The sequence below is a fragment of the Salvelinus namaycush genome, chromosome 10 (assembly GCF_016432855.1).
Source record: "Salvelinus namaycush isolate Seneca chromosome 10, SaNama_1.0, whole genome shotgun sequence".
NCBI classification, from domain to species: Eukaryota; Metazoa; Chordata; class Actinopteri; order Salmoniformes; family Salmonidae; genus Salvelinus; species Salvelinus namaycush.
This window is the reverse complement of record NC_052316.1, coordinates 16331704-16453011: the sequence shown is the minus strand read 5'-3', so window position 1 is coordinate 16453011 and position 121308 is coordinate 16331704. Positions and strand designations below refer to the sequence as shown.

The following is a 121308-nucleotide window of genomic DNA, read 5'->3' as shown; positions in this document are numbered from 1 at the left end:
TTAATTCCACACTTAGACTTGGTTCATTTTCAGATTTCAATTGAACGGACTGGTTTTTACTCGGCCTTTCCCACTATGCCTCTCGCTGTGTTATAAGCATGTTGATTGTGAGAGGTCCTCTGTTACCGTTGTGTAATTTCAATGACAAAGCAAATCAAGTCGGGGTCCTCGAATGGTCTAAAAAGCACTCCCTGCATGTCTCAGCTCTCTCTTCTCCCCGTCAGTGTTCAAGGGCACAGCTCTGATTGTTACTGTGAAGTGCTTTCAGGTTCTCATACACTTACGCATATCCCCTTTCACAACTTGGCCACTGACGCAGAGCACAGAGCTCTGTCTGCAAAATCTGAGCAGAGAACTAAGAAGTGATTGGTGAAAGGGTTTAATCTTTCAGACAAACAGACAGAAAAAGGCCCTGTACATGTCTGGGCTGATGGAACATGGCTGCTAGGCATGGCTACATGGAGTTTCAATAATGATCTGTGGCTGAGGTATAGATCTGTTGTTCTGATGCATTATGGCTGATTCTCTCTCTGGGAGAACATCTTACAGACCAGACTAGGGTTGAATATTTTACCGGTATTTTACAAGTGTTCCATCCCGAGAATAAATCACTGTTCACCAGGGTAACCTGGTATTTCCTTCCAAAACCGGAAGCGTAATTCAAAAGCATATAAATAGGCCTATGTCTGGATTTGATTAGAGATTTGATTGAAAATTCAAGCCTGATGCTACCTGAGCCTGATTTTTGGCTAAAATGACATACTCAAATCTAACTGCCTGTAGCTCAGGACCTGAAGCAAGGTTATACATATTCTTGATACCATTTTGAAAGGAAGCTCTTTAACGTTTGTGGAAATTTGAAATTAATGTAGGAGAATATAACACAATAGATCTGGTGAAAGATAATACAAAGAAAAAAACATGAGTTTGTTTATTTTTTTTGTACCATCATCTTTGAAATGTAAGAGAAAGGCCATAATGTATTATTCCAGCCCAGGCACAATTTAGATTTGGCCACAAGATGGCAGCAGTGTATGTGCAAAGTTTTAAACTGCTCCAATGAACCATTGCATTTCAGTTCAAAGTTTTGTGTCAAGACTGCCCAAATGTGCCTAATTGGTTTATTAATACATTTTCAAGTTCATAACTGTACACTCTCCTCAAACAATATCATGGTATTCTTTCACTGTAATAGCTACTGTAAATTGGACAGTGCAGTTAGATGAAAAAGAATTTAAGCTTTCTGCCAATATCAGATATGTCTATGTCCTGGGAAATGTTATTGTTACTTACAACCTCATGCTAATCACATTAGCCTACGTTAGCTCAACCATCCCGCGGGGAACCCACTGATCCTGTAGAGGTTATTAATAACCTCTTAAAGATTCCGTAAGATTGGAGTCCCTATACTGGGACGGTTGTTGCTAATGTGCGCTAATGTGCCTAGAATGACGTTGTAATAACAGCAAACTTTTCAGGACATAGACATATCTGATATGGGCAGAAAGCTTACATTCTTGTTCATCTAACTGCACTGTCCAATTTACAGTAGCTATTACAGTGAAACAATACCATGCTATTGTTTGAGGAGAGTGCACAACAACACAACACTTTTATCACAGCAACTGGTTTGATACATTCACCTCTGAATATAAATAATGTACTTATATTCATACATTTTTTTATTTCACCTTTATTTAACCAGGTAGGCAAGTTGAGAACAAGTTCTCATTTACAACTGCGACCTGGCCAAGATATAGCAAAACAGTTCGACACATACAACACAGAGTTATACATGGAATAAACAAACATACAGTCAATAATACAGTAGAAAAAAAGTCTATATACAGTGTGTGCAAATGAGGTAAGATAAGGGAGGTAAGGCAATAAATAGGCCATAGTGGGGAAATAATTACAATTTAGCAATTAAACACTGGAGTGATAGATGTGCAGAAGATTAATGTGCAAGTAGAGATACTGGGGTATAAAGGAACAAAAAACTAAAAAATTAAATAAAATCGAAAAAGCATGTTTGTTTGTTTGTATTATCTTTTACCAGATCTAATGTGTTATTCTCCTACATTAATTTCACATTTCCACAAATTTCAAAGGGTTTTGTTAGAATATGGATATCCTTGATTCAGGTCCTGAGTTACAGGCAGTTAGTTTTGGGTATGTAATTTTAGGTGAATATTTTAAGAAAAAAAGGGTCCGATCCTTAAGAGGTTTTAAACAAATCAAAATATATTTGAGATTCTTCAGAGATTCTTCGATTCAGCCACCCTTTGCCTGGATGACAGCTTTGCACACTCTTGGCATTCTCTAAACCAGCTTCATGAGGAAGTCACCTGGAATGCATTTCAATTAACAGGTGTGCCTTGTTAAAAGTTAATTTGGGGAATTTCTTTCCTTCTTAATGCGTTTGAGCCAATCAGTTGTATTGTGACAAGGTAGGGGTGGTTTACAGAAGATAGCCCTATTTAGTAAAAGACCAAGTCCATAATATTGCAAGAACAGCTCAAATAAGCAAAGAGAAATGACGGTCCATTATTACTTTAAGACATGAAGGTCAGTCAACCCGGAAAATTTCAAGAACTTTGAAAGTGCAGTTGCTAAAACCATCAAGCGCTATGATGAAACTGGCTATCATGAGGGCCGCCACAGAAAAGGAAGACCCAGAGTTACCTCTGCTGCAGAGGATAAGTTCATTAGAGTTTCCAGCCTCAGAAATTGCAACCCAAATAAATGCTTCACAAAGTTCAAGTAACAGACACATCTCAACATCAACTGTTCAGCATAGACTGCGTGAATCAGGCCTTCATAGTCGATTTGCTGCAAAGAAACCACTACTAAAGGACACCAATAAGAAGAGAAAGACGCGCATAGTACATTAGACCGGTGGAAATCTGTCCTTTTGGTTTGATGAGTCCAAATTTGAGATGTTTGGTTCCAACAGCCGTGTCTTTGTAAGACGCAGAGTAGGTGAAAGGATGATCTCCGCATGTGTGGTTCCCACCGTGAAGTATGGAGGAGGTGTGATGGTGCGGGGGTGCTTTGCTAGTGACACTGTCTGTGATTAATTTAGAATTCAAGGCACACTTAATCAGCATGGCTACCACAGCATTCTGCAGCGATACGCCATCCCATCTGGTTTGCACTTAGTGGGACTATAATTTGTTTTTCAACAGGACAATGACACAAAACACACCGCCATGCTGTGTAAGGGCTATTTGACCAAGAAGGAGTGATGGAGTGCTGCATTCGATGACCTGGCCTCCACAATCCCGACTTCAACCCAAATTAAATGGTTTGGGATGAGTTGGACCGTAGAGTGAAGGAAAAGCAGGCAACAAGTGCTCATCATATGTGGAACTCTTTCAAAACTGTTGGAAAAGCATTCCAGGTGAAGCTGGTTGAGAGAATGCCAAGAGTGTGCAAAGCTGTTATCAAGGCAAAGTGTGGCTAATTTGAAGAATCTAGAATACAAAATATATTTGTTTAACATTTTTTGGCTTACTACATTATTCCATATGTGTTATTTCATAGTTTTGGTGTCTTCACTATTATTCTACAATGTGGGAAATAGTAAGAAGAAAGAAAAACCCTTGAATGAGTAGGTGTGGCCAAACTTTTGACTGGTACTGTATATACTTTTTCTAATACTATATTTCCCCTAATGTTATAGCCTACCTCTTTCTCTCTATTGCTTCATTCCTTCCTAGCTTTCAACAATTAAATGAAATACGTTTTGTTGTCCTTATCTTCATCATTCTAATAACATGCTTGCATAATATAGGACTAGAATTAGGTGCAGATGGCTTTCACTTCTCTTCACGAAGATTGAATGGTAATGAGTCTGAATAAATAACTGCTATTTTTATTTATTTTTATTTATTTTACCGTTATTTTACCAGGTAAGTTGACTGAGAACACGTTCTCATTTGCAGCAACGACCTGGGGAATAGTTACAGGGGAGAGGAGGGGGATGAATGAGCCAATTGTAAACTATAGCCTACCATCATTGTGCATTCGCTCTTCTTTCAAACTACATGTGAGCTCTATTGGCTGCTGTATTTAGCATTCAGCAAACAAGAGCTTGCATCCCTCTTTGAATAGTTTATTGATATAAAAAGAAGCCCGGGAAGCTATTGTAGTCTAGCTTTTCCTGCATGGGACTCCAAGAGCTAAGGAGCATTTTTTATGGAGAGGCCAGCGGAGCACAGGTGGTTCCATGTTGCGCAAGAGACAAGCTATAAGTTAGAAGCTTATTATGCATAACCCATCATTAATTAGACTAATATAAAGGCTGATACTGCATTGAATTTATTACCTGAAAGAGGTAGACTGGGACATCTATATATAAATCTAGAACAGGATTATCTATTTTGGATGCAATTTGAATGGAATTGAGAAAGACTGCAAGAGAGTGCTCGCTTGTGAACTGATTTAAAGCAACGATATTTTAGTGAAAGGCTGTTTTAAAACTGCAGCAGCAATGATAAAAATTAAGACATCTTTACAATTAAAAAAAGGTAGTCCTCCTGAGTGGTGCAGCGGTCTAAGGCACTGCATCTTAGTGCTAGCTGCATCACTACAGATCCTGGTACGATCCCAGGCTGTGTTGCAGCCGGGCCGCGACCGGGAGACCCATGAGGCGGCGCACAATTGGCCCAGCGTCGTTCGGGTTAGCGGAGGGTTTGGCTGGCCGGGTTGTCCTTCTCCCATTGCGCTCTAGCTACTCCTGTGGCTGCCCGGGCGCAATGCACGCTGACACGGTCGCCAGGTGTACGGTGTTTCCTCCGACACATTGGTGCGGCTGGCTTCCGGCTTAAGTGAGCATTGTGTCAAGAAGCAGGCGGCTTGGCGGAGTCATGTTTCGGAGGACGCAAGGCTCTCGACCTTCGCCTCTCCCGAGTCCATACGGGAGTTGCAGGGATGGGACAAGGCTGTAACTACCAATTGGGTATCACGAAATTGGGGAGAGAAAATAAATAATTGAAAAAGGTGACCCTGAAAGCCAGATGGAGATGTGTAAATTAGACGCACATTTGGTCATTATATTACTGTAGCATAGGCTATGCTGCACCAAATGTAGGTCTACCTGTCACAAGAAAAACAAAGTTACAATGATGAGATGATAGGTCTACATGCATTGTGAACTGTGCTACATACTGAGATGGGCTGTATGTCCCCACCCTGAGCGCAGTGGTGTAAAGTACTTAAGTAACAAATACTTTAAAGTACTACTTAAGATATTTTTTGGGATGTCTGTAGAACTTTTACTTTTACTTCACTAAATAAAATAATGTACTTTTTACTCCATACATTTTCCCTGACACCCAAAAGTACTCATTACATTATGAATGCTTAGCAGGACAGGAAAAGGGTCCAATTCACACAATTATCAAGAGAAAATCCCTGGTCATCCCTACTGCCTCTAATCTGGCGGACTCACTAAACACAAATACTTTGTTTGTAAATGATGTCTGAGTGTTGGAGTGTGCCCCTGGCTTTCCGTAAATAAATAAATAAACAAGAAAATTGTGCCGTCTGGTTTGCTTAACACTTCTCTAGGATAGGGGGCAGCATTTTCACATTTGGATGAAAAGCATACCCAAATTCAACTGCCAGCTACTCATCCCCAGAAGATAAGATATGCATATTATTAGTAGATTTGTATAGAAGTATAACAGTGAGTATAACAGAACTTATTTAGCAGGCGAAACCCCGAGGACAAACCATTCCGATTTTTTTTTTTTGAGGTCACTCTCTTTTCAATGTGTTTTCATTGGGAATACAGATTTCTAATTGACCTTATTGCAGTTCCTACCGCGTCCACTGGATGTCAACAGTCTTCAGAAATTGGTTGAGGTTTTTTCCTTTGTGTAATGAAGAAGTACGGCCATCTTGAACGAGGGTCACATAAAGTGTCCTGTTTGTTAGAGGCGCATGACCAGAAAGCTAGCTACAGTTTGTTTTAATCCTGTATTGAACACAGATCATCCCGTCTTCAATTTTATCGATTATTTACGTTAAACAATACCTAAAGTTGTATTCCAAAAGTAGTTTGAAATGTTTTGGCAAAGTTTACAGGTAACTTTTGAGATATTTTGTAGTCACGTTTCACAAGTTGGAACCGGTGTTTTTCTGGATCAAACGCGCCAAATAAATGAACATTTTGGATATATATCGACGGAATTAATCGAACAAAAGGACCATTTGTGATGTTTATGGGACATATTGGAGTGCCAACAACAGAAGCTCGTCAAAGGTAAGGCATGAATTATATTTTTATTTCTGAGTTTTGTGTCGCGCCTGCATGGTTGAAATATGCTTCTCTCTCTTTGTTTACTATGGTGCTATCCTCAGATAATAGCATTGTTTGCTTTCGCCGAAAAGCCTATTTGAATTCTGACATGTTGGGTGGATTCACAACCAGTGTAGCTTTAATTTGGTATCTTTCATGTGTGATTTAATGAAAGTTTGATTTTTATAGTAATTTATTTGAATTTGGCGCTCTGCATTTTCTCTGGCTTTTGGCCAAGTGAGACAGTAGCGTCCCGCCTAAACTCAGATTTTTGGATATAAATATGAACTTTACCGAACAAAACATACATGTATTGTGTAACATGAAGTCCTATGAGTGTCATCTGATGAAGATCATCAAAGGTTAGTGATTAATTTTATCTCTATTTCTGCTTTTTGTTACTCCTCTCTTTGGCTGGAAAAATGGCTGTGTTTTTCTGTGGCTATGTACTGACCTAACATAATCGCAAGGTGTGCTTTCGCCGTAAATCCTTTTCGAAATCAGACATGTTGGCTGGATTCACAACAAGTGTAGCTTTAATTTGGTGTCTTTCATGTGTGATTTCATGAAAGTTTGATTTTTATAGTAATTTATTTGAATTTGGCGCTCTGCATTTTTACTGGCTTTTGGCCAAGTGGGACGTTAGCGTCCCACATATCCCAGAGAAGTTAATGTAAGGAATTTGAAATGATTTGCACTTTTGATACTTAGTATATTTGAGCAATTACATTTACTTTTGATACTTAAGTATATTTAAAAGCAAATACTTTTAGACTTTTACTCAAGTAGAATTTTACTGGGTGACTTTCAGTTTTACTCAAGTATGACAATTGGGTACTTTTTCCACCACTGCCTGAGCGTTGATGATTGATCATGCAGTTAGCAGAGAGAAGGCCGTAGAGAAGCCATATTTAGACATTGCATATAATAGCCCTTATGCACATTCCATGATCGAACGTTCAAACACACGTCCTCTCGGTGTGGCAATTTCCGGTCAGTATAGTTTTTATCGACGATATAACGTTACTACCACTATGTCGCAGTTTTTTACTAGGTGTCTTCAGGACTTGCCTCAAATGAATATTAATGATACACATTGAATTGTTAAAATGTTCATAAATGACCAGCATGGTCAAATAATAATAATCACAGTAGTTGTCGAGGGTGCAGCAAGTCAGCACCTCAGGAGTAAATGTCAGTTGGCTTTTCATAGCCGATCATTGAGAGTATCTCTACCGCTCCTGCGGTCTCTAGAGAGTTGAAAACAGCAGGTCTGGGACAGGTAGCACGTCCGGTGAACAGGTCAGGGTTCCATAGCCGCAGACAGAACAGTTGAAACTGGAGCAGGGGCACAGCCAGGTGGACTGGGGACAGCAAGGAGTCATCATGCCAGATAGTCCTGAGGCATGGCCCTAGGGCTCAGGTCCTCCGAGAGAGAAAGAAAGAGAGAAAGAGAGAATTAGAGAGAGCATACTTAAATTCACACAGGACACCGGATAAGACAGGAGAAGTACTCCAGATATAACAAACTGACCCTAGCCCCCTGACACATAAACTACGGCAGCATAAATACTGGAGGCTGAGACAGGAGGGGTCAGGAGACACTGTGGCCCCATCCGATGATACCCCCGGACAGGGCCAAACAGGAAGGATATAACCCCACCCACTTTGCCAAAGCACAGCCCCCACACCACTAGAGGGATATCTTCAACCACCAACTTATCATCCTGAGACAAGGCTGAGTATAGCCCACAAAGATCTCCGCCAGGGCACAACCCAAGGGGGGGCGCCAACCCAGACAGGAAGATCACGTCAGTGACTCAACCCACTCAAGTGACACAGTGATGCAGTGATGCAGATCCTCTCAAGCTCTGTCAGGTTGGATGGGGTGCATTGCTACACAGCTATTTTCAGGTCACTCCAGAGATGTTCGATCGGGTTCAAGTCCGGGCTCTGTCTGTGTCACTCAAGGTTATTCAGAGACTTGTCCCAAAACCACTCCTGCGTCGTCTTGGCTGTGTGCTTAGTGTCGTTGTCCTGTTGGTAGATGAACCTTCGCCTCAGTCTGAGGTCCTGAGCGCTCTGGAGCAGGTTTTCATCAAGGATCTCTCTGTACTTTGCTCCGTTCATCTTTGCCTTGATCCAGACTAGTCTCCAAGTCCCTACCTCTGAAAACACCCTCACAGCATGATGCTGCCACCACCATGCTTCACCATAGGGATGGTGCCAGGTTTCCTCCAGACTTGATGCTTGGCATTCAGGCCAAAGAGTTGAAACTTGGTTTCATCAGACCAGAGAATCTTGTTTCTCATGGTCTGAGAGTCTTTAGGTGCATAAAATTTATTTAACCAGGTAGGCCAGTTGAGAACAAGTTCTCATTTACAACTGCGACCTGGCCAAGATAAAGCAAAGCAGTGCGACACAAACAACAACACATAGTTACACATGGAATAAACAAACAGTCAATAACACAATAGAAAAGTCTATATACGGTGTGTGCAAATGAGGTAAGTTAAGGGAGGTAAGGCAATAAATAGGCCATAGTGGCAAAATAATTACAGTTTTGCAATTAAACACTGAAGAGATAGATGTGCAGAAGATGAATGTGCAAGTAGAGACACTGGGGTGCAAAGGAGCAAAAAATAAGAGTATGGGGATGAAGTAGTTGGATGGGCTATTTACAGATGGGCTATGTACAGGTGCAGTGATCTGTGAGCTGCTCTGACAGCTGGTGCTTAAAGTTAGAGAGGGAGATATGAGTCTCCAGCTTCAGTGATTTTTGCAGTTCGTTCCAATCATTGGCAGCAGAGAACTGGAAGGAAAGGCGGCCAAAGCAGGAATTGGCTTTGGGGGTGACCAGTGAAATATACATGCTGGAGCGCGTGCTACGGGTGGGTGCTGCTATGGTGACCAGTGAGCTGAGATAAGGCGGGGCTTTACCTAGCAAAGACTTATAGATGACCTGGAGCCAGTGGGTTTGGCGACGAATATGAAGCGAGGACCAGCCAACGAGAGCATACAGGTCGCAGTGGTGGGTAGTATATGGGGCTTTGGTGACAAAACGGATGGCACTGTGATAGACTGCATCCAATTTATTGAGTAGGGTTTTGGAGGCTATTTTGTAAATGACATCGCCGAAGTCAAGGATCGGTAGGATAGTCAGTTTTACGAGGGTATGTTTGGCAGCATGAGTGAAGAATGCTTTGTTGCGAAATAGGAAACCGATCCTAGATTTAAATTTGGATTGGAGATGATTAATGTGAGTCTGGAAGGAGAGTTTACAATCTAACCAGACACCTAGGTATTTGTAGTTGTCCACATATTCTAAGTCAGAACCGTCCAGAGTAGTGCTGGACGGGCGGGCAGGGATCGGTTGAAGAGCATGCATTTAGTTTTACTTGGTTTTACTAGGTGCTCTTATTCTCCATGGACTTTACAGTGTCCCAGAACATTTTGGAGTTTGTGCTACAGGATGCAAATTTCTGTTTGAAAAAGCTAGCCTTTGCTTTCCTAACTGCCTGTGCATATTGGTTCCTAACTTCCCTGAAAAGTTGCATATCGCGGGGGCTATTCATTGCTAATGCAGTCGCCACAGGATGTTTTTGTGCTGGTCAAGGGCAGTCAGGTCTGGAGTGAACCAAGGGCTATATCTGTTCCTGGTTCCATTTTTTTTTTTTATGGGGCATGCTTTTTTAAGATGATGAGGAAAGCACTTTTAAAGAATAACCAGGCATCCTCTACTGACGGAATGAGGTCAATATCCTTCCAGGATACCCGGGCCAGGTCAATTAGAAAGCCCTGCTCGCTGAAGTGTTTTAGGGAGCGTTTGACAGTGATGAGGGGTGGTCGTTTGACCGCATACCCATTACGGACGCAGGCAATGAGGCAGTGATCGCTGAGATCCTGGTTGAAGACAGCAGAGGTGAATTTGCAGGGCAGGTTGGTTAGGATGATATCTATGAGGGTGCCCGTGTTTACGGAATTGGGGTTGTACCTGGTAGGTTCATTGATAATTTGTGTGAGATTGAGGGCATTGTAGGACGGCCAGGGTGTTAAACATGTCCCAGTTTAAGTCACCTAACAGTACAAGCTCTGACGATAGATGGGGGGCAATCAATTCACATATGGTGTCCAGGGGACAGCTGGGGCACAAGGTGGTCTATAGCAAGCGGCAACGGTGAGAGACTTGTTTCTGGAAAGGTGGATTTTTAAAAGTAGAAGCTCAAATTGTTTGGGCACAGACCTGGATAGTATGACAGAACTATGCAGGCTATCTCTGCAGTAGATTGCAACTCCGCCCCCTTTGGCAGTTCTGTCTTGTCGGAAAATGTTATAGTTAGGGATGGAAATTTCAGGGGTTTTGGTGGCCTTCCTAAGCCAGGATTCAGACACGGCTAGGACATCCGGGTTGGCAGAATGTGCTAAAGCAGTGAATAAAACAAACTTAGGGAGGAGGTTTCTAATGTTAACATGCATGAAACCAAGGCTTTTACGGTTACAGAAGTCAACAAATGAGAGCGCCTGGGAAATGGGAGTGGAGCTAGGCACTGCAGGGTCTGGATTAACCTCTACATCACCAGAGGTACAGAGGAGGAGTAGGATAAGAGTACGGCTAAAGGCTTTAAGAACTGGTCATCTAGTGCGTTCCGAACAGAGAGTAAAAGGAGCAGGTTTCTGGGCACTGAAGAATAGATTCAAGGCATAATGTACAGACAAGGGTATGGTGGGATGTGAATACAGTGGAGGTAAACCTAGGCATTGAGTGACAATGAGAGAGGTATTGTCTCGAGAGACACCATTTAAACCAGGTGAGGCCACCGCATGTGTGGGAGTTGGAACAATAGGGTTAGCTAAGGCATACAGTGAAATAAGACAATAATCACATTAGGGAGAGGCATGTGTAGCCGAGTGATCATGGGGTCTAGTGAGTAGCTAGGCGGGCTGGAGAAACTGCGATTCAGACAGCTAGCTGGCCAGGGCTAGCAGAAGGGCCTTAGGGGGACGTAGCGACGGAAGAGTCAGTTGTAGCCCCTTATTCCTATGTAAGATTGCATCGTCTGTGGATCTATTGGGGCTGTAAGCAAATTGAAGTGGGTCTAGGGTTTCAGGTAAGGTAGAGGTGATATGATCGGTTACGTCGGCAGACCAGTCGTGATGGATCGGCAGGGTTCCGTGTCGTAAAAGGGTCCACACCAATTGGAAAAATAGGTATTGTAGCCCAAGAAAATTGGCTGATGGACCTCTTCAGCTAACAGTCCGATATGCTCTAGACGGCTAGCAGACTAGCAGATGGGCATTCAGGGGACGTCGCGACGGAGGAGCCTGTTGAAAACCCCCTCGGGCGGATTACGTCAGTAGACCAGTCGTGAAGGATCGTCGGGGCTCCGTATCGGCAGTAAAAGGGGTCCAGGCCAATTGGCAAAATAGATATTGTAGCCCAAGGAAGTGGCTGATGGACCTCTTCAGCTAGCCGGGAGATGGGCCTAGCATAGTCTAGCTCCAGGCTAATTGGTGCTTGCTTCGGGACAGAGACGTTAGCCAGGAGTAGCCACTCGAATAGCAGCTAGCTAGCTTCAATGATCCAGGTGAAAAAGTTCAGAGCTTGCGGTAGGAATCCGGAGATGTGAGGAAAAAGAGTCTGGTATGCTCTAGGTTGAATTGTGCTGTGCAGACTGGCAGGAGTTGTCCGGGTTAAAGGTTAGCTGATGACCGCTAGCAGTGGCTAGCTGACTACTTGCTAGTAGCTAGTTAGCTGGCTAGCTTCTGTTGGGGGTTCCGGTTCTAAAGTAAAGAAAATAGCAGATCCATACCACATTGGGTGAGGCGGGTTGCAGGAGAGTATGTTGGAGTTGAGGTAAAAAAATATTAAAAAAATATATACAAAATATATGCGAAGAAAATGCGAAGAAAAAATGTATATACACGGGACACGACAAGACGAAGACAAAGACTGACTGCTACGCCATCTTGGATTTATTACTTAAATATTATTTATTTAGCCGTCATCGCTTCAAGAAGTTAGCCTGGCTTCGTCGGATCGGGAGCTGTTGAGGAAGGCTTTGTTCTGAGATGAGTTGAGGACTTCTGGTCGCCTCTTCTGTTGCATACAGGGCATTTTCCGCAATTGGATTATAGATAGACATCAGTCTTGGAATTATTGTTTCAAATCAAAATCCAATCAAATTTTATTTGTCACGTACACGTGTTTAGCAGGTGTTATTGTGGGTGTAGGGAAATGCTTGTGTTTCTAGCTCCAATAGTGCAGTAATACCTAACAATTCACAACAATACACACAATACACAGAACCTAAAAGTAAAAAAATGGAATTAAGGAATATATAAATATTAGGATGAGCAATGTACATAGCCAACCTATAATTTAACCCCTAATATAACCTCTCCCCCTACCTTATTTAGTTATTTTGCTCCTTTGCACCCCATTATTTCTATCTCTACTTTGCACATTCTTCCACTGCAAATCTACCATTCTAGTGTTTTACTTGCTATATTGTATTTACTTCGCCACCATGGCCGTTTTTTGCCTTTACCTCCCTTATCTCACCTCATTTGCTCACATTGTATATAGACTTATTTTTCTACTGTATTATTGACTGTATGTTTGTTTTACTCCATGTGTAACTCTGTGTTGTTGTATGTGTCGAACTGCTTTGCTTTATCTTGGCCAGGTCGCAATTGTAAATGAGAACTTGTTCTCAACTTGCCTACCTGGTTAAATAAAGGTGAAATAAATAAATGTCGGAGTGGCATAGACTAAACACAGTAGAATAGAATACAGTATATACATAATGAGATGAGTAAAGCAAAAATATGTAAACATTATTAAAATGGCTAGTGTTCCATTATTGAAGTGGCCAGTGATTTCAAGTCTATGTATATGGGGCAACAGACTCTAAGGTGCAGGGTTATGTAACCAGGTGGAAGCATCCTAGTGATGGCTATTTAACAGTCTGATGGCCTTGAGATAGAAGCTGTTTTTCAGTCTCTCGGTCCCAGCTTTGATGCACCTGTACTGACCTCGCCTTCTGGATGATAGTGGGGTGAACAGGCAGTGGCTCGGGTGGTTGTTGTCCTTGATGATCTTTTTGGCCTTCTTGTGACATCGGGTGTTGTATGTGTCCTGGAGGGCAGGTAGTTTTCCCCCGATGATGCGCTGGGCAGACCGCATCACCCTCTAGAGAGCCCTGTGGATGCGGGCGGTGCTGTTGCCGTACCAGGCAGTGATACAGCCCGACAGGAAGCTCTCACTTGTGCATCTGTGAAGTATGTGAGGGTTTTAGGTGCCAAGCCAAATTTCTTCAGCCTCCTGAGGTTGAAGAGGCGTTGTTGCGCCTTCTTCACCACACTGTCTGTATGGGAGGAGCATTTCAGATCGTCAGTGATGTGTACGCAGAGGAACTTGAAGCTCTCCACCTGCTCCACTGCGGTCCCCTCGATGTGGATAGGGGTGTGCTCCCTCCGCTGTTTCCTGAAGTCTACGATCAGCTCCTTTGTTTTGTCGACATTGAGTGAGAGGTTATTTTCCTGGCACGACACTCCCAGGGCCCTCACCTCTCTGTAGGCTGTCTTGTCATTGTTGGTAATCAGGCCTATTACTGTTGTATCATCTGCAAACTTGATGATTGAGTTGGAGGCGTGTGTGGCCACACAGTCATGGGTGAACAGGGAGTACAGGAGGGGGCTGAGCACGCACCCTTGTGGGGCCCCTGTGTTGAGGATCAGAGAAGTGGAGGTGTTGTTTCCTACCTTCACCACCTGGGGTCAGCCCGTCAGGAAGTCCAGGACCCAGGGCCCCGAGCTTAATGATGAGCTTGGAGGGTACTATGGTGTTGAATGCTGAGCTGTAGTCAATGAACAGCATTCTTACATAGTTATTCCTATGTAAGATTGCATCGTCTGTGGATCTATTGGGGCTGTAAGCAAATTGAAGTGGGTCTAGGGTTTCAGGTAAGGTAGAGGTGATATGATCCTTAACTAGCCTATCAAAGCACTTCATGACGACAGAAGTGAGTGATACGGGGCAATAGTCATTTAGTTCAGTTACCTTTGCTTTCTTGGGTACAGGAACAATGGTGTACATCTTGAAGCAAGTGGGGACAGCAGACTGGGATAGGGAGAGATTGAATATGTCCGGTAACACTCCAGCCAGCTGGTTTCAAGGGTTTGCTGCGGTACTGTGAGTAACATTGCGTTCACATTCATTGCTGAATCATTAATTGAGCTCCAACGTGAGTCAACATTAGCTTGCTAGGTCAAACAGTGTCATTGACTGAGTTTTAATAGTGCGCTCTATAACCAGGATTTAATTTTTGATTTCTCTACTGTAATTGATTGTATTGCATTTGTATACCTAATCATTATTCTTTTAGCTAATAAATTTAAGTCAAATTGCATTCAATGTGTGGTTGTATTTTCATACTACATTTATTCTATTGCAAAGGAGTACATTCTGAAAACAATAATCTAAACTTTAAATATCTATTAGTAATATCCCTAGCCTCTCGTTTTTCCCCTAGCAAGTCATTATCATAGAAGTTAATTTACTGAGATGTCCTTTTCACAATTATTCCCATGCTGATCCATCCGAGTCACAGAGATTACTGTTTTCAGGATGTTCTCCCATGCAATCATAACTCAATAAAAATTCAACTACACACGGAATGCAATTAACTTTAATATATTATTAGACAAAATGATTAGGCACACAACACAATCACAATACAGAAATAGAACAAAACCCTGGGTATAGAGTGCACTCTTAAAACCTCTGTCACTGAAGTGATGAATGACTCGGCAAAGAAATGGAAATCCAACATTACTCATGGTACCGCAGCAAACTCTCCGAAACTATAATTCCAAGGCTGATGCTTATCTATAATACATGCTGGAAAATGCCCTGCATGCAGTAGAAACGATGTCCAGCGTCATAAAATAAGTCCTCCTCTCGCTTGGAACAACTACCATTGAAGCAATGATGGCTACACTCCATAGCAGGTGAATTCAGGTAAGTTCGATAGATAGATAGTTGAAGCTTGCACATGAAAGCAACACAAGTGTTTGATGAAATGCAACCAAACATAGTTTTACTACAGCCTTTGCTGTTAAGCCAAAGTGTTTCTAATACATGATTTCAACAGGATGTAGTATACATTTGAGGGATTTACAAACACTTAACTAATGATCTGATGTCAAGGTACATAATGTGCACAGTAGCGGGTATCCTAGCTATTGAAGCAACCTAGTGTGAGGAATTTTAGCATGGCTCAAGCTGTAAGGGATCCAAATGTCTCCATGTGCTGGCCAGGACACTCACTCACTGAGCTAGCTCTTTGGGTCATCTGCCAAGCTCCCCCAGTATCGCTGCGTATCTGCTGCCCCGTGGCGTGATGAGTGCCCACCTCTCAGCAGAGCCGGCAGGGGGGCGCTGGGCACTGGCAGCCCCAGGGGGGGTTATTGGGTGGGGGGGCGGAGAGGTAAAGTAGTGTGGCTGGGGGGGTGTCCTTGCTCTGACCTAGAGCTCTGACGCACACTAATGGGTGACGTGGCTCACTGACTGTCACACACACCTCATCACTGATGCAGCGAACCTAGCTATTGTCACTGTCTGCTCAGTGATGGAGCAGTGTTTGTGTGTGTGCGTGCTTGTGTGTGTGCGTGTGCACACCGTGTGAGACGTCATTGTATTGAGCAAATTAACCTTGGAAGAATAACAATAAGGTAATGTATTGACAACAATGTCAATTTTTCCCTGTGTACAATTACAATTTAATCAAGAACAGTCAAGAGGATGTTCCATCATTACTGACATTGGCAATGAATGTCAAGGGTCATGACCACTTAGTATATACATATTGATGCAGCAAGTGTCACTAATGGAGGAACAAGCAACCTTATGATTGAATGCTTTATTGCACAGTAAATCGTGTATTTCAAAGGTGATGGAAAAGCCAATCAAAAGGTTGAGTGCAGAGAACAGGGGAACACCAGTTGATTATATAATGATATAAGGATATGTATAATATAATGATATATATGATTATATATATATGTATATAATGATAATATAATCCCTATTAACATTTGTTAGAAGTGCAATGTGTATTATGTAATAGCTGATCAGCAAACAACAAACATTAGTAATCCAAATGGTATTTATTAGCTTTTCTTATTACATGTATTGCAGTTAGATATACATCACAACTGGATTTATTTGCATTTGGGGAGCTTTTGTTTTTCAGCCACAGAGACAATTAACTAGATGTAGTATGTGGAAACTAGGTATGCTAGGCACTAGGTATGCTAGGCAATAGGTATATACAGTACATGTGTTATGGGGATCCCTTTTCAAGAGAGATGAGACATGTACTGTTCTTTAAAAGAACCAGCTCCCAATTCTGATTAGCATGTGTACCTTTGTTTCTGTTGCTCTGACTAGCTGTAAGTATATATATTTTTTCTTCATGGCGAGCCTGGGTTTCCAACCAGCTCTGAAAAGAGACCATCAGCTGTTAAGTCAATTGAGTGCTGTAGTTTAGAAGCAATGTTTGGTAATAACAGCTGACTCTGCCACTTTGTGCTCAAAGCACCATTTGTATGGAGTCACCTCCCTCCAATCTCAATGTCCACACGCACTCAAAGACACACTCAAATTGAATCATATAGTCTGTGACGCAGCTAAAAATGACAGGTTAAATGGGGTCAGCATAGAAAGGAACAAAAACAAAGACCATATTGTGCAGCATACTGTACATGTGCTCACATCACATCGGTCACAACAGTGTCCGCCAATAGAGATGGAAAGCATCTCTAACAGAAAAGCCAACTGCTAGTTCCATACTGAGTATTGTTTCAGAAACTACTGTATGAGAGTAAGATGTGTAGGTTATGAGTATGAGGAACATTATACACGTCTATGACTAAAAATGTGAACTGATCAGGAAGAGGGAGGGATATGAATTCACATTTTTTGGGGGGAATAACATTCATGAATATACCATCTATCTCATTGCTTACAGTTTAGGATATTGGTAATAAACCAACAAAAATGGATTTTGTTCAAATGTCAAAAATATTTGTCCGACCACAGCAACACTTGAAATATAACATGTCAGACAAAGTTCAACTGAAAGGACTAACTGATCATTCATTTGGTTTGGTGGAGTGATTATTCCATTATTCCGGAGTGATTATTCCATTATTCCATTATTCCATCATGCAGTGTCAATGGGATTTTTGTTAAAGTTTAAGTTTGAATCTCAAGTTAGGATTAGGCACTACGATGTTTGTGGAATTTCTGGACCCAGTCTCTTCTATGTGAAGAGGACAGGATGTCTGTCTGATGAGTTAATAACTCCTCTAAAATGTGAGTTGACGACTGGGCCAAGCTTTCTGGTAGACTACAAAGCCTGTGAAATGTCAGCTCACGTAACAGTCACCCCAAACGCTCTCTCTCCACCATGACTGGCCACTTCAAAATTACCTCTCTCCCCATCGCAGCTATTTGAATATTTTATTTGCGAGGTTGATTAGTCTTAAATTGTCGCCCTTCTCTAATCCATGTTCTGTCTGATTTATCTCCCAGCTTTACATGCTATGTCTCCACAATGACCTGCCCGGCAACACAACAAAAAAACAGCCATCAGTGTCTCCCTAAATGAACTGCAACAGTTTCTGTAAAGTACACTATATTTGGACAGGGGGAAAGAAATATGGGGGGCTAATAAAGCATTTGGAAAACACAGATGCTGCGGAATGTGACAAACGCAGATGCCTAACTTGGCCCAGGGGTGTTCTGTGTTTTTCTGTAAAAACTCAGGTGCATTATTTATTTACAGAAAAATTGCTCTTCTCTGACAGTGTGAGAGAAAGGGTTACACCAGTGTCAGGATTCAAGGCTAAATTGATAATTGGTTTGAGGATACTTCAGGAAAAGTGGTCAGGAACGTTTGCAGAGCTGAGAGACAACAATGCCCTGAAGATAGTGTTGATAGATATTTCATGTAATTGTATTGCACTGGAAAAATCAAATGAGCAAATAAACACTTCATTCAAATTCTTGATAGAGTTCCTGTTGTGGATAGAGATGAATAAACCAGTACCACACGTTTCCTTGTTTCAGTTCCTCTGAATAGAACAGAACGTGTACTAATTGTTATAGAATATGACCTATACAGTACGTACAGTTAATGTAAGGGTTTAAAAAGTTATTTCAGTCTCTTCCCGGAAATGTAAACCAAAACATCAAGGACTCTTTCTTATACTGCTTGTTATTGCTTCATATATTTATTCAAGTTACAGTTTAAATCACAATTTGGCAAGGAAACATCCCAAGAAAGATGCTGGGTAAAGGCTAAACACATGACAACAAATGTAGCTATTGGAGAGGATAACTGTCATTCTACCGTGACAAAATGAACATGCTTCAGATAGGATTGTAAATGGATTGTATACTAAACACAAATACAGTATGAACGCAACATGGAACAATTTCTAAGATTTTAATGAGTTACAGTTCATATAAGGAAATCAGTCAATTGAAATGAATAAATTAGGCCCTAATCTATGGATTTCACATGCCTAGGAACATTGACATCAGCAAACTGCTTTCCCACACGACGCCATACACGTGGTCTGCGGTTATTAGGCCGGTTGGACGTACTGCCAAATTCTCTAAAACGACGGAGGCGGCTTATGGTAGAGAAATGAACATTCAGTTCTCTGGCAACAGTTCTAGTGGACATTCCTGCAGTCAATATGCCAATTGCACACTCCCTCAAAAATTGAGACATCTGTGGCATTGTGTTGTGTGACAAAACTTCACATTTTAGAGTGGCCTTTTATTGTCCCCAGCACAAGGTCCACCTGTATAATGATCTTGCTGTTTAATCAGCTTCTTGATATGCCACACCTGTCAGGTGGATGGATTATCTTGGTAAAAGAGAAATGCTCACTAACAGGGATGTAAATAAATTTGTGCACAACATTTGAGAGAAATAAGCTTTTTGTGCGTATGAAACATTTCTGGGATCTTTTATTTCAGCTCATGAAACATGGGACCAACACTTTACATGTTGCGTTTATATTTTTATTGAGTGTATATGGATTGCATGAAATATTCCCACCATTTACCATCTTAAGTGTGTCATGTACAGTAGATATAAGAACTTCCAAACGCTTCCCATAAACAAATCTTAAGCAATTCAAAAACATTGACATTTTATTAAAATTTTGGCTTTTCATCTACACTGTATTGTATGGTATTTATTACATGTTTGTTAAATGTCCTAATTTATTGCTAGACAAATAGTCTCAAAACCTGCTCAGCAATCTAAAAGGAATTTGGCCATTAAAACCATCTTCAAACACATGAAAGTTCCCAAAGAAGTTTAATTGGGCATAATTTCCAGCAACAAATCCCTTCCAAACCCACAACCTTGGCGCCACTGACAAGGTGGATGATACAGTAAAACTTATGATGAAACACAATGGAAAGTAATAACAGTCCAAAATAAATGGGGCCTGAGGGGATCCAATCTTCTCTCTCATTACATAGTAATGGTGGTGGTGGGGAGGGTTATTGAGCAGCAGATGAATTGGATATCAGCGCTTGGAAAGCCTCTTCCACTAATACTTTTGGACACTAATCAGTGGAGGCCGGTAAACACATTCAGTGGCATCACTTATGGTAGGAGACACATCATTGAAATGCACCCTCCAAAATGTCTGCTCTGTCCTTGCTGCAGATTAGAATAGAATGGGAGTCATTTAGATTTCAGCATTCCAGAAGCATTATGTAATTTATGCACACAAAATCTACCTCAATTTGATGCAATATTACTGTTAGAATTTGAGAGGAAAGGAAAAAGAAAATGGATTTGTTTTAAATAATCTAAAAAGTCTTGTCATGGATGGGACAATGCAGATGAGATGAAAAGTTCAACGTATTCATTAAATGGTGTAATGTGTGGATCTGACCAGCGTGCATCAGTCTCTGTACAGTATAAGAATACATATTAGCGTAATCAATTACACTGCACAGTGCCTTCAGAACATCAGTCAGACTATTATCTTGGATATGTTTAAAAATATAAAACTATGATCTGTCTATACTAATCTTCAGCTATGCAAAAAACCTGATACGCATTTCCATCAGGGTTGAATAAGATACAGTATGTTGATATATTCATGTGATTCATAACCCAAATCAACATGCATATGCATCGTCCAATGGGGATGGATGACTTGGTTTAAACACTATATACACAAAAGTATGTGGACACCCCATCAAATGAGTGGTTTTGGATATTTAAGCCACACCCGTTGCTGACAGGTGTATAAAATTGAGCACACAGCCATGCAATCTCCATAGACAAACGTTGGCAGTAGAATGGCCTTACTGAAGAGCTTTCAACGTGGCACCGTCATAGGATGCCACCTTTCCAGCAAGTCAGTTCGTCAAATGTCTGCCCTGCTAGAGCTGCCCCAGTCAACTGTAAGTGCTGTTATTGTGAAGTGGAAATGTCTAGGAGCAACAACAGCTCAGCCCAAAGTGGTAGGCCACACAAGCTCACAGAATGGGACTGCCTAGAGCGTAAAAATTGTCTGTCCACGGTTGCAACAGTCACTGCCGAGTTCCAAACTGCTTCTGGAAGCAAAGTCAGCACAATAATTGTTCATCAGGAGATTCAGGAAATGGATTTCAATAGCCGAGCAGCCACACACAAACCTAAGATCACCATGCACAATGCCAAGCGCAGGATGGAGTGGTTTAAAGCTCGCTGCCATTGGATACTGGAGCAGTTGAAACGCCCTGAACTCAACCCCATCGAACACCTTTGGGATGAATTGGAACGCCGACTGCGAGCCAGGAGAGTGGAGGTTGTTATAGCAGCAAAGGGGGCACCAACTCCATATTAATGCCCATGATTTTCTAATGAGATGTGGTCGACGAGTATGTGTCCACATACTTTTGGTCAGGTAGTGTATATCACTTGCACCCTAGCTGTATTCTGGCCAAGCCAGAATGAAATGTAGGCTGTAGACTCCAAGAAAAATACTGAAATTATATCTACACTGTCATCTGCAAATACAATTTGAGAAAGGGGGAAGATATATTTTATAGATATGAATTCCTTATGGAGAGACACACACACACACACACACACACACACACACACACACACACACACACACACACACACACACACACACACACACACACACACACACACACACACACACACACACACACACACACACAAAGGATATGGCGTCAAATGTTGAAATCAAGGCAGTGAAATGATCTATCCACTCGTTTTTTTTCAGAAATATATTATTCATCCCATTAATACAATGCAACATTTTGTTTAAGCCCAACCTGTAAAAAAAAAAAAGCAATAATTTAAGACATGGTCTAAAAAAAACATTTTCTTGTTTTCTGAAACAATATTACAGTGACATGAGTAGAACTTTTGTTAAAACCAGTCCATAGAGAAAAGAGGAAATCCCAGAACAACTTCTGCAAAGCGTTGTTGTCATCGTTGTCATCTGAAGCAGGTTCCTGATTTTCTTCTTGTCCCTGCCAGTTTGTATTGTTCGACTATATAGATAATGGGTGAGAGATGCGTGCTATTTATGTTGAATATGGTTACAGTAAAGAGAGTAAATAAAGGAGAGATGTGGGGAGAAGGTGCTACTACTACGTACGGCCGGTATCTACTATCTATGTCTGTGGGTGGAGTAGAAACATCCCACCTCTGATAATAACTATATTGTTAGTCATACATTGTCTTTCAGCTACGGTCTCCCGCTCCCTCTCCAAGGTCCCACAGCATACATTCTTATAGTCATATTCAGAACCACGTGACAGGGAGAGGGGAGATTATTGGGTAGAAGGACGAAATCTTCCACAGTTCCCACAACCAAAAACCCCTGGCTCTGCAGAAATCTAATAATGGTCACAAATTGGAAGATAGCCTCGATCTGACATGGTCTGTCTCAGGGTGGCTGGCTTTGGAGTCCTTTTTGGGTAAACCTGAGTCTGGCAGGGCTGGCGCCAAGCCTGCTCCCATGCCCACTCCCATACCCGCACCCATGCCTGTCCCCAGCGATGTCAGAGTCCCCGGGAGGGAGGCTAGAGGAAACGCCCCCACAGACATCTGGTGGGGCAGCACCATCCTATGTGTCACAGCGCTCCTGAGCCCCACAGAGCCCGGGGGGGTCTGAGGTGGCCCAATGGAGGTTGAGGAAACACGGTTGGACTGTGGTGGGCTCGGGGCCACGGGTTGAGCCCCTCCTTGGGGCAGAGAGGGCTGAGAGGCAGACAGTGCCCTGGCGTCCTGACTCAGACTGCCCATGTGCAGAGAGCGGGTGCTGTTATGGGTGTTGGGCCGGTGAGGGGGGCTGGGCACGATCTGCTGGACCAGGGAGAGCTGGGAGCCAGAAGAGGGGCCGTACTGGAATGTCCGTCCCCCAGCAGCTAGGGGGCTCTGGATGGGGGGGCTGGAGAGGGCGGAGGCGAAGGCACCACCGGCGTGTAGCTGGGGCTGCATGGTCTGCTCAGTCTGGGGAGGAGGGGAGGCTGACATGCTCTGCATCACCTGGAACCTCCGTACCATCCGGGGTGACTGCAGGGCCCCGGCCCCTACCAGAGGGCCTGCCATGGGGGGACAGAAGCTCATAGCCACAGCCTGCTGGAGGGTGGCGATGGCTGAGCTCTGAGGTGGGGCTGGAGGAGCGAAGATGCCCCCGTGCGTGGGGGGGTTGGACATGGACATGGCACGAGGCCTCTGCATGTCCACCTGCTGCACCATCTCACGGTCATATTTCACAATCTCTTGGATAATTTCATTCTCTCGGTTGTTGAAGACACCCGAGTTGAGGTCATGCTGAACCTTGTGCATTAGGATTGAGTTCTTCTTCCCTGAGGACGGAAAATAGAAGAGGAGAGATGAGACTCTGTTACCTGAGCAGACACAGTTCCACTGTAGAATCAGCACAATCAATACATTATACAAAGTAATAAACAGCCAAATGGTCCAATGAATACTCCTAACAGTGCTCTACAGTAATAGCATTCTCCCCCCTGATTAGTTGGTATTAGAGAAGTTGCTGGCATAGCAGAACAGAGTATGGGGCAGCTGGAAGGAGTTAACCTGATCAGGACAGACATGTATTCATATCTCCCTTCAGTCTGCCCATCTGGAGGCTGTCTGTAATGGCTAAGGTGCATAAAGATAGAGGAATTCAGATATGACGCCATTGTTCTTGCACTATCCACAGACTTTTTAAGCAAACTTAGCAAATTAGGCGTTTGTGGTAAGTACATGGGGGCCGCCATCTTTATGCACCTTCGCTACTGAATTCACAGACAGTAATTTTGCACTGAGAAGGGAAGATACGCTCGAGCCTCCGTATGTGTCAGTGGGCTCACTGTAGATGTTTTAACTTGTGTGTGTTTGTGTACTAGAGCTGGGAAAAAAGTAATATTGTGATCAATTGAATTCTTGACCCATTTTGCTCGATAACAATAAATAAATGTCAAAGGTTTGGACATACATTCAAGGGCTTTTCTGTATTTTTACTATGTTCTACATTGTAGAATAATAGTGAAGACATCAAAACTATGAAATAACACATATGGAAACATGTAGTAACCAAAAAAGTGTGAAACAAATCAAAATATATTTTAAATTTGAGATCCTTCAAAGTAGCCACCCTTTGCCTTGATGACAGCTTTGCACACTCTTGGCATTCTCTCAACCAGCTTCATGAGGAATGCTTTTCCAACAGTCTTGAAGGAGTTCCCATATTCAGTTGAAATCGGAAGTTTACATACACTTAGGTTGGAGTCATTAAAACTTGTTTTTCAACCACTCCACAAATTTCTTGTTAACAAACTATAGTTTTGGCAGGTTGGTTAGGACATCTACTTTGTGCATGACACAAGTAATCTTTTCAACAATTGTTTACAGACAGATTATTTCACTTATAATTCATTGTATCACAATTCCAGTGGGTCAGAAGTTTACATACACTAGGTTGACTGTGCCTTTAAACAGCTTGGAAAATTCCAGAAAATTATCTCATGGCTTTAGAAACTTCTGATAGGCTAATTGACATCATTTGAGTCAATTGGAAGTGTACCTGTGGATGTATTTCAAGGCCTACCTTCAAACTCAGTGCCTCTTTGCTTAAGATCATGGGAAAATCTAAAGAAATCATCCAAGACCTCAGAAAGAAAATTGTAGACCTCCACAAGTCTGGTTCATCCTTGGGAGCAATTTCCAAACGCCTGAAGGTACCATGTTCATCTGTGCAAACAATAGTACGCAAGTATAAACACAATGGGACCATGAAGCCGTCATACCACTCAGGAAGGAGACGCTGTCTCCTAGAGATGAACGTACTTTGGTGTGCAAATCAATCCCAGAACAACAGCAAAGGAACTTGTGAAGATACTGGAGGAAACAGGTACAAAAGTATCTATATCCACAGTAAAAAGAGTCATATATCAACATAACCTGAAAGGCCGCTCAGCAAGGAAGTAGCCACTGCTCCAAAACCGCCATATAAAAAGCCAGACTACGGTTTGCAACTGCACATGGGGACAAAGATCGTACTTTTTGGAGAAATGTCCTATGGTCTGATGAAACAAAAATATAATTGTTTGGCCATAACGACAATCCTTATGTTGGGAGGAAAAGGGGGGAGGATTTCAAGCCGAAGAACACCATCCCAACCGTGAAGCACGGGGGTGGCAGCATCATGTTGTGGGGGTGCTTTGCTGCAGGAGGGACTGGTGCACTTCACAATATAGATGGCATCATGAAGAGGGAATATTATGTGGATATATTGAAGCAACATCTCAAGACATCAATCAGGAAGTTAAAGCTTGGTTGCAAATGGGTCTTCCAAATGGACAATGACCCCAAGCATACTTCCAAAGTTGTGGCAAAATGACTTAAGGACAACAAAGTCAAGGTATTGGAGTGGCCATCACAAAGCCCTGACCTCAATTCTATAGAAAATTTGTGGGCAGAAATGAAAAACTGTGTGCGAGCAAGGAGGCCTACAAACCTGACTCAGTTACACCAGCTCTGTCAGGAGGAATGGGCCAAAATTCAACCAACTTATTGTGGGAAGCTTGTTGAAGGCTACCCGAAACGTTTGACCCAAGTTAAAAAATTAAACTTTTTAGGGATAGGGGGCAGCATTTTCACTTTGGATGAATAGCGTGCCCAGAGTGAACTGCCTCCTACTCTGTCCCAGATGCTAATATATGCATATTAGTATTACTATTGGATAGAAAACACTCTGAAGTTTCTAAAACTGTTTGAATGATGTCTGTGAGTATAACATAACTCATATGGCAGGCAAAAACCTGATAAAAAATCCAAACAGGAAGTGGGAATTCTGAGGCTGGTCAATTTTCAACTCATCGCCTATTGAAATCCCAGTGGGATATGGATCTGTTTGCACTTCCTACGGCTTCAACTAGATGTCAACAGTCTGTAGAACGTTGAATGAAGCTTCTACTGTGATGTTGAGCCGGATGGGAGCTTTTTGAGTTAGTGGTCTGGCAGAGAGCCAGGTCCTGGTCACGCGCATTCCACATGATATCGACTTGCGTTCCATTACTTCTATAGACACAAAGGAATTCTCCGGTTGGAACGTTATTGAATATTTATGATAACAACATCCTAAAGATTGATTCTATACTTGGTTTGACAAGTTTATTCGACCTGTTATATAACTTTTTGAAGTTTTCGTCCGAAGTTCGCCTGGACCTGCACGAGCGTTTGCATATGTGTACTAAACGTGCTAACAAAAGTAGCTACTTGGACATAAATAATGGACATTATCGAACAAAACAACAATTGATTGTGGAACTAGGATTCCTGGGAGTGCATTCTGATGAAGATCATCAAAGGTAAGGGAATATTTATAATGTAATTTCGTATTTCTGTTGACTCCAACATGGCGAAGAAATGTTGTTTCTATCTGTGAGACGTCTCAGATTATTGCATGGTTTGTTTTTTCCGTAAGGTTTTTTTAAAATCTGACACAGCGGTTGCATTAAGAACAAGTGTATCTTTAATTCTATGTAAAACATGTATCTTTCATCAAAGTTTATGGTGAGCATTTCTGTTATTTGATGTGGCTCTCTGCAATTTCTCCGGATATTTTGGAGGCATTTCTGAACATGGCGCCAATGTAAACTGAGATTTTTTGATATAAATATGCATATTATCGAACAAAACATACATGTATTGTGTAACATGATGTCCTATGAGTGTCATCTGATGAAGATCATCAAAGGTTAGTGATTAATTTTATCTCTATTTCTGCTTTTTGTGACTTCTATCTTTGGCTGGGAAAATGGCTGTGTGTTTTTTGGACTTAATCATATCAACATAATCATATGTTGTGTTTTCGCTGTAAAGCATTTTTTAAATCGGACACGATGGGTAGATTAACAAGATGTTTATCTTTCATTTGCTGTATTGGACTTGTTAATGTGTGAAAGTTCCATATTTCTAAAAAATATTTTTGAATTTCCCGCGCTGCCTTTTCAGCGGAATGTTGTCGAGGGGTTCCGCTAGCGGAACGTGTGTCCTAGAAAGGTTAAAGGCAATGCTACCAAATACTAATTGAGTGTATGTAAACTTCTGACCCACTGTGAATGTGATGAAAGAAATAAAAGCTGAAATAAATCCTTCTCTCTACTATTATTCTGACATTTCACATTCTTAAAATAAAGTGGTGATCCTAACTGACCTAAGACAATGAATTTTTACTAGGATTAAATGTCAGGGATTGTGAAAAACTGAGTTTAAATGTATTTGGCTAAGGTGTATGTAAACTTCTGACTTCAACTGTATGCTGAGCACTTGTTGACTGCTTTTCCTTCACTCTGCGGTCCAACTCATCCCAAACCATCTCAATTGGGTTGAGGTCGGGTGACTGTGAAAGCCAGGTCATCTGATGCAGCACTCCATCACTCTCCTTCTTGGTCAAATAGCCCTTTCACAGCCTGGAGGTGTGTTTTGAGTCATTGTCCTCTTGAAAAACCACACATGCGGAGATCATTCATTCCCCTACTCTGCGTCTCACAAAGACACGGTGGTTGGAACCAAAAATCGCACATTTGGACTCATCAGACCGAAGGACAAATTTCCACCGGTCTAATGTACATTGCTCATGTTTCTTGGCCCAAGCAAGTCTCTTCTTTTAATTGGTGTCCTTTAGTAGTCGTTTCTTTGCAGCAATTTGACCATGAAGGCCTGATTCATGCGGTCTCCTCTGAACAATTGATGTTCAAATGTGTCTGTTACTTGAACTCTGTGAAGCATTTATTTGGGATGCAATTTCTGAGGCTGGTAACTCTAATGAACTTATCCTCTTCAGCAGAGGTAACTCTGGGTCTTCCATTCCTGTGGTGGTCCTCATGAGAGACAGTTTCATTATAGCCCTTGATGGTTTTTGTGACTGCACTTGAAGAAACGTTCAAAGTCCTTGAAATTTTCCGGGTTGACTTACCTTCATGTCTTAAGGTAATGATGGACTGTCGTTTCTCTTTGCTTATTTGAGCTGTTCTTGCCATAATATGGACTTGGTCTTCTACCAAATAGGGCTATCTTCTGTATACCACCCCTACCTTGTCACAACACAACTGATTGGCTCAAACGCATTAAGAAGGAAAGAAATTCCCCAAATTAACTTTTAACAAGGCATACCTGTTAATTGAAATGCATTCCAGGTGACTACCTCATGAATCTGGTTGAGAGAATGCCAAGAGTGTGCAAAGCTGTCATCAAGGCAAAGGGTGGCTACTTTGAAGAATCTCAAATATATTTGGATTTGTTTAACACTTTTTTTGGTTACTACATGATTCCATATGTGTTATTTCATAGTTTTGATGTTTTCACTATTATTCTACAATGTAGAAAATATTCAAAATAAAGACAACCTTGAATGAGTAGGTGTGTCCAAACTTTTGACTGGTACTGTATATTTTTTTTATGCACAGTCACTTTCCGTTAGCGGGCAGGACTTTTAAGGTGCCAAGTAAGACATGAAAGAAGTTAGCTATTTCATCTAACATGTTCAGGGAATTAATATATATATATATAAATATATACATACATACATACATACATACATACATACATACATACATACATACAGTCCTGGCCAAAAGTTTTGAGAATGACACAAATATTAATTTCCACAAAGTTTGCTGCTTCAGTGTCTTTAGATATTTTTGTCAGATGTTACTATGGAATACTGAAGTATAATTACAAGAATTTCTTAAATATCAAAGGCTTTTATTGACAATTACATGAAGTTGATGCAAAGAGTCAATATTTGCAGTGTTGACCCTTCTTTTTCAAGACCTCTGCAATCCGCCCTGGCATGCTGTCAATTAACTTCTGGGCCACATCATGACTGATGGCAGCCCATTCTTGCATAATCAATGCTTGGAGATTGTCAGAATTTGTGGGTTTTTGTTTGTCCACCCGCCTCTTGAGGATTCACCACAAGTTCTCAGTGGGATTAAGGTCTGGGGAGTTTCCTGACTATGGACCCAAAATATCGATGTTTTGTTCCCCGAGACACTTAGTTATCACTTTTGCCTTATGGCAGGTGCTCCATCATGCTGGAAAAGGCATTGTTCGTCACCAAACTGTTCCTGGATGGTTGGGAGAAGTTGCTCTCGGAGGATGTGTTGGTACCATTCTTTATTCATGGCTGTGTTCTTAGGCAAAATTGTGAGTGAGCCCACTCCCTTGGCTGAGAAGCAACCCCACACACGAATGGCCTCAGGATGCTTTACTGTTGGCATGACACAGGACTGATGGTAGCGCTCACCTTGTCTTCTCCGGATAACCTTTTTCCCGGATGCCCCAAACAATCGGAAAGGGGATTCATCAGAGAAAATTACTTTACCCCAGTCCTCAGCAGTCCAATCCCTGTACCTTTTGCAGAATATCAGTCTGTCCCTGATGTTTTTCCTGGAGAGAAGTGGCTTCTTTGCTGCCCTTCTTGGCACCAGGCCATCCTCCAAAAATCTTCGCCTCACTGTGCGTGCAGAGGCACTCACACCTGCCTGCTGCCATTCCTGAGCAAGCTCTGTACTGGTGGTGCCCCGATCCCGCAGCTGAATCAACTTTAGGAGATGGTCCTGGCGCTTGCTGGACTTTCTTGGGCGCCCTGAAACCTTCTTCACAACAATTGAACCGCTCTCCTTGAAGTTCTTGATGATCCGATAAATGGTTGATTTAGGTGCAATCTTACTGGCAGCAATATCCTTGCCTGTGAAGCCCTTTTTGTGCAAAGCAATGATGACGGCACGTGTTTCCTTGCAGGAAACCATGGTTGACAGAGGAAGAACAATGATTCCAAGCACCACCCTCCTTTTGAAGCTTCCAGTCTGTTATTCGAACTCAATCAGCATGACAGAGTGATCTCCAGCCTTGTCCTCGTCAACACTCACACCTGTGTTAACAAGAGAATCACTGACATGATGTCAGCTGGTCCTTTTGTGGCAGGGATGAAATGCAGTGGAAATGTTTTTTTGGGATTCAGTTCATTTGTACGGCAAAGAGGGACTTTGTAATTAATTGCAATTCATCTGATCACTCTTCATAACATTCTGGAGTATATGCAAATTGCCATCATACAAACTGAGGTAGCAGACTTTGTGAAAATTAATATTTGTGTCATTCTCAAATTTTTGGGCCACGACTGTACATACATACATACAAGTACAACATGTCAAAATAGGATCTAGAATGATCAGATTCATTTGAGGCTCTTTAGAGATTAAGTTACCTGCATCTTTTTGTGCATATTGGCTTAGGCTATATACTACATAATTCAACACCTAAGGAAATGGAAGTCAAAACATATTAGCTAGATTGCCAACCCTAAATATGATATTGTTGCTAGATAGCCATGTAATTGATCTAATTAATGTCCAACAAAAACGTTCCATTGGTTAGGCCTATGTAGGCACTTGATGATGTATTCACCACAAATGGGGCGCTCGGTTCCGCCAACGCATCACCTCAATTATATACTCTGTTTGTAAAGTGCTGGCATTTTCTCAATAGTTAGTGTTGATTTTTTTTTTCATACATACAGAAAGCCGAGACTCCCCTCTCTTTAACAACAGTAACATTAGGCAAAAAGTGTTTTTCCTGCAATTACATTTGGATATGTTGTTCGTATGCTCCCTTCACTCTGTGCACAAGGTGGGGGGAGGGATTGAGAGCGGGCAGCGAAACAGGGGCGGCGGGGCAGATACTTTACTTGCAGGAAGCAGGTTAATGCACATTACAGTTGACCAAATAATGGTTTGAATAGAACCCTAAAAAACATTGTGTAGCCTAATTACCAGTTTACGGACGTAAGCAAAATGCTTTGGTAAGAGGCGGGCAATGTCGGTGTCTGCAATTTTCAGTTAATCATCCCAGCTATAGCATGCACCACCTGAATTGTAAACACAAGGCCCTATGACCTTTCTGTCACGGTATGTTCAGTCTGACCGATCACACACACAAACACCTGGGGTGAGGATGGGTGGCCTGTGTTTTCTCAGACATGAGGTGGATCAACATGTGCCTGTGGTATGTGCATGTGTATAGTGGTTGTGTGGGCCTGGGTTGGTGGTGGTACTGGGGGAGAAACCAATTTGCAGCTGAAATTGCCTCTTTCACGGAGCTCACGCAGGCAGCCAAGTAAGATCACAGATCCATCTCTCTCATCTCTCCAGCGTTCAAAACATTTCTAGTTGAACGCGCATTAAAAAGAACTCCCAGGATTATTACTTCCGCCCCCTCTCAAGTTTCAGAGTTTCATCTTTACTACTCTCTGTTTTTCCCCCATCCGCAGGGGATTTTCAACTTGTCCGTCTCTATCGGGCTTTTAAAAACAAATAGAGTGACACCCACATGAAAACATCAGGTGGATTTGAAACATGAGTCTGAGGGACTGGGAGAACATGGAAAATACAGTCTGACAGGGACATTAACTCTAATTCAAGCTGCATAACTAGCTAGCATGGTACAACACAGTCCAGTTGACTGCAGAGTGGTTGGCTGCTATAGGCTCCAGGGCAAAAGGGCCAAGTCTATTATGTTTCCTTAGGGTCAGGATAGAGTTCAATGAGTCTAGTCTACTGTCTCTTCCAGAGACATCTAAAGGCGCTAGAGCACTGTAGTACACACCCTGATCTGCTAAACAGAAGGCTCATAGTCTCCTGTCCTGACATTGTGTAAACTACAAGACATTTTAAACAGGATTTCTTTGGATGCTTTAGGTGAAGGTGTCGGAAAAAGACTCTGCGTTCCAAAATAACTCCAAGGTTAACAGAGAATTACCATCCTCTGAATTACTGTTTAGATCTGGAGTTCATCAGCTTTCTACCCGCCAGTTACTTTTTAGTCTGGCCACTTACAATACTAAGCCTTAGATGAAGGATGCTTCTGTTGTCAGTAAATCTAGAGAATAGCTAAACAGCAGACGAATTAACCCATTCGCGTACTTGTACAATATTTAGCACAATATCGAAACGCGCCACAAATCAAATTATGTTTGGTATGAATGCAAAACATTTGGTGTCATCATAGTTAATACAAGTGTCTAAACAGGCCACACTGACATTCTAAGATTGTAAATTTATATTATAATTCCATGGAAAGAGCAGGTGTTCTTAATGTTTCTTTACACTCAGTGTGTATATATATATATATATATACACACACCAACAATTCTTAAGATCTGAGAGAGAGAGATCCATTGAATTTACTTATAAAGCATATATTCTAGGGTTGTGTATGTGAGAGAGTGTGTGGATTTCTTTAGATTTTTTTTTGTATATACAGAGTTTACAAAGCATTAAAACACAGGTGAAAGCTATGATCCTTTATTGATGTCACTTGTTAAATCCACTTCAATCCGCGTAGATGAAGGGGAGGAGACAGGTTAAAACCTCTTGAAGCTAGGGGGCAGAATTTTTATGTTTGGAAAAATAACGTTCCCAATGTAAGCTGCCTATTTCTCAGGTCCAGATACTAGAATATGCATATACTTGACAGAGTAGGATAGAAAACACTCTAAAGTTTCCAAAACGGTCAAAATTTTGTCTGTGAGTATAACAGAAATGACATAGTTTCAAGCTTTTATTCTGAAAAATGAGCGAGATTTATCAAAATGCGTCAGTGGATAGACGGATGTCCTTACATTAGTTCATGCGCTCGACACTGGTTGCTCGACGTTTTCTTTCTCCAGTATTGAATAGTTTACAGTCCGGTTGACATATTATCGATTATTGATGTTAAAAACAACCTGAGGATTGATTATTAAAAACGTTTGACATGTTTCTACGAACTTTACGGATACTATTTTGAATTTTCGTCAAGCCTTGATGACCTGCCTAAGGCTGTGGAATACTGAACATAACGCGCCAAACAAATGGAGGTTTTTTGATATAAAAATAATCTTTATCGAACAAAAGGAACATTTATTGTGTAACTGGGAGTCTCGTGAGTGCAAACATCCGAAGATCATCAAAGGTAAGCGATTAATTTTATTGCTTTTCTGGCTTTCGTGACCAATATACATTGCTGCTAGGTGTTCTTAATGTTTTATCTAGTGATCGATAAACTCACACAAACGCTTGGATTGCTTTCGCTGTAAAGCATATTTTAAAAATCTGACACGACAGGTGGATTAACAACAAGCTAAGCTGTGTTTTGCTATATTGCACTTGTGATTTCATGAATATAAATATTTTTAGCAATTTTTGGGGAATTTGGCACTCTGCAATTCAGCGGTTGTTTACGAAAATGATCCCGCTAAAGGGATCCGTGCGTCAAGAAGTTTTAAGTGCCTTTGAACGGGGGATGGTAGTAGGCGCACCAGTTTGTGTCAAGAACTGCAACTCTGCTGAGTTTGTATCAAGAATTGTACACCACCCAAAGGACATCCAGCCAACTTGACAACTGTGGAAAAATTGGAGCCAACATGGGCCAGCATCCCTGTGGAATGCTTTCGACACCTTGTAGAGTCCATACCCCAATGAATTGAGGGTGTTCTGAAGGCAAAAGGGGGCGCAACACAATATATGTTTTGTAAAACCTTCCTAATATTGAGTTAGGGAAATTGCTGTAAAATGACTCACTCTGACTCACACAATATGGCCACATTACCATAATGCTGTTTATATAATAGCCTCAGATATGAGGCTTACATCTAAGTGTTGTATAAAATGAATGAGTGAGGATGGAACTGTTTGTGAAATTGTGTAATGTGATTTTGGACTGTTTAATGAAGGAAACTCCAATTCCCTAAAAAGTTTCACTAAGTCCTTGGCACGCCCCCAGGGGCACAGACAGGACCGGGCGTCATGAGACAGCCCTTTTCGGTGTTCCGAATAAAACCCCACCTGGGTTTTCTATCACCAGACCATGTTTCTCTCAATTACGAGAGGACAAAGGTTGCAGACCAGCTTACCTTGATAACGAGAGGGCCAAGGTTGAGACCAGACTGCTGAATCTTTTAACCATCCCACGTGGTTAAACTCTTAGACTATCGATACCGACAGAATAAGAACAAGTCTTTGATATTAATTACTAGTCTGCAGCTAGGAATTCGGTATCATTGAACGGGAAGACCGATAACCGCCGAAACATCTATCCATAACGACATGAATGAATGTCACTCTGAACTATCCATTCTAACCACGACAGAGAGGGCGGACAAACTCTCCAACAGAAACAAACTTTTCAACAGAGACTCCGACGACACACTGAGCGTAAATATATATATTCATTGCAATTGTTCCCGAATGAGTGAGCGTTCATGTGCAAAGGATTAGCATTTCAATTGTTATAATTATCAACTGTGTGTTGTCTTATCTCAGTCGACCCCCACTTCCCTTTTGTACACCAAGCCGCGATGCCGGTTTATCCCACTAGGGAAACTCCGTTATCATTTCCTTGTAACTATCTACTGTTTGTTTATGCATTTCTGTGAATTACTTAGTTAGTAAATAAATGATTTAAGACAATTGATGTATGGATGACTCATAGTGAAGACTGGGTTCGTGCAGATAACCAACAATTTACGACGTTTGGAATGAGACTAACGTGAGGTAAAATATATAATAAAAATATATAATTCATTAATTCAGAAGACTATTGATCAGATATGAAAATATTTGAAAAGTTATATTAGGAATATTATAACTCCGTAATCTGAATATTTTCCTTGGTGCCCCGACTTCCTAGTTAATTACAGTTACATGATTAATCAGTTTAATCGCGTAATAATAATTACAGATTTGATAAAGATTCATCTTCAGTTTAATGATAGTAAAGACATGACAAATGGGAGAAACTCCCCAAATACAGGTGTGCTAAGCTGGCAGCATCATACCCAAGAACACTCAAGGGTGTAATCGCTGCCAAAGGTGCTTCAGCAAAGTACTGAGTAAAGGGTCTGAATATTTATGTAAAGGTGATATCAGTTTTTTTTTAATACATTTGCAAACATAAAAAAAACAGTTTTTGCTTTGTCATTATGGGGTATTGTGTATAGATGATGAGGGGGAAAAAATTGTGTATAAGGCTGTAACGTAACAAAATGTGGAAAAAGTCAAGTGGTCTGAATACTTCCCGAATGCACTGTATATATTGTTCTGGACAATCTATATACCAATTTTTTTTAAGATCGGATCATTTAAACATTTATTCATTCACATGACTTGATTCATGAAATGTGTAAAAACAGTAACCCCATGCGTCCGGAGACAAAATATAGTACAATATCAACAACTCACATTGTAGACAAATGCTTTGGCCGATTTCAAAAATGTCTTCAGATCCGTCCATCAGTAAGCTCAGAGAACAAGTGTACTAAAACAAATTTTAATTTCTGTTATGGACATGAATGGGTTAAACAGAATATTAAACCTTTCGTGCTCCCCTATGCTCTATTCAGGTTAGGTGTTAATCTGTTGTCAAAGATCAAAGACAACTCAATCTCCTCTGAATGTGTGAAACCGAACGTCTCGTAGTTGATGTGGAATCTGGCTGCTATGGCAACCGCTGGCAGGTGGTGGATGCAGGGCCCCTGCACGTCACCGAGCGGTGACATCAGCATCACATTGACCTTGCCTTCACTGTTGAATAATTTATATGTTTACACTCAAAGCTCGGAATTCACTAACCAGGTGCTTTCTGATGATAGCTGAGTGAATGACAGCGTAGCAACACTGGAGGTAACGTAGCAACCAAGAGAAAATACGGTAACTTCCTCCCTTCCACACAGAAGAGGAGAGCATAAGGAAGCTGTTTAGACAGTGTGCTGAGCAGTCCCTTTCACAAATGAGCATCACTCCTCCTGAGAGCACATTTACAGTAAACCCAGGGGAGGACGGCACACACAGTTATTTTGAGATAATAATCATATCTTGTGAAAATCCTATGCTGAAGATACACCAGCTGCACCTAAATAAAGGGTCCAAAATGAAATCAAGGAAACCAGGGAAGTCATAGAGAAATAATTAATGGCATAGTTACAGTAGGTTCCATTGATAGAATACAGTATGTCTGTTTTTGTTCTGCTGATTCTATGAATGACAAAATGCCTCAACTATGCGCATAACTAATCCTGTATGGGTCAGTGGCTTATTTATTGGTCAGTGGTAGGCTGGTCTCACCTATCCGGTCCAGTCGGTCGATGGCCACAGTCTCGAAGGCTCGTCTCATCATTGGGTACTCCTCCAGCACCTCATTGAAGTTATCCACAGACAGGGAGTAGAGACGGCAGTACGTGTCCGCCCGCACACTGGCCGTCCGTCTGCCTCGGGTCAACAGACAGATCTCTGAGGGAGAGAGAGAAAGACAGGACGGTCAGAGACAGACACAATTACTACACAGCCAGAGGGAGCATCATTACTGTAACTAAGCTACAGAAAACATGTCAAAGAAACATGAGCCATTCGAATGTCATGATCCCATGACAAAGTTCCCTTGGACATGTCACACTCTTTATTCTTCTTATTTCTATATTATAAAACACTGCTACACTATGATTCAAATATAATGCACACACAATCCTACAGTATCAATTTATCACATGTGGAAATAGGTCATTTACAGAGAGGATACAGAGCATGAATACAGAGAGGAGAAAGGCATTTAAACCAAAGACCCTGTAGAGACTGCTTAGTGTATGGAGGGAGCTACAAGATTGGATACGTAGTAGAGCCAAGGTTCATTACATTCAGGTGTTACCCTTCCTTCTCTGGCCTGTGGCTGATGGTTGTCTTGACAACCATATGCTCTTTTTACTCTGCTGCCTCCCCGTTCTCCCCCCTCGCTCTCCTGTCGCGTGTGAAGGGTATCCTCTGGCTCTCAGTAAAGGGGGAAAAAAGTATTTACTGTCTGCATGGGGGAACTGCACTGGCTCCACTCTACATATCAGCTTTTACAGTGGTAGGCAACCCCCCGGGGACCATGGAAAAAGAGGATTTAACAAGAAGCGCAGTCAAGTAAAAGATCAGCTACCGCCGGCCGGACAGAGGCCCACACACCATTAAAGAGCAACAAGGGGATGTTCCATTCATGAGTTATACATTTACATAATAATCTTGTCAGTAAGCCGCAGTGACAAACCCTCTCCACCCCAGCTCCCCTCCCACTCTCAAAATGGCTCCTTATTCACAGGGTATTAAAGTGTGACCTTGAGTGTCAGCGCAGCCCTGTGTCTCTCCGCTATCTGATGGGGGATTTACAGTTCTTCACAAGATTAATGAGATTCCGTTCTCTCCGCTGTGCCGAGCGCTGCAGAGGCAAGCAGCAGAACACAATGCTGGGATGTGATTCTGACTCTACTGCACCCACTTACTCACTCCGGTATTTCCTCCTTTAAAAACAAATTACGGCGAATATGGGCCATGTTGTTTCACTTATGCCCACATTTAATTTATCTTAGGGCAACTATTACAGTACCTAGTTTCTACCTTCTTTCCATATGCCCTCATCATAATACAACAACAGGACCAAAATACGGTATCTTCTCCAGTAATATTATTAATTGTAAATAATAGCAGATGAATCGGCAAATATCACCACAAATCGGAACAGACATTCTGATTCAAGTTTGCGCCTAGCCCATGCCATGTTGAAAACTGTTGGCTTCCTGGTGGCATACAGTATAATGGCTTGGCTTTGAACGTCGACGGTTGACATTACTAATTGCTCTGTCATTGGTGTTCTGTGGACTAATTAGCTGTTATTTATGAGCCGTGGGTGCTGCTGTAGATCTCTCTCCTTCAGCATCTGCCCTTGGCTCCTGGCACCTCACAGCACAACCCACAGCACCACTGAACTGAACTCTGCTCTTCTGAAGAGGAGCCGGATGTGAAGAATGCCCCCAGACCATGGCCCAGACACATTGGGAAAAGTTGTGCTTTTTCTGTGGATCAACAGCAGCGATGCATCTGAAAACAGGCAGGGAAGAGGACAGGCTGCATGGAAAATGGGGACAAAACTGGCTGCAGGGCAAAAAGACTAGCGAGAAGAAGTCAAATGTCAGGGTGTTTTTATTTTATTATCTTGCCTGCTATAATTTTTATATTAACATAGTTGAGACATTGGTGGTTTGGATCATAGGATTTAGAGCAGGGTTCCCCAACTGTCGGCCCGCAGGTAGTTTTATTTTTAATACCATTTCTTTATTTGTATTGTTGGACATAAAAGACTGTAAAAACACCAGGAAATCAGCTCCAAGTAATTTTTATTTTTAAAAACTGTTCCCAAGTATTCCTTCACATAAAATATTGTATACAAATGTTATGTTTTAGTCAGATAGTTTATCTGTTTGGTCTTCTTGCGGTCAATTTGCAGTCTACAAATTATTTGTAAATATGTTCAGGCCCCCCGACCAGAAAAAAATGTACTTGATGATCCCTGATTTAGAGCGAGAAAATAATGTGAATTAAGTCTACAGGAATGCACTGTAACTTACTTAATTTCTTTTCTATAGTAGATGTATGTTATCAGCACCACGATAGAATACAATTGAATTGAATCAAATAAAATATATATTTTTTATATAATATGTTTTTCAGCAGCAGCAGCCAGGCAAACATAAAAAAAGGTCTGATATTGTTGAGCATACCTCCAAAGTAGGATCCATCAGAAAGCTTCATGCCCATAGTTCCTTTGGTCAGCACGCTGGTCACACCGTGTTGGATGAAGTACATCTTCTTGCCGATGGTGCCCTCCCTGATGATGTAATCTCCGGGCTGGAAGACCTCGAAGCGGAGCTTGGTCAACATGGCTGTCACAAAGTTGGGGTCGGCATTGGCAAACAGGGGCATGGATGCCACCAGCTTACGGCAGTTGAAGTTGACAATTTCCTGAGGGAAAATATAATTAATGTAACTGAATTTGAATTGTTAAATCTAAGACTAACATACACTACATACACAAAATTATGTGGACACCCCTTCAAATGAGTGGATTTGGCTATTTCAGCCACACTCGTTGCTGACAGGTGTATAAAATTGAGCACACACTCAAGCAATCTCCATAGACAAACATTGGCAGTAGAATGGCCTTACTGAAGAGCTGACTTTCAACGTGGCACCGTCACAGGATGACACCTTTCCAACAAGTCAGTTCGTAAAATTACTGTCCTGCTAGAGTTGCCCCGGTCAACTGCAAGTGCTGTTATTGTGAAGTGGAAACATCTAGGAGCAACAACGGCTCAGCCGCGAAGTGGTAGGACACACAAGCTCACAGAACGAGACGGCCGAGTGCTGAAGCGCTTAAAATCTTCTGTTCTTGGTTGCAACATTTACTACTGTGTTCCAAACTGCCTCTGGAAGCAATGTCAGCACAAGAACTGTTCGTCGGGAGCTTCAGGAAATGGGTTTCCATGGACGAGCAGCCGCACACAAGCCTAAAATCACCATGAGCTTATCGTGGACTATAGGAAACGGAGGGGCTGCAGTGGAGCGGGTTGAGAGCTTCAAGTTCCTCTGTATCCACATCACGAAGGACATATCATGGTCCAAACACACCAACAAAATCGTGAAGAGGGCACGACAATGCCTCTTCCCCCTCAGGAGGCTGAAAAGACTTGGCAGATCCTCCTCAAAAAGTTTTACAGCTGCACCAGCGCTTGGTATGGCAACAAATCGGCATCCGACCGCAAGGTGCTACAGAGGGTAGTGCGTACGGCCCAGTACATCACTGAGGCCAAGTTTCCTGACATCCAGGACCTCTATATCAGGCGGTGTCAGGAAGGCCCTAAAAATTGTCAAAGACTCTAGCCACCCAAGTCATAGACTGTTCTCCCTGCTACCGCGCGGCAAGCGGTACCAGATCGCTAATTCTTGGACCAAAAGGCACCTGAACAGCTTCCACCCCCAAGCCATAAGACTACTGAACAGTCAATCAATCAAATGGCCACCCAGACAATTTAAATTGACCACCTTTATTACTTCTTTATTTATCTTGATTGTTTTGCACTGACCCCCTTTCACTGGCTCTACGCACACCTACTAGACTCTACCCACACACTCACACATACTACACTAACACTCAAACACACACCACCACGTACGCTCACACAGACACACTTTACCACACGCTGCTGCTACTCTGTTTATTATATATCCTGATGGCCTAGTCACTTTTACCCCTACCCACATGTAAATACTGTATTACCTCAATTACCTCAACTACCTCGTACACCTGCACATTGACCTGGTACTGGTACCCCTTGTAAATAGCCTCGTTATGGTTTTTATTGAGTTACTATTTCCTTTTTAATTCAGCAAATATTTGTCTTACTTTTTAACTCTGCATTGTTGGGAACGGGCTCATAAGTAATCATTTCACTGTAAAGTCTACACTTGTGGTATTCGGCGAATGTGACCAATAAAGTATGATTTGATTTTTTGTGATTTAAAAGAAGTGGTTCAGAACTTCAGAAGTTCTCAGTGGGCATGTTTGCAAAAGACATGCGGGGCAGAGACATTGTTTTTCAGTTCCTTTGTTCCTTTCTTTAAGTGCAAGACCTTGTCAGGGTTTTGATGGTGTGTTTGGTTGTTTTACCTCCCGCAGTGGTTCATTAAGCTCCTCCAGGATGCTCTCCTCATCAAACATCTTGCCCTGGTATCTGTGTTCGTAGTAGTCATGGATTTTCTGTCGGAAGTCAGCCGGCAGTTTGTGGAAAGACATGTACTGCTCCACTTGTTTGTACTAGAGAACAAGAAATAGAGGGAGAGGGAAAGAAAGAGGGAAGAAAGAGGGGGCACTCAAATTAGCATGATATGTTATGTTTGGTATGGTTACATAAGACAGAAGATTACTGAAGGCAAAAATGAAAGGGGGGTGGTTGGTTGGGCTTTTAACGTCTAGCAACCCAATGGTTGCGCGTTCGAATCTTATCATGGACAACTTTAGCATTTTAGATAATTAGCCACTTTACAACTACTTTTTAGCTACTTTTCAACTACTTAGCATGTTAGCTAACCCTTCCCTAACCTTAACCCTTTAACCTAATTCCTATTATTTTAAGGTCATGAGGATATTAACACTAGAACTCAATGCATTGTGGTTGTTGTATGCATTCTCATACAATACAATTCACCATAAACAACCTATTGCATATCCATGAAACCATGAGCTAAACATTTGTGGTTCTATACCTCTTACTGTACATTGAACATAAACATACATAGGGAAGACAAGGAAGACACGTTCACAGCAATCACCTGACCTATATATGCTACAGAGCTGCTGGGAGAGGGAAAACATTTAGTTGTTGAGGAAAAGTGACAGCTCCAGAAAGCCCCAGAGATTTCCCACATTTACATTTTAGTCATTTACTGTGTCAGAGTATGTCAGATGTGTACCAGGCTCTATTTGACATATATTAAACCACAGGCCTGCTCTCAGTCAACACAAACCAATATAACCCTGACACAACTGTTTATCTGGCAACAGTAGTCATATTATTGGACATGCAACCACTCTTGGCATGATGATGATGGCTGTATTCAGTGGAGGACAGGGTATTAATTGGAGCAACATGCATTCCTGTACTTGGGTACTATTCTAAGAGGCATAGATGAAAGTTACTTCCAGTGGAATTGATGGGTATATGCACAGGGGTAGTTTACCATTCTGATCTGATGTTTGTAAAGTGGTGGCTGGACTGTAGTACTCTAAGTATACTCTATGTTTGTTCATAGAGAGAAGGTCCCTGCTCAAGTGGAATTTCAATGATTCAAACCATATTCAGTGTTAAATCCAGTGTTTCCTTCTCTCTTTGAGGTAGCTGCCAATCAAATTGTGTCAATTCTGCTTCATCAAAACATATTTAATGCCTGGTTTTATGAAAAAATAGTGTAAAATGGTGTCCTTTCATGTATACACAGTAGTGTAAAATGGTGTCCTTTCATGTATACACAGTAGTGTAAAATGGTGCCCTTTCATGTATACACAGTAGTGTAAAATGGTGTCCTTTCATGTATACACAGTAGTGTAAAATGGTGTCCTTTCATGTATACACAGTAGTGTAAAATGGTGCCCTTTCATGTATACACAGTAGTGTAAAATGGTGCCCTTTCATGTGTACAGTCTGTTGCTGCAACTGAAGAATAAGCAGGGTATTTGCTCATCCATTGATATAAGAGCAGAAAATTGGGTTTTATTCTAGTTTCAAGCATCACTGGACTTCAGTTAACAATACACACACCTGTCACACACACAACGCGAAACACGTAGATCGAGAAGAAGAAGGTAGCTGAATCATGTGACTTAGCTGTGTATTAAAACAATACAGTGAACGCCCCCTTCCAACCACAACCTTTTCAGCTTCCGTTTAATTATAAAACGGGAATAGATTACTGTACAGATGCAGAATCAGCCAGAAACAATGGTGAAATATGTTGCGTTTGTAATCAACAGCCTTGGTTTTCATACCACCGGTCCCCACCCATCATTACATCAAGTGTCAATGAATCCACACATGAATGAACCAACAGGAAGCTGTGATCCTAGAGTCATAGTGACTAATTGACGAGCCACATGGGCTGATAATGCCAGCCCCATCTGAAGGAGGAGGATTTTTCTCTCTCTTCCTTTCTTTATCTCTCTCTCTTTCACTCTCTCCCTCTCTCATTTTCTCTATCTTTCTCTCTTTATCTGTCCTTCTCCATATTGTTCTCTCTGTCTCTGGGGTTGGATTAAATGCAGAAGACACATTTCGGTTGAATGCATTGAGTTGTGCAACTGATTAGGTCTCCCCGTTCCCTTTCCTTTCTCTCTGACTGGGTTCAGCTGTGAGAAATTACTGCAGTACAGATTCAGTACTCACTACTGGACTCACCAAGGAGGAGATCAAGGGCCAATCCAGCCACCTCAAGGGCTTTGGTTTCTCTCCCTCTCTGCCCCAACATGGAACAGGCATTTTGTTGCCTTTATGTATGGGCCTGGGGAGGTATATATGTGTTTGAGTCCAGGCTATACGTGAAAAGGATGTTAACTTTTTCTTAAAAGCATCAAACTTGGTACACTTGTACAGTTTAGGGTCCTGAACATTTTCAGAAAAGGAGCCATTGCAAAAACGCCTAGCCGGACAACACCATAGCCGGACAATGTATTTCCTTCATATTTGCTAAACCAAACATGATAACAGAGAAAGGGTGATATCTACTCCTATGTTTTTATGGTCAAGGACTACAATTTTACCATGTACAACCTCAAAAACTCCCCCCTGGCAGCTCTGACGGCCATTTTGCTATTCCGCCATAGCTGGAAAATGCATTTTTCTTCATATTTGCTGAACCAAACATGACACCACAGAAAAGGTGATGTTTACAGCTATGTTTTTATGGTCAATGATTACATTGGTGCCAAGTACATCATACTAAACAGTTCAGATTATTATATAATGGGGAACTTGGGTAAACCATGGTGAAAAGATCCATCCAAATAAATCACAGTTTCTGACAACATACACAATATAATATTGTCTGCTTTTGATTCGAAAATTGGAAATCTAGAAATATTTAGCTTTTTCACTGAACATAGCAGTTAGACATACAGTGGATAGTCATATTAATAAAATGATCTGCCGAAATTGTTGCAACCCCTATTACTAGCCTGTTCAACCTCTCTTTCGTATCGTCTGAGATTCCCATCGATTGGAAAGCTGCCGCGATCATCCCCCTCTTCAAAGGGGGAGAGGAAGGGGACCATCCTCCGTAGTCAATTTCATAAAAGTTGTGAAACATTTAAAAAGTTATCCTTTTCAGATCTGCTACTGACCTATATCTACTCTACCCTGCCTTTCTAAGGTCTTCGAAAGCCAAGTTAACAAACAGATCACCGACCATTTCGAATCCCACCGTACCTTCTCCGCTATGCAATCTGGTTTCAGAGCTGGTCATGGGTGCACCTCAGCCACGCTCAAGGTCCTAAACGATATCATAACCTCCATCGATAAGAGACATTACTGTGCAGCCGTATTCATCGACCTGGCTAAGGCTTTCGACTCTGTCAATCACAACATTCTTATTGGCAGACTCAACAGCCTTGGTTTCTCAAATGATTGCCTCGCCTGGTTCACCAACTACTTCTCTGATAGAGTTCAGTGTGTCAAATCAAAGGGTCTGTTGTCCGAACCTCTGGCAATCTCTATGGGGGTGCCACAGGGTTCAATTCTCGGGCCGACTCTTTTCTCTGTATACATCAATGATGTCGCTCTTGCTGCTGGTGATTCTTTGATCCACCTCTACGCAGACGACACCATTCTGTATACCTCTGGCCCTTCTTTGGACACTGTGTTAACTAACCTCCAGACAAGCTTCAATGCCATACAACTCTCCTTCCGTGGCCTCCAACTGCTCTTAAATGCAAGTAAAACTAAATGCACGCTCTTCAACCAATCGCTACCCGCACCTACCCGCCCTTCCAGCATCACTACTCTGGACGGTTCTGACTTAGAATATGTGGACAACTACAAATACCTAGGTGTCTGGTTAGACTGTAAACTATCCTTCCAGACTCATATTAAACATCTCCAATCCAAAATTAAATCTAGAATCGGCTTCCTATTTCGCAACAATGCATCCTTCACTCATGCTGCCAAACATACCCTCGTAAAACTGACCATCCTACCGATCCTCGACTTCGGCGATGTCATTTACAAAATAGCCTCCAACACTCTACTCAACAAATTGGATGCAGTCTATCACAGTGCCATCCGTTTTGTCACCAAAGCCCCATATACTACCCACCACTGCGACCTGTATGCTCTCGTTGGCTGACCCTCGCTTCATACTCGTCGCCAAACACACTGGCTCCAGGTCATCTACAAGACCCTGCTAGGTAAAGCCCCGCCTTATCTCAGCTCACTGGTCATCATAGCAGCACCCACCCGTAGCACCCGCTCCAGCAGGTATAGCTCACTGGTCACCCCCAAAGCCAATTCTTCCTTTGGCCGCCTCTCCTTCCAGTTCTCTGCTGCCAATGACTGGAACGAACTGCAAAAATCACTAAAGCTGGAGACTCTTACCACCCTCACTAGCTTTAAGCACCAGCTGTCAGAGCAGCTCACAGATCACTGCACCTGTACATAGCTCATCTGTAAATAGCCCATCCAATCTACCTCATCCCCATACTGTATTTATTTATTTATCTTGCTCCTTTGCACCCCAGTATCTCTACTTGCACATCTTACCATTCCAGTGTTTAATTGCTATATTGTAATTACTTCGCCACCATGGCCTATTTATTGACTTACCACTCTTATCCTACATCATTTGCACATGCTGTATATAGATTTTTCTACTGTAACATTGATTGTGTGTTTGTTTATTCCATGTTAACTCTGTGTTGTTGTATGTGTCAAACTGCTTTGCTTTATCTTGGCCAGGTCGCAGTTGCAAATGAGAACTTGTTCTCAACTAGCCTACCTGGTTAAATAAAGGTGAAATAAAAAAATTAAAAAATACTGATTATCGTTTATAGTGATTAGCTCTGAATGCAAAAACAATTTTATGGACTTTTCACAAGCCTACTAATATGACTACTTTGCTTGTAAATATGTCACACCACTTTATATTGACAATATGAAATATGTGCTGAAATTGAATGTTCCTGTCAAGTCAGTTGTCAAGCAGGAAATTAATGAAAGCTACACACGTCACATGGCCACTCCCATCGTATAATATTGTCAGGGCGGTGCCATGTGTGGATGAAAAATACAGCATCCATCACAGAAGACTATCTCCACCAGTGGAGGATCCTCAGAGGAGGAATGGGACCATCCTCCGTAGTCAATTTCATAAAAGTTGTGAAACATTTAAAAAGTGTTTATTTTCAGATAAAACTATACTAAATATTTTCACGTCACCAAATAATTGATTAAAACACACTGTTTTGCAATGAAGGTCTACATTAGCCTCAACAGCACTCTGTAGGGCTGCACCATGGTATGGCCGGACGACAGCTAGCTTCCGTCCTCCTCTGGGTAAATTGACTTCAATACAAAACTGAGGAGGCTCATGGTTCTCACCCCTTCCATAGACTTACACAGTAATTATGACAACTTCCGGAGGTGTTGTCCACCCAATCAAAGGATCAGAGAATGAATCTGGTACTGAAAGCATATGATACAGCTAGCTAGTACTGCAGTGCATGAAATGTGGTGAGTAGTTGACTCAGAGAGAGAAAGACAATAGTTGAACAGTTAACAAATTAATTTCTTCAAAAATGAAGGAGAAGCAAGAGAGAGAGAGTGAGTGAGCTATATTTTGTCATTTATTTTCACTTTCACTTACACCTACTTAGCAAACAAATGCAGCTAGCTAGCTAGTTTAGCCTACTCAAATACTCGGCTCAAACAGAGGGATACTATGGTAGCTAGCTGGCTATGACTATCCAACACAACACTGGAAATCTTCCAAATCAAGGTAAGCTTTTGGTTTTACTAATTTATTGCCACCTGGACCTGCCAGTGTAACTGCTAAGCTTCTTATTGAACTGCACACTGTAACGTTACTGCATGATTGTAGCGAGTTTACTAACGTGTTAGTTCTATTAGCTATGTTGACTATGATTGACTTTTAGCTAATATGATGAAAACTATGTAGGCTGTGTGTAGCGGTTATGATATGGTTTTGCTTGGAAAGGTTTTTTCGCCTATACACATACAGCTGATGTGTTGTGCATTGAAGTCCACAAACGAAGGGAAAAGGTGAGAGGAGATCGCATAGATGTGAGAAGGAATACAACGTGGCTGTTATGAAGTGAACTGTGTTTACACGTGATCAAGGGTGTATTCATTCCACCAATTCTGTTGTAAAACATTTCTTAAACAGAAGCAAACGGAACGAAACAGGGATAAACATTCTTGGATTTGTCCAATAGAAACTGTTGGACTAATGATTACACCCTAGATCAGCTAGATGCGGGAAAGAGCGTGCAAGGCAGTATCAAATGTGTCACTGTTCGTCACCTAAACATTTTCTCTCTACCTGTGTACACCTACATTGTAAACTTTCATTCATAGGCTAGGTTGTAGCAACCTCATTATTGGTATAGGGAAAAATGTTGTATCATGTAGTAGCCTGAAACTATCGATGTTACATTGAACTGGGTGAATGGAATATGAATGACAGTCATCCAATAAACTGTAATAGAAATAAGGCCATGCTCATGAGAAGTGTGTAATTATGCAGTTGTGTGATTATCACCACGTGTGTGTGGTTATGCAGTTGGGGAATTCAGTGCAGCATCAGACTTGTCATACATGCAAACTCCATTCTTTAATAATATATGGTGCTGATGTGTTCCATGCATGTCAATGGCCCATCCCAACATTCATTATGTATATGAATGGATGAATGGGAAGATGGGAGCAATATCATGGTTAGCATTTTCAACACCACAATAAATGTAAATCTCAACAAACAGAAAATACATCTTGGCTTGGTTTGACAATCTTCAAATGTCACTAACTTCTTGACGCTAGGGGTCAGATTTTTATTTTATTTTTAAATAACGTTCCCAAGGTAAACGGACTATTTCTCAGGTCCAGATAGTAGAATATGCATATAATTTACAGATTAGGATAGAAAACACTCCAAAGTTTCCAAAACTGTCAAAATATTGTCTGTGAGTATAACAAAACTGATTCTGCAGGCGAAAACCTGAGAAAATATAACCCGGAAGTGATATTCTTTTTTTCTTTTTTTATCTGTGTTTCCTGGCCAGTCTTTCTTCCATTTAAAGGGGTATCAACCAGATTCATTTTCCAATGGCTTCCTCAGGCTGTGACCAGGCTTTATACATAGTTTCAGGCTTTTATTTTGAAAAATGAACAAGATTTTTCAAAAGTAGTCAGGTGTCCTCTGAATAGTTCCTGCGCGCGAGAGGGGAGCTCTCCATTTTCCTTTTCTCTCTTATTGAATAGGTTACAGTCCGGTTGAAATATTATCGATTATGTTTGTTAAAAACAACCTGAGGATTGATTATAAAAAACATTTGACATGTTCCTACGACCATTACGGATACTTTTTGGAATTGTCGTCGAACGGAACGAGGCTGTAGTTTTCTCAACATAGCGCGCAACCCAAATGGCGTTTTTTTGTTATAAAAGTAATATTTATCGAACAAAAATAACATTTGTTGTGTAACTGGGAGTCTCGTGAATGCAAACATCCAAAGATTATCAAAGGTAAGCGATTAATTTTATTGCTTTTCTGACTTTCGTGACCATGCTAATTTGGGGCTAGCTGTTGTAGCATTGATTGATACACTCACAAAAGCTTGGATTTCTTTCTCTGTAAAGCATATTTTCAAAATCTGACACGATAGGTGGATTAACAACAAGCTAAGCTGTGTTTTGGTATATTTCACTTGTGATTGCATGATTATAAATATTTGTAGTAATATTTTTGAATTTGGCGCCCTGCAATTCAGCGGTTGTTTAGGGAAATGATCCCGCTAAAGGGATCTGTGCGCAGAGAGGTTAAACATTTTGGTGTTTTGTAACAGATCTCTCTTTCCATTCATCAATTGGCCACTGCACAGTTTGGATTGATTGATTGATTGATTTTATTGGTCCGAAAGAATAAAATATATATACACAAAGATTTTTTCAAGGTACCGGGATTGCACAATAAAGTCGGGGACTGTTTTCCATTGTGGTCCCTATTTTTAACATAAATACAATTATATAGATACAGACACATTACAAAGATACTGTCACGACTTCCACCGAAGGTAGTTCCTCTCCCTGTTCCTCCCTGTTCGGGCGGCGCTCAGCGCTCGGCGTCGCCGGTCTACTAGCCATCACCGATCCTTTTTTCCTTTTCTGTTTGTTTTGTCTTTGGTTCTTTCACAACTAGTTTCATTTGCCTTCATTTCTGTGTGTATAATTACCCCTGTTGCCTGCCTAGGTTTGTGCGGGATTGTTTTATTTTGTGATGTAGCTCGGTGAGGTTGTGCCTATTTTTTTGTTTCACGCATTTAAATAGTGTGTGTTATTTAGGAGCTTTGTTTGTTCCTCCTTGCGTGAGTAACGGGTGTCTCTGTTGTCGAGGGCGTTTGACTTTAGGATTGTGCCATATCTGTATTTGGTGGACTTGCCTATTAAAGTACACATCTCAGACATCTCTGCTCTCCTGCGCCTGACTCCTTCACCGACCTCCTAATGCAACATTGTCACAGATACACTGTAGACAAAAAGATGCTTAACCTCCAGATAAGTCTGAGGGGGGAGTTTAAGTTCAAATCTTACAAGCTTGTTGGGCTGGTAACTTATTCTTTAGATGTTTGGGGCTGCTGGTGAACCATGATGTGCAGGCATATTCCAAGTGACACTAGACTAGCGCACTTGCCAGTCTTTAGAGTGTCGACAGTCGTGGCCAAAAGTTTTGAGAATGACACAAATATTAATTTTCACAAAGTCTGCTGCCTCAGTTTGTATGATGGCAATTTGCATATACTCCAGAATGTTATGAAGAGTGATCAGATGAATTGCAATTAATTACAAAGTCCCTCTTTGCCATGCAAATGAACTGAATCCCCAAAAAACATTTCCACTGTATTTCAGCCCTGCCACAAAAGGACCAGTTGACATCATGTCAGTGATTCTCTCGTTAACACAGGTGTGAGTGTTGATGAGGGCAAGGCTGTCTGTCATGCTGATTGAGTTCGAATAACAGACTGGAAGCTTCAAAAGGAGGGTGGTGCTTGGAATCATTGTTCTTCCTCTGTCAACCATGGTAAACATCAAGTAAACACGTGTCGTCATCATTGCTTTGCAAAAAAGGGCTTCACAGGCAAGGATATTGCTGCCAGTAAGATTGCACCTAAATCAACCATTTATCGGATCATCAAGAACTTCAAGGAGAGCGGTTCAATTGTTGTGAAGAAGGCTTCAGGGCGCCCAAGAAAGTCCAGCAAGCGCCAGGACCGTCTCCTAAAGTTGATTCAGCTGCGGGATCGTGGCACCACCAGTACAGAGCTTGCTCAGGAATGGCAGCAGACAGGTGTGAGTGCATCTGCACGCACAGTGAGGCGAAGACTTTGAGGATGGCCTGGTGTCAAGGGCAGCAAAGAAGCCACTTCTCTCCAGGAAAAACATCAGGTACAGACTGATATTCTGCAAAAGGTACAGGGATTGGACTGCTGAGGACTGGGGTAAAGTAATTTTCTCTGATGAATCCCCTTTCCGATTGTTTGTGGCATCCAGAAAAAAGCTTATCCGGAGAAGACAAGGTGAGCGCTACCATCAGTCCTGTGTCATGCCAACAGTAAAGCATCCTGAGACCATTCATGTGTGGGATTGCATCTCAGCCAAGGGAGTGGGCTCACTCACAATTTTGCCTAAGAACACAGCCATGAATAAAGAATGGTACCAACACATCCTCCGAGAGCAACTTCTCCCAATCATCCAGGAACAGTTTGGTGACGAACAATGCCTTTTCCAGCATGATGGAGCACCTTTCCATAAGGCAAAAGTGATAACTAAGTGGCTCGGGGAACAAAACATTGATATTTTGGGTCCATGGCCAGGAAACCCCCTAGACCTTAATCCCATTGAGAACTTGTGGTCAATCCTCAAGAGGCGGGTGGACAAACAAAAACCCACAAATTCTGACAAACTCCAAGCATTGATTATGCAAGAATGGGCTGCCATCAGTCAGGATGTGGCCCAGAAGTTAACTGACAGCATGCCAGGGCGGATTGCAGAGGTCTTGAAAAAAAAGGGTCAACACTGCAAATATTGACTTTTTGCATCAACTTCATGTAATTGTCAATAAAAGCCTTTGACACGTATGAAATGCTTGTAATTATACTTCAGTATTCCATAGTAACATCTGACAAAATATCTAAAGACACTGAAGCAGCAAACTTTGTGGAAATTAATATCTGTGTCCTGACCCCTCCTGTCTCAGCCTCCAGTATTTATATGCTGCCGTAGTTTATGTGTCGGGGGGCTAGGGTCAGTTTGTTATATCTGGAGTACTTCTCCTGTCTTATCCGGTGTCCTGTGTGAATTTAAGTATGCTCTCTCTAATTCTCTCTTTCTCGGAGGACCTGAGCCCTAGGACCATGCCTCAGGACTACCTGGCATGATGACTCCTTGCTGTCCCCAGTCCACCTGGCCGTGCTGCTTCTCCAGTTTCAACTGTTCTGCCTGCGGCTATGGAACCATGACCTGTTCACCGGACGTGCTATCTGTTCCAGACCTGCTGTTTTCAACTCTCTAGAGACCGCAGGAGCGGTAGAGATACTCTTAATGATCGGCTATGAAAAGCCAACGGACATTTACTCCTGAGGTGCTGACTTGCTGCACCCTCGACAACTACTGTGATTATTATTACTTGATCATGCTGGTCATTTATGAACATTTGAACATCTTGGCCATGTGCTGTTATAATCTCCACCCGGCACAGCCAGAAGAGGACTGGCCACCCCTCATAGCCTGGTTCCTCTCTAGGTTTCTTCCTAGGTTTTGCCCTTTCTAGGGAGTTTTTCCTAGCCACCGTGCTTCTACACCTGCATTGCTTGCTGTTTGGGGTTTTAGGCTGGGTTTCTGTACAGCACTTTGAGATATCAGCTGATGTAAGAAGGGCTATATAAATACATTTGATTTGATTTGATCTGTGTCATTCTCAAAACCTTTGGCCACGACTGTACAGCTAGGTTTCCATCTAATTGGAGACACATTTTCATGTGAATATTCTAAAATCTTTATAAAAACAATATGCCATTTCAGAGTTTCCTTTATGTCCTGGAATGGCCTAGCCAGTCTCCAGATCTCAACCCCATAGAAAATCTTTGGAGGGAGTTGAAAGTCCGTGTTGCCCAGCAACAGCCCCAAAACATCACTGCTCTAGAGGAGATCTGCATGGAGGAATGGGCCAAAATACCAGCAACAGTGTGTGAAAACCTTGTGAAGACTTACAGAAAACGTTTGACCTCTGTCATTGCCAACAAAGGGTATATAACAAAGTATTGAGATAAACTTTTGTTATTGACCAAATACTTATTTTCCACCATAATTTGCAAATAAATTCATTAAAAATCCTACAATGTGATTTTCTGGATTTTTTTTCTTCTCATTTTGTCTGTCATAGTTGAAGTGTACCTATGATGAAATTACAGGCCTCTCTCATCTTTTTAAGTGGGAGAACTTGCACAATTGGTGGCTGACTAAATACTTTTTTGCCCCAATGTAAGTGTGCCTTGAATTCTAAATTAATCACAGACAGTGTCACCAGCAAAGCATGGCCACACCATCACACCTCCTCCTCCATGCTTCACGGTGGGAACCACACATGCGGAGATCATCTGTTCACCTACTCTGCGTCTCACAAAGACACGGCGGTTGGAACCAATAATCTCTCTTGGACTCATGAGACCAAAGGACAGATTTCCACTGATCTAATGTTCATTGCTTGTGTTTTTTTGGGGCAAGGAAGTCTCTTCTTCTTATTGGTGTCTTTTAGTAGTGGTTTCTTTGCAGCAATTCGACCATGAAGGCCTGATTCACGTAGTCTCATCTGAACAGTGTATATGTGTCTGTTACTTGAACTCGGTGAAGCATTTATTTGGGCTGCAATCTGAAGCTGGTAACTCTAATAAACGTATCCTCTACAGCAGAGGTAACTCTGGGTGTAACTTTCCTGTGGCGGTCCTCATGAGAGCCAGTTTCATCATAGCGCTTGATGGTTTTTGCAACTGCACTTGACTGACCTCCATGTCTTAAAGTAATCATGGACTGTCATTTCTCTTTGCTTATTTGAGCTGTTCTTGCCGTAATATGGACTTGGTCTTTTACCAAATAGGACTATCTTCTGTATACAGCCCCAGTCGCAACACAAATGATTGGCTCAAACGCATTAAGAAGGAAAGAAATTCCACAAATGAACTTTTAACAAGGCACACCTGTTAATTGAAATGCATTCCAGGTGACTACCTCATGAAGCTGGTTGAGAGAATGCCAAGAGTGTGCAAAGCTGTCATCAAGGCAAAGGGTGGCTACTTTGAAGAATCTCAAATATAAAATATATTTTTGGTTGTTTAACACTTTTTTGGTTACTACATGATTCCATATGTGTTATTCATTGTTTCGATATCTTCACTATTATTCTACAATGTAGAAAATAGTAAAAATAAAGAAAACCCCTTGAATGAGTAGGTGTGTCTAAACGTTTGACTGGTACTATATATAATGCCTATATAAAGGAAGAGAAGTTTAGGCCTAACCCCAGAGATATAAAGATACAGTATGCCGGTGGCATCCTACGACACCAACATGTATTTCTTTATGTGAGATGGCTACTGCGTCTGCTATACAGATATAATGTACAGAAGGAGGGTAACTCGTACATTTTTTATCAAAATGTTTTTTATAAAGATAAGCATTTTATTGTTAGATTATAGGAGTAACTCTGGTAGGCCTGAAACAGACTTCCTCACCTCAAGTTCAAGTGTTGAGCCAGTTGGAGCGCCGGGACACACTGCCTTCATATCATAGTCATGCAGTAGCTAAAGTTTAATAATAGCCACACCATACCAAGCCTTCACAAACGTTTCTAAACTTTATTAGGGTAATATAAAAATTAAGTCAAGCCATTGTTTAAAGGGAAAATACGAGCAGAAGAGCAAATGTAAACCAGGGAAAACACACACAACCCTCTCCAAAGCAAAAAAAATAAGTTTGACAACCCGCCTCTATTTTGGACCACCCCTCCCCCCAATACATTTCGATCTGTCCCTTACAGAGGAGAGCGTAATGTCAGAAACAGAGTTGTGACCCTTTGGGCTGTAGTCCTTGTTGTGGGGTTATCTGGCATAACCCTTCTCACTGTTATATCATCTAATAAGAAAATAAAGATGAAATATGAATCGGCTATGTATTTGACAACCTCTTCTTAATGAAGCTCCAAGTAAAGCTCAGTGTACCTGCAGTCAAAGGTGTGTCAGAAACACTTTCAATCACACTTAGCATGAGACTACAAATGTACTTTCTTCCTCAACTGTATAATAATTAGACTTATTTTTACTTCTACAAAACACCAGGGTAGGCTTTGATATATATATACATTATAGGACAGTATTAAGAGAGTGATTACATAAGTAGAATAAGTCAACATCCATTTAAATACAAAAAGATAAATCAGTATTTTATGAAACAGTTATGAAATATGATATATCTGCCAAACAGGAAATATTAAAAGGTTGGTAAAACAGAAAATTCTCATAGCCAAATACAAAAACACACCCATCCCCATGAGTACATGCACGCACAAGCACACACAAACACACACAGTCTTGTACAGCTAACCTTGTGGGGACACACAATTCAGTCCCATTCAAAATCCAATTTTCCCTAACCCTTACCTTTACCCTAGCTCCGAACCCTAAACCTTGCTCCTAACCATAAACCTAGCTCCTAACCCTTAACGTAAATCTAACTCTAACCTTAACCCCGTAGAAATAGCAAAATGTCCCTAGTTGGTCAAATGTTTGTTTATTTACTATTCTTGTGGGGACCAACACGTCCACACGCGCACACACGCGCACACAGACACACACACACACACAGACACACACACACACACACACACACACACACACACACACACACACACACACACACACACACACACACACACACACACACACACACACACACACACACAAACACACAACCTGAATATGTGAATGTTGAAATCATTAATTAACTGTATGGAAATCCCCCTCAAACCGTTCAGTCAAATCCTTTTCTTTTCCACATAATCCGATTTTAATCATAATCTAATTCATTCAAAATGAATTACAATCGATCTTGGCTTTTTTGGCATAAACATCCATAGAAGCATGCAATTGTTTAAAATGCTTGGAAATATTTATGATTGCTTATAGAAAGTCATTCTAAAGTGTTAACTGGAGAGAGCAGTAGCCAGTTTGCTATCATCTCCCAATCCCATACATGTATGTAGAGTACATCAGACAGTATTCACACCCCTTGACCTTTCCAACATTTTGTTGTGTTACAGCCTGAATTTAAAATTAATTTAATTTAGATTTTGTGTCACTGGCCTACACACAATACCCCATAATGTCAAAGTGGAATTATGTTTTTAGAAATGTTCACAAATTAATAAAAAATGTAAAGCTAAATGCCTTCAGTCAATAAGTATTCAACCCCTTTGTTATGGCAAGCCTAAATAAGTTCAGAAGTAAAAGCTTGCTTAACTACTCACATAATAAATTGCATAAACTCACTCTGTGTGCAAGAAAAGTGTTTAACATAATTTTTTGATGACTACCTCATCTCTGTACCGCACACATAATTGTAAGTTCCCTCAGTCGAGAACGGAATTTCAAACACAGATTCAACCACGAAGACCAGGGAGGCTTTCCAATGCCTCGCAAAGAAGGGCACCTATTTGTAGATGGGTAAAAAAAAAAAAAACAGACAAAGATTATCCCTTTGAGCATGGTGAATTTATTCATTAAACTTTGGACGGTGTCCAAAGTTTAATAGTCACTACAAAGATATCTAGTCACTACAAAGATACAGGTGTCCTTCCTAACTCAGTTGCCAGAGAGGAAGGAAACCGCTCTGGGATTTCACCATGAGGCCAATGGTAACTTTAAAACAGTTACAGAGTTTAATGGCTGTGATATGAGAACTGAGGATGGATCAACAACATCGTAGTAACTCCACAATAATAACCTAAATGACAGAGTGAAAAGAAGAAAGCCTGTACAGAATAAAAATATTCCAAAACATGCATCCTGTTTGCAACAAGGCATTAAAAGTAAAACTGCAAAAAATGTGGCAAAGAAAATAACTTTATGTCCTGAATAAAAAGCATTATGTTTGGGGTAAATCCAACACAACACATCACTGAGTACACCACTATTCATATTGTCAACATGGTGGTGGCTGCATCATGTTAGGGGTCTGCTTGTCATTGGCAAGGATTAGGGAGTTTTTAGGATAACATGACATTGAATATTCCTGAGTGGCCTAGTTAGAGTTTTGACTTAAATCGTCTTGAAAATCTATGGCAAGACTTGAAAATGGCTGTCTAGCAATGATCAACAACCAACTTGACAGAGCTTGATGAATTTTAAAAAGAATAATGTGCAAATTTTACAATACAGGTGTGCAAAGCTCCTACAGACTTACCCAGAAAGACTTACAGCTGTAATCATTGCCAAAAGTGATTCTAACATGTATTGACTAAGGGGGTTTAAGACTTATCTAATCAAGATATTAGTATTTTCTTTTTTCCAAATGCTTTTCTTTCACTTTGACAGAGTATTTTGTGTAGATCGTTGACAATAAAATATTGTTTTATCCATTTTAATCCCTTCTTGTAACACAACAAAACGTGTAAAAGGTCAAGCGGTGTCAATATTTTCTGTAACCACTGTAGTAGTCAATATCAAGGTACAGTTGAAGTCGGAAGTTTACATACACTTAGGTTGGAGTCATTAAAACTCTTATTAACAAACTACAGTTTTGGCAAGTCGGTTAAGACATCTACTTTGTGCATGAAACAAGTAATTTTTCCAACAACTGTTTACAGACAGATTATTTCACTGTATCACAATTCCAGTGGCTCAGAAGTTTACATACACTAAGTTGACTGTGCCTTTAAACAGCTTGGAGAAAATTATGTCATGGCTTTAGAAGCTTCTGATAGGCTAATTGACATCATTTGCGTCAATTGGAGGTGTACCTGTGGATGTATTTCAAGGCCTACCAGGAAGCACGAAGCAGATGGAAGCAGATGTGTTCTGTCTCCTAGAGATGAAGGTACTTTGGTGCGAAAAGTGCAAATCAATCCCAGAACAACAGCAAAGGACCTAGTGAAGATGCTGGAGGAAACAGGTACAAAAGTATCGTTATCCACAGTAAAACAAGTCCTATATCGACATAACCTGAAAGGCTGCTCAGCAAGGAAGAAGCCACTGCTCCAAAACTGCCAGACTACGGTTTGCAACCGCACATGGGGACAAAGATCATACTTTTTGGAGAAATGTCCTCTGGTCTGATGAAACAAAAATAGAACTGTTTGGCCATAATGACCATCCTTATGTTTGGAGGAAAAAGGGGGATGCTTGCAAGCTGAAGAACACCATCCCAACCGTGAAGCACTGGGGTGGCAGCATCATGTTGTGGGAGTGTTTTGAGGGACTGGTGCACTTCACAAAATAGATGGCATCGTGAGGACGGAAAATTATGTGCATATATTGAAGTAACATCTCAAGACATAAGTCAGGAAGTTAAAGCTTGGTCACAAATGGGTCTTCGAAATGAACAATGACCCCAAGCATACTTCCAAAGTTGTGGCAACAACCCTAAGCACACAGCCAAGACAACGCAGGAGTGGCTTCGGAACAAGTCTCTTCATGTCCTTGAGTGGCCCAGCCAGAGCCCGGACTTGAACCTGAACTAAAATCTCTGGAGAGACCTGAAAACAGCTGTATAGCAACGCTCCCCATCCAACCTGACAGAGCTTGAGAGGATCTGCAGATAAGAATGGGAGAAACTCCCCAAATATAGGTGTGCCTAGCTTGTAGTGTCATACCCAAGAAGACTTGATGCTGTAATTGCTGCCAAAGGTGCTTCAACAAAGTACTGAGTAAAGGTTCTGAATACTTATGTAAATGTGATATTTGTGTTTAGTTCTAATAATTTTGCCTCTTTTTGCTTTGTCATTATAGGATATTGTGTGTAGATTGATGAGGGAAAAAATCCATCCATTTTAGAATAAGGCCGTAACTTAACAAATACGGAATACTTTCCGAATGCAATGTAAATCCGAGACACTCCATTTAGTATGATATGTTATGAATTACAATTTGTATTATATGTTACGAATTTGCAAAAACGTACGAATTTGTGGAACATACAATATGTTACGAAATTTCAACATGTATGATAGGTTACAAATTCTAGCTAGACGGCTAAGGACTTTCAGATCCAAATTAGGTTTTTTAACATGGGAATAGGTCTGAATCCGGAGGGTGGCCGGGGCTTTTGGATGTCACGTCCCGTGTTAACCGTAAATCTGAGATTGGACCCACATCCAATTCCATTTTCACTTGAATTTTTGACCACGGGAGGGGGGGGTGGACTTAGTAAGGGCTTAGTACAATTATAATCTGACATTGCTCCGATTGACCTAGGAGTCATGTGACATGTTGGGGGGGTGTGGCCTTGGCCTGAGGCCAACTTTGTCATATATGCTTACTCAAGTATGATGCTGGGGGTGCCTCATGGAGCCACCCACTGAAGGTATAAGTGTCTAGGGGCAAGCCTTCTTATATACATTGGCTTGAGACTCACATATGCATCTCCTCTCATCAATATAGACATGTTAAAGCGTTGACCCTGTCAAACCAGCCTTCACATTGGCTCCCCCTCCTGTCCAGCTCAGGCGTTCGGTGTCGCCAGCCTTCTAGCTGCTGACAAACCTGCTGCTGGCAAACACCCTTCACTCATCAACCCCGGACTTGTCTCGTCATCATTACACACACCTGGTTCCAATCCCCACTCTATCACTGTATATATACTCCCTCTGTCATTTGTCTTTGTCGGTCATTGTAAATGTTGCTTGTTTTCCTGAGAGGAATCTCTCCTACTATTTCCTGAGTACTTCATTATTTTGCACTTTGGGTTTCGTCCTGCTTTTATATTATGGTGCTTTAATAAATTCAGTAGTTCTAAACCTGTGACTTCCTCCTGCCTACTTCTCTCTACACTTGTGACAGACCCCCCAGAGAAATCCCCTTATAAGTTTGAAAGACTAAAAATCAACCCATTGAAAGACTTTAATCGAAGGACAGTCAGAATCTGACCCTGACAAAGTCAGAAACATGTGATCTTCAGATATGTTTCTCTTTAGAAGGAAATTCAATTCAGAGGACCCTAAAGGTTTAAGGGAGTAAGGGTTGTATTAAAAATGGATTGAAATCCTAATTTAGATTACATTTGGAGGTCTTCCAAAAAATTCTTTAAAAAAGTTTAAATTCAGATTTGGACGTTAGCAGATCAGATTTGGTCTCATCCGTAATTGATCTATGACATCCAATTTCGATCTACAACCACAATTTCGCCCTTACAATCCTTACTCTAAATCTCAAGTTGGATTGACAGGGTTTTGTGCCATTTCCAATCTATTGCCTAACAACCACATATGGACTCCCCAGCCAATCTCAACACATTATACTACATTTGTACAAAGCCCTTACCAAATCCATATCTGAGCCTATCCACACTACCCTAACCCCAATTGGATTGGGGTTAGGGTTAAGGTTAAGTTTAGGAGTTAGCTAAAAGGGTTAAGTTTAGGGTTAGGGGAAGATTTAGCTAACATGCTAAGTAGTTGTAAAGTAGCTAAAAAGTAGTAAGTAGTTGAAAAGTTGCTAATTAACAAAAATGCTTAAGTTGTCCATGATGAGATTCGAACTCGCAACCTTTGGGTTGCTAGACGTTTGCGTTAGAAACCCACCCATCCACCCTGACCAACTACCCTACTTTCATTTTGCAACAGTCTCAATGTCAACAGTGAAGAGGCAACTCCGAGATGCTGGCCTTCTAGGCAGAGTTCCTCTGTCCAGAGTCTGTGTTCTTTTGCCCATCTTAATCTTTTCTTTTTATTGGCCAGTCTGAGATATGGCTTTTTTTTTGCAACTCTGCCTAGAAGGCCAGCATCCCGGAGTCGCCTCTTCACTGTTGACATTGAGACTGGTGTTTTGCGGGTACTATTTAATGAAGCTGCCAGTTGAGGACTTGTGAGGCGTCTGTTTCTCAAACTAGACACACTAATGTACTTGTCCTCTTGCTCAGTTGTGCACCGAGGCCTTCCACTCCTCTTTCTATTCTGGTTAGAGCTAGTTTGCGCTGTTCTGTAAAGGGAGTAGTACACAGCGTTGTACGAGATCTTTAGTTTCTTGGCAATTTCTGGCATGGAATAGCCTTCATTTCTTAGAACAAGAATAGACTGACGAGTTTCAGAAGAAAGTGCTTTGTTTCTGGCCATTTGGAGCCTGTAATCGAACTCACAAATGCTGATGCTCCAGATACTCAACTAGTCTAAAGTAGGCCAGTTTTATTGCTTCTTTAATCAGGACAACAGATTTCAGCTGTTCTAACATAATTTCTAAAGAGTTTTCTAATGATCAATTAGCCTTTTAAAATGATAAACTTGGATTAGCTAACACAGCGTGTCATTGGAACACAGGAGTGATGGTTGCTGATAATGGGCCTCTACGCCTTTGTAGATCTTCCATAAAAAATCTGCCAACATTACAACATTAACAATGTCTACACTGTATTTCTGATCAATCTGATGTTATTTTAATGGACAAAAAAATGTGTTTTTCTATCAAAAACAAGGACATTTCTAAGTGACCCCAAACTTTTGAACAGTAGTGTACGTTCCTACCAAAACCCCTGCCACTGTCACTTTAGGCACAGGGTGTGTGAGGTACAAGGGTGAATGGTGGGACTTAGGGCAGACACACGCCATGGAGAAGTATATATCTTTTTACCACTAAGTTGCCAGGCTGTCAGTGGCTGAATGCAGCTGATGGATGTCAGTCAGTAGCTCTGATCTCTACAGCTCTGACTCACTGTATCATTGCAGGCCAAAGGGCAGCTCTGACACCACATCACACTGAGCACACACACACACACTGTCACAAAGCTCCGGGAGGAAGTACAGTATATGATAAAGGGACCCCCATGGCAATCAAACACACACATAGAACATACAGTCAGTGCACTGTGTTTAAAGACAAAGACCCCCCCATACAATACCTGTGTAAGACGGACACCTATGTGAGTCTGTGGAGAGTCAGTTATATGGTAGTTACTGCATTGGATATTCCACTTCACTAGAAGTCAGACAGAAAGTGTAGTTCTTTAAAGCTCCACTGACATGTGACCCTCCATGTCTGCTACAATACAGCTTGTTCTCCAAGGTCATATTTCTGTGCCACTGTCCATCTTATGAAATTAGGCTCAGTGCAGAGATACAGGCAGCGCCAGGGCTATATCTCTTCCTGCACTTATATAAAGATGCATTACATTTTCTGAAATCCAATCTGTTCCCCTCAGCCTGTAGACTTAGCGGAGGAAGAGATCAGAGTTCCTTTATATATTTTATAGGACATAAAGCCACTGGTCTGTGGCGTATTGGCATGATGCATGGCTGTCATTAGGAGTGGGAGCTGCCACAGAACCAGAGGAGGAAATTAAATTGTCCCTTGAATTAACACAGGATGTCGTAGGCAGGCAGGATGAGGTGGGGCTCAGTGACTTATGTGTGGATGTGTGGAGAGGGGGTGTCCAGGGTGGATTACATCAGAACTGACTTAGCTTAAGCAGGATCCTATAAAACTCAACGAGCCGGGACTCCCAATGAAGCATGCTGCTCAAAAGGAATGACAAGGGGGACCTGAATAGGGACAAAGTCATATACATGAGTTAATACAGTGGTTCCTCCTTTAAAAGTTGCAGCGTACTGCGGCGCAGCTTGCATGTTGCTGCAGAATTCTATGGCACGTTATTTAAGTGTGAACCACTGGTACCATTAATGCTAGTTAGTGCTAGTTTGACCAGCAGAGGGCATCTTTGAGAAGCATTTGATAGCCTTCAATAATGGCTGTACTAGAGAATGCGGGCACGCGGGAGACCGGGGTTAAATTCCCCGACGGGGAGGAAGGAGTAGGCTGTCCTTGTAAATAGGAATTTGTTCTTAACTGATTCCATATGTGTTATTTCATAGTTGTGATGTCTTCACTATTATTCTACAATGTAGAAAATAGTAACAATAAAGAAAAACCCTGGAATGAGTAGGTGTGTCAACTTTTGACGGGTACTTGCTTAATTAATTTTGTTTCTATTCCAAGAAAAATGAAAAACCCTCAGGGTTTCCGTTAGGATGGAATGGAAAATCTGCCGCTGTACAACATGACGGTCGGGAGTACAGTACTGGGCTATTTAGCTAAAGAATCCCTGTGTTGTGCGGGCAGGGCACGCGGGAGACCGGGGTTCAATTCCCCGACGGGGAGGAAGGAGAAGGCTGTCCTTGTTCTTAACTAAGAGCAAAACATCTGCACCCTAATTTTCTAATTCTAGTCTAACCATAAACCCAAACGGAGATTCAGTGAAAATAAAAATCTCATTGATTAATCAAGACCAGTCCCCATGCTTGTCTCAGAGCAACGCGATACGGTGCTATATAGTTGTAGGCTATTGCTTCTAACTTCAATATGTTCTTTAAATAAATAAGACCTACACCATTTTTAAAAGCACATTACTCAACACTAGTGACTCATTTCGCCTACGGTAGGCCTACAGTATATCGTAAAATATGATGTGACTCTCCGCCAATAATTACATATAGAGGATTGGAGGATATTTCTGTAATTCATTGATATTTATTCCCATAGTAATTTGTTATGGATCCATAACTAAATAAACATAGGCATTTTGAAAGAGTATTTTTATCATTATTTTATTCATGAAAGCATAAAGATGCCATTATTAGTTACATTGTTTTAGTTTGAACGTGTAGACTGGCACTAAGAACAGAACAGCGGGAACGTTTCCTTAGTCAGCGCCATTATTAGTGCAATGCCTCTTAAATATTTTGGAGATGATTTCCTTTTTAAATAACGTAAAATGAGCGAGAAAAATGCCATTCTTGAACATGGGGTGAGACATTGTTATTAATTTGTAAATAAAGCCAGTTTGTTATTTATAATGATTTATTTCTGTTTTTAGAGGGAGAAAAACCAAAAACCTACAGTCATCTCATGGGTCTCCCAGTCAAGGCTGGCAGGGGTATTGAACCAGCATCTATAGCAACACAGCTTGCACTGCTATGCAGTGTCTTAGACCGTTGCACCACTCAGACGCTGTACAACATAACCTGTCGGAGGGCTACAATACTACAGTAAGAGCAAAATAATCCTAACAAAATAAAATAATAAAAACCTTAGTGTAACAACAGTTTTAGTAAGTAATACTGAAGTCGTGCACAATTATCAGTTTCTATTTAGGTTTATGTTGCCAATTCATTGTCAGTTAGAGACACAGTAGGACCCAAAAGCATAATCAGTGCTCTAACCCCCCTTGCGCTGGTCTGGAGCAATGAAGTTGTGATGCAGGGTACTGTACTAAACCACAAATTACCTCAAAGTCCCACGGCGTAAGCTTGCAACTATTAAAGGAGGAACCACTGTACATGTAAAGTGTTTCTACACCATCATTTCCCATAACACATTCCATAGTATTTTCTTTTGATTTGTCTTATTCCAATGAGCTTTCACAAGAAGCAAATAAATACCAATCACACTTTGGAAATATTGACTCATGTACCAGAGAGGGCACAGGGGTTGTGTTGAGTCAACGAAGACAGTAGGTTGACTGGACCCCAGTGGAGAACTGTTCTGCCCTAGAGGCCCCTTGGGTCACATCTTTCTTCAGAGCATATTCAGCAGCGCTGCTGCATCCCTCTGGAGGAGGAGAAGGACAGTAACATAAAGCCTAACGCTCTGGGCGGCGTGGCCACTTGCACGCTGTGTCCTCTGGCGGATGATGTTTCACGCAGTTAGATGTCAAGGACGGAGGGAGGTGAGAGAGGGATGGGGGTTGTGTCACCTCAGAGGAAGAGAGGACACAGGGACATGCTGCTGCTGCCTCATCTGTTGCCACACTGTCCTCAATATGAGAGACAGACACGTTACGACAGTGTATCTGTGTTCCATGTCTGTCCTCTACTCAACACCATCAGACGATTAGGACACAGGTTGATGGTATTCCTTGTCTCCTATGTGAGAAAACCCAGCAGACATGCCTGTGTGTGCCCGTATGAGTGTGTGCCCGTATGAGTGTGTGCGTGTGCGCGTGCGCGTGTGTGTGTGTGTGTGTGTGTGTGTGTGTGGAACCCTTTCCCCAGAGGGTTCTCCTATGGGAACAGCTGAAGAACCCTTTTGGAACCTTTTTTTCTAAGAGTGTACATGGAATGTGTGACCGGGTGAGATACATGGAGAGGAACAATGTGTACTTTTAGAGAGCTATTGAGAATGAGCTGCTGAATGTCTAATGAGAAACAGAAACTCTGACCGCCTAAGGCCCAGATGCCACACTCTGATAAATCAGTAGCCTACGCATTGTCTAACAGTGTGGACATTGCAAACAATGACAATACCTTTCTCTCAACGTAAAAGTGGATGTACACTAAATCACCAAAAGTATGTGGACACCTGCTCATCAAACATCTCATTCCAAAATCATGGGCATTAATAAGGAGTTGGGCCCCCCTTTGCTGCTATAACAGCCTCCACTCTTCTGGGAAGGCGTTCCACTAGATGTTTAAACATCGCTGCAGGGACTTGCTTCCATTCAGCCACAAGAGCATTAGTGAGGTTGGGCACGGATGTTGGGCGATTAGGCCTGGCTCGCAGTCGGCGTTCCAATTCATCCACACAGATTTCAACAAACCATTTCTGTTTGGACCTCACTTTGTGCATGGGGACATTGTCATGCTGAAACAGGAAAGGACCTTCCCCAAACTGTTGCCACAAAGTTGGAAGCACAGAATCATCTAGAACGCCATTGTATGCTATAGTGTTAACATTTCCCTTCACTGGAACTAAGAGGCCTAGCCCAACCATGAAAAAACAGCCCCAGACCATTATTCCTCCTCCACCAAACTTTACAGTTGGCACTATGCATTCGGGCATGTAGCCTTTTCCTGGCATACGCCAAACCCAGATTCCAGATGGTGAAGCGTGATTCATCACTCCAGAGAACGCATTTCCACTGCTCCAGAGTCCAGAGAGCTTTACACCACTCCAGCTGACACTTGGCATTGCGCATGATCTTAGGCTTGTGTGCGGCTACTCGACCATGGAAACAATTATTGTGCTGACGTTGCTTCCAGAGGCAGTTTGGAACTCGGTAGTGAGTGTTGCAACTGAGGACAGACGATTTTTACGTGCTTCAACACTTGGTGGGCCCATTCTGTGAGCTTATGTGGCCTACCACCTTGCTGCTTAGCCGTTGTTGCTCCTATTATTTTCCTCTTCACAATAACAGCACTTACAGTTGACCGGGCAGCTCTAGCAGGGCAGAAATTTGACGAACTGACTTGTTGGAAAGGTGGCATCCTATGACGGTGTCACGTTGAAAGTCACTGAGCTCATCAGTAAGGCCATTCTACTGCCAATGTTGTCTATGGGGATTGCATGGCCATGTGCTAAATTTCATACACAACGAGTGTGGCTGAAATAGCCGAATCCACTCATTTGAACGGGTGTCCATATACTTTTGTATATATAGTGTATCATGACTAATCTGTTTCAACACCGAAACCACGACTAACTTTTTACACTGCGCTGTCAATACGACCACGCACTGACGCCTGTGTTTACACTATCCTGTACAAAGAAACACTTTTGTGGGGATCGGAGGCAAGAGTTCAGACACATTGTGTCATTACCACTGTGTTATCTGATGCCTGCCTCAGTGTGTATCCCGGTATACTGTATTTCAGTAGCTGATGATTAATAAAACACCCTCATGTATGTTGGCCTGAGGAAGATCTAGATGTGATGAGCTGTCTTAGCTGGATCACAGTAGTCACATCGTTAGTTCCGACATTGTGGAAGAAGGGGAGAATGAGAGAGAGCAGTTCCAGGAACAACGGGGCCTTCGTGGCTTTACATGCTCTTCCTGTGATAGGAGACGTGTGCATCTCTTCAGCTAGAGATCTCTCTCTCCATCTCGGTCACTGAGTAGGGAGTAGTAGGGATTGATGTGCCGTGTCAGGAGCATACTTGTTGTAACAGGTCTGAACAGTCCTGAGATAAAGTAATGGGCATATCTTTAGCTAGGGAACAGAGAGTGGTTTCACTCTACATTAAGTGGTCTAAATGTATGTTTTTAAGAAGTTACATAAAGAGGTTGTGTAGATACAGAGTAGGTACAAATTGCTACATAGCACTGTTGTATCTCCATCACTAGGGAGTAAGGAATAGGGAGAAGCACATCTCTATTGAAAGTTTATATTCATTATCCCATGCAGGTGAAATTACTTACATCTGGTGCACTTGTGTATGAATGATAGTATGCAGTGGACACAGATCATGTAAAATTGGTTCAGGAAAACCCTTTCCTGTGAATTTAGTCTAACTTTTATCTTACTGTACTAGGCTACTTAATGTTATCTGATTGGAGACTTGGTTTATATAATCACTCATTCAAATGCAAATTCATTCTGTTTCAAGCACACAATTTCCCCTCGTCGCTCCCTGATAGTATTGTGAACCAGAAAACATGATTATCTCTCCAAGATAATAACAAAAAGGTATTGGAGACTGAGACAGAGGGACAGAAACTAGAGACAGGATGGAATCATGTCTCAGGTCTTGAAGAGAAGCCAAACAGTAGATGACAGAAGCCGAGTCGGAGGCACTGTTCTCCTCTGTTCTCAACATTAGCCAGATGCTGCAATTAGACAACAAAGCCTGGCAAATTATTGCAGGCCAGGGGGACGTGCTGCTGACAGACTGAATAACACACCACCAGATCACCCAGTATCTAAGAACTCCATGGAGACTCAGCTGCAATGTCCTTATAGAGCAGTGTTCTCCTTCTTAAGAGACTTGACCACATGCTTAGATCTGAGGACACTGAGGCTGGTGGGTGCTGGTAGGGACAGGGATTTTCCTGACTACGTGACTTGACCAGGGAAAACTCTAGGCCGTACTAATAACCTATGTCTCCTGGTCACATGGCTTGGTCCTCATCGACGGCGGTCTTACCTTCTCCTGGTACTGGCGCCGGGATGAGTCCAGGGACTGGATGAGGGCGGTGGCATGGCCAATGAACATGGCATAGCAGGTGGCGCCCACGATCATACTGAGCATGGTCAGCCAGATATCAGACATGCTCTCTGGGGCTTGGCGCCCGTAACCGATACACAGCATGTGACTCATGGCCTTGAACAGGGCAAAGGAGTACAGCTCGCTCCATGAGTCGTTCTGTTGAGAGAGAGAAAAAACAGGGTTTCTGTTACAAAAGAGGATATTATATAGAAAGAATAACATTGCATTAAAACCACATTTTCAATATCACCGTACAAAAAACATGACTATGATCCCAACCTAAAAGTCTAAAATAGAAAGCCTTTAAAAAGAGAGAGAAAGGGAGAGCGAGAGAAAGAGAGAAGGGGGGGGGGGGAATATGAGAAAGTTTCTGAAAGAAAGCTGCGATCACTCCTCTAGAGTAGGTAAGGAGTTTGGCTCCATTGTACTAGCTTGCTGCTTGTTAAAGGCCTAATCGCTCCACCATAGTGTTGTTGACTCAGGTATAGAAGGCCTCTTCAGACTGGGCTCTAATGATGAGCCATTACATCTGCCTCCTCCACTCTGCCTTTGATTTGTGTATACAGTGAGACTAGTCATGTTAGAGTCATTATAAACACTGTCTCCTCAGCCCTAAACAGCAACACTGACTGAGAAACGCTGCCTGGCTACAGGTTTACTCATCCAGGGAAATGTCACTGTTAATCTTCTCCTCTGCCATCTACAGTGCTTTAGGTTCAGAGTTAGAACGTCCTGGCGGTATTAGTTATTCCGTTTATTTGGCAGAGACAATGTACAACAAAACATACGTCTCAGAGTAAGAGAAGTGATCCGTTGCACCAGATTTAGCGGACAGCTCATTTACATCTGCAGTACCCTGGCAGGTGAACATATAAACATGAAAACATGAAGTACAAACAGACATTTAAAAAACAGAGCTCAGGACATGCTTTACAGAGCTATCCGCATGCTGTAGAGCTGAACAGAGCAGTCTCCACTATCAACGATTGACTTCTTCTGGATCGGATTGTATCTGTTTTGAATTTCTTTGAACCCCATTTGCATTCAATTCAAAATGCTTTAGTTGGGAGAGGAGTTGGGGTGGAAATAAGGGGAAATGAGTGGGAGGCGCCATCAGATTGTTTTGAAATGTGACAGAGCGAATTGGATGGAAAGGAATAATGGAAGGGGATAGATAGGTACTGTGTGGAATTGCATGGGGATGAGATGAGATCTTGGGAGCACTCAGCAGTCAGCACTGAGGAAGGACTGCCAGTAAAGAGCCAAAGCAGAGATGGAGATGTATTTGTGTGTCCTCATATGGAACCTGCCTCTCTCTCTCTTTGCTAGGGGCAGCTTTAGCCCCAGACCTTGTCCTGGTCCCAATACCTTGGGTGTGCAATAGAGGCAGTGCTGCATCTCTTTCTCTCTCTGTCCCCCTGGTCTATCAGCATGCTGCCTACAGAGCGTGCCCGCCAGGCAAACAGCAGCAGCAACCCGTCACCCTGAGCTCCAAACTCTGAGCCGGAAATAAGCACACACACACACGCACACAAACACACGCACCCATCCAATGCCAGATCAGGACAGAATTAGCAGCGAATTATCACGTCTGTGGACTGTGGTCTCAAGACTGAGCTGAAAGCTTGTCTGATGAATATATACAGTGGGGAGAACAAGTATTTGACACACTGCCAATTTTGCAGGTCTTCCTACTTACAAAGCATGTAGAGGTCTGTAATTTTTATCATAGGTACACTTCAACTGTGAGAGACGGAATCTAAAACAAAATTCCAGAAAATCACATTGTATGATTTTTAAGTAATTCATTTGTATTTTATTGCATGACATAAGTATTTGATCACCTACCAACCAGTAAGAATTACAGCTTTCACAGACCTGTTAGTTTTTCTTTAAGAAGCCCTCCTGTTCTCCACTCATTATCTGTATTAACTGCACCTGTTCGAACTCGTTACCTGTATAAAAGACACCTGTCCACACACTCAATCAAACAGACTCCAACCTTTCCACAATGGCCAAGACCAGAGAGCTGTGTAAGGACATCAGGGATAAAATTGTAGACCTGCACAAGGCTGGGATGGGCTACAGGACAATAGGCACGCAGCTTGGTGAGAAGGCAACAACTGTTGGCGCAATTATTAGAAAATGGAAGAAGTTCAAGATGATGGTCAATCACCCTCGGTCTGGGGCTCCATGCAAGATCTCACCTCGTGGGGTATCAATGATCATGAGGAAGATGAGGGATCAGCCCAGAACTACACGGCAGGACCTGGTCAATGACCTGAAGAGAGCTGGGACCACAGTCTCAAAGAAAACCATTAGTAACACACTACGACGTCATGGATTATCCCAGCGCACGCAAGGTCCCCCTGCTCAAGCCAGCGCATGTCCACGCCCGTCTGAAGTTTCATGTCATGTGTCATGTGGTCATGTGGTCTGATGAGACAAAAATAGAGCTTTTTGGTCTAAACTCCACTCGCCGTGTTTGGAGGAAGAAGAAGGATGAGTACAACCCCAAGAACACCATCCCAACCGTGAAGCATGGAGGTGGAAACATCATTCTTTGGGGATGCTTTTCTGCAAAGGGGAAAGGACGACTGCACCGTATTGAGGGGAGGATGGATGGGGCCATGTATCGCGAGATCTTGGCCAACAACCTCCTTCCCTCAGTAAGAGCATTGAAGATGGGTCGTGGCTGGGTCTTCCAGCATGACAACGACCCGAAACACACAGCCAGGGCAACTAAGGAGTGGCTCCGTAAGAAGCATCTCAAGGTCCTGGAGTGGCCTAGCCAGTCTCCAGACCTGAACCCAATAGAAAATCTTTGGAGGGAGCTGAAAGTCCGTATTGCCCAGCGACAGCCCCGAAACCTGAAGGATCTGGAGAAGGTCTGTATGGAGGAGTGGGCCAAAATCCCTGCTGCAGTGTGTGCAAACCTGGTCAAGAACTACAGGAAACGTATGATCTCTGTAATTGCAAACAAAGGTTTCTGTACCAAATATTAAGTTCTGCTTTTCTGATGTATCAAATACTTATGTCATGCAATAAAATACAAATGAATTACTTAAAAATCATACAATGTGATTTTCTGGATTTTTGTTTTAGATTCCGTCTCTCACAGTTGAAGTGTACCTATGATAAAAATTACAGACCACTACATGCTTTGTAAGTAGGAAAACCTGCAAAATTGGCAGTGTATCAAATACTTGTTCTCCCCACTGTATATGAACCTTTATTTAACTAGGCAAGTCAGTTAAGAACAAATTCTTATTTACAATGACGGCCTACCCCGACCAAACCTGGATGACGCTGGGCCAATTGTGCGCCGCCCTATGGGACACACACGGCTGGATGTGATACAGTCTGGATATGTATACTCCCTACCACCAGGCCTGTTTGACTGACATGTGCAGGTAGCTACAATAACTCTGTCAGAACCAGAAAAACTGTCCAACATGGATGAAAAAAGCCAGTGTCGGAGGAACACATTCAGATAAAGACATGCCTATCAGAAATGTGACAAGGAGATGTAGTGAGCTGCTCGGCCTGCTTGCAGTAGCTTATCTGAATTTACAATGTTCACCCAGGCTTTTATACTAACGTCTCTATGTTGCCTCACTGCACCCCGAGTTTGAGGAACTGAGCACAGCACACACACACACACACACACACACACACACACACACACACACACAGACAGCACCTGTGATCTAAAGACCCAATCCCCAGTGCAGATGACTGAACATCCTCCACAGTACTGACACATCCATTTTCTCGGTCTCGGTAGAACAATACCATATTTTACCCACCACACTGTGTGTGTGTGTGTGTGTGTGTGTGTGTGTGTGTGTGTGTGTGTGTGTGTGTGTCGCACCGCACCATTACTGCTTCCATACCGACAGGGAGTTGACAGAAATGCTAATCTATTAGAACATGCATCCATCCTACAGGTACGGGAGCTCAGAAGTGTGATCAAATGATGAAACATAGTCCCCAATCCCCGCAGCAATAACGTCAACAGACAGCCTGGTGTTTAGACAGGAGCAGGTGAATCATCTCTGTTCTGTACACCGATATGATATAGGCATACACTTGCCACTAAAAATAACCCATCACAATGACAATGGGTGACATGTGGACCCAGCTCATAAGGTATTGGCTCTGAGGGATAGTGTGGAATACACACGACAGCTCCATTGAAGCAGGCTACAACCCAACATTCTCTGCCAAGGAGAAGGAGCAAATGCTAGAGAAAATCAAATCCCCCAGTCTAGTGTACAACCGTCACTTAGGATCAAACTCTACACCTTTCACTACATGATGCACGCCACTGAGCTCTGTTTGTTATTCACAATTCAGCAGCAATACAGAGGATAATCTCCCCCATTCATTTCATTAGTCATTCCCCAGCTAAAGGAACAGGGGCAAAGCCTAATTGTACATAATCCATTTACAGAGAGGAGCACTCATGCAGTATGGGTTGTGCATGATCTATGATGGCATAATCAGAGATGAAAGCAGATTTGTTCCAAGATCCTGGAGGGAGGTAAGATGTGGAAGGAGAAGGGAGGAGGGGTTGTGGTGTGTGTGTGTGTGTGTGTGTGTGTGTGTGTGTGTGTGTGTGTGTGTGTGTGTGTGTGTGTGTGTGTCCGTCCATGTGTACGTGTGTCTGTGGGCTTTTTGTCACTATTGCTCCCTCACTTCTGCGCTGTGCCTCGGAGCTTACGTTTAACCTCTGAGTGGCCTGCCTTCATAGATGGATAACAGTGAGAGCTGAGTAAAAGGCTCTTTCTTCAGCTACATTTACCATGTCAGATGCCTAAACTGGCACAGACATCTTTACCATCCCTAAGGGCCATGGGTAGGCATGATAGGAGGGTTGAGATGCTGAGCCACTCTAATGGATTCAGTAATTTAATAAATGGAGGATATCCTTATTAGCCATTGAAACAAGGGTATTTCCTGTGGCTCTGTGTGTGTGTGTGTGTGTGTGTGTGTGTGTGTGTGTGTGTGAGTGTATACAGTGCCTTCAGAAAGTATTCACACCACTTGACTTTTTCTACATTTGGTTGTGTTACAAAGTGGGATTATAATGGATTTCATTGTCATTTTTGGCCAACGATCTACACAATATTGTCACGATCGTCTTTAGGTGAAAGAGTGGACCAAGGCGCAGCGTGATATAAATACATCTTCTTTAATAGAATGAAGACGAAACAAATACTTATACAAAAATAACAAAACAACAAACGTGAAGCTATAAAAACTAAGTGCTAACATGCAACATAGACAATTACCCACGAAATACCCAATGAATATGGCTGCCTAAATATGACTCTCAATCAGAGACAATGAACAACAGCTGCCTCTAATTGAGAACCAATCTAGGCAGCCATAGACATACAAACACCTATACTAGACACTGCCCCCATGAACATACAAAACCCCCTAGACAATACAAAAATGCATACATCCCCCATGTCACACCCTGACCTAACTAAAATAATAAAGAAAACAAAGATAACTAAGGCCAGGGCGTGACAAATATACTATGTAATGTCAAAGTGGAATAACAATCCTAACATTTATAAAAAAGAATTGTGTCAAATAAAACACTAATATATCTTGATTCGATAAGTATTCAATCTGAGACAATATATGTTAGAATCACATTTGGCAGTGATTACAGATGTGAGGCTTCTGAGTAAGTTTCTAAGAAATTTGCACCCCTGGATTGTACAATATTTGCCCTTTTTTTTATTCCTTTTTTTTTTTACTCTGTCAAGTTGGTTGTTGATCATTGCTAGACAGCCATTTTTAAGTCTTGCCATCGATTTTCAAGCCGATTTAAGACAACTGTACGTAACTAGGTCACTCAGTCTTGTCTTGGTAAGCAACTCCAATTTAGATTTGGCCTTTTGTTTTAGGTTTAACTGTTCTTAGCTCCATTCCGTTTCATTTTATCCTAAAAAATATCCCTATTCCTTGCCGATGACAAGCATATCCATAACATGATGCAGCCACCACCATGCTTGAAAATAGGAAGAGTGGTACTCAGTGATGTGTTGTGTTGGTTTGGCCCAAACGTAACGCTTTGTATTCAGGACAAAAAGTTTACTTCTTTGCCACATTTTTTGCAATGTATTGCCTTGTAAACAGCATGCATGCTTTGGAATATTTGTATTCTGTAACAGGCTTCCTTCTTTTCACTCTGTCATTTAGGTTCGTATTTTGGGGTAACTACAATGTTGTTGATCCATCCTCAGTTCTCATATCACAACCATCAAACTCTTAACTGTTTTAAAATCACCATTGTCTTGATTGTGAAATCCCTGAGCGGTTTCCTTTCTCTCCGGCAACGTAGTTAGGAAGGATGCCTGTATCTTTATAGAGACTGGGTGTATGTGTAACTCTGTGTTGTTGTTTGTGTCGCACTGCTTTGCTTTATCTTGGCCAGGTCGCAGTTGTAAATGAGAACTTATTCTCAACTAGTTTACCTGGTTAAATAAATGTGAAATATATTGGTTGCTTTGGATAAAAGTTTAATATATTACATTATTACTTTAAGCACTATTTTTTAACACAGAATGAGTCCATGCAACTTTTGTGATATGTTAAGTACATTTTAACTCCTGAATTTATTTAGGCTTGCCATAACAAAGGGGTTGAATACTTATTGACTCAAGACATTTCAGCTTTTCATTTTTTATTAATTTCGAAAATGTTTTACAAACAAAATTCCCCTTTGATATTAGAGGGTATTGTGTGTAGATCGGTGACACAAATTCTCAATTTAATACATTTTAAATTCAGGCTGTAACACAACAAAATGTGGAAAAAGTAAAGGGGTGTGAATACTTCTGAAGGCTCTGTACATGTGTGTGTGTCTGTAAGTGTGTGTATGTATAGGTGTTTTTTAAATAAAATTAAAAAAAATATATATATATATTGCACCTTTATTTAACCGGGTAGGCCAGTTGAGAACAAGTTCTTATTTACAACTGCGACCTGGCCAAGATAAAGCAAAGCAGTGCGACAAAAACAACAACACAGAGTTACACATGGAGTAAACAAACGTACAGTCAATAACAATAGAAATAGTACAGTGTGTGCAAATGTAGTAAGATTAGGGAGGTAAGTCAATAAATAGGCCATAGAGGCAAAATAATTACAATTTAGAATTAAACACTGGAGTGACAGATGTGCAGATGATGAAGTGCAAGTAGAGCTACTGGGGTGCAAAAGAGCAACAACAAAAAATAAAAATATGGGGATGAGGTTGTTGGGTGTGCTATTTACAGATGGGCTGTGTACAGGTACAGTGATCGGTAAGCTGCTCTGACAGCTGATGCTTAAAGTTAGAGAGGGAGATATAAGTCTCATCTTAGTAATTGTATTTTCCCTGGCTGCCCTGCATCTTCTAGCTGGATGAACCCTGGCATGAGATCCGGATTACTCTACCTCAGGTCTAAGATCATAAAAAACAGATGGATAGTGAGATGATCCAGGGCTTTATTATAATTCCATTGATCTAAGAGCCAAACTGGATAAGGTACATGAGATGAAAGCACCTGGCCCTGACTTGGGCTTCATAACAGAGGGGACATTTTGATTTAATTTGATCAGCCGGCTATAAACTTAAATCCTGGCTTATAGCAGAACAGTCTATATCTAATAACAATTAGGTGGGTGCTTGTATTTGTCCTATTTCAGACATGTACCAACTGTGTATCATACTCATGTGTGAATAGGAAATCCCAACTCCCCAAGACACCCAATGGCAACCCTGGAGCAATTAGGGTTAATTGCCTTGCTCGACCTAGTTGGCTCAGGGATTCAAACTAGCGACCTTTCGGTTACTGGCCCAACACTCTAACTGCTAAGCTACCTGCCGCGCCGTATCAGTGGTCAGATCAGGGAGGGTCAGGTATATTAACATGTTGACTGGCTGTTTGATGGAGGAAACTCCTGGTAATTCTCTCCCACAGGGCCTTAAGAGAGTTGGAGGAAAGCCTCTCCCACACCTGATGCTCTGGCTCAGTGAATTAGCCCAGTAGGGACCTGGAGAAGTGGCTTCCTGTGTGTGTTTGTGTGTGTGATACGGCTGGGCGGAATACAATATTTTACTATACTGAAGACCGGTATTGATGCAAGGACCGGTTTGTGTTTTTACTTCTACAACGGTATTTCACTGTTTGGTTTGTTAAATGTGATACGCCACTCTGCCGCGTGTAACGTCCGTTTGTATAGGTTACTTCGCTATACTTAATTTGTCTCTCTCCCTCTCTCACACAACAAGCCCCACCCTGCCACCTGTGACTCGAGGAGAGCAGTTGTTGTTTCTCCACCATGAGACCATTTGCCGTTCACTCTTCAGTGTTGAAAATTCCAGAAAATGATGTCATGGCTTTAGAAGCTTCTGATAGCCTAATTGACATAATTTGAGTCAATTGGAAGTGTACCTGTGGATGTATTTCAAGGCCTACCTTCAAACTCGGTGCCTCTTTGCTTGACATCATGGGAAAATCAAAAGAAAATCAGCCAAGACCAGAACGCCTGAAGGTACCTCGTTCATCTATACAAACAATAGTACGCAAGTATAAACACCATGGGACCATGCAGCCGCCATACCGCTCAGGAAGGAGATGCGTTCTGTCTCCTAGAGATTAACGTACTTTGGTGCGAAAAGTGCAAATCAATCCCAGAACAACAGCAAAGGACCTTGTGAAGATGCTGGAGGAAACAGGTACAAAGTATCTATATCCACAGTAAAACGAGTCCTATATCGACATAACCTGAAAGGCCGCTCACCAAGGAAGAAGCCACTGCTCCAAACCCGCCATAAAAAAGCCAGACTGGTTTGCAACTGCACATGGGGACAAAGATCATACTTTTTGGAGGAATGTCCTCTGGTCTGATGAAACAAAAATAGAACTATTTGCCATAATGACCATCCTTATGTTTGGAGGAAAAAGTGGGAGGCTTGCAAGCCGAAGAACACCATCCCAACCGTGAAGCACGGGGGTGGCAGCATCATGTTGTGGGGGTGCTTTGCTGCAGGAGGGACTGGTGCACTTCACAATATAGATAGGAAGGAAAATTGTGTGGATATATTGAAGTAACATCTCAAGACATCAGTGAGGAAGTTATAGCCTGGTCGCAAATGGGTCTTCCAAATGGACAATGACCCCAAGCATACTTCCAAAGTTGTGGCAAAATGGCTTAAGGACAACAAAGGCAAGGTATTGGAGTGGCCATCACAAAGCCCCGACCTCAATCCTATAGAACATTTGTGGGCAGAACTGAAAAAGCGTGTGTGAGCAAGGAGGCCTACAAACCTGACTCAGTTACACCAGCTCTGTCAGGAGGAATGGGCCAGAATTCACCCAAATTATTGTGGGAAGCTTGTGGAAGCTACCTGAAACGTTTGACCCAAGTTAAACAATTTAAAGGCAATGCTACCAAATACTAATTGAGTGTATGTAAACTTCTGACCCACTGAATGTGATGAAAGAAATAAAAGCTGAAATAAATCATTCTCTCTACTATTATTCTGACATTTCACATTCTTAAAATAAATTGGTGATCCTAACTGACCTATGACAGGGAATTTTTACTAGGATTAAATGTCAGGAATTGTGAAAACTGAGTTTAAATGTATTTGACTAAGGTATATGTAAACTTCCGAATTCAACTGTATGTGTTGCCACCCTAGGGTCATGGACTACTCAAAAAGCAAATGTAGAACTGTTATTATTCAAAAACATAAAATACAGTCAAATGTGAAAAGTATTGTGGCCATAACGTGTGTGTGTGTGTCTCTGTTCTCTGAGCAGCATGAACGATGCAGAGCAGGATGCAGTGAGTAGACAGGCAGCCACTCGAAGTGAACAAGTCTCGAGTGGCAGGGAGATGGATCATTTAACGCTGCGTCTCTCATTTGAAGCCATCCGCCTCCAGAGAAATGCTGACCTTGGTTGCTGGGAGATGCCAGCCAGCCTGCGCCTGCCTGCACCCGATCGCCCAGGACGACTGTTCTCAAGGAAATTGGCATGGAGTACACAGAGTAGGGGCCCAGCTACGAGGAACAGAACATCAACAGAACCAAGAGGCATGGGTTTGTGTGTATGTTTATGCACGCGGCGTACGCTCACAGTGTGTGTGAGTCTGTCTGTGTGTGTGTGTGTGTGTGTGTGTGTGTGTGTGTGTGTGTGTGTGTGTGTCATACACACAGCACTGCACCCTAGCTACCATCATCCCAAATCAAGGAGGGTGGTAGGGGAAGGGGGCCAAACACAATTACTGCACAGTAAGAGACACTGAGTCAACGTCTGCGCTAGCCATAATCCTGGGCCTGGTTCAGAGACAGTGATGTAGAGCTGGCAAGTAGTAGTGGAGCAGTCTACCCAGGCAGGCACAGTCCACCCAGGCCCAGGCCAGTTTGAGGCGAGACGTGGGAGAGATAGAGCCACCCTCCACCATCTCACTGCTCTCTACTATGGGGTAATGATGGCCATCTGGAACTAGAGACCTGGAACATACAGCTCTTTTAGTTTAAATCAAATTAAGTGCAGCGAAATGCATCGGTTTCTAGCTTCAACAGCGCAGTAATATCTAGCAATAAAAAAATAATACACACATAATCAAGAAAAATACAAAAATAAGTTATATAGTATAAGCCATGACTAGAATACAGTATATACAGTACCAGTTAAAATTTTAGACACACCTACTCATTCAAGGGTTTTTCTTTATTTTTACTGTTTTCTACATTGTAGAACAATAGTGAAGACATCAGAACTATGAAATAACACATATGGAATCATGTAGTAACCAAAAAAGGGTTAAACAAATCAAAATATATTTTATATTTGAGCCACCCTTTGCCTTGATGGCAGCTTTGCACACTCTTGGCATTCTCTCAACCAGCTTCACCTGGAATACTTTTCCAACAGTCTTGAAGGAGTTCCCACATAAGCTGAGCACTTGTTGGCTGATTTTCCTTCACTCTGCGGTCCAACTCATCCCAAACCATCAAAATTTGGTTGAGGTCGGGTGATTGTGGAGACCAGGTCATCTGATGCAGCACTCCATCACTATCCCTCTTGGTCACATAGCCCTTACACAGCCTGGAGGTGTGTTGGGCCATTGTCCTGTTAAAAAACAAATGATAGCCCCTCTAAGCGCAAATCAGATGGGATGGCGTATCACTGCAGAATGCTGTGGTAGCCATGCTGGTTAAGTGTGGCTTGAATTCTAAATGAATCACAGACAGTGTCACCAGCAAAGCACCGCCACACCTCTTCCTCCATGCTTCACGGTGGGAACCACACATGCAGAGATCAACCTTTCAGCTACTGGGACCACCCATAAGTAAGGATCGATTTCCACCGGTCTAATGACCATTGGTGGTGTTTCTTGGCCCAAGCAAGTCTCTTCTTCTTATTGGTGTCCTTTAGTAGTGGTTTCTTTGCAGCAATTTGACCATGAAGGCCTGATTCACACAGCCTCCTCTGTTGAGATGTGTCTGTTACTTTTATTTGGGCTGCAATTTCTGAGGCTGGTAACTCTAATGAACTTATCCTCTGCAGCAGAGGTAACTCTGGGTCTTACTTTTCTGTGGCGGTCCTCATGAGAGCCAGTTTCATCATAGTGCTTGATGGTTTTTGCGACTGCACTTGAAGAAACTTTCAAAGTTCTTGACATTTTATGGATTGACTGACCTTCATGTCTTAAAGTAATGATGTTCTTTGCTTATTTGAGCTTTTCTTGCCATAATATGAACTTGGTCTTTTACCAAATAGGGCTATCTTCTGTATACCACCCCTACCTTGTCACAACACAACTGATTGGCTCAAACGTATTAAGAAGGGAAGAAATTCCACAAATGAACTTTTAACAAGGCACACCTGTTAATTGAAATGCATTCCAGGTGACTACCTCATGAAGCTGGTTGAGAGAATGACAAGAGTGTGCAAAGCTGTCATCGAGGCAAAGTGTGGCTATTTGAAGAATCTCAAATATAAAATATATTTTGATTTGTTTAACACTTTTTTGGTTACTAAATTATTCCATATGTCTTATTTCATAGTGTTGATGTCTTCACTATTATTCTACAATGTAGAAAATAGTAAAAATAAAGAAAAACCCTTGAATAAGTAGGTGTGTCCAAACTTTTAACTGGTAGTGTACATATAGATTTGGTAAAATAGTATGTAAAAAATATTAAAGTGACCACCGAAAGGTTGCTGGATCGAATCCCCGAGCTGACAAGATAAAAATCTGACGTTCTGCCCCTGAGCAAGGCAGTTAACCCACTGTTCCCCGGGCACCGAAGGCGTGGATCTCGCATTAATTTGTACAACTGTCTAGGTATCCCCCTTTCCCTTTCCCAATGACTATGTACATAGGGCAGCAGTCTCTAAGATGCAGGGTAGAGTACTGGGTGGTAGCCGGCTAGAACAGTTACAAAGGTTCAGGGCAGGGTCCTGGGCGGAGGCCGGCTAGTGGTGACTGTTTAACAGTCTGATTGCCTGGAGATAGAAGCTGTTTCTCAGTCTGTCATTCCCAGCTTTTATGCACCTGTACTGTCCCCGCCTTCTACATGGTAGCGGGATGTACAGGCTGTGGCTCGGGTGCCTGAGGTCCTTGATGATCTTCTTGGCTTTCCTTTGACACTGGGTGCCATGGATGTCCTGGAGGGCAGTGTGTCCCCGGTGATGCGTTGGGTTGAACCAGCCCGACAGGATGCTCTCAATGGTGCATCTGTAGAAGTTTGTGAGGGTCTTAGGGGCCAAGCTGTTGCACCTTCTTCATCACACTGTGTGTGTGTATGTTCCCGCTGGCATCTAGCCCCCTCTGGCCTATACAACCCCTCCCATCTGGGAACAAAGTCTTTCTGAGGTCTGGGGCCATACTGAGTTAAAAAGGCATTTTTCAGCCCAACTCTCTGTCCAATAAATTGCAGTGATCCGATATGTTTAAGCATGTGTGTGTGTATGCCTGCATGCCTGTGTATTGATGAGCCCCCTGCCTCTCCTGTGCCCTCCTCTGGGGTTGAATAGAGTTCACCTGGAACGGAGGAGCTTTAGCAGACAGGTGGTGTGACTGACTGGGACTCCCGTACAGCTGAGAGAGTAGCTGGCAGCCCCAGAATCACCACCCCAGGTCTTCAGGACCTTTACTGCCATGCCATTACAACTAACTGTCATGCCATAAGCACTGTCATGCAATAAGCACTGTCATGCAATAAGCACTGTCATGCAATAAGCACTGTCATGCAATAAGCACTGTCATGCAATAAGCACTGTCATGCAATAAGCACTGTCATGCAATAAGCACTATCTAACAGCACAGGAGACACATTTATGTTCTACAAGCATAGAGTAACCTGCAACCTGTTGAGTTGCATTAACGATATTGCTGTGCTGTAACATAAAACACAAATGCTTCTGCACATTTTAATTCCAACTCCAAATAAGAAAGTATTGAGACATGTTCATGTGAAAACAAATAGTTCAGGCAGGAACTACAAGAACCAAGCAATGTGTTGAATCTCTGAGTCAGGTGCATCTATGTGGATCCTCAGTCATGCTAGGCATCAGCCTGTTCAAAACACATTTGTCTGTGAGCACTCAGCCAGAGATTTATGGCTTGTGAGGGCTGATGGATTGCTAGCACTATGATATTTGGAGAAAGAGAAGGAGAAGACAGGTGTGCTGCTGCAACGTGCCCCCTGCATGTTCAAGTCTTCTGTCTTTATTCTCTCTGTAGTGTTGTCAGCCTCCTCTCTCTACGAGGAGTCTGCAGGTGGACACAAGCAACGAATCATCTGTGAGTCCACAGACATCAGAGCAAAGAAAAGGAACGGAGTGCCGAGAGAGAATGACAGGGCCTTTTTATCTTCCTTTTTGACAGCGAGAGAGCGACGTGTGCTGAATGATTGGGGTCCGGGCCTGATACTAGAGAGAGCCTGTTGTGACACGTGAAAACAAACCTTCAACAAGCCTCTTGAGTACTACTATAATTGCTTGTTTACAGCAGGCCTGGGTGAGTGTGTCGTTCTTAGCAGGAGCTGGTTAGGAAACACCTGTTGGTCCTTGAATGTTTTTGTCTCAGTGAAGACAATATATTCACTCTAATACGGTCTGTGCCTCGGGATTCTTGCTTTTCCCAGCACTAATATTTTGGATGAGCGTCTACCTCAGACCTATTTTGAGGTAGGAAATACTCCTTCACGGCAGCACTTGAATGGTTGATTTTCCGGACCTAGATAAAGCTTACTCCTGGATATAAAGCATGCGCCGTGGAGAATCACCACTGAAAGTGTTTTTAGTCCAGGAATAGGCTTCATCTGTGTCCGCAGCCTTGCCTCAGGGCAATTCAGAAGATTTGGAATGTAAATCTGTTCCCCTCCATTTAGTACGAAACATTACACTACGTTAGGTTACATTACGAATGGAATAGCGGTTGTACAATATATATATATCATAAGAATTAAAGGACATATAGTATTATACGTGTTACCCGGTTGTACAACAGCATACCAATTAGATGAGGTAAGTTCATACCTCATGGGTGATGTATAGTATTATACGTTCTTCTCTGTGACCAAGTTGCTTGTTGCATGGTAACAACAAAGGAGAATTACAGGGAGAATTTGCATTGGTGGATAAATATCAACAAAGGTTAGGATAATTTATGTAAAAAGTCAGGGGAACTAAAACGACAAAGGTTAGGAAAATGTAAGTAAAAAAGTTAGATGAATTGGGTTAAGGTTAGAATATGGATTAGCTAAAATGCTACAGTTGTCCCTGACACGTCTAGAACACGCAACCTTTGGATTGCTAGATGGTCACGGTCCAACTTCACTCCTATCGTTTCTGTCTTAAGTAACCATACCAAATGTAACATATCAGACTTATTGGAAATGCAAATATTTACGTAAAATACCAAACGTCTGCCCAGTAGTCCAGTCTGGTGTCCAGGAATTGGCCCCTAGAGTACCGGATGGATCTGGACTCTAGTGTGTATTAAGCAGCACTTACCACCATCTTGTTGAGAGAGACCCAACAGTCTTGGGGGAAGTCCTGCAGCATGGGAACCAGGAACTGCAAACAACCATCCCAGTGACACAGCAGCAGCATCATACCAATCAGGTTGAAGATACGCATCACTGCACTGGCCAGGTCATAGGTCATATGGAATATCTGTCACGAGAGGGTCAGAGAGAGAGGAGTAAGTGGTGTGTTACACACCTCATTCATTCACCATTTCACATGGACTTAGCCTGTTAACATAGCCAATGAACACATGATTAAAAAAAATAGAAACAGATTCCATTATTTGCATTATCTGGTTACAACAGGATTTGGATTCATGATCGGATTAGTTATTGTAATTAAGTAAGTAAGTTAACCGGTGCCAATGACGCACAGTTGCTTTTCTGTACACAGAAGTTGAACTTAGTTTGCCTTGAGAAATGAAGTACATCAAATAACTTCAGTGATGACGGCACTCCTTTCCTGCACTCATCAGAGGCACTAAAAGCTTTGATGAGACAAATATGACCAAGAGAGATAAGTATGGAGTGTCAAAATTAGAGCTCCATCGAACATCGAAGTGTGAGCCAGGTGATTCAGTCACCTCACAAGACCTCACGCAAACCCATGGGTTTAAAGCTTGACCGGACACAAAATGAAAAGCAGCTCTGATAGACAACACAAGGTCGGAGTGCCTCCTTTCGCTGTTTGTAAAAGTGACTGTATTGGAATATCTGTGATGAAAAAGGCCAAACAAGCATCCTTCTGCATGACCTCTTTCTAGCTTTGTTTCAAAAGCCCTAAAATGAAAAACAAAATCCCTGTATTACTGAGTTTGGGTGGTATTGGGTTATTTTCACGGTGCCTGTACAGCTGTTTCTGTATCTGTTTATGGACAATTTACCTGCAGCGTACACACACACCTACATAAATGCAATGGCTTGTCGTACACCATTAAGGTCAGAGGGCTCAGATTGGTGCGTTTAGTGTATCGCGGTGCCCTCACAGGCAGTTGCTCGCCATCTCTCAACTCCCCTTCCATGCTTCTGCTATCAGACTCACTGCCCGCAAGCAACAGGAGGAGAAAACACTTGAAGGCCTTGCATTTTGATTAGGATCCAATCATGGGATAAAACAAAGTCTTCAGCTAACTAGCAGAACTATGACATGTAACATGTGTCACTGTCAGTTGGCTGGAAGGGCCAGGGCATATAGTGTAGATGTAACAAGAACCTTATGGCCTGCAGCCCATTACCCAAATAAAAACAGAGGACGGAGCATTACGCAATCCTCTCTAACACATTACACAACAGTTCCGCAGCCACTAATATGGAAATACTGTATCAATTCAATTCAAATGTAATTGTTTAATGATTCTGATTAAATCATAATGCTCTAGACAGGAATCAGAAATGAAAGCATGCTAAGTGAAAGTCCTCCTGAACCCACAACGTAATCCTAGAGTACATAGTGCACTGCTTCCTCGCCAGCCCAGCTCATGAAAAAGGTAACATCCACTCAGTCTGGACGTGACTGCAAATGGAAGAGGTTGATACAAGCTTCCTATTCCCGGAAAGCCTCAGTGTTTTTACTGCTGCATCCTGTCTAGCACCTAGAACACAAACTAACAAGCACGTACACACAAACAGCCCAATGCAGAGGGGATGACACTTAGGGAATACGTGGGTCTAGATAGGGTATCAGAGCAGTGCTCCAAACAGCTGTCAGCTACATGCAGTGGTAAAGAAGACTGTGTTCCCAGGATTTCCAGGTACATCTTGATGAGCACATTGCTCTCTAAGAAAATTAAGTCATTGTATGACAACAGAGGTGAAAAATATTGCAGTTAAGGTTCCTCCTTTATTCAGTGAGTTGTCTAACTGGCCCTCTCATGCTCCAGATGAGGTGAGCAGCTGCCCTGTGCAGAGCAGAGCTGAGCAGTGGGTGAGAGGCACTCGGTTACGTAAGGGGTTGATTCAATAATTAGGGGTTGTGTCTGGCTCAAATTACCACTCTGGAATCAAGAAAATAATTGTCCCATTAAGTAGAGTACAGAACACACACAAATAAGTCATCAGACTTGGGTCAGCTCAGAACCTCTTCTGGAATATCTTAGCTAGCACAGAAGGGGCATAAATGTATGTATGGCCATCCTCCTCTCTGTTTGGCCAGCACAGCTTTACACATCCAGTCACATCAGGGTAAAACAGGCCACTGTGACTGGCTGCACGCCACAGCCAAATGTTGCGATGATGAGGCTAACTGGCCAACACAGTCACTGAGAAAGCAAAGCTGTGAATCTCAGCATCCTGCTGATGTATACCACTACAGATACAGAGAGAAAACAGTGTTGAAGGCCTGTGATAGTGTGAGACTAGCCTATTATTGGAAGGACATTACTCTGAAGTAGGTTGGGCTGATGATGTTCATATCTGACTCTCTTCTGTACTTGCCCTAATTTGACAAACTAAAAGAGCTTATTCTTTCTACTGCTGCCTTAACATTGTATCATAGGGGTATTGCGGCCTACCCCCTCTTTCCATTGGTCGATGCAAGTACTTAACCCATAGTGTGTAGCCTCTCATTGTAAATTCTAGAAACACATTGCCAATCCCATCTCCTCCTGCCACTGGTCAAAGTTAGACTCTGCCGAGTCATCAACAACCTCCTCCTCCTCCACATTTACTGGATTAGTTGAACAGTGCAGAAAAGAACCTCCCCAGTTATCTTTCTTCTCCTCAAGACCAGTATGTAGGAGATCTAGTTTCAGGCATTTCTTTCACGCCTGCTATGTTAGGTCAAAGTAAGTTCTAGAGCCCAGTTTACCTCTTCCCATTGGTGGATGTAGCGGATGAGCCTGGACAGCCTGAGCAGCCTCAGCAGACTGAGGATCTTGGTAAAGCGTAGGATCCTCAGGGCTCTGGCCGTCTTATACAACTCAGAGTCGATCCCCTTCTCAACGATCAGGAAGATATAATCCACAGGGATGGAGGAGACAAAGTCCACCAAGAACCAGGTCTTTAGGTACGTCCTCTTGATCTTCCTGGGGTCCAGGATGATCTCGGTGTTGTCCTCAAATACAATGCCTGTGCGGAAGTTGAGGACCAGGTCCATGAGGAAGAAGGTGTCAGAGACCACGTTGAAGATGATCCAGGGCGCGGTGGTCTCGTCCTTGAAGAAGGTGATCCCCACGGGGATGATGATGAGGTTGCCCACCATGAACATCAGCATGGTGAAATCCCAGTAGAACCTAGAGGACAGGAGAAGGAGGTTAGGGGACTGAGAGACAGTTATGGTGGAAGAACTCGGGACACCTGAACTTCAACTCCTGTTCAATCGAGTACAGGCGAAACTAAATTAAAAACAAAGAATGCAATATAACATTTTATTAAATCGTTTGGGGAATGGCCTTGTCGCGAGGGAAGATCCTCAGAGACAGATTATGTGATGACAGGTAGCCCTATGCGGGACCAATTGACAGGTGCTATTACTTAGTAATAATAGTACAATAACAGTACAGTAAGTGACTAGGGTATGATGAGTACTAGTTCAAGTAGAAACTGTAGTATCACTGTTTTCATTATGAGCAAATGTTCTTCTTTGCTGTTTGCTGTGCATATCACATGCAAGTAGTTGGGAATGGCCAGGAACGTTGCAATACATTATCACTATACTGAGGAGCTGATAAGATACTGTATGTACTGCGATTCTCACGATTGCCACCATTCTCACGAATCACGATTCTACATTTATTGCGATTTGATGTTCGAAACATATTCTCACTATATGTCTGCTGCAGAGACAAGAGAGAGCATGAGAAAACGAGTTTTGATCAGTCCGGGAAATATAAGTGCTGAAAACAAATTGGCTCCCTATTTTAAAAATAGATGGAGAACAAGCTATGAAGGAAAAGTACTGGTGTTTGGGTGCAGGTACAGCCAACTAGTACAAGCTAATGCTACCTACAGTGGCAAAAATAAATAAACAATACTTGGAGACAAATATCAATATAGTATCATCCAAAAATAATATCACGATATGTAACTGTATGGATTTTTCCCTCTATCACTAAAAGTCGCTGATGTTGCTTTATCAATCTGACAAGTACCCTCTCCACTTACTGCAGCCTGATCTCTACTGTCCACATCTCACAACACCCTCTGTCAGATAGGGGCACACTGACAATAACACACACACGCACAGAGTCAAGCAAACATGTGCATGCAAGCTCACACACAAGGCTGGTGGCATAGCCTACTGTGAAACAGTTAACAATCAACAGTCATATCACTGCAACCTGTCAAAAATCAAGTCCATCCTCCTGCTCATGCTTGACAAGGTCATGTCAAGGACAGGAGGGGAGGCGATGGGGGAGAGGAAAATATGAGGGTACAGCTGGATGGTGAATTGATTCTAAATCCTTGCTACAAGGACAAAGGGTGGCATAGGTGAAACCAGAATAGTAGGCCTATCAGTATATTTGAATTATTGTGACTGCCAGGTTAAGATAGTTACACTACAAGTTTATGGAATTTTGCATATGGAATGTTACACTTGACAATAACATGTGTGAGGTAAGAGATTGATTACTATTGAAGAGCTGAACTGAAAATACATATTGAATTGTGCACCTAGTGTAATATCAGTGGCTGTCAATATTGCTGTCTAATCAACCCAAGGTAACGGGAGTCAATGCTTGGAAAGAGTGTAACTGATAGGTGGGACGCTGAGTCATGTCTTGATTGACTGATCCTGCCTGATCGGAAACGAACATCAATGACTCCACTGAGTGAGTGATGAGATCATCCTTCCAACGAGAAGTTGCTACAGTAGGCTACATAACAAAAATGCACTAAATGTTGCCGTGAAGTTTGCAAATTGCTCAAACTTACTGTATCGGAGAAGTTATTGGTTGTGAAATAGGCCTACTCTACAAAAATCGCTCTCTGTCTAAACGCACAGTATGTGACAGTATGCTGTCATGTTGACAGTTTTGACTGTCGGGCTGTTTTTCATGGTTCGGGCAAGGCCCCTTAGTTCCAGTGAAAGGAAATCTTAACGCTATAGCATACAATAACATTCTAGATGATTCTGTGCTTCCAACTTTGTGGCAACAGTTTGGGGAAGCCATTTGTGTCCTGTTTCAGCATGACAATTCCCCCATGCCCAAAGCGAGGTTCATACAGAAATGGTTTGTTGAGATCCGTGTGGAAGAACTTGACTGGCCTGCACAGAGCCCTGACCTCAATCCCGTCGAACACCTTTGGGATGAATTGGAAAGTCGATTGCGAGCCAGGCCTAATCGCCCAACATCAGTACCCGACCTCACTAATACTCTTGGGGCTGAATGGAAGCTTGTCCCCGCAGCAATATTCCAACATCTAGTGGAAAGCCTTCCCAGAAGAGTGGAGGCTGTTATAGCAGCAAATGCCGGACCGACTCCATATTAATGCCCATGATTTTGGAATGAGATGTTCGACGAGCAGGTTTCCATATACTTTTGGTCATGTAGCGTATCTCACCCTATGTGAACCTAACCTGCAAACTGAAGGCTACCTAACAAACATACATAACAGTACTACTTTACATTTGTGTTACTGAGTAATGGGTCAGTGTACGTCCCTGTGTGTTTCTCTAACAGATAAGGTCATGGTTAGGAAAGAGGGAGCAATGGGACGGGGTGCTGCTTAATAACACAATTCATCATTCACTTTAAAAACCACTCCAACCTTAACCCTAGAAGAGATGATGCCTTAACTCTTTCTTGACATCAAGACCTGGAATTGACTTAATAAAAAATTGTGGTGCCTCTTATAATTACACGTGCACGTAATGGCATTGATTATCAGTCGGCTTAAAATAGCTGTCACCATACGAGGGAGAGTCTGTCTTAGAGCGAAGCGTCTGATTTCGGGGCCTAAAAGCCTAAATGTTTATGGGAATCTATTGTAGAGCGATGTGTGGAAATGGGAGGAGAATAGTGAGGGATAGGGACGAAGCAGCTGCAGTGAGATAGCTCAAGAAATTGTTCCCAATTTTAATTACAGAGTATTAAATTAACACCGACACCTACCCATAACGAAATCCAAAAGATCAAACTAGATTGGTGCATTTAGTATTTTCAATATGACATCTAATATGAATATATTTGCATGGAATAATATCCTGTCAAGAGTCATGCATGCATGGTTCCATTCATGTAACATTCATATTTTATGAATAAGCAATGACAAAATAAATATGAAACATGTTTGACCAAGTTATGTGACAAAACAATATCAGATGTCTGTGTATGATAATGTAATCCAGGGATGGGCAACTGGCGGCCCACACACCCCCTTTTGAAGGCCCTCGGATCAATCCCCCTGCCCCCCAAAAAATATATACAGTACCAGTCAAAAGTTTGGACATACCTACTCAGTCAAGGGTTTTTCTTTATTTTTACTATTCTTGTAGAATAATAGTGAAGACATGAAATAGCACATACGGAATCATGTAGTAACCAAAAAAAGTGTTAAACAAATCAAGATATATTTTACATTTGAGATTCTTCCAATTAGCCACCATTTGCCTTGATGACAGCTTTGCACACTCTTGGCATTCTCTCAACGAGCTTCATGAGGTAGTCACCTGGAATGCATTTCAATTAACAGGTGTGCCTTGTTACAAGTTAATTTGTGGAATTTCTTTCCTTCTTAATGCGTTTTAGTAAACCAGTTGTGTTGTGACAAGGTAGGGGTGGTATACAGAAGATGTGGTATAGATCTTCTGGGTGGTATACAGAAGATGTGGTATAGATCTTCTGGGTGGTATACAGAATATGTGGTATAGATATTCTGGGTGGTATACAGAAGATGTGGTATAGATCTTCTGGGTGGTATACAGAAGATGTGGTATAGATCTTCTGGGTGGTATACAGAAGATTTGGTAAAAGACCAAGTCCATATTAGGTCAAGAACAGCTCAAATAAGCAACACCATCATTACTTTAAGACAGGTCTGGGCAAATCCCTCGAGGGCCTGATTGGCGTCAATGTTTTCCCTCAGCCACATCTAACACACCTGACTCCAATAATCACCTAATCATGATCAAATTGGTCAAATTGCTGCAAAGAAACCACTACTAAAGGACACCAAGTAATAATAATAAAATGCTTGGGCCAAGAAATATGAGCAATTGACATTAGACCAGTGGAAATCTATCCTTTGGTCTGATGAGTCCAAATTTGAGAGCAGAGTAGGTGAAAGGATGATCTCTGCATGTGTGATTCCCACCGTGAAGCATGGAGGAGATGTGATGGTGTGGGGGTGCTTTGGTGGTGACACTGTCAGTGATTTATTTAGAATTCAAGTCACACTTAACCAGCATGGCTACCACAGCATTCTACAGCGATACGCTATTCCATCTGGCTTGCGGTTAGTTGGATTATGATTTGTTTTTCAACACGACAATGAACCAACACACCTCCAGGCTGTGTAAGGGCTATTTGACCAAGACGGAGAGTGATGGAGTGCATCAGATGACCTGGTCTCCACAATCACCCAACCTCAACACAATTGAAATGGTTTGGGATGAGTTAGACCGCAGAGTGAAGGAAAAACAGCCAACAAGTGCTGAGCATATGTGGGAACTCCTTCAAGTGTGTTGAAAAAAGCATTCCAGGTGAAGCTGGTTGAGAGAATGCCAAGGGTGTGCAAAGCTGTCATCAAGGCAATGGGTGGCTTCTTTGAAGAATCTCAAATATATTTTGATTTGTTTAAAGCTTTTTTTGGTTGCTACATGATTCCATATGTGTTATTTCCTAGTGCTGATGTCTTCACTATTATTATACACTGTAGAAAATAGTAAAAATAAAGAAAAACCCTTGAATGAGTAGCGGTGTACAAACTTTTGACTGGTACACACACACACAAATACACACAAATATATATACATATTGTTTTTAAGAACTCAGTCAGGGTCTCAATTTACTGTTGCGATTTAGAGTAGTAGACTACACAAGGTGCAATTCAGAGATTTGGCTGTGCATCAGCAGTTTTTAGTCAGTCAGTCAATTAGCCCATGTCAGCTAAAAAAAACAAATATTGCTAAATTAATTTAGAAGCCAGCTATCTAAGCTTGTTATCATCTTCGAATTAATGGCGGCCCCCCATTGATTTTGTTAGTCTCACTCAGATATCATATTAAAAACAGCAAACATTTCTCATGAGCTCAGATTTTCTGTGGCCCCCACCCCCATCAAAGTTGCCCATCCCTGCTTGAAATATGACTATATTATTAGGGAATCTGAGAAAAACGCTTTATAATAGGCTACCATTAAGTGCTTAATAAAAAGCGCATGTAGCATTTCATAAAGGTGATAACCTGAGACACATTTGATCAACTGTGTGGGTGTTTTAGATTTATTTCATGCGTTATATGTTTGCCAAGTAACTTCACCAACAACAAGGCCTTTGTGGTCAGCTGTTATACGCACGCGTCCTCACTGTAAATTGCGAGACATAAATAGGCCTTTCCTTTAAAACTACTGAGGTTTCAGCAACGCAACTCTCATCCCTAAATGAAGTATTTTCCATGGAATAGGTCTTTAGACCCCAATAAATCAAAACTGCGCAACGATGAGAATGTGCAACATACCTTTTCAGCTTTTAGATTCGGTGTTGTTCTCCCAATATATGTTGCCTAATTTGACATTTAGTGGCAATGCATTACACATGAAAAGCAGCAGACCGCACTGACAGCAAACATCAAAATGGATGTCAACAAATCTTATAATTTAACAACATCTCATAAACTACTTCCAATGCTTAATGTCAAATTGGTTATGTTAATTTATATTTAAGTTACTTATTGGGTAAATTGTTTAGCCCATAGATCACATGACCAATTTGCGCCCACCTCAGAGTGGCACTTGACTCAACCCATACCTGAAATCGCTGTATGGATGAATAATCCAATTACCGGCCGATTGGACGCGCTCTTGTTCCTTTTCCACCGCTTTTTGGCTCCCAAACATACGCAGTGAAAATTTATTAACTCCAGGCTGAAGCATGGAACTAAATTGGCGCTGCATATAAGTCCGATTGTCCTGCGGTTCCCCATCATCTGGCACAATCTGGTGTCCATCCTCAGATTTAAAAAATGGGAGAGAATTCCTGTTCTGTTGGTTCTGCACAGAGGACGATGCTTTTCTATTAGGGGCACTTGAGAAGGAAACTCTGGAGTCCTTTTTCTCATTGCCAGTAGTTGTGGCCCCGGCCACCTCGGGCCCTTGCCCCTGTGCTAAGGACCCGGCTGAGGTGATCGAACCGTCCATGCTGGCGACTCTGGAATTACATCTAGTTGGCCTTTTCCCGTTGTCCGCTGCAACTATTCCACCTGTCTGTTTCTCCTGCCTAGAGACAATGGAGGACAGGCTCCCTGAAATGTTGGGGTCCCTTCTGCAATCTCCGTTGTTGTTGCATATCACACCGGTAGTGCCTTCACCTGTCCAACAAGTAGCCAACCCGGTTACCGCTGATCCTGTGGCTGAGTCCCCTCCAGCCCTATAGTACGAGCCGCCACGGGCAGCAGCATCTCCCTGGCACAATAGAGCACAGGTTGTGGCGCCTGTAGGAGCACAAGGTGCGGACTCTTCGCCTTGCATGAACCACAGCTCATTGTTGGAGTTCTTGCGCGCTGTTGACGATGCTCCCCCTCCTGGCGTAAATTGCTTCATCTTCAAACTTAGACCGTTCCTATCGCCTCCGCCACCTACGGAGCCGGTTCCGCACAATAGAGGCTGCTGGAATTTGGACTCATCTTCTCCATCCTCAGCCTCGTCCATGACAGCGCGCGGTAAATAGAGTGCGCGCCTTTGGGAACCTTTGCGTGGCTGGGCGGCGACGAGTTCAAAGCAGCCCCAGCCTATTGTATCCAATGGAAACCACTTTAGGATACAGGACCAGTGGCAGTTGCTATGGCTGCAATCTGGCTATTCGTTTCATGTCACAGTGAAACGGAGAGCCCGTCCTATTACCTATAACCTCAGAGCCCTCCTCTCCTCCTTACGAATGACATCCAAGGGAAGGTTCCAATGTGAGATGACAGCATGGTGAACCAAAGAAAGAGTGATGAAAAAAAAAGTCATACAAGTGTGAAATATTTTATATCTGTTTTGAATATTGTATTTTCAATACAAATAGTTTGTGAAACATTCAAATGCAATAGTAGCCTTGAAAGGTCAATCGATCAGCACATTGGCAAATTTACTCCATTTTATGCACAGCATGTATGTGTAATCACGAAATAATACTGTTGGATTACTTCACCTGAGAAATGGAATATGTGCCAATATAGGCTACAATATCCACCAGTCCAGAAGTCGATTTATTCAATACACATTGATAGGCTACGTCAACCATGCCACCTAGAATCACAATGGTTCCTCCATTGATGATTAAATGGCACCCTCTGGTGTCAAATCTTCTCAGAATGATTTGGATGTGTAGGCCTACTGATGTAATATTGTACAGTGAGTCTATATCGGTTTGGACAATGAAATGACTTTTATTCCACTCATTTAATAGTCTCCCTAGGACCTAAGCAGACAAATTGCCTCCCACAACGTAAGCAATGTTCCAGTATAGTCGTAACCAAAAGTTGAGAATGACAAATATTAATTTTCACAAAGTTAGCTGCCTCAGTGTCTTTAGATATTGTCAGATGCTACTATGGCATACTGAAGTATAATTACAATCATTTCATAAGTGTCAAAGGCTTTTATTGACAATTACATGAAGTTGATGCAAAAAGTAAATATTGCAGTGTTGACCCTTCTTTTTCAAGACCTCTGCAATCTGCCCTGGCATGCTGTCAATTACCTTCTGGGCCACATCCTGACTGATGGCAGCCCATTCTTGCATAATCAATGCTTGGAGTTTGTCAGAATTTGTGGGGTTTTGTTTGTCCACCTGCCTCTTGAAGATTGTTCTCAATGGGATTAAGGTCTAGGGAGTTTCCTGGCCATGGACCCAAAATATCGATGTTTTGTTCCCCGAGCCACTTAGTTATCACTTTTGCCTTATGGCAAGGTGCTCCATCATGCTGGAAAAGGCATTGTTCGTCACCAAACTGTTCCTGGATGGTTGGGAGAAGTTGCTCTCGGAGGATGTGTTGGTACCATTCTTCATTCATGGCTGTGTTCTTAGGCAAATTGTGAGTGAGCCCACTCCCTTGGCTGAGAAGCAACCCCACACATGGTCTCAGGATGCTTTACTGTTGGCATGGCACAGGACTGACGGTAGCGCTCACCTTGTCTTCTCCGGACAAGCTTTTTTCCGGATGCCCCAAACAATCGGAAAGGGGATTCATCAGAAAAAATGACTTTACCCCAGTCCAATCCCTGCACCTTTTGCAGAATATCAGTCTGTCCCGGATGTTTTTCCTGGCGAGAAGTGGCTTCTTTGCTGCCCTTCTTGACACCAGGCCATCCTCGCTGCCCTTCTTGACACCAGGCCATCCTCAAAGTCTTTGCCTCACTGTGCGTGCAGATGCACTCACACCTGCCTGCTGCCATTCCTGAGCAAGCTCTGTACTGGTAGTGCCCCGATCCCGCAGCTGAATCAACTTTAGGAGGTCCTGGCGCTTGCTGGACTTTCTTAGGCGCCCTGAAGACTTCTTCACAACAATTGAACCACTCTTCTTGATGCTCCGATAAATGGTTGATTTAGGTGCAATCTTACTGGCAGCAATATCCTTGCCTGTGAGGCCTTTTTGTGCAAAGCAATGATGACGGCACGTGTTTCCTTGCAGGTAACCATGGTTGACCGAGGAAGAACAATGATTCCAAGCACCACCCTCCCTTTGAAGCGTCCAGTCTGTTATTCGAACTCAATCAGCATGACAGAGTGATCTCCAGCCTTGTCCTCGTCAACTCACACCTGTGTTAACGAGAGAATCACTGACATGTCAGCTGGTCCTGCAGAAATGTTTTTTGGGGATTCAGTTCATTTGCATGGCAAAGAGGGACTTAGTAATTAATTGCAATTCATCTGATCACTCTTCATAACATTCTGGAGTATATGCAAATTGCCATCATACAAACTGAGGCAGCACTTGGTGAAAATTAATATTTGTCATTCTCAAAACTTTTGGCCACGACTGTATGTAATGGTTGTCATAGGTCTGGAATTTCCATGACTACTCCTTTACCATTAGGTAACTCCTTCTGTATGCATGCCAGCTTCAAGTCATGCCATTTACCAGAGGACCAACACCTTTGCTCTACAAACCCATCGCCAACGACTATCCAGGGCACTGAAACAGTAACTTCATAGCTTTACGTGTGGGATGGCCTATAGCATTTTATTGCCCTGAGGAAATAAACCAAAATATCCATCTTATTCAAGCAGTAACAGAGACCACAGCGCTTAAATCAGATCACTTTATTGAGATTGTGCAAATTGGTACAGTTGTCTTGAATCTAATTGGTTACTTTTAGGCAAAATAATTGACAAAGTCATATGTACTTCTTAAACTAATGGTGCACATCCAGTCACAATACTAAATCAGGTTAGTGCAACATGTGGCTTCTGAGTAGTCTACAAAGTGGAGGTTAGAAAAAGGACAATGCTTCATTAGTATCAATCATGTTTAGGTTCCATGTACCCTTCAAAAAAACAAACCATTTAGAAATCGCCTTCCATTCTGATTAATACATTAGTATTAGAATTTGTCGTTGTCCAGAAGCAGAAAGCCCATCTCTTACACTTGGTCCTTTTTCAGGAAGTATTACTATGGATGTGACTATGGCAACAAAAGCAGAGAAAATTCACAACTACACCTTAAAACATTTGAATAAGTAGTTAAAATCCAAAAAGCTTGGATTTTTTTGCAATGATTAGCCTTTTAAATTCTCAACAGCGCATGTATTAAATACAGCAGGAACTCAGACGAAATTGCATTAATCCTACCTGCTGCGTTTAATTTAGGAACTACCTACAGTATTATAACTTCCACTGCGGAAAATCAAATATAGTGGAGGAAGTAAAATGGACTGTGTTAAGGTGTATCCTATAACTCAGCCAACTATGTGATGTTGAAGGGTCAGGGCACACATCTGAAGTCAAAAGGCTTCAAGTCATTCATTTACCTACAGCAGGTATGGGCCACTCCAGTTCAGGGGCCTGATTAATGTCATTTTCCCCCAGCCCAATAACTAAACACACCTGATTAAACTAATTGCATTCTAAACTGTAGACAATGATTAGTTGATTATTGGAGTCAGGTGTGGTAATAGGGCCTGGGGCAAAAGCATGTCAGTGTCCAAACATTTCACATTCGTAGTAGTAACAGCCACCTGTTGCTTAACAGGTGGCTGTTCATGCTTGCAAATATAAGAGCAGATATTTAGAAATGAAGGACAGTGGAGGAAGCTATAAAGCACAAATAGAAAAACCACCAATAGATCATTCCCACGTAAACGTTTACAATGGACTTCACTACGAACAAACACGTCTAGAACGGCAATAAAACTCATGCAAAAACATGTTTTTTTTTGCCAATGGCCTTAAGCCGAAAGCACAATATGGAGAGAAATATAGAAGAGGACAATTCAGTCCATTTCTCAAGACATTAACATTCAAGAATTTAAAAATGTAAAGTTGTTTAAAATTCGCAGGGTGCACTAGATTATGTGACGCTCAGCAAATGCTCTTCATCCTGGAAGATAGTCATCAGGATATCTGTCAGGAAAGAAAGGGGACTGACAATTAGATTGAGAGCTTAACCTCTACAGGAGGTTTACTGCTTTGATTTTGCAATCAGAATAAATGAATTTGAAATAGGCTCATCCAGTCGAGTGGGTTGATTCAAAAGCCCTCACACACACACACCTCTCATCTTCTCTCAGTTGGAGTTCCTTTGCCTGACATCCTTGTGGTTTGTGGCAGCATTGCTTTTCCTGAAAGACATTTTCCATCTAGAACTTTACAAACAATACAGCAATGTATATCTTTATTACCCCTTTTTCGTGATATCCAAATTGGTAGTTACAGCCTTGTCCCATCGCTGCAACTCCTGTACTGACTCAGGCGAGGCAAAGGTCGAGAGCCATGTGTCCTCCGAAACACGACCCTGCCAAGCCGCAAAGCTTCTTGACATACTGCCCGCTTAACCTGGAAGCCAGCCGCACCAATGTGTCGGAGGAAACACCGTACAACTGGCGACCGTGTCAGCGTGCATGCACCCGACCCGCCACAGGAGTCGTTAGAGCACGATGGGACAACGACATCCCGGCCGGCTAAAACCTCCCCTAACCCGGACGACGCTGTGCCAATTGTGCGCCGCCTCATGGGTCTACCGGTCACGGCCACCTGCGACAGCGTGGGATCGAACCCAGGTCTGTAGTGACGCCTCTAGCACTGCGATGCTGTGCCTTAGACCCTTGCGCCTCTCGGGAGGCCCATTTATATATTTTCTTTGTGAGAAATTAATTGTATTGCATTTTTACATGTCAGTGTAAAATGTGTACTTACAGGGGAGCAGAACCTGAGTCCTCATCTATAAAGCAGCACAGGGACAAGAGAAAAGATGTGTCAACAGCTGAATTGGTCAGAGACTGTCTGGTAGGGAGACATTCTAATGAGATTAAGGCATGGAGAAAATTCTTTCCACAGACAATGAAGGAAATGGTGACAAAGCGCCAAGTATTTCTTTAAGTAGGCCATTGTCAAGTGATTGCAGTCAAACAAGCATACACTGCCATAGTTCTATCTACAATAAGCAAATAGTTACATCGCTTGAACTTAAAATCATTTCATTTAAAAAGAAAACTGCAGTTATGACAAATCTACCTACACTGTGTTCTGAACATCACTCAAAACAACACAAACAGGACAACCAAGTGAAAAGAGAAAACTTGCAGGGACAATGCAACACCGAAAACGGTTCTAAACAAAGCGTACAGGCAGACTGCAGATTAAAAGGAACCGTCTGGACATGACCGTTCAGTCACCGGTTAAATCAAAGAATAGGTGCCCTCAGGCAATGAATGAGATCAATGAAATGATATCCTTATTATAAAAAACTAAAATGACTTGTCATGCATGAGATCAAGATGCAGATGGCACACAAGACAAGATATTAAAAAAGGTACACACAGAAATATGACATAACCAGAGCAACTTCCTGCTTACAGACGTCAACTGTCTGCAAGCAGGAAGTTGCCCCGTGATATCATACTGCTGTGTGTACCTTTAAAACCCTAAACCCTAGGTGTTTCCAACACTACAAACCATGACAGGCCTAATTTCCATCTACACATAAATCACATGACTTAGGCTATTTGACCCTTTTACAGGCATGACAAAAACACATTGATTGGTGGGCATAAAAATGTGGCTAAGTTTTAGCAGTCTGAAAATATAATTCAAATTTTGCCCAAATTGGTCCAATGTATGAATGCAAGGCCAGTGGAAGAGTTCCTATTAGATACATTCTTAACAGGTGAACGCAGTACATTCCCACAGCTTCTCAGTTACGGTCATCTCAGCCACTTCCGTCTGACATGCAGTTTTGATCACTTACCAAAACGCAAACGCAGCAGCGAACAGAGAAATACAAAACGGAGGGAGAAAAAAGTATTCCAATAGAAAACCCAATTGCTTTTGATCAAATGAAATTACTAAAATCATAAGTGGAAAACATATTTAAATTGCAAATCAAGAAGACCAAGTAAATAACAGTAAACCTATATCCAAACCGTTAAGAAAAGACAAAGTGTTGAGATATCATTAAAATGGCAGCTAATGCACAGCAATCTTTGGAGAATGACAGTGCATCTGAAACTAAGACACTGGAGGGCAGCAGACACCCACAGCCAAATCATATTGACTTAGCGAGGTATGCTACCTCAGAAATCATGAATGGCAAAACAAGAGTATTTCGTTTCTGCATTTCTCTGCGGGTGTTTCTACGTACCGTCGTTGATCTCATCAGGCTTTCTCCTCTTCTCGTAGATGAAGATGATGCTGACCAGGATGATGACCTCGGCCACGATGCCCAGGAAGGGCCAGAGAGCGGCCAGGCGGCTGCGGACGCGCAGGTGGATCGTGTCGGAGGCCGAGTCCACTTCTCTGGTACCGTAGCACATGTAGTCACCCATGTCCATGGCGATGTCCAGGTCGTTGATGGTCAGGGTGGTCCTGTTGGGGGTGCTCATGATCTCATACCTGTCAGTACCGTTGGTGATGGCCTGAGAATGACAAACAGGGAGCAAAAAGTCATTGAATACTCAACTCTTATCTAGGGCAGAGACCTCTTTGGATAGTACTAGTGCGTGTGGCATTACTGGGACTTCAATCAAGATATTGATTTAGTTAGTCAACAATTCCTAACATTGGAAAATAACTGCAGCATGTGACTTCAATCACTCAGTTCAGCATCAGGGGTTATTCTGGCTCAGTGAAACTAATTGTGTTAAGCCTAATGGTGTATCAATGACGGTAAACGCGTACCGTCTTCAGCATTTCTTCTCCTTCCAGTTTGTACCACTTCCAGTCAGTAGGCAGTGGATATGCATGACTGACACACACCAGCACACCCTTGTCCTGCTCATTTCCATGCTCAGAGCGTTTGTAGGCCGAGACATGGACAGCAGCTAGTGACAAACACACGGATGCAGGTATTTAATCGGATAGATTCATCCAACACACCTGCAGTTGTATAAAACTGGCTATAAGCCCATTATAGCTTTCAGATACTACCTTTTAGTGCACTTTGAGTAACATTCATCGGCATAGCTAATGTCAGTAGAAGAGTCTTCACTTTAAATTAAGTTAAAACGGATTACGTACTTTTGACTTCAATGGATTTCTTCACCACAGGATCAGACAGGAAGACGCAGTCATATACTCCACCCGAATGGAAATCAATTTTAGCCAAGCTAATGGGGGAAAAACAACAACGTAAGCCCTAAGGATGGGAAACACAGTCCTACAGACTTCACTCAATGGCTTTGAACACATCCCAGTCATGAAGTCACTTTGCCTGTAAAAACACACTACAAAAGATGCTGCCCCAACAGGCTGAACTTCAAATGGCTCCCTGTTGCTGTTGAGAATGAGAAGCAACCGCATAAAAATAAACTGCCTCTCTCCTTGTTACAAACGCTTCTACTTCCCCCTGGTAACAACAATCGGACATTTGTCGGCACTGGCACCCTCCCTGCTCTTTACGTCTGATGGGGAATTATGGTTATTATGTGAGAGTGAAAGAGTGGAAGTGCTAGGGGGCGCTTATCCGTGCTGCTGCCAAGTATAACCAAAGCTGCACAGTCCAGCTCGCTGCTAATTAATAGCAGGGAATGCCTGAGCAGGGCCTGGAGTGTTAATATTAATGGATGGTATATGTGTGTGTGTGTGTGTGTGTGTGTGTGTGTGATAGTGTGAGGGAGAGCTAACATGTAGAAAATATATGGAGGAAAGGTTGGAGTGGTTGTTCAGTGCTGCTGTGCGGTCAAATCTGTGTGACCTACCGCCCTGCTGACCAAACATTAAAAAGGCATGGTTGCTAATAATGACAAGCAATGACTGCTAGGTTCAGGACAATAGCTGAATCTCAAATCAGCGAGCCCAGCGCCGGGAAATCGTTCTATAGCTCAGAGGGATTCCCGTCCATCTGGTGGCTCAAACATGCAAACACACGCTGCCTGCCTGGCAGGCACTTACATGTACTCGGTGTAGAGAGCAGCAGAGTCCTGCTTGGATGACTCGATCACATTGCCATTCCTCATCCAGTAATGACCTTTGACTGTGGACGGGGGGTTGGTCAGGTTGCACGAGAGGATGGCAGAGGTCTGGTTGTTCACCTCCATAGGTGAAGACACAATTAAGGGATCTGTAGACAAAGTCAACATATTAATAAGCCATCCTTTGACACGACCACTTCTAGTAGGATCATTACCGTAGTAACGTTACCACGACGACAAGCCAAGCGTAACTAATTCTTGCATGTCTTTTCACGTACAGGATATTGCTAAAATAGTTTAGGGTAACTAAACACACAAAAGAAAATGTTATATCTAAGTAGTGGATTTAATCCAAACTTAAAAGGTATGCATGTATAGGGTTTACAGGATAAATGGCTCTTGATACCAACATGTTGCAGCACAAACCTTGACTGTTCAGGGATTGACTTTGCTTTACTATCCTTTATCCTAAACTTCAGTGACAACTGATAAGGTCTATCTTAGCTTGTCAAATGTTATTACTTTCATAATCAAATTTCAAGCCAAGAACAGCACAATATAAAAGGCAGCGCAGAGCTTTCCAAGAAGAGGCGGATCACATGGGCAGGCACCTAAAAATGGAGAGCTCGGGCTGAACCAAGAGTTCAAGAGAAGAGGGGTTACACAGAGAAGTTAATCTAGGAGACCATGAGGACAGGAGCTTGTAATCAACACATGCAGAAGAAGCAACCGGCAAGGTATGGTAGGTTGGTGTTCCACTAACAGAGAAGAGGAACAAATAAGAGGATCTTTTGGTTTGGTTCAGGTAGAGAAAACAACAAATACTGTCAATAAATACTGGAAAGATGCCCTATGGCTGAGAATCAGAAAGCTGGGTTGCCATCTCCTGTAGATAATTTAGTACTCCTAAAGAGCCTAGTCAGGTCTAACAGGTCTAAAGAGTGTAAACACCACAGGACAGTGTCAATGTTAGTATCAATTACACATTCTATACCTTGGACAAGACAGCAAAATAGACAAAATGGAAGCCAACAAGAAGCTAACCAACTCACAATCTGACCCTTTTATAAACAAAATGAACATTTTATGATTCAAAAATTAGATGTAGCCATTTGCAGGTTTCAGACCTTAGTATTATCAATATTATGTGAAATATTTTCCTAATTCATTTAAAATAAGGCTTTGACATAGGCCCAGTAAAAAAAGGCATCAGATTGAGGGTAGTGCTACGGCAGGTAGGACACGTCTAAGGAGAGGCCCGGCCACGCCTTGTGGTCAGGTTTGCTTTCCACTACTGGACATCATGGGAGCTCAGTGAGGGGAGAGTAGGGGAGTCTGGGTGAAACAGGGCAGAGGGCAGAGGGCAGGAGAAGGTGTGGGACAGGAGCTGGACCCCTCGCTGTCCTCTACAGGGAGACGCTGCCTGGCTGTACGTAGGACCTTCCAACACTCACATTCAAACACTATAACGTTAGCCTGCGAGCGGATCCACTTGATTTTGGGTGCCCTCTTCAGCTCGTTGCGGTCGGGGTCGTTGGAAGCGCGGCACTCGTACGTGCCGGAGTCATTGAGCGTGAGGTTTAAGAGGTGAATGGAGCTGGTGGCGTGCAGGATGTAGGTGGCGTTGATCCCGACACGGTCTTGCCGAGCTCCATCGAACAGCTGGGTCATGGTCTCGTCAGGCTCCTCGCCCTCTATGAACCACCACTGCACCTCTGGGATGGGGTTCCCTGTCACCTCACAGTGCAGCTCTGCAATGTCCTCTATCAGTTTCATCTGGGACAGGGGCGACTTGACAAAACCAGCTGAACAGGCCATTGTGGGGGAGGGGTGGTTTACATTGATTTGGGTTCAGATTGGTTTTTGGCAAATCCGACAATTTTATGGAGGTGAAAGTAAAATGCGATGGAAAAGGCAAGCAGGCAAAAAAGAAACAAAAGGTTAATAAAACACATGAATGAGAGAAGGTACATGAAAAGAGTAGGGGTTTGAGTATCATAATTAACCAAAATAGTTCATGCCAAATGGCTTTTTAGAGTCCTTGATACTCAGACCCATTGCAGACATAGACAAGTTGAATGACTTGCATTAAATCAAAAGCCACTAATAAAAACAGATACATTTCATGAAGGGCTAGTGAAAATGTTTTTTTTTGGTTGTTCATCGCACGAGTGGGCAAAGCAGATGGATGAAAATTTAAATGTCAGATATGATTCAAAACTGTGTCTGTAAATCTATTACATTCTCTGTCAGTTTGTCATTGTGTTGAGAAGTGCAGGGCTTAGTTATTAAACGAAACACCTGATCTGACGTGGAGGACATTCTGTACAGGATTTAATACCCAGGAGGAGCAACAGAGGAATAACATTTGCACGGCTCGAGGCGCACTCTGTAGAGTCAGCCCCCTGTACTGTTATTTCTACCGAAGCCCCAGGAACAATCTTAAAGCAACACAGGAGAACAAAACCGTGGCATACCTTCAAAATCCAGGCCCACTTGAATAAACAACCCAGGAGATCAGTGATGAGAAATTCTTCAGAACAAACTCAGGGATCCCTATGTAGCGCCGCTTGAACAAAGACGACCATGTTCGGACAACGCCTGAGCCACACCCTCTTCCTTTATTGTATCTTTGCATAGTAGGACAACAATGTGTGGTGGTAGGTGGACATTTTCTGAATAGTTGGCCCCCTGAAGACCAGAAACAGCATGTACCCATTTACATGTCCAAAGTCAAACTTGTGGATTGGGGTTGGAGGCACAGCTGCCTCTGGCTCTAAAAATCATGTGACCTTTTAGCTAAGGGTGGCAGGATCCTTTTAACCGTAACAAAAAGGTCACCTTCATAGCAAAGGCTGTACAAAACAAACCCAAGTAAATGCAGATAGTGACTTCACATAGGCCTGAACGAAAATCATAACTAAAATTAGTTTCTCTAGCTTGTATCAAACTTAGTAACCTACCAGCAAGTTCCATCAACAACAAAAAAAGAATAATAATAAAACATTTTGGAAAGAGACCTGACCAAGAAGACCGCTCCAGTACACCCCTCCTGAAATCAGTGTGACTCACCAGTACTGTAGGCTACATGTAGTCCTAACTGGCCTAGCATAGCAAAAAGACAGAAGCCTGACTGCATGGAATGGTTGTCAAGTTAATGTGCTACAGTTTTCTAACTACATAGGGTCATGCTCCACAGGCCACCTACTCAGTGTAAACTAGGTTTCTATTTTGTGTGAATGTTAGCTGGGGACAAATAGGATGTTTCAAAAGCAGGTGTGATAGGCATGTGACTGCAAAATATAAACACGAACACAAAATGTCCTGCAACAGGTGAGAAATAGTGATCATAGTCATTACAGTTGTTTGTATGCAGCATTTAGCCTACCCAGTGACCAATTATGCTGACATAAAATGGTCACCCAGAAAATGGGCACACAATCAAAAGAGCAAACCAACAACATGAATCCTGAAAACACTTTCCGGGGCAGACAGGGAAATAAATGCTACTAGCAATAAAGATTTATCTGAGAGTCATATGTATTAATATTCAGTTACATAAATCAATGGGCTTTTATGAGCCCATCATACTTCATGACTGCGCTCATTTGCATAGGAAATGCTTCAAAAAGTGCTTTTCCTGACCTCGTTTAACCGAAGGGAAAATGGTTGCCTGCTTTCTATAACCTACTTCTCCAACCAACGTTTTGCTCAAAACGAAGCTGGAGCGCAACAGAAATATAATTGTATTAATGATCTGGAGTTGCCATAGCGGAAAACTGCCCGTCCAGCATGGGGACTGCCTGTGTGCTGTATCTTCAGAGGCATCTGCAGTCCTCTGGGACATGCCCTCTAAAGCTTTCATGCCACTCTGTATATCTGGGTCAATGGAGGACCTCACAGAGTAAAAGGCCCAATGCAAAGTCCAGTCTCCCCAGACTGTCCTGACAAATCAATGTTTTTTGTTAGGGTTACCAATTGAAATCGTTGGGAGCATATAGGGCAGGTTACAGTGTGGGACTTTTCTATAAAATCTGCTTTTTAAAAAGCAAAATACAAGGCAAGTTTCAAACATTTGGTACGGTTTTTAGGATTAACCAAAACCCTTAGGCCTAAAATGGAGCCTTTTCCTCACCAAATTAAGGGAGCTGGCAAACTACTCGCAATATTATATATCATCCCCATCGTTCCCTATTTAGAATGTTTTAGTGTCATTAATTGGTTCAACACACATTAAATCATCATAATGAATCCACATACTGCCTTGTTTCTTTGACACTGAACATAAGTTAATACAATGGACCCTCACCCTGAATTGGCTAAGTTAACAATGAGTACATCATGCACTGCATGCAATGCTTTATTAAGTACTCAAGGTTGCGTAATGTATATAGACTGCCACGGCTTGCGGCTCTTTCAGGCTTAGAAAGTCAGCACAATCTTAAATAGACAAGGCAGTGGTTGTGACGGAATGTTATAATGAGATTAAGGTAATCTAAATGTGTTGCAGTCGCCACTAAAAACAAACTCCCACAACAATCTTGTAAACAAAGCTTCTTGCTTGTTTGACACATTTCATGTAACACATTCACATACATTTGTAAACATAGAAAAACATAATATTCTGTGTGAATTTAAATGTGGTAGCATGTTGTACCTCAATTGCATGTTATTAATCTCCATAGAAAAGGTTACACCCGATTGAGGTAAAATATAGGCCTACTTTTTTACTTATTTAAATGGGATGTCTTTATATAGGACACAGCAGCTAACCTGCTAGTTAATGTCTAATGAGTCAGGCAGACAAACTGGTCTACACCGGCTTAAAAAGACTGCAGCTAAAACAAGCCAGAAGCAAAAGCTGAGCTTTGGCTCTCACACAAAACTAGCTGAGACTTGAAAACACAAGTGTCCGGTTAGTCTGCTAATTTACAAATCCAACACAAAAAAAATACATTCGTTTATTTCTTCATAAACCAGCCAAAAGCAACTGCATTGGCTGGTTTATGAAAAATAAACCAACGTCTATGATATTTGGCCAAAGGTGGTGTTGGATCGCATGAAAAATTAGCAAATTAGCTAGCTAGTAGATACTATCTGTAAATGTTGTTGACACTAGTTTGCCTATTTAAAACAAGTTATTTAATAAAAACGATTTTTATGAAGATGGCAGGTTCCAATTGCAAAATAAACTATTTTACCTAGCGTTAACCGTTACAAGGCAGTGATTTTGATCACTGCAATGTGTATAAATTAGCTACCTGGTTAAGCCATTCATTGACGCTAACTACCTTTAGCGCCTCTACTAAACTTAGTATCTTCTTGCCGGCGGAGTTTGGTTAAAAGCCCAGACGCTCGTTCTTAATATTAACATGCATCGCTTGCGGTAAAAGTTTGGAAACACAAGGAAAGTAGCCATCTTTCATATCAGCAAGAATTCATTTTCAAAAAAAAAAAAAAGGGTTCAAATACTACACACCTTTAAAGGGTCAGTGTTCCCATACTGCCATATTACAGCGCTGGTGTACAGAAGACAGACGCGGCCACCTATTAGTTATCTAGCGTGATCGAACAGTGTCGCGAAAGTATAGTTCATCGGATGGTTGCTAGAAAATACCCTACCGTTACACTTGTTCAGTGAGCTGCATTGGGCTTGGAAAACTTACCTTAATGCATGAATGGGATATGCTACTGTACCTTTATCCACAATATATAAAAACAGTTGAAGTCGGAAGTTTACATACACCTTAGTCAAATGCATTTAAACTCAGTTTCACAATTCCTGACATTAAATCCTCATAAATTCCCTGTCATAGGTCAGTTAGGATCACCACTTTATTTTAAGAATGTGAAATGTCATATTAATAGTAGAGAATGATTTCAGCTTTTATTTCTTTCATCACATTCACAGTGGGCCAGAAGTTCACACACAATTAGTATTTGGTAGCATTGCCTTTAAATTGTTTAACTTGGGTCAAACATTTCAGGTAGCCTTCCACAAGCTTCGCACAATAAGTTGGTTGAATTTTGGCCCATTCCTCCTGACAGAGCTGGTGTAATTGTAGGTTTCCTTGCTTACACACGCTTTTTCTGTTCTGCCCACAAATTTTCTATAGGATTGAGGTCAGGGCTTTGTGGTGGCCACTCCAATACCTTGACTTTGTTGTCCTTAAGCCATTTGCTACAGCTTTGGAAGTATGCTTGGGGTCATTGTCCATTTGGAAGACCAATTTGCGAGCAAGCTTTAACTTCCTGACTGATGTCTTGAGATGTTGCTTCAATATATCCACATAATTTCCCCTTCCTCATGATTCCATCTATTTTGTCAAGTGCACCAGTCCCTCCTGCAGCAAAGCACCCCCACAACATGACGCTGCCACCCCCGTGCTTCACGGTTGGGATGGTGTTCTTCGGCTTGCAAGCCTCCCCCTTTTTCCTCCAAACAATGGTCATTACGGCCAAACAGTTCTATTTTTGATTCATCAGACCAGAAGACATTTCTCCAAAAGTACAATCTTTGTCCCCATGTGCAGTTGCAAACCATAGTCTGGCTTTTTTATGGCGGGTTTGGAGCAGTGGCTTCTTTGCTGAGCAGCCTTTCAGGTTATGTCGATATAGGACTCGTTTTACTGTGAATATAGATACTTTTGTACCCGTTTCCTCCAGCATCTTCACAAGGTCTTTTGCTGTTGTTCTGGGATTGATTTGCACTTTTCGCACTAAAGTACGTTCATCTCTAGGACAGAACGCATCTCCTTCCTGAGCGGTAAGGCGGCTGCGTGGTCCCATGGTGTTTATACTTGCGTACTATTGTTTGTACAGATGAACTTGGTACCTTCAGGCATTTGGAAATTCCTCCCAAGGATGAACCAGACTTGTGGATGTCTACAAAAAAAATTCTGGGGTCTTGGCTGATTTCCCCATGATGTCAAGCACAGAGGCACAGAGATTGAAGGTAGCCCTTGAAATACATCCACAGGTACACCTCCAACTGACTCAAATTATGTCAATCAGCCTATCAGAAGCTTCTAAAGCCATGACATCATTTTCTGGAATTTTCCAAGCTGTTTATAGGCGCTGTCAATTTAGTGTGTGTAAACGTCTGACCCACTGGAATTGTGACAGTGAATTAAGTGAAATAATCTGTCTAAACAATTGTTGGAAAAATTACTGGTGTCATGCAAAAGTAGATGTCCTAACTGACTTGCCAAAACTATAGTTTGTTGACAAGAAATTTGTGGAGTTGTTGAGAAACAAGTTTTAATGACTCCAACCTAAGTGTATGTAAACTTCTCACTTCAACTGTATTTAGTTCTGGTAAAGTGTCCTTTTTGTTCTCATGCTAGCGAGCTGTAGCCACAGCAGCCATTGTGCAATGGCACTTCACGTAGAACAAAGGAGCTGATTGGCTAACACCATCCAAAACGCTAGCTAGTATGAGGACTAGAAGGGCAGTTTTACAGGAAAACAAGCATTATTTCAATCTTCTTGCTGTATCAGTTATGGATAAAGGTACAATTTGGGGCACAGTAGCATATCACATCCCTGCACAAAGGTGCATTTTCCGACCTATATCTTACACCGCCTCCACATTGCATTCCTACCCCAGTGTAGCGAATTGTAAACAATCATAATGGTAAGGTTGGTATCTTATAATCTCCACCCGGCACAGCCAGAAGAGGACTGGCCAACCCTCATAGCCTGGTTCCGCTCTAGGCTTCTTCCTAGGTTTTGGCCTTTCTATGGAGTTTTTCCTAGCCACTGTGCTTCTAACACCTGCATTGCTTGCTGTTTGGGGTTTTAGGCTGTGTTTCTGTACAGCACTTTGATATATCAGTTGATGTAAGAAGGGCTATATAAATAAATTTGATTGATTTGATTTCTGGCACACAGCATATGGATCTGTGCAAAACTGCTACATTAGCTAAGTGTATAATTTTTATTATAAAGTCTTTCTCGCTGATATTAAAGTGGCATATCAGCATATGTTTAGAAAACATTTTAGCAAGGGATGATAGACGTTTCTAAATGCGTCGGAATTGTAGTTCACATGGAGCCAACCGTGGACGAGGCAAACCGCTGAAAACCCTACGGAGAAGTAGTCTGAAATGATCAATGGTTCCTACGCTTGGAACGCTGGGACCATTATACTAGCTAACGTTAGCCAACTTAGTTAACGCATTACAAAAGGACGTTTTGCTTCCTAGCTAGCTAGCGCACTGGTTCATTTTCTAAGGTAGCTCGAAGGCAAAACCTGATTTAAATACGTTGGGAAAACATTAAACTGTAAAAAATAATGTCATAACTACGTTTACGAAAACACTATATCAAATCAATAATTGAAAAGCGCTAACGTTAGCTTGTTTGCTACCAAGCCAGTGAGTTAGCACGGCACACACAACGGAGTTAGTCTAACTCAATGACTGTATGATGTCTAACTAGCTAGAAAGCAAGCTAAAAAGATTACCTGTTAGGGCATCGGCTCCGTACAAGCACAAGAGGAGGGCACTTAAACCCCACAGCAATTTCATTTCGACGATGTCCTTTTCTAGCACAGATATATACTTTCACAATTTTTTTAATACGTTAGCTCTGCTCCACCATCGACCGAGTTGGTCGTCCTCTGCTTGTTCCTCAATTAAATCGGTCACGTCGTGAAATAGCACGTACACATGACATGACGCTCGGGCGTGACCAAAATAGATTTGATTACCACACCACAGAGTTTCTAAACCCAGAGGCGCAGCATCACTTCCGGAAATAGACTCTTCATACTTCCGTTAGCAGATAAGGCCAGGGTTTGAGAAGTCAAAGGGCGCGTTTGAGTGGTAAGGGGAAAGTAGCCGACTGTAGACGGATGTCAGAAGAGTAAAGTCGAGGGAGGTACACTTGCACCAACAGCAAGTCGGACAACTTATGCTATTTCTAGGAAACGCGAAAATGGCATAAATGGCATTCTCCTTTGTTTCTGCTGATAAAATCAATATTTATTGGTCACATACACATATTTAGCAGATGTTATTGCGAGTGTAGCGAAATGCTTGTGTTCTTAGCTCCAACAGTGCAATAGTATCTAACAATTTACAACAATACATACAAATCTAATAGTAAAATAATGGAATTAAGAAATATATAAATATTAGATTGAGCAATGTCAGAGAGGCATTGACGAAAATACAGTAGAATAGAATACGGTATATACATATAAGATGAGTAAAGCAGTATGTAGACATTAAAGTGGCCAGTAATTGCAAGTCTTTGTGTATAGGGCAGCAGCCTCCAAGGTGCAGGGTTGCGTAACTGGGTGGAAGCCGGCTAGTGATGGCAAGAAAGTGGCTGCTATCGAAATTCCACTTCTCCTGCACAAAGCTGAACATGATCCATTTTTTATACCTTTATTTAACTAGGCAAGTCAGTTAAGAACAAATTATTATTTTCAATGACAGCCTAGGAACAGTGCCTTGTTCAGGGGCAGAATGACAGATTTCTACCTTGTCAGCTCGGGGATTCGATCTGAGCACCTTTTGGTTATTGACCAACCACTAGGCTACCTGCCGCCCCAACATGTTCCAATGAATGAATATCCTGATGATAAGGAATTTAGATACCAGCCCAAGTTCTTTCTAACATTCACTAGACTTGTTTTGTATTTTTGTGTTGGTTTTCTCAAAATATAACTAGGTAGTGAGTACATAGGCTACTAGAATGGGATATGCTCCATTGTATTTCATTACTTAATGCCCATGTACCTTCCTCATTATTATTTGTGATTGTGCAACATGGAATTGTAACAAATGTGATTAAATGGATTCCACAAAAAATCTTACTGTATGGAAATTTGGATCACATGTAGTCCTATGTAATTAGATTGTAAAGATAAAGATGTATTTAAACTCTAAATAGTCATCCACCCAAAACAGTAAATATGTAAGGGATAATCAACGAAGGGCTATGCGTTCTGTGGAAAATAATGAACGACGTGGAAGATGTGTTCCACGACGCTAGCAGAGTGGAACTGACCTTCCACGGAGTTGCATTATTCTCCAGAGAACGCATAGAGCCCCGAGATGATTATCCCTTTCATACCATGGTTATAATTTGTTGCCGCTATAAATGTGTTCATTTGCTGGTAATGTGTTCAACGTCCACTGCTTTTGAGTTGACGGCCTGTACATGCTCAGTTAGGCCACAGTTAGACCCGATGACGTGTTGCTGCGCATGAGTTTCGGTAGCCAACGTCGCCTATCGGGGAAGCAGTTTCTTCATTTATTTTATTTAACCAGGTAAATTGCCTAAGAACACTGTCCCATTTACTGCAACGACCTGGGGGATAGTTACAGGGGAGAGGAGGTGGGATGAATTAGCCAGTTTGAAACTGGGGATGATTAGGAGGCCATGATGGTATGAGGGCCAGATTGGGAATTCATACTGTTTTTGACAAAACCCCCTTTGGAAAATGACAAAGCAAATGCTCAATTTTTTGGGGCATGTCAATCATGGATGTTATTCTCACACAATACCAGACAACCATTTATATGGTTTACTCTTAAAGTGGTTCAGGAAATCTGACTAAATAGGTAGGTGTATCAGTGGCAATGAATCTAGAGACCTATTACATTTCTTTGGAGGAACTGACAGCTTGAGCAATTGTTTTGTATTATAATATAAACAGAATTGTGGCAAGCAATTCTTCAAATATAAGTTTATAAGACTTGCCATGTCTACTCTTGCAAATTTACGAATTACTCTGTTTTAGAAGCTAAAAATGTGAACTCATTCATGATGTTCATGTTAAAAGAGAAGTACCAATGTTGCATTGGGTGTATTGTACAATAGGCATATTTAATGATACTTAAAGTACATTAGATACCGTATAATTAAATATTTGGTCCTAAAATACAGCAGGCACTGGATTTGTTGTGTAACGTTTATCCAAGACATGCCCTTTGGTGGATCTCACAAGTAAAAAAAACTGGACAACAATTATTTTCCCTTAACCAAACACCTTGCCAAAGAGCGGTGTGTAATTTCCAGTGTTGGTCATTAATGAGTTCATTGTATTACCCTCTGGTGAGTTCACAACTTCTCAGGGTAGTAAATGTGATTTCATTGCTCTAAATGGGAGAGTATGAGACACTGTCCCAGAACAATTGTTGATTATAGCCCTTGAAAACAATCGTTATGTCCATTATGCAACAAGGCGTTGTTTTATATAGGGTGACAAAACAATTACCTACAATTCCAAACTGTATGAATAGTTGTATTGTTGTTTCAGGCAACCACAAACAGTAGCCATTTTGTATTACACTCCCACCTAGTGTCAAACCCATGTCGGCATGAGGAAATACATAAGTAATCGACACTGAGTGACTGAAATCTACTAGATAACCCATGAATAATAAGATATTGGTCTGATAGCATTATCATTTCTGGGACAATATATAGATTATATAGATGTTTGAACTACCGAGCACCAAATTTCCATCCAGACATGTTTATAAGCTTTATATATATATATATAAAAAAAACAATATAGAATCATTCACTTGAATATTGAGCGGTAGCACCCAAAACATCTTTATTTTCAAATCGATTGTTTTGTTCAGGGGTTTACGTCATCTGCAAATCAATATTTCACTTAAAATTGTATTTTGTGAATTTTTGACATTAAACTTAATGTATAAACAAAAATGCACTGAAACTCACTGATTATGTATGATTGAATAAGAAAAGGCTGAGTTAGAATGTGTCTAGAAGGTTAACTACAATGGATTTTCCCTCGATAGTTAAGAGGAATTCACTAACATTTGACAGCATCCAAATAAATTTTCCAAAAAACCCCAAGCCAAATGTAGTTTGTTTCTTAATTGAAAGAGCAAAAACAATGGCATCAGTGCAACTTAAGTCAATAAGAAACTGAGATACCCAATCAGGTGGACCATACTTATACTCAAACTGGAAATAAAATTATCCTCCATCACTACGACAGTGGATGAATCAAATTATTTAAATATTTTAAAGGTGTGGGCTACAAAGAATCAGAACAGTGCAATTTGAGACCATGTGGCATAGTGCGACAAGCAATGGAAAGTTCCAGGGGATGAAGGGGGAGTGTAGTTGAGATATACGTGATGTGTATGGTTGAGACATACGTGATGTGTATGGTTGCGGTGGGAACAGGCGGGTCTGAGCAGGTGTAGTAATATCGATGTTGGTTGAAATTTGTGTGCATCGGTTTATTGGTCTTTTGTTTATGTAGGGTTGTTATTGTTTGAAAATTTTAATTTTAATTTTTTAAGTATGAATGATAAATTCATACGTACTTTTTGTTTAAAAAAAACACATTTAAAAAAAAATTTTTTTTTTGTTGATAAGATTGGAAACAAGATGCAGAATCCAAACCAAGTAGACATCCTATACTTAGCCTCCTTTCTCCTCCTCCACTTCTGAAGGTTCCATTTTGAGGCCTACAACTGTACAGCTATGGCTGCTACTTTAAAAAAAGTGAATGCAATATATTTATCCTTTTTCACAAATTGCTGTGCATCCAAAGTATTAAAATTAATATACCTCTCGTTGTAAAACAACTCTGTCTTGGTAAGAGACCAGAAAAACCTCCCCACCCTTGTCTGCCCTCAGAATGCAGGACTAACTGGCTTGATCTGTTGTTGCATGATGAGGTTATCCAGAGTGACCCCCCCTAATGTTCCTATCCTCCCCAGGTAGGGGGTCAGCCTTCCAGAAGGCTTGAGGAGAGCCTCAGATGGGGAAGAAACACATTGACTTTCATTTGATTGGATTCCTGCTGGCTCCAGTCCAGTGTGAGACAGCGCTCCAAGTGAAAATGAGACTGGGTGTGTGCTCTTAGTTCCCCTCTACAGCCAGAGACTGGCACCCACTCAGGAAAGTTCACAGGGTGGTGTGAGGTGGGGAATGTTTTTTTAGCAGTTGTTGGCTGAGTTCTCGTTGTTGGTTGAAGTGGAGGACGGGGGTGTAGTGGATGAGGCAGAGGCAAAGGTCATCCCTGATAGACCTGGAGGATTCATAGCGGTGTTCTGTCCACTCAAGCTTTTCCTGCACACTGGACATGTGTCGTGCTGTGGAAGCACACAGGGGCACAAACACAGAAGACATCACTATATAATTAGTCATCTTCAAGAATTTAAAGTAGGGCCAGTAGTTTTTACTGATCACTTAACTTGCCTAGGAGAGTGTGGGCCAATATATGTTTGTGGTTAGGTGATGGGGGGGGGGGGGGGGGGGGTCAGGATAAGGTCATATAGGTTTTGTCAATGATAGCACTAAAAGAAGGGTATATGAGGGGGTATATGAACAGGTCTTACCTGTTCAAGCCAAGGTATTATGCAATCATTATGAAACAAATGATTACACGGAAGTTGCCTAACATTTTCTCCAGCACTGTAGTCTTCTTTACACACTGGACATTCTAGACCTGAGACTGGAAACAGAAAACAAATTCAAGATGTAAATGGCTTAAAAACACCATCAAACCCTATGACCCACTGACTTCCGTAGAAAAAGAACAAAACCACAACAAGTCCAGCCCACAGGTGATGCAATTGACTGTGCTGTACATGTGTGTTAATAATGTTCAGGGTCACTCACCAACATGCTCCTGTGTGATTGGGATTGTGGGAAGGCTCTTGATTTTGTCCCTGTCAGCTGGCGGCGGGCCAGTGTTCTCAAATTGATTTAATAACTAAGGGACACATAAAAAATACATTTTTATTTCATACTGCGCAGATCTTGCTGTCCAAACGCAACCCTTTTCACAATGCAAATATGCAGGCATTTGTGTGCTTTTTGACGGTTAATTTAGAAACTTTAATAATGTGAGTGGTAAACAGTCAATACGTACCTGTGTAATGATTGCATCTAGTCCGTTGGCACCCCAGGCATAATCCATGGGGTTTGAGTGGAGCACGCCCCTATAAAAAGGAAGATAAATAAACAAACGTCAGATGGAAGAAAGAGTCAGTTGGCTGACTTCAAAGTTTTACATAATTTTTGTAATTATTATTATTATTTTTTTTTAAATGGGGCATAGTACATCCCAGTATCCTGAGACTAAATGTACTCACCAGGGTCCCACACCAATATTTGGCATTGCCGTAGGGGCGATTATTCCATTCACTAGCTGCTGAATGATTCTACACAAGATGACAAAAAAAAACATGATTATGTTCTGCATGCATCCAAAAATGAAACCTAATTTCATCATTGCTTACATAGAACATGGTTGACAAGCTAAATCATCAAAGCTCAGAGGAAAAGAGACAAGCCTGTCACTGGGAACTGCTGACACATCTAAAGTTAAAAAGGTCCCTCAAGTCACTGAGCTTACCCCTCTAGAGTGGGCACTCCTTCATGTCTCCCTGCCTGTCCACGGATGTCATGGCGGCCGCGAGGTTGCCTGGCGCCGTAACGCTGCCGTGATGCCAACTCCTGTTCTCGCCGATTCTCTGTGTCGCGGTTGTCCTCTGTTCCCTGCCCCGCTCCAAAATCAAAGGAGTCGTCAAAGACACCCAGAGCAAACTGTCCGTAACCCGATGGGAATGTAGCCATGTGTGAAGAGTCCACATTCTACAAGAAAAGGACATTTAACAAACAGCCGCATTCATAAATTACTTGGAGTTCTTTCTGTATTATTCAATGTTTATAGTCAACAGAAATCCCAACTACGTCAAAATTCAACTGAAGAAATCTTTCCAGAATGCACAAAGGCGTGCTTTTGTGTTTGCTAAGATAATATCATGGTCTAGCCTGGGTTTATCAATAAGCAGAATGAATAAGCTGCAAAAACCTCAAACGACTGTTGGTTCTGATCACCGCTGGAGATGGTGGATGTGGACCCATTTTCACCGCTGTTCAGGAAGAGAAACATAGAAATGAACAGTTAGCAATTTTGGAGAAATATTTTTATATTTGTGCACACCCTCTTGACCAGAGTGGTGTAATCATAGGTGAAAAGTTCTGTGATGCCAAGTGACAAAATCAATTGAAATCTTTAATCAGAATGTCAACAGTATGCCTGCCATCACACATTTAACAAACCTTCTTTCCTCCAGCAGTTCCTCGATGAAGCCAGATTCACACCGTGGACATGTGTAATCCTGCAAACAAATATTACAATGCCTTTAGGTGTCCTTTTCACATTCACTACCACACAGTGAGCAATTAGTTATTGAATTCCTACGTCACTACATTCAACTATGAACGTGGACAACTTCAAAGAACAAACAGACATAAAAAGGAGATAATAACCCAATTGAAATACAATAATCAACAAATAATCCTGGAAGGACTTGAATTGTGTTCAGTATGTAACTCAGTTGTCATTAGCACCAAACTGGGGAAAGCCTACAGATGAACATTTCATTGTGAGACACACCTTTAGTATTCTATGACAGATTGTTCCAGGCCCTGACTGTTATGCTGGTGTGATTTAACTGAATGGCGCACACACACAGAAAGAATGCAACATGCCATTGTCACTGACTGTAGCATTTCAACACTATACATAATATTTTACATTTGGCATTGGAATATGCCAGCAAATGACCAACCTATGTCTACACTTTCTAGAGAAAACCTTAATGACATAATGGAAATATTTACAATAAACTGTTCCTTGGAGATAATGGAAAATTAAGTCAATATCTCACGACCAGCTAAATACAAATCGTCCTCTACTGCAGCTGATCTGGATGTAGTCATAAGGCCTACAGGATGTTTGGACACTGAATGGAATCCTTTAGTAATCATTCATTGCTAATCTGGATGTAACTGTCATCACATGCCATTGCCAAGCATTGCTGACTGATATCAAAGGACGTTCTGATGCATTCCTTGGCTAAGAGTGCTTGTCCCATCATGTCAGATTTCTTGCTAGCTAGATATGTGAGTCACATTAATATCTTGCATAAATGTAATGCCCTAGCTAAGTAAATTAGTTAGCACGTACACAGCCAAGCTAGTTACTGTAGCTAGTTACAAACGACGCAACTCTAGGCAGGCTGGCTAATAAGCTAGCTATCTTAACCGAACACCATATCAGATACGGTTAGTTGGTTAACTAGATAGTGAGTCTCTGATTTCACACACCATCCTTCCAGGTTAAAATATTAACTAACTAGTTCTCATTAGATAACTGTCAGTTGCCAGACATGGACAATCTGGTTAGCTCACGTTACCGTACTGCTTAGCTAGATACTAGCCAGGGTGGCTGTTAGCTAGCTAGAAATGCTAAGGACTCCAAGCGTTCAAGACCAACAACAATATATCTACTCTCCACGACTATTGTCTTCAACTTCTTGCTTCTTGTCAACGTTACTTACCGGGAGGCGAGGGCTGATCTCTTCCGAACATCTGTGACAGAAAAACTGTCTGGGCCATGGAGGTGCTTCCGCCATCTTTTTGGTTGTAGAGGGAGACAGTACGGCGAGATGAAGGGGGCAAGAGTCATTCGCTCACTATAATATAGGCATTACATCTCAGTGAATGTACGACGCGCTATAATGAAATACCTCAAACTTCCCAAATGTCTTAAATCTGTATTATTCAGTAGGTAGCTAAAGAAAAACAATGGCATCTTTATTTAGGCCTACATTAGCATTTTCGTTGCATTAGTTTCCAGGAAATTAGCAATACAAAACATCTACATGTGCTTCACTGATGTTTGTTGTATAATGATAAGGTAAGAAGCAATACTAAGCCAATATGCATTTCTGATGGTACATTTTTTTTTTTACATGAACAACATACATTATAATTAAAGAAATTCCGGGGAATAATGAAGCGCTATGTTCTATTTCACTTTTCTGATTGCGGGTCTACGCAGTATTGCCACATGGTGGCGCTTTTGTGTCCTAACTATATTGTTTTATTGCTGATCTCCAGCAAATATTGCCCCTCGACAGGTAAAGTATTCTTCATATTAATGTACAGGATTGTGGAACATTTAGTGACCAGTTGAGAACCTATTGGCAATCTTCCTTTCACCTTATGTAATACTAAAAGATCCAGAGTCCAGTTCAAAAAATAGATAATGCTGGTCTATTCTATTACATATTTTGGGGGATTTTACTATTGATGTGTAAAAACCCTGGCTGACTGACAGGGGGCTCTGTATTGAAGCCACCGTGCAGCCATATTTTGGAAGCTTTAGAAATGCATTTATTACTGTCTACATTTGTTTTTGACAAGTATATTCTATTAGACACCTTATTGCATACGTTTGAATTATATTATGTGAACTGAACATAAACAAATAAAATAAAAATATAAAAACCTATTTCTTATATTATTTATTCACAGTATAGGCCTACTAACAAAGATTGTTTTATAACTAACCCTTTATAGACCACAGCCTGTCGTCGTAGGGAACGCCTACTCTGTGAAGTGCGCATGTGCAGTTACTCAATCCACCCTTGCATTCCTTCTAAACAACAAAGGGTAAAATCTACAAAACTTAGTCTACTCTGTACGTAACAGATTGTAGTTTTGCGAACAGAAAACTGTATTGAGATCAAATGTTTCATCGATGAGAAAATGTGCAAAATGTCGGCCAAAATCCATCTCATACCATCTTCTCCCACTGCCGGCCAATGGGCTTCTTCTCGTCACCATATTTAGTAGTGAGTGGAAACGCCAGCCGGATGCTTCACATTTATACATCCGGGGAAATATCTGCCTCATTGTTCTATCTGTGGTAGTAATGTTACTGCCAGTGATGTATATACCCCCTGGGTTGCTATTTCTATGTTTTGGTCATTGAGCGGCTTTGAAGCCACCGGTCGGCCATATTGGCACTGCCCAGTAGGAGCAGTGCTCCATAGGAATTAATGGAATCCTACAGTATTTGAATTAAATGTTTTAAGGACAAAATTATGTGTCTTTAAGTATTTTTTGTTGTAGAGGGGACAGTAACATTAGTACTCTCATTTTTTAAAATATATATTATTACATGTATGTTTAGCTCGCATATCATTTAAAAGTATGCATTAAGGTGTCTGTAATATAATAAACGTGTTAAAAATGAATGTAAACATTAACAAATGCATTTCTATAGCTTCCTAAATCTTTTTTGACAATGGAATACCAAGATGGCTCTGAGGTGGCTTCAATTCAGCACCACCTGTCAGTTATCCAGGGTTTATACACATCATTGGTTACTGTCCCCAATTCATCATATAAATACTAAAATGCACTTAATTTTGTCCATGAAACATTTTATTGAAATACTTCTATGGAAGACTTCTCATTCTGGGGAGTACCAATATGGCGCCCAGTGTCTTCAAAGCCTCTAATTGGCCAATGCATAGCATGACTCGTTCCAGGGTTTATATATACAGTACACATCATTGGATTTGACAAGCTGTGGGTTTCAGAGATATTTTAGATATACAAAGTTGATAGTTTGGATCTATTTATCTGTTGTCAATGTACATAATATACTGAACAAAAATATAAACGCAACGCTCAACAATTTACAGTTCATATGAGAAAATCAACCAATTTAAATAAATTCCTTAGGCCCTAATCTATAAATTTCACATGACTGGGAATACAGATACTCATCTGTTGGTCACATATACTGTACCTTAAAATAAATGGGCCTCAAAATGATCTTGTCACAGTATTTCGGCAGGGTAGCCTAGTGGTTAGAGGGGCGGCAGGGTAGCCTAGTGGTTAGAGCGTTGGGCTAGCAACCGAAAGGTTGCAAGTTCAAATCCCCGAGCTGACAAGGTACAAATCTGTCGTTCTGCCCCTGAACAAGGCAGTTAACCCACTGTTCCTAGGCCGTCATTGAAAATAAGAATTTGTTCTTAACTGACTTGCCTAGTTAAATAAAGGTTAAATGTAAGTCGCTCTGGATAAGAGTGTCTGCTAAATGACTTAAATGTATTTCTGTGCATTCAAATTGCCATTGATAAAATGCAATTGTGTTCGTTGTCCATAGCTTATGTCTGCCCATAGCATAACCCCAACACCACCATGGGGAACTCTATTCACAACATTGACATCAGCAAACGGATCGCCAACATTACGCCATACACGTGGTCTGCGGTTGTGAGGCGGGTTGGACGCACTGCCAAAATGTCTAAAACTATGTTGGAGGCAGCTAATGGTAGAGAAATGAACATTACATTTTCTGGCAACAGCTTGGTGGACATTCCTGCAGTCAAAACTTGAGACAACTGTGGCATTGTGCTGTGTAATAAAACTGCACATTTTAGAGTGGCAATTCATTGTCCCCAGCACAAGGTGCACCTGTGTAATGACCATGCTGTTTAATCAGTTTTTTGATATGCCACACCTGTCAGGTGGATGGATTATCTTGGCAAAGAAGAAATGCTCACTAACAAGGATGTAAACGAATTTGTGCACAACATTTGAGGTAATTAAGCTTTTAGTGCGAATGGAACATTTCTGGGATCTTTTATTTCAGCTCATGAATCATGGGACCAACACTTAACATGTTGCGTTTATATTTTTGTTCAGTGTAGTTCAAACATGACATTTTTAAAGCATTTTCAAGATTGCACTGCCCAGGTGGTCTTGTAGTTATGTAAAAGAGGAGAGCTTGATTGATAAGACCCAGGGCACCATGCAGGTCTGTTTTTATTTTGGAGATGAAAAATACATCTCCTTTGATATTTCACTCTTTCACAGGTAGCTTTAATGTTATCTCCAGAGAGCCATAACAGTAGTGATTTATGGTCAGCTCTGGCAGCTTTGTAAGATACTGTATCACTCCAGCATCCAGGGGTATTGAGTTTACTGTGCTACCTTGAGACAAATCTCCAGTACTTGGCACCACATGTTGAGAGTAAGTAGGAGTTTCCGCCTGACTGTCCTCTAGCCAATCCCAGCTCTCCAATCTGCTTGGCTGATTTGATGTGTTATTTCATACTCCTACCATACCGAAACCATTATGGTTTTGCAAACACAGAAGTCTTAAAGCCATGACCCAGAATGAAGCCTTATAATAAAATACAATACATCAACATTAAATGAAGCCAAACTAGGATACTTTTGATTGATTTGGACTAAATACAATTGCCATGTTATTGCCAATATACCTTTAAAACTAATTATAAAAATGGCATAGTAAACACAATGTATAAATTGCCCAGCCTAATATACAAATTGTTATGGCCTTTACAGCCTTGTGGGTAGTTATGCCTTTTAAAATATTTTCCATTACATTAGTTAGTTTAATACGAGAACTACTTCTTTTTATCAACTGAGAACATTTTACAGTGATAGGATTTAATGTGAATGGAATGTTCTGCCCATAGGAAATACATAGTAACCCAGTCAGTTAGTCCACAGCTCCTGTATCCTGTGGTGCCTGATCACTGTTGGAGCTGGAGGGGCACTTCTGTTCTATGGGCTGTGAATAGAGAGGTCTGATAGCACTAAGGTTGCTATGTCTAAGTCGCTGAGGTAAGCTATTGTCTCCCTGCTCCCCAGTGTGCCATTGCTGCAATCCAATGTTCATTGTTGCACTTAAATCTGGGGAGTGTCTGTGAGCAGACCAGGGTCAGAGACAGGTCATGTGAGCTGTTGGAAACAATGCAAGACTGAGCAAGCACTCTGATTACGCCACCAAAGTAATATGGGGTTGAGATATTGAATTAATAAGTGTTGAAAATAGAACTGAGCTTACCGTTCAAGTATTTTATGGTGTCCCTGAGTCATGTAGAAGTAAGATATGGTGACAGGCAGCAGTTCAATATGAAATATGTTGAATAGCTCAAAATGTGCGTATGCCTAGAGCAGGGTTGTTCCTGGAGAGCTACCCTCCTGTAGGTTTTCGCTCTAACCACAGTTGTAACTAACCTGCATCAGCTCATCAACCTGCTAATTATTAAAAGCTCTGGAGTAAATGGGATGGATTAACACTGTAATAAATCAAATCAAATGTTATTGGTCACATACACATATTTAGCAGATGTTATTGCGGGTGAAGTGAAATCCTTGTGCTCCTAGCTCCAACAGTGCAGTAGTATCTAACAATTCACAACAATACACACAAATCAAAAAGTAAAATAATGGAATTAATATATAAATATTAGGACGAGCAATGTCGGAGTGGTATATACATATGAAAACAGTAAATTAGTATGTAACCATTATTAAAGTGACCAGTGATACCATGCCTATATACAGTGCCTTCGGAAAGTATTCAAACCCCTTGACTTTTCCCACATTTTGTAACGTTCCAGCCTTATTATAAAAGTATTAAATTGTTGTTTTCCCCTCATCAATCTACAGTCTGGCCAAAAGGTTTGAGAATGTCACAAATATTAATTTTCACAAAGTCTGCTGCCTCCATTTGTATGATGGCAATTTGCATATACTCCAGAATGTTATGAAGAGTGATCAGATGAATTGCAATGAATTACAAAGTCCCTCTTTGCCATGCAAATGAACTGAATCCCCCCCAAAAAATTCCGCTGCATTTCAGCCCTGCCACAAAAGGACCAGCTGACATCATGTCAGTGATTCTCTCGTAAACACAGGTGTGAGTGTTGACGAGGACAAGGCTGTCTGTCATGCTGATTGAGTTCGAATGACAGACTGGAAGATTCAAAAGGAGGGTGGTGCTTGGAATCGTTGTTGTTCGTCTGTCAACCATGGTTACCTGCAAGGAAACATGTGCCGTCATCATTGCTTTGCACAAAAAAGGGCTTCACAGGCAAG

At 41.9% G+C, this 121308-nt stretch overlaps 3 protein-coding genes across 3 annotated transcripts; all 3 read right to left on the bottom strand.

Moving 5' to 3' along the window:
- Positions 1 to 21649: 21649 nt before the first annotated feature.
- On the bottom strand, positions 21650 to 91494 carry LOC120054456 (potassium/sodium hyperpolarization-activated cyclic nucleotide-gated channel 2-like). The gene is made up of 8 exons (XM_039001871.1): positions 90776 to 91494; positions 84675 to 85098; positions 81855 to 82016; positions 66745 to 66963; positions 40465 to 40611; positions 38519 to 38759; positions 36054 to 36218; positions 21650 to 23246 (listed from the first exon to the last, which is right to left on the bottom strand). Exons 1-8 carry the CDS (start codon positions 91492 to 91494, stop codon positions 22282 to 22284), a joined length of 3042 nt encoding a protein of 1013 aa, XP_038857799.1. The 3' UTR covers positions 21650 to 22281.
- Positions 91495 to 94258: 2764 nt separating this feature from the next.
- On the bottom strand, positions 94259 to 108250 carry LOC120054762 (basigin-like). Its single transcript, XM_039002346.1, has 8 exons — positions 108044 to 108250; positions 99557 to 99725; positions 98684 to 98772; positions 98345 to 98487; positions 97809 to 98082; positions 96365 to 96389; positions 95723 to 95790; positions 94259 to 95572 (listed from the first exon to the last, which is right to left on the bottom strand). Exons 1-7 carry the CDS (start codon positions 108105 to 108107, stop codon positions 95736 to 95738), a joined length of 819 nt encoding a protein of 272 aa, XP_038858274.1. The 5' UTR covers positions 108108 to 108250; the 3' UTR covers positions 94259 to 95572; positions 95723 to 95735.
- A 2872-nt stretch (positions 108251 to 111122) lies between these two features.
- LOC120054760 (E3 ubiquitin-protein ligase RNF126-like) lies at positions 111123 to 116026 on the bottom strand. The gene is made up of 9 exons (XM_039002345.1): positions 115935 to 116026; positions 114652 to 114710; positions 114401 to 114461; positions 113942 to 114180; positions 113679 to 113747; positions 113456 to 113525; positions 113203 to 113296; positions 112920 to 113035; positions 111123 to 112673 (listed from the first exon to the last, which is right to left on the bottom strand). Exons 1-9 carry the CDS (start codon positions 116007 to 116009, stop codon positions 112518 to 112520), a joined length of 939 nt encoding a protein of 312 aa, XP_038858273.1. The 5' UTR covers positions 116010 to 116026; the 3' UTR covers positions 111123 to 112517.
- Between the last annotated feature and the right edge of the window lie 5282 nt (positions 116027 to 121308).

What these genes read in the sequence shown, in the direction of transcription:
- LOC120054760 (XM_039002345.1), bottom strand. Translation starts at nt 116,009, where the DNA reads ATGGCGGAAGCACCTCCATGGCCCAGACAGTTTTTCTGTCACAGATGT. An exon ending in GAACTGCTGGAGGAAAGAAG is followed by an intron (nt 114,462 to 114,651) that starts GTTTGTTAAATG and finishes CTTCCTGAACAG; the next exon opens with CGGTGAAAATGGGTCCACAT. An exon ending in AGAACCAACAGTCGTTTGAG is followed by an intron (nt 114,181 to 114,400) that starts GTTTTTGCAGCT and finishes CTTTTCTTGTAG; the next exon opens with AATGTGGACTCTTCACACAT.
- LOC120054456 (XM_039001871.1), bottom strand. Translation starts at nt 91,494, where the DNA reads ATGCAAGGCGAAGAGTCCGCACCTTGTGCTCCTACAGGCGCCACAACC. An exon ending in CATCCATACAGCGATTTCAG is followed by an intron (nt 85,099 to 90,775) that starts GTATGGGTTGAG and finishes CCTGTCCTCTAG; the next exon opens with GTTCTACTGGGATTTCACCA. An exon ending in ACATCCACCAATGGGAAGAG is followed by an intron (nt 82,017 to 84,674) that starts GTAAACTGGGCT and finishes CTCTCGTGACAG; the next exon opens with ATATTCCATATGACCTATGA.
- LOC120054762 (XM_039002346.1), bottom strand. Translation starts at nt 108,107, where the DNA reads ATGAAATTGCTGTGGGGTTTAAGTGCCCTCCTCTTGTGCTTGTACGGA. An exon ending in GAGAAGAAATGCTGAAGACG is followed by an intron (nt 98,083 to 98,344) that starts GTACGCGTTTAC and finishes TGTCATTCTCAG; the next exon opens with GCCATCACCAACGGTACTGA. An exon ending in GCCTGATGAGATCAACGACG is followed by an intron (nt 96,390 to 97,808) that starts GTACGTAGAAAC and finishes GCTGCTTTATAG; the next exon opens with ATGAGGACTCAGGTTCTGCT.